The sequence below is a fragment of the Triticum aestivum genome, chromosome 5D (genome assembly GCF_018294505.1).
Source record: "Triticum aestivum cultivar Chinese Spring chromosome 5D, IWGSC CS RefSeq v2.1, whole genome shotgun sequence".
In the NCBI taxonomy this organism is placed as follows: Eukaryota; Viridiplantae; Streptophyta; class Magnoliopsida; order Poales; family Poaceae; genus Triticum; species Triticum aestivum.
The window spans coordinates 558,894,531-559,038,709 of record NC_057808.1 but is presented as its reverse complement, the minus strand read 5'-3'; the positions used below and the strand labels follow the sequence as shown (position 1 = coordinate 559,038,709).

The 144,179-nt window shown below is 44.0% G+C and overlaps 2 protein-coding genes and 2 pseudogenes across 2 annotated transcripts; 2 read left to right on the top strand and 2 right to left on the bottom strand.

Moving 5' to 3' along the window:
* Window positions 1–82,238: 82,238 nt before the first annotated feature.
* Window positions 82,239–86,598, top strand: LOC123123874 (disease resistance protein Pik-2-like). Its single transcript, XM_044544515.1, has 4 exons — window positions 82,239–83,178; window positions 83,636–85,565; window positions 85,604–85,662; window positions 85,766–86,598. Exons 1-3 carry the CDS (start codon window positions 82,352–82,354, stop codon window positions 85,604–85,606), a joined length of 2,760 nt encoding a protein of 919 aa, XP_044400450.1. The 5' UTR covers window positions 82,239–82,351; the 3' UTR covers window positions 85,607–85,662; window positions 85,766–86,598.
* Window positions 86,599–88,060: 1,462 nt separating this feature from the next.
* On the bottom strand, window positions 88,061–91,682 carry LOC123123872 (probable LRR receptor-like serine/threonine-protein kinase At3g47570; annotated as a pseudogene).
* Window positions 91,683–103,437: 11,755 nt separating this feature from the next.
* Window positions 103,438–107,869, bottom strand: LOC123123873 (probable LRR receptor-like serine/threonine-protein kinase At3g47570; annotated as a pseudogene).
* An 18,325-nt stretch (window positions 107,870–126,194) lies between these two features.
* On the top strand, window positions 126,195–135,995 carry LOC123126222 (uncharacterized). The gene is made up of 7 exons (XM_044546601.1): window positions 126,195–126,408; window positions 130,001–130,087; window positions 130,202–130,447; window positions 130,565–130,732; window positions 134,078–134,131; window positions 134,240–134,386; window positions 135,398–135,995. The coding sequence occupies exons 1-7, from the start codon at window positions 126,238–126,240 to the stop codon at window positions 135,764–135,766; spliced, it is 1,242 nt and encodes a 413-aa protein (XP_044402536.1). The 5' UTR covers window positions 126,195–126,237; the 3' UTR covers window positions 135,767–135,995.
* The last annotated feature ends 8,184 nt before the right edge of the window (window positions 135,996–144,179 follow it).

Here is a 144,179-nt window from a genome sequence, read left to right as displayed (position 1 = left end):
CTTCCTCTTGATCTTCAGCTTCCCCCGTTGCAGCATCACCGTATTCAGGGGGCACATAGTTGTCATCGTCCTCTTCTTCTTCGCTGTCTTACATCATAACCCCTATTTCTCCGTGCTTCGTCCAAACAATATAGTGTGGCATGAAACCCTTATAAAGCAGGTGGGTGTGAAGGATTTTCTTGTCAGAGTAAGACCTCGTATTCCCACAATTAGGGCATGGACAACACATAAAACCATTCTGCTTGTTTGCCTCAGCCACTTCGAGAAAATTATGCACGCCCTTAATGTACTCGGAGGTGTGTCTGTCACCGTACATCCATTCCGGTTCATCTGTGTGCATTATATATAATTATGTGTGTCAAAAGTAAGAAAATTAGACAAGTATCTATCTAAACTAAGATTTTTTTCTTTCAGAAAAAAGATAAGAACAAGAGGCTCACCACGGTGGTCCCAGCGATGAGCCGCCGTGGGTGATCGACGGCGGTGAAGACGGGGACGGGGCATGATGGACCGCTAATATAAACCTAGACAAATCTCGGGAAAAATGGAGCTCGGAGGTCGAGCTTCGAGAGGAGAAAGCTCAACTAGTGTGGCTCGGGCATTTCATCGAACACCTCATGTGCATAGGACGTGAGCTAGAGCACCCAATGCCCTCTCCCTCGTCGGCCAGCAAAAAACAGAGCACTGTGGAGTGCTCTGCTCGCCGGCGAGGGGGTATATATAGGCAAATCATTTGTCTCGGTTCATGGCACGACCCGGGACTAAAGGCCATCCTTCTGTCCCGGTTCCTGCCATGAACCGGGACCAATGGTTGTGGGCCAGGGGCAAGGCCCATTGGTCCCGGTTCGTGCCAATAGCTGGGACAAATGGGCCCAGACGAACCGGGACCAATGCCCACGAGGCCCCGGCCGGCCCCCTGGGCTCACGAACCGGGACAAATGCCTCCATTGGTCCCGGTTCGTGGAAGAACCGGGACTAATGGGCTGGCCAGTCCCGAACGAAAGCCCCTTTTTCTACTAGTGTTCACACACTGTCACGGTCCCAACCCATTCATACCACACCTTCAACCAAAGGCATCCTAAGACCGTGTCATAGTTTGTACCTAGTATCTTAAATTGTTGACATCTCATCAGCGGTGCCATTAGAAAATTATTTGGCACCGCTTCAGCAGTTTGTCCAGCCAACTTTGATCCACACATCCGAGTAGCCAAGCAGTAAAATACTAAATCTTTATGGCACGAAGGAACTGGGCATCGGAGCAACTACGTGCTCCGGTGTCCGGGTCCCTGATTTTTTTCCGCTACATCGGCTTGCCAGTGCAGGGCACCGGTGCGAGATGTAGCAACAGTTTTCTTTACCCTAGTTTTGGCATACATAGTGGACGGCCTCAGTGCTATTAGTTCTATGTTACTAAATTTGTGCATGTAGACACCTGTTAGTATCAATTTTCTGTCATCCAAACACTGTCGCTATGCTGTTGCAGTTATATTTACCTTCCTCATAAAATATTCAATTTGTTATTTATTGTACATGAGTAAGAACTTGTAGCGTTGTTGTAGTTAATTATAGATTCTGATGTTCCAGAATTTGGTTGTTGTCTCAGCAGAAATTAATTCATTTGCACATTGATCTTTTTGAGAAGATATGTCATAATTAACATGTTTCTTCAGTTTTTCAAAAAAAAGCATTGGTGATTTTCTATGTTGCTATAAACCCATTTCCCCTACAATTTTTACCGATCTAGTTTTAAATATTATAGGATGAACGGAAGTGTTCTTACATGTTGATCAAGAGTGGCCATAGTCTTTGAAGATGTGCCTAGCGAAGCTCTGGAGCATGTATGAGGAAGAGAACAGACGTAGGCTTAGAGAAACTGTTGTCAACGCTGAAGAATATTTGAAGACGCGGGATAAAAAGTGGAAGGTGGAGAATGAGCTCAGATTTTTTAAATCGGACTTTGCTAAGATGGTGTTGGTGAAGGAGGAGGCACTTTCCCAGTTGGCTCGTGCAAAACAGGTTCTTACTGAATTGAAAGCAAAGGTGGATAAGACGAGCCTGGATGATCTCGATTAGGGAAATGAATATATTGTTCTTATGAAGTTGAACTAGCTATATGTTGTACCGTGCTGTTTTCATGTAGCTATCGTACTGTGATGTTATAATATATTTATATGCCTGATATGAAATTGGCAAACAGCTGTTCGAATATGAAATGTGAATTTTCGTAATACTGGAATTATTAATTGTAAACTAATAGATGTGTCATGGAACTTTGCAAACGGTTCTAGCTGTAAAAGCGCTTGCACATGTGATGGATAGCCCAATGCCACACAGTTTTCTTCATCAAATCGTGTGTGATGTAGTTGATAAAAGCAAACAGTTAACCAAGGCAGAGCGTGCGTGATAGTTACACCTTTCACACACGAGACTACACATAAAACTGTGTGGGATGTACATACGAACGGAAACGTTTTCCCTAGATTGACTGTGTGGGATGTACATAAGAACGGAAACATATTCCTTGGATTGACTGTGTGTGATATAGATACGAACGGAAACGTTTTCCCTGGATTGACTGTGTGCGATGTACATAAGAACGGAAACGTATTCATTGGATTGACTGTGTGTGATATACATACCTACGGAAATGTTTTTCTGGGATTCACCATGTGGGATGTACATACCTACGGAAATGTTTTTCTGGAATTCACCGTGTGGGATGTACATACCTACGGAAATGATTGGGCTTCGATGCCTCGCCCGATCGCACACGAGCTCATTTGGTGTCCCAGGAGGACCTATCCCCGACGATTTCTGGGTCGTGTGGGAATGACCCCTCTATCGCCCACACTCACTTGGCGACGGTTCCAAATGCCGCTGTGGAAAGGGGTTAAAAACCGTTTGTATAGCACCGACGCGTACTAGTGCATATACCTTATCAGTAGTGTATGCATCTGAAGAGATGGTATCTAAAGCATGCTACGCAATGTTGTATGGCGACTTTAGCGCGTTGACCGCTCGATAGAGCGGCAACAACATTGCACCATTTTTCAACGGCGCATACAATTTCTCCATTCAGCTCGTCCATCCTGTTGAAAAAGAATATAAAACTTTCTTACAGTAGCTAACACTAAGGCAAAATAACAATAGAAGAATCATGTATACTGCAACATGCATCGAAGTGTGGTGATATGAGGCTATCAAACAAAAACTACAATTGGAAATTGAATTTACTAGCATCTGATCAATTTCTTTGAGTATCAGATAAATAAATTAATTTTATATGGTAAATTGTTAGAAATTCGTCCGGTTGTCTTATTAACACGGTGACAAATTGATCAACTGTAAATAAGTAGAGTCTATAGCAATGGTACCTATTTCAGGTTCATCAACAACTAATGCATAACTCTTTAATGTTGTATGCGCACAAGAATATAATTGGATCATGTTACAAGAAATTGAAGGAAATATGCCCTAGAGGCAATAATAAAGTTGTTATTTTATATTTCCTTATATCATGATAAATGTTTATTATTCATGCTAGAATTGTATTAACTGGAAACTTGATACATGGGTGGACACATAGACAAAACATTGTGCCCCTAGAAAGCCTCTACTAGACTAGCTTGTTAATCAAAGATGGTTAAGTTTCCTGACCATAGACATGTGTTGTCATTTAATGAACGTGATCACATCATTAGGAGAATGATGTGATGGACATGACCCATCCGTTAGCTTAGCATATTGATCGTTCAGTTTTATTGCTATTGCTTTCTTCATGTCAAATACATGTTCCTCCGACTATGAGATTATGCAACTCCCGGATACCGCAGGAATGCCTTGTGTGCTATCAAACGTCACAACGTAACTGGGTGATGATAAAGATGCTCTACGGGTATCTCCGAAGGTGTCTGTTGGGTTGGTATAGATCGAGATTAGAATATGTGGGAGCCAATATGAGCATCCAAGTTCCGCTATTGGTTATTGACCGGAGAGGTGTCTCAATCATGTCTGCATAGTTCTCGAACCCGTAGGGTCCGCACGCTTAACGTTCGATTACGATGTTCTATTATATGAGTTATGTGATTTGGTGAGCGAATGATGTTCGGAGTCCCGGATGAGATCACAGACATGACGAGGAGTCTTGAATTGGCCGAGAGGTAAAGATTGATATATAGGACGATGATATTCGCACACAGGAAGTGTTTCGGGGGTACCGGGTACTTATTGGGTCACCGGAAAGGAGTTTCGGGCACCCCCGGCAAAGATATGGGCTTAATGGGCCAAGTGAGGGAACACACCAGCCCACAAAGGGGCTGGTGTGCCCCCTATAGGACCAGCCATATGGGGAGGAAAGGAAAGGAGAGGAGGAGAAGGAAAGTATGAAGTAGGACTCCTACTTCCTTCCCTTCCCCCCACCTTCCCTTCCCCCTTGTCCAAAAAAGGAAAGGGGGAGGCCGAATTGTAGGAGGCCCCCAAGTAGGAGGCCTCCTACTTGGGGCGCCCCTTGCTGCTCCCCTCCCCTACCACCTATATATACGTGCGGAGGGGGTGCCTAGAACACACAATTTGATTCCTAGCCATGTGCGGCGCCCCCCTGCACAGTTTATGTCTCCGGTCATATTCTCGTAGTGCTTAGGCGAAGCCCTGCGCGGATCACTTCACCATCACCGTCGTGCTGACGGAACTCATCTACTTCCTTGATGCTCTACTGGATCAAGAGTTCGAGGGACGTCATCGAGCTGAACGTGTGCGGAACTCGGAGGTGCCGTACGTTCGGTACTTGATCGGTCGGAACGAGAAGAAGTTCAACTACATCAACCGCATTGTCAAACGCTTCTGCTTTCGGTCTACGAGGGTACGTAGACACACTCTCCCCCTCTCGTTGCTATGCATCTCCTAGATAGATCTTGCGTGATCGTAGGAATTTTTTTGAAATTGCATGCTACGTTCCCAACAGTGGCATCATGAGCCAGGTCTATGCATAGATGATATGCACGAGTAGAGCACAAAGTGTTGTGGGCGGTGATCATCATACTTCTTACCACCAGTGTCTTATTTTTATTCGGCGGTATTGTTGGATGAACCGGCCCAGACCAACCTCACATGACCACGTTCATGAGACCGGTTCCACCGACAGACATGCAACTAGTTTCGCATAAAGGTGACTGGAGGGTGTCTGTTTCTCCTACTTTAGTTGAATCGACTTTGACTGCGACCGATCCTTGTTGAAGGTTAAAACAACAAACTTGATAAATCACCATTGTGGTTTTGTGCGTAGTTAAGAACGGTTCTTGCTAGAAGCCCGTAGCAGCCATGTAAAACTTGCAACAACAAAGTAGAGGACGTCTAACTTGTTTTTGCAGGGCATGTTGTGATGTGATATGGTCAAGACATGATGTTATATACGTTGTTGTATGAGATGATCATGTTTTGTAAGTTATCGGCAACCGTCAGGAGCCTTATGGTTGTGTCTTTATGGTATGAAATGCAAACGCCATGTAATTGATTTACTTTATCACTATGCGTTAGAGATAGTCGTAGAAGCAATAGTTGGCGAGATGACCACGACGCTAAGATGGAGATCAAGGTGTCAAGCCGGTGACAATAGAGATCATGACGATGCTTTGGAGATGGCCATATCATGTCACATATTTTGATTGCATGTGATGTTTATCTTTTATGCATCCTATTTTGCTTAGATGGACGGTAGCATTATAAGATGATCATTCACTAAATTTCAAGATATAAGTGTTCTCCCCGAGTATGCACCGTTGCGAAAGTTCGTCGTTTCGAGACACCACGTGATGATCGGGTATGATAGACTCTACGTTCACATACAACGGCAGTAAGACAGTTTTACACACGTGGAATACTTGGGTTAAACTTGACGAGCCTAGCATGTACAGACATGACCTCAGAACACTGGAGATCGAAAGGTCGAACGTGAATCATATAGTAGATATGATCAACATTAGATGTTCACCATTGATGACTACTCCATCTCACGTGATGATCGGACATGGTTTAGTTGATTTGGATCATGTATCATTTAGGTGACTAGAGGGATGTCTATCTAGGTGGGAGTTCTTAAGTAATTTGATTAATTAAACTTTAATTTATCATGAACTTAGTCCCGATAGTATTTGCAAATTATTTGTAGATCAACAGCTCGCGTTGTAGCTCCTTTTTGTTTTTTATATGTTCCTAGAGAAAACTAGGTTGAAAGATGATAGTAGCAATGATGCGGACTGGGTCCGTGATCTAAGGATTATCCTCATTGCTGCACAGAAGAATTATGTATACTGCAACATGCAGCGGAGTGTGATGATATGAGGCTATCAAACAAAACTACAATTGGAAATTGAATTTACTAGCATCTGATCAATTTGTTAAGTATCGGATAAATTAATTAATCAATTAATATAATATGGTAAATTGTTGGAAATTCATCCGGTTGTCTTATTAACACGGTGACAAATAGATCAGCTGTAAATAAGTAGAGTCTATAGCAATGGTACCTATTTCAGGTTCATCAACATCTAATGCATAACTCTTTAATGTTGTATGTGCACAAGAATATAATTGGATCGTGTGACCAAAATATAATTGGGTCATGTTACAAAAAATTGAAGGAAATATGCCCTAGAGGCAATAATAAAGTTGTTATTTTATATTTCCTTATATCATGATAAATGTTTATTATTCATGCTAGAATTGTATTAACCGGAAACTTGATACATGTGTGGACACATAGACAAAACATTGTGTCCCTAGTAAGCCTCTACTAGACTAGCTCCTTAATCAAAGATGTTTAAGTTTCCTGACCATAGACATGTGTTGTCATTTGATGAACGTGATCACATCATTAGGAGAATGATGTGATGGACATGACCCATCCGTTAGCTTAGCATATTGATCGTTCAGTTTTATTGCTATTGCTTTCTTCATGTCAAATACATGTTCCTCCGACTATGAGATTATGCAACTCCCGGATACCGGAGGAATGCCTTGTGTGCTATCAAGCGTCACAACGTAACTGGGTGATTATAAAGATGCTCTACAGGTGTCTCCAAAGGTGTCTGTTGGGTTGGCATAGATCGAGATTAGGATTTGTCACTCCCGAGTATTGGAGAGGTATCCCTGGACCCTCTCGGTAATAATACACATCATAAGAAGCCTTGCAAGCAAAGTGACTAATGATTTAGTTGCAGGATGATGTATTACGAAACGAGTAAAGAGACTTGCCGGTAACGAGATTGAACTAGGTATGAAGATACCGACGATCGAATCTTGGGCAAGTAACATACTGATGACAAAGGTAACAACGTATGTTGTCATTACGGTTTGACCAATAAATATCTTCGTAGTATATGTGGGAGCCAATATGAGCATCCATGGTCCGCTATTGGTTATTCACCGGAGAGGTGTCTCAGTCAATGGGCCATATTGGGCCATACGGGAAAAGAGGAGGCAGGCCAATGGGAGGTGGCGCCCCCCCATGGGTCCGAATTGGACTAGGGGAAGGGGGTGGCGCCCCCCTTGCCTTCTCCTACTCCCTCTCTCTTTCCCTCTTTCCTTCTCTCCTACTCCGAAAAGGAAAGGGATTCCTACTAGCACTACAAAAAAAATACACTTCCCTGATGATACGTGTTTGTCACAGTAGGTCGCGTTTTTTGTCATGCATGTACATCCATGACAAATTTATGACAGAATCAAGATAGTCATACCTGTGCTGTCGTAGAAGTGTTCCATGACATTACCAAAATTATCATCACGGAAGTGTCCAGTTCCATGACGATAAATCGCGCATCACAGAAGTGCGTTCGTCAAGGGTGACCGACACGTGGCATCCACCGTAACGGAACGCCGTTAAGCTATCGGGTCGGGTTTTGGATCCGATAACCCGTTAAAGCCCCGACCAATGGGGATTTTCCACGTGTAAAATCATCATTGGCTAGAGGAAACACGTGTCGGCTCATCATTGGGACATATGTCATCGACTCACTGGACAGAAGGCGCCTATGATACGTCGACACGTGGCATGGCCCAACAGTGGCCCATTCCTGTGAAAAGGCCGGCCCGTTTGACTTGGTCAAAAGCTGGCGGGCCGGCCCATGGAAAGCCTGTTAACGGCCTATTCGCATATAGCCCATTTACAGCCCGCTAACCCAAGGCCCGTTACGCCCTATCCGAATTAGGCCCAGTAGCGTCATCTGGGCCATCCAATATGATTCGAGCCCATTTTCACTTCTGGCCCATGTATTTCCCATGACGTCTTTTGGCCCATATGAGGCCCTTTGTAACTCTTGGCCCATTAGCGGCCCGTGCTGGAACTGGCCCGTAATGAACAGTGTATTACTTTACACCCATTAACGGCCCGTGGTGAAACTGGCCCGTAATGAACAGTGTATCACTTTATACCCATTAACGGACCGTTATTCCGTTGGCCGTTTCCAGCCCAAGTTAACTTTCGGCCTTCTGAGGGCCCATTTATTCTTGGGCTCATTTGCAGCATTCGGTTACTTACGGCCCGTTACTGTCATTTTCTGCTTGTGGGCCAAATTCAGCCCGTCATTACAGTCGGCCCGTTTGTGGACCGTTAGTCTGTTGGGCCATTTTCATAGCATCACCAAATACGGCCTATTGACGATGGCACGTTATGGTCGGCCCATGAATGGACGATTCCAACTCTAGCCCTTTTACGGCCATACTGCGGTCTGTTTGGCCCATGTTTGGCCAATCGATCATACGTCCCGTATAAGGCCCATTGATGATACGGCCCGCAGAAGGCCCATTGTTTCTACGGCCCGTAGAAGGCCCATTGTTTCTACGACCCGTAGAAGGCCCGCTGTTTCTACGGCCAGTAGGAGGCCCAGTGTCACTCTAGTAAATATTAGCCCATGGTTATTGTGGCCTAGTTTTAAAAATAGGTTATTGCAGCCACTAGCTAACCGCAGAAAAAGAACTGCAATGACTACAAGCAAACAAATAAACAAGACAACAAGGAAATAAATAAGCAAGCAACTAATGCTAGGCTATCACGGCTATTGCACATATTACATCCACTAGGCATCAAAGTTCGCCACCAGTGCAAATATAGGGAACAAAGCAGCATATCATATACACTGGTTGTCAAAGTTGGCGACCAACGCAAATAAACGCCGCAGCAAAACAAATCCAGAACTGAAACCACTTCAGAAGATCTCAAGAAACAATATCCTGGGTACCCATAATGCTGGCAAGATGCTTAGCAAGCTTATTAACTTTCTCTTGTTTGGCGCTTAAATCCTCCAGCGCTTGCTGTTGCACCAGAAAATATGCATCTGAATTCTGCAGGGACTTCCTCAGTCCTTCAGCTTCCTGTCGCAGCACATCTGATCGATGTCTTTCAACTTGAAGTTGAGACTCAAGAAGACGAACTGATTCAGGCAGCGAGTTCAAAGAGCTTGTGCCAGCAGTAGTGGCCAGTAACTCGAACACTACATCAAGACAGGACTTTTGGGTTCCCTCACTGTCGTCAAGATAGTTTTTATCAGCTTTCTTGGAGACCAACAGGGATGTCTCACTATCTTGAACCTTATCTGCATTACTTCCTTTACCATTGGATAACGCGGTACTGTTCTCCAATATTTTGTCCGCATTCTAAAAGAGAAACAAGCAGACACATCACATGTTTACCATGTTGTATATGAAACTCATTTTGGTAACTGAGTTCAGTAGTAAAGTCAACAGGATAAGAGCATGAAACAAACATATATCTATGTACCATGGTCACTTTATGGTCTATATCATTCTAGTTTTTGTTGCCAAATCAAGATAGAGACAAAGTTCAAATAATATTTGTTCAAGACAAAGCAGAATAGACAGAATATAAGTGTGGGTAACTATAGAGCAATAACAACACTTGTAATGTGCATGACATGAGAACATAACTGTTTATTTAATTGAAACTGAAATCAACATAGAGCAGGTTACAACAACAAACCAGTTAAAGAAACAGGTTTAAAACATACCTGTTGCGCCATTGGAGTTTCAATTCCATCCTTCAAAGAAAATAGTTGGTATGAGTAAATACAGTAATGCAAGAGCAAAGGAGTATGAACCATAGCTACAGAACCTGACCTGAGAACAAATCTTCTTCTCCTTTAAGCGTTGAGTTGGGATTCGGAGTGGTGGTCCTCGTGCTTTGGGCACTGCAGTTCCCTTACTAACTGCTCGTGTTTGGGTGCTCTGTGGTGGAGACGGTGCTGTGTCAACTGGAACTGGGTTACTATCTGCCGGGGTTGGGGTTAGAAGGGGTGTAGCTGGTTCTCTGTCCAACTGGGTAGGGGTACAATCTGCGAGAGTCTGGGTTATGTGTGGTGGATCTGGTCCTTGGGCAAGTACAACCGTGGTTCTATCTGCATCAACTGGTAGCACTATCTTTTCTGAAGACCGTGTTGTTACTCCCTTAGATACTGCCATCACGCTCTCCAATTCAAATGGCTGATAAACAAGAAAAGTAATTGAAAGTATAGACATTGTATGATAGACAGGTGCAATGGATAGTGGGGAATAAAAGAGGGCATGAAATAATTCATATTTATGTTGTCTAACCAAACAGGATAGCATGACACAATTTCACATATATGATGGCTAACTAAACAGGATAGCATGACACAATTTCACATTATGATGGCTAACTAAAAAAGATGGAAAGACATAGTTCAAAATATGAGACTATGTAAACAGGATGACATGACATAACTATATAATGTGTTTATTAAATAGGTTGGCATGCCATAATTCACATACATTCACGGATAGAATGCCATAATTCAAAATATGATGACTGTAAACACTAAACAGGATGAGATGATATAACTATATGATGTCTTTATTAAATGGGTTGCCATGCCATAATTCAGATAGATGATGTGTATGTACTATGTAAACATGATGGCATGATATAATTCAAATATATGATTTATATAGTAAGCAAGTAAGCAGATGGCAATCCATATATGATGTAAAAACTAAGCAATGCAAGACAACATGCATGACATGGGTAATATAACCCTGCCAAGTTTGAGCATAGACCTCAGGGGGGAAATAGGACTGGTCATCAGTCTCTGAATCCTCCTCTGAGGAGCTCTCTGTAACCAGCAAGATGTCTGCTTCAGCAGGTAGCATTGTCTGCTCTGAATACCTTGTTTTCACTCCAGATACTTCCATCACCGCTTCAAATGGCTGATGCACAGGAAGAGTAGTTGAATATACAAACGTTGTCGACAAATGGAACACGTAATACAAAAAAATGATAGCATGATATAATTCACATACATGATGATTGGCTAAACAGCATGGCATTGCATAATTCACATATATAATGCCTTTGCAACAAGATAGCATTGTATAATTCACATATATAATGTCTTGCAACAAGATGGCAATGCATAATTCACATATATGGTAATTAGACACTGAACAGGTGGCATTCACACAAAGCATGTCTAAACTAATCAAATGACATAGCAATGCGAGACACCATACGCACGATATGAGCAACATAACCCTGCCAAGTTAGAGCATACACCTCGGGGGGGGGGAATAGGACTGGTCATCTGTCTCTGAATCCTCCTCTGAGGAGCTATCCGTAACCAGCGAGATATGCGCTTCGTCAGATAGCATAGTCTGCTCTGAAGACCTTGTTTTCACTCCAGAATTTGCCATCACCGTGTCAAATGGCTGATGCACACGAAGAGCAGTTGAATGTACTAACATTGTTGACAAATGTAATATGTAACGAAAAAAAGGATGGCCTGATATAATTTACATATAAGATGACTGGCTAAGCAGGATGGCATTGCAAAATTCACATATATGATGCCTGGCTAAACAAGATGGCGTTGCATAATTCACATAAACGATGAATAAACTAAACAGATGGCATTCGCACAAAGGATGTCTAAACTAAGCAGATGACATATTTGATGTATAAAGTAAGCAATGCAAGACACCATATGCATGATATAACCAACATCAGCATGCCAAGTTAGAGCGAAGACCTCAGGGGGTAAATAGGAGTTGTCTTCTCCTTCTGAATCCCCCTCAGAACAGATATCTTCCTCTCAATTACAATCCGAAATGCGTGGAGGGGGGCTGCCTTTGCGCCTACCATGGAGCGACGTCTGCATGAAATTTTATTGCCACGCAAGGCTCATCTCTTTTGCTCTACATGTTCAGTTCCATTGTTTACAATAACTGTCATGCATAGGAATAAAACATAGTGAGATTATGTACAGAGTGCATGCAGAAATCCAGAGTGATGGTAGCAACCTGTGGATAGACCCAAGACCAATAATAGCAGGCAGATAATGGCTTCAGTTAAAAAATACAGATAATGGCTTCTTTACCGCTTCAGTTAAAAAATATAGTTAAGTTCAAAAATACAGAGTGATAGTAGCAACATGTAACTCATAGTAGACACCGGAGATTAACCAGATAGTAGATATATACTATTGATAGCGGCCCCGATATGTACCCCACAACCATTTAAAATCTCAAGTTTGACCATTAGTTTGGAGCTAACTCAGAGTCTAATCGGTGAACAGGACGATAAAGTAGCATGTAATATTAAGCGATGCATAACGTAAGCAGACACGAAAGAGTGCGACCTCTCTTGCGGACCCGTGTAGTCCTCGAGGTCATCTGCTCGGTTGATGATGGTAATGCAGTTTTCATGTCTGCCAGCGGCGGGGAAGAAGATCTGAGGCGGTGAAAGACAGTCTGGAGGCCGGATCCCTGCTGTGCTGGACCCTTCTGTCGTTGGAGCAGCTGAGCTGGGGTGGACGACGACGCAGCAGGAGAGGGACAAACCACGCAAGGTTTTCTTTGACAACTATCTGTAAGAGAAGTAATTCTGTAAGGGCTCGTTTGAATTGGAGGATTCCAACAATGCAGGGATAGGAAATAGACAGGAATAGGATAGGAATGCACGTGCAAAACAGAGAATTTAAAAACACAGGATTTCTGCCAATCTGGGTGTTTGATTCACAACAATTGGAAGATCACTGGATGCAAAGAAGCATGGTGAGATTAAGTCAAACTACAAGAAAATGTACGGTTATAATGCTATTATGCTACTATCTCTTAGTCTTGTGCTTCATCAATAGGAATTTGAAAAGGAGGACAAGTGAAAATTAAAATTCCTACGTTTTTTCTTTCAAGGAGACACTAAAGGAACAAATCCGTGTGCTCAGTGGACAATATATATAACATGTAGAGTAAAAAAGAGATGCAACAAGTGTACAACCTCTTTGGCGAAGCCATGTCGATCTCAGCGTGATTGGGTTGGCCGGTGAGGATGCTCCGGCTGACTTTGCTGTCTGAGGAGGGGAAGAAGATCTTAGGTGTCTGGAGATAGAGCCCGAGGTACTGCTCCACTGTGATGGAGGGTTTCGTCGTTGGAGCAGCTCCGGTGAGTTGTACGACGCCTAGGCTGAAGCAGGACAAGAGAGACAACGAACAACGTTAACCTGAGTGGAATTCTAATAGCATCTCCAATACATGACGTAAAATACATAACCACAAAGTGCTAGATGTAAAATACATCAGCCGCTCATCTCTGAACTTAACTGTCGAAACTGAACTTAACTGTCGAAACTGAATTTTGCTGTCGAAACTGAATTTTGCTGTCGAAACTGAACGCACTAGCAAGGTGAGGCTACACGTCGGTCGACTGACTTTTTCATCTCTGGTCAGTCAATTTTGCAGCAGTTGGATACGAAATCAAGGGCCTCCGGTTCATCTTCAACCTCCACCCCCGAGCCGCCAACCACCACCAGCCAAACAGCAGCCCCCGCCGCCCGCCCTTAAAACACTCCGCACCGCCGGTCCGCCGCCACCCCCGGCCATCCCTCTAGCCCCCCCCCCCCCCCGTGCCGAGCTTTTTCTCCGGTGATCCCCACGCCGCCGCCCCGCCAACGCCCCGCCACCGCCGGCGACCACCGCCCCCATCCTGAACCCTAAGATAGATAGTGGGGTACCTCTCCGGCGAGCCCCCCTCCCCGCTGCGGCTGGTTCTTCCTTCACCCCGGCGAGCCCCCCCACCCCCTGAAAATCGACTGACCCAAAAGTCGATTCAGTCGACTGAAGTCTAGCTAAATCGGAGCAGCATCGCAAGCAAGAGCAAGAGCAAGAGCAGCAGCGCGAGCAAGAGCAATAGCAAGAGCAGACCAGGCAGGGGACCAAGAGCAAGAGCAGAGCAGCATCGCGAGCGAGAGCTAAAGCAGCAGCAGCTCCTACTGATGTGGACGTCGCCGCCGAGGGAGCGATGCCGTGGAGGAAGTGGCCGGCGACGCCGCCGTGGATGGAGCCACGCCGTGTCGGCTCTGGACCGAGCGCCGGCAGCACCGTGAGATCGAATCAAGAAGAAAATGCGGCGATTAGTGTACAACCTCTTTGGTGGCGCCGAATAGGCCGCAGCTTCATCCGAGGAAACGGTGATGATGATGCTCTTCCGGTGGTGCATGTGAAGACGGCGGTGTGGGAATGGAGGTGGCGCGAAAGACGAGGGGAACGTCGGGGCAGCTCCTTGGAGGTGGAGGACGGGGTGGCTGAACCGGCGGGACGATGAGATCAATGACGGATCCTCATCCGGTACGGTGGATGAGGGACGTTGAGGTGTTGCTGTGGACGACGTCGTCGGGGAAGAGGCTCCGGCTGGGTAGCGGACGGAGCAGGGTGTGGGGTTTCGTCGCGGGTTTTCGCGGCCTCGGTGTACGGATGGGTGGGCGGATGGGATGGCAGTGGGGAACCATGGCTTAGAGACGCGCTTGTCCGAAATGTGGGGTAAGTTACGAAAGTACACCCACCGAATTGAGGCGGTTCTTTCGGTTCAGGGGTACCACGGGCATTTCACGTGTCGGGATTTCACAGGAGGTGGGAGTTTTCGCGCGCGTTGTAATTTCGGAATAGCAAGGCGCGGGTTGAGATGGAGGGAGTTGTCGGAGCACAACGAGACAAAGATATATCTTAAATATTTCAGGCTAACAAGGCGCGGGTTGAAATTTCCGGACAAGCCTAATGTGTACTGTACCAAATCAATGCGCACTACAAATGTCATTCAAAACTTTGAATTCATGTTATGTTCAATTAAAATATTTCGCTACGTGTATAATGCATGCAACCTACTACTCAAATGAACATTTTAGTGCATTCCAAATGTATATACTACCGCTTCAATAAGAACTAAATTTGAATTCGTTTCTCTATTTGAATAAGATCTACAGTAATGATTGTTGTGAAGTCAAAGCATTTGAATTCATTTCTCTGTTTTAATAAGATCTACAATCATCATTATTGTCAAGTTAAACCATCATTTGTGTTTTATCTTCACAGCGCACCACATGATTAGTCTCGAGTTACATATGAACTATGTATACTATATGAACTCGAACTAGATTTTTTGAATCCACTTTATTTTGATTTCAAATCACATTACATTTCTAGCTCTAGCTAGATCTTCATAATCTAAACCATGTCTCATATGTATAATGTGTTTATCACATTATGTATGGTGCCCCGCCCCCTACGCCTATAAGTATTTAGATGTGAGTTGTAAACACCACACATTACCGCAAATTCAAATAAAATGTGAGAATGTTCGATATATAGTATTGTTTAGATTGGTCGATATTTAGTTGTAAGCTGCAAACGCCACACATTATCACAAATTCAAATAAAATGTGAGATTGTTTGATGTATAGTATGGTTTAGATTGTTCGGCATTTAGCTGTGAGTTGCAAAGGCCATGCATTATCACATTATGGTATAACATGTGCACAGCACGTGTATCACATTATGATCTCCTATTCAAATATATGAATCCGCTTTCATATCAAATTATGATCTTTGTTAGTCTCTTACACCCACACAATCCTCTAACCTTTGTAGCTACCACTAACTTTCTCTCGTGCATGCACACGCCCTCCTCGCCCTCCCCCTCCCACGGCATTCTATCCACCGGGCACATTCATTTTTTTCTTTAGGTCGTTCTCCCAGAGTCTCCACAACTCCTTTCCGACACACACCGATCGATAAACCTCTCCAGCGATGCCTGCCTACAACATGCACACACACCTTCAATCTCCTCCTTTATGTGTCCTTGCCTCGTGTCTCTCATACGGTCAGACACACGTGTAAACTCTCGCCCCTCTTTTCATCGATCTCACAACCGCACACTCCTCCCCCTATCTAGCTAGTAGTTGGGCCTCTCGCACCACCTCCTAGCTCCATTCTCTCTGTCTATCCGTCTCGCTGGGCCTTATTTGCCTCTAACAAATGGACGTACACCGACCGATCTCTCGCTATACATATAGCTAGCTAGGTCCTTATAACTCGTTTTTACCCACACGTCAATTGATCTACCTCATTAGTTGTGTCTCTCCCTTCCTCCGACAAACAACAATTGATCTACCGATCTAGTTAGGTTTGCTTACCAAACACATGGTTCCCCTTCATCATCCATGGATGCGTCCCGACAGATCTATCACGCACAGACACACACAGAAACACATCCCCACTCTTATTGATAACATTGCAGTTCCACCCTCAGTTTGTCTAGTAGGCCTCTCCCACCATCTTCGAGAAGCAACTCCATCACCCATCCAGCACTCTACCCCTCTCCCTCCCTCTCCCTCCCTCTCTCTCTCCTCTCTCTCTCTCTGTCCCATCATATTTCCCGTCCTTCAGTTATGTATGGATGTCGACCGATCTCCCTCAAGACATAGCTGGGTCTCTCATTCTCAACACATATACGAGTCGTTCTACCTCTATAGTTAGGCATCTGCCTACCCCTCCCTCCACCCCCCTCCCCCCCACACACACCGATACATCGAGCGCACTAGTCATGTCTCCCTGCCACAGACAAACTTGACATGTGCCCTCTAACGTTCCGGTAGGCCAGTCGCCCTATATCTTTGACTTGCACACACACACAATTTCGATGGCTCTCTTCATCGATCTCGCACCCACCCACTTGATCCTCTCTTCGACTCTATCGATAGCTATGAACGCTCCCTCTCTTCTCGTGGATTGCCCGACCCTCTATGTATGATATGGATAGGCCTCCATTTCACACACATTGCATGAAAATTTTTGTTTGAGATGTCATCGACACATATTCCCACAAATAATTCACGAAATCAACCCCCACCCCACCCCACCCCAAAACAAAAAACACTCACGAACACGGTTTGTATCTCTCACACACACCCACGTAGGTGGGGGACGTGCACGAAGAGAAGAGGTGCATGCACGACGCACGTACTCCCGTCTCTTTCCCAACCACACCCGCGCGGGTACACGGTGGAGCTCATTTCTGTACGAAAAAGGCAGCCCACATGGTAATTTGGCACGTGTACTGGTTGTCCACTTGGTGGAGGGAGGATCGTCTACCACAGGTGAACAAACAAATTGCGACTTGACGTGTTATGTTAAAAAAGAGGCAAACCATGTGGGGCCTACCTTAGAGGCAAGGCTCTATACACTGGAGTACTTTTGATGTGTCCCGTCAACTCGCAGAACGAGGAGAAGCTTGCACAGTACACCGTCTCCCCCGCCCACGGGCGCGGTGGCTCGCAGGATGAGGTGAAGCTTGCTCCGCCTTACGCCCGCTCCCTCGCCCATGCGCGCGGTGGCTCGCAGGACGAGGAGAAAAATTTACTACTCCCTCCGTTTACTCCTCGTCCCTACTACCTTGGTTATAGAGATTATATCATATTGTTTGGAATATATATGTCCTTTAGTAGATTTCAATATGAACTACTAGTACATACTCCAAACACTGATGTATATAGACATATTTTAGAGTGTAGATTCACTCATTTTGCTCCGTATGTAGCACTCTCCCTCGCCCCTCGACCCTCGCCCATGTGGTGGACGTGCAGCAATTCATTTGGTCTCATATAGCCAGAACGATATATACTGCACTACCATTATTGCTCGACTTCCCGAAGAGGCGAAGAGCCAATCGCAAGGTTAATATTTTGGAGATGCCAAGCACAAGGTTATAGGAGAACGAGTAGTAGGTGCCGCGTCATTTATAAATAAAGTTTTTTTTCTTCAGTGGCACGTACGCAATATGATAGGTTCATATGGAGAGAAAAGGAAACCGCTCCACTATATACATAGTCAGGACGGGCCAGCCTACACGGTTGCTTGCTGGGGTTGCTCTCTTCACACTCTCTCGCACAAAACAACTGTGGCCACATCTCTAACATCCCGGCGGATCACGTCCGCTTGGGGAAGGGGTGGATGCTTAGTGTAGATGCGGTGGCCGTCGCCGACGGCGAAAACCCACTGTCGGCACGTCCCGATCAGGGGTCCCCGCCGTTCTCTCTCACAAAGCCGGTGAGGTTGCCTTCGTCCCTTGCTCACTGCCGCGACGTGGGCAGTTGCCGCCTCCCGCCGCCCTCCTCAAGGTTGAGCTACGTCCCTCAGGTACAACTCCCTTTACACCCGGCTTGCACCACTGCTCCAGCTGCCCACATCACTCCCTGTGGATATTTCTCTACTTCTTTGCCCCGCACATACCTCTACTGGCTTCTACGTACTGTATTTGTGATGAGTTTATGTCTCATCAACTAGTCCCAGTAATCTTATTCTAATCACGCTTCTTCAATTTCTTTGCCACAGGGATGCTCATCTCGATTTTGGTGAAACTGCACAAAATGATCCGATGGTCAAAAGGTTGCAAACTTCATTTATTAGGAAGCTCGAACGTTGCCAGCAAATTGAAGCCTGGTCAGGGTTCACGGTTCAAGGGCTAGGGACTGCATGGATCGTTTTTTCTTTAGCTGCCTCTGTTCCAAAATAAGTGTCAACTTTAGTAGTAGTACAACTTTGTACTAAAGTTTGCACAAAGTTGAGACACTTATTTTGGAACGGAGGGAGTACATATTTGCTATGATCTGTCAATCATTGAGATGCAATAGCATGCATGTTAGTCTCCTTTGTATTTGATGAAATGTTGCAACGGGCAACCTTGGACGCAAGATACATGTAACAGAAGCTGGAAGCTTCATAGCATTGTACAAATTTATCTCGCTGATAAATTACAGTACGTACTATACTAGTACTTCCTCCGTTCCTAAATATAAGTCTTTGTAGAGATTTCACCATGAACCACATGCGGATGTATATAGATGCATTTTAAGTGTAGATTCATTCATTTTGTTCCGTATGTAGTGGAATCTCTACAAAGACTTATCTACTAGTAATAGCTAGCCCCCACTACTAGGAATTCTCTATCCTCTCCTTGAGCCACATCATCAAAATTGATGTAGCTGTTAGATGAAGTAAATCAGTCCATAATAGCCGTCTGATCTAGACGTTGAGAGGCTCCGCACTAAGCCACATGCAAGCATGCAGAAATACCGTGGAACATGCATGTGAGTGGGTTTTAAATCACATCAACATGTCTGGATGCAAGCATGCACCGGTAGCATGCATGTAAGTGAGCTTTTAAGTCCCATTAACATGTCAAAAAGAAAAATATAATCCCATTATGCAGTAGGAGTTGGCTAATCTTTTTTCCTTACGTGGGATGATCTAAATGATGATGGGAGTTTATTTAGTTTGGCTACCACATTTGTCATGCGGTTATAGAGTTTTTTTAGTTCTATGAAATCAATAATTTTGCGTAGAGAGATATACCGCTGTTCCGCGGCAATGCGCGGGGACTCATCTAGTAATATTTAGGAACGGAGGGAGTACTATGTAAAGAGTTAGGTGTCGCACGGTGATAGTGTGAGGTGGGCCATGGAATCACTGAGCCTGCGTGTTTTCACTGCTCTTGCACGCCTCCGCTGTAAGAACGGAGAAAATTGCAATCTAGTAGTAGTACCTCCTTTCGCCGAAAGCGTGGGACATCCAGCAGTCCTACCACCTCAGTAAGACCAATGAGCCGTCAAATCACATAGACCCAGCAGTAAGTTGGACGGACGAAGCAACCATCACTCTTGCGCCAGTGAGAGGTCGCGTCCGCTCTGCCCGGGCATGAATGTGGCACCGATTCTTTGGAGCGGCACTGACCGGTTCGGGCGGGAAGTGCGCGCGGGCGATGGAGGGGCTTTGGGTGGGCCAGGCTGGTTAGGAGCGGGTGTGGCAGCTGTCCGTATGTCCCTACCGGACACGCCCGGAAACGAGAGGATGCACCGACTCTCGCGGCTAAAATCGTACACTACACAACATCTCTCTGTAGGAGTAGGTCGATCTGTCGCTCTCTCTAACACACACGTGTTGTTAAACACACACACACACACACACACACACACACACACACACACGCACGGACCTTGGTCCCGTTGCACCTTCTAACGTGACTTATTACACCTAGACGGAGGGAGTAGTAAGTATACGAGATACGGTGGCACACTGACTTAAGTCGAATACAAGTGCCCAAAATTTGTGTGCATGTTATAACAAGGATTCACTTAAAATAGTATGTGAGCGAACAGAGGGATCAATTGGACAGTGTTCCCGAGCAGTAGCGAGATGTGTGAGGTAAGATACACCGCTGGCGCTTTTAATTTTTCTTATTAATTTGTTTGTTTCACCCTCTGACTGGTGGGACCCAACGTACTACATGGAGAGAGGTAAGGTGGCTAAGGCTGCATTATTTCTGCACCACTGTGGATAGTCTTACCACCAAAGTCACATGACACGATTATGATTGAAATCCCAATGACTCCCACACACACAAAAAAAACACGGCATGCTTGTCACACGAATGCAGGAATGTATAAAAGGTTATTTCCCTGTCGTTGAACATAACGGGAGGGTTGTGTAGCTGGTTAGCCTGTTCGCTCATCAAACTTGAGGTCTCGGGTTCGATAACTACACTTGAGCATAATTTGCGCCAGGAGGATTCTTTGACTAGTCAAAATGTTTTCTAGCGTTTGCACGCTTCACACTCTCTCTCCAGTATATATATACATGTTGGAGCCTCAGCGCTTGTAGTTGCTCTCTTCACGCTCTCTCGCCCTCTCCCGCTGGAGCCTCAGCGCTTTTAGTTGCTCTCTTCACACTCTCTCGCCCTCTCCAGATGTAAACAAGACTTCGTTGGCCTCTCTCTCCCCTCACTGCTGCTCAAAGAGCCGGCAGGATCCGTCCGCCGGGAAGGGAAGGAGGCTTAACGCTGTTGCCGTCGGCGAGGGACTACCGGCGCAGCTGTTCACTTTCCACCCAGCGGCGGCGCGGGAGGGCCTCCGACCCCTTCTTCTTCGCCGTCGTCCCGTCGCCCACCGAACCACGCCCCAAGAACCTGAAGGTATAATTTACTTATTCCACATGCATTGCTCTAGCTGCATGTATACCATGAATCTAGGACGTGGTTCAAAGAGGAAAGGAGTGGGGGAAAGTAGTGGGAAAAGTTGTATATAGCATGAATCTAGGACGTGGTTCAAAGAGAAAATGAAGGGGGAAAGTTGTATAGCATGAATCTAGGACGTGGTTCAAAGAGGAAAGGAATGGGGGAAAGTAGTGGGGAAAGTTGTATCGCATAAATCTAGGACGTGGTTCAAAGAGGAAAGGAAGGGGCGAAAGTACTAGTTCAAAAAGGAAAGGAAGGGACAAGGCTGTAGAGTTCGAGCAGGACTAGATTTGCTGCGCTCACATAGGGAAAGGTGTCTAAAGATAACAAAACTGGGACCAACACAAATATGCTCCTTGGTTGTTTGTTCTTTGTTGCAACAGACTATGCATGACCACAGTACATTGGTAGATGCACATGGTGTTGGTGTGTCCACTGTCCCGTGCAACTCATTACATGTTGTTAATCTAAGGCCCTGTTTGGTTAAAAACTCCCTAGTCCCTACCTGCTTGGTTCCAGGGACTAAACATGGACTAGAGGTTATTAAATGACATGCTAAAAGACCATGTTACCCCTAGTAATGAATTAATAGAGACAAGGTGCGATGCGTGGCAGGGGCAACTGTTGGAAAAAGTCCCAAAAAGACTCCCTCAGGGTCTTCTTTCTTTAGTCCCAAATGCCCACTTTTACTCCCTAAAAGTCCCTCCTGTTTGGTTTAGATGGGACTGACACGGAGTTTTTTAGTCCCTACGCCAAAATGTCCCTGTAAACAAACACCCTCTAATAATGCCGCTGGAAAATTGATGCAATGCCACAGTTAAAATCAAATTACATGTTTAACGAATTTTATTGTTAATATAATCTCTATGTTAATATTAATCAATGTCATCGTTTGAGAAATGTTACTGTCTTGCTTTCTTTCCCATTTAGATAAGGTAGATGCTTCTTTTTGTTGGCTTCTGTGTCATCCACCGTTATTGACCACTAATTGTTTCCTTTGCACCTCTGTGTAAACAGGGTTATGTACTTCACCTCGTTGCCATTGTGACCTTTTGTTGCACTGCACAAAACACTTTTGTTTTAAGAGTGTTTTGTGCAGTTCAACCAAAATGTCACACCGATAACGTTGCTTGATTGCTTGATCTTAGTGGAACTGCACAAGAGGAGATCTTACTTCCTATCCGTTAAGGCGAATTTGGTTCAGATCTTCTTCTTGTGAGTTGTTTGAATTCCGCATCATGAGAGGTCAGTACTAGCCTTCTTTCACATGATTCTGCAGTGTGCTTTCATATGTTGTGCTACTTGTACGATAATGTTGCTTGATTTTAGTGAACTGCACAAATGGAGACAAGACTTCCAATCTGTATGTGCACCGTAATATCCCATTGAGGTAAGATAAGGATATTTCACAACTGCTGGCCTGTATTTTGCCACTTTCATCAGAAAATTAAGTTTAGTACTATACTTGTGCTCCCTAATTGACATGCCAAATCTTACATTGAAGGCGAAGCTTGTCTGTTATTGAACCAAGTGATGAAGGGGAAGAACAAGCGGAAGAAAAACAAAAATCAACTCCCGGTGCTGTAATGAAGCACTGGAACTGTGATGACACAAGTAATGATATAGTTTTGCATCTTAATTTATTGCTATGGCTGGAATGAGCAATTGTTTTGCCACTGATTTGATGCCACTCTTAATGTAATATGTAATTATCTCTACTTGTGCAAACAGGGATCTTCTTTGAAGATACCATATATTTTAGTGGAACTGCACAAGAAGATGTTGGAAACATTAAACTAATCGAGGAGTATATAGTAAGCATGGCCACCACCGTAGATAGCAACAGATGGTTCCGGAGAAGTGCTTCATCTGTATGCTCTACACAATAAGCCTCCTGACAAAGGTTGGTACTCGCCCACTGATTTCATCCATATGATTGAGCTTTGTCATCTCTATTGGTGTTGTGCTACTGTTTAGATACTGTCATGAAAAAGTGGTATTGTCCTTGAGAAGTGCTTCATCTGTGCTGTTTTAAATATTTCCTTTCCTTTTTTCGAGCAAACAGGGATGCTAGCATTTAGTAGTCCTCTTGTCTTTGCACAACAGGATCATCTTCCTCTGAAGAAGAATATGGAGTACGTGAAGTGACTAGTTCCGATTATGCCAGGATGAAGAAGCCATGTCTATCTTCTCATCCGAAGGAGCAGTTGAAGGATGGTTACATTACTCCCCACAAGACCAAACTAACTTCAGCTCAGAAGGACTGACAAATCTCCATTTTTTTGCTGTGATGCGCGAGTACAATGTTGTTCTAGGATTCTTTCTGGTGAGTTCCATTTTTCTAAAAGTGTGCTCTACATGGACCATGTATGTGCCTGTTGAAACTGTCAATTCATAGTACAGTTTGCTTTATACTAATCACTTTTTGTATTTGTGCAAACAGGGGTGCTCAGCTTGATTTCAATGGGAACTGCACAAAATGTTCATGAATACATCGAATCATTCATTTCCACCACAAGAAAGGAGGTGCCGATAAGTTCAAGGCGTTGCAACATATAAGGGCGAAATCATACAAGCTACGCGCGAATTTGGTTGATTTTGGTGGAACTGCACAAAAAGAACAGCTGGTTTATTTAGCACGAGGTGCCATGTCAATGTCCGAACTGATGGCAAACCCTGCCCATTCCACAATCGTAGGCATTTGATATTTGGAATGGGACAACCTTGTCAAATTTTGCTCATTGATTTTAGCAAGACATGCGTTTGATATTTTCGAATGGGACGCCCTTTGCTGTCAGCAGCGTCGATCAATTTTTTCTTTATTCTTTAGTTGTGAAGTAAATATTGCCTCTGACATGTGAGTCGCTGGGATGCATAATCATCGATTGTTTTGAATGTTCTCTATGAATTGCCAGGCCTGTGTGTTTGATTGCAATGTACAGAAACGCTAAAAAGCTGCTCAAACTCTTTGTACTCCTTCTGTTCCTTTTTACTTCGCACATTGTGAAAGTGCATACTTTTTTGTATAAGATCGGTCAAAGTAGAGATACTTTGACTGCACACAAAACTTGTATGCACGACTAGAAAGGACCGGAGGGAGTACATGTGATACTGCTGCAAACGAGGTGATCACCCTGGGAATAATGCAAGTACGTATTGTTTTGCATGTTCATCCAATGCCAGTGATACAGGAATTCGAACTAATCGAAATAAATTCATTCATACACGGTCGGATTTCATATAAACATGCCGGATTTCATTACATTTCATACATTCTTCAACTAAAAAGGGGTGCGCTGGAGGTATAATTAATTAACAGAACTGTGTCCCGCTGAGCCGAACAGAAGCTTCAGTGACTTAACTGCAGGTCCAGTTGCGTAACTGACATGTGGCCTGTTGGGCCCACGTGTCAGTCAGTCAACTGCACCAGCAGTTAAGTAGAAGTAGCGTTCTTCTCCAGCGCAGCTCTCCTACTCCACGTCGCCGCCAAGAAGCTAACCGGCCGTCAATAGTCAACCCGCCTAGCTTGGCTTCAACCGGAGGGTAGCAGCGGTGGCCTTACTTGGACCCGAGCGGTGGCGACCTACCGTGTTCTACTCTTCCTCGTTTTCTGGGTGGCGCGGCCTCGTTGGCAGCGGGGTGGGGCCTCGGCACAGCCGGCGATGTCCTCTGTCTCGTTGCTGGCGGGCGGCGCCTCAGCGGAGCGGTGGAAATCCTCCCCCACGTTGCCGGCAGGGTGGGGCCTCGGCTGAGCCGGCGATGTCCTCTGCCTCGTTGTTGGCGGGGCGGGGCCTCGGCGGAGCCGGCGGTGTCCTCTGCCTCATTGTTGGCGCCGCGGGGCCTCGGCGGAGCAGGGCCTCGTCGACGCCAGTGGAGCAGGGACTCGTCGGAGCCGGCATTGTCCTCTGCCTCATCCTCGGTCTCGCCAAATAGCACCTCGCCCGCTTCATCGCCCTCTTTAATAGCCTCTTTGTTGGCGGCCGCAGCCTCCGCCACCCGCATGCGGTACCACCAGCGCTCGAGGCGGCCCTTGCGGGCGGAGCGGTAAGAGTCGAGCAGCGCCTCCTGCTCCGCCCGCTCCGTGGCGATCTGCTCCTCCGCCTGCAGGTGCTCCTGGAGGAGATGGTGGTTGTAGGCGGCGTCGGCCTGCGCCTCCTGGAACTGCTCCTCATGCATCTGCCTCACCCTGTCCATATATTGGGCACGGGCCTCGCCGATGGTCATGGTGCAATGCACTGGCGAGGATGGCGCGGAGGAGGGGGTTGGCGCCGGATCGTCGACTACCATGTTCTCCATTAGGACGTCGTCGTCCTCCGGCTGCCTGCCGGCCAGCCGGTCGGCAGCAATGGCTGCCATCTCCTCGTGGTCCGTCGTCCGCCCATCCCGAAGAGCGCTGGAGAAATGGAAGCCATGGTGGGCAGTAGTGGTGTGGACAGGAGAAAGGGAACGGATGCGGATGACTGCGGCTATGGCCGGCGCAGCAGTTTATATTAGCAATGCGCCGGAGTAGCCGCCTTGGAAACCGCTTATCATTAATGTGGGCAGCAGATGGGCGGACAGACGACACTTGTGTCGTTTGAAGGCAGAGCAATCGCCTGCACCGGAAAGCGGGGCGGGCGGCGCTGACTGTTTCGGGCAGAAAGCGCGCGCGGGCGAGGAGATTACTTTACTTGGAGAGGATGACAATGGGGACCCACCAGGTCCATAGCCTCACGTACGCAAGTGCCTCCTTATTATATATATATATATATATATATATATATATATATAACTATAATTTATTGTGCCTCCTCCTGGTTTCCTGACATCACGGTCCCACACCATTGTCAACCTATGTAGTAGTCAATAAACGAGAGAATTGCACAAGAAGCGGCCGACAGCTGGGACCAAGCAGCTCGAGCAGTATTTGTGTTTTTGAGGTGTGAGCACTCCAACGTTTTTCGATGTTTAGCCCAGATATTAATTTTTCTCCTCTGAACAACAACGAAAACATCGATGCAGGTATTAACTGGGCGGGCTGTGGCCCGTCTAGCCCAGGCCAGATATCCAGCCCAGATATTAATTTTTTTCAAGCTGAAAATGGCTAGCCCAGCTATACTTTTTTTAGGAATGCCCAGGCAAGGTCAAGTTGTTATTCTCCGCCCCACTGGGCTGCAAATCTTTCCTAGGAGGGATGCATTAGGCTTAACAAGAAAATGGGCTTTAAGAAATAATAAATGGGATGTAATTATAAAAATTAGGCATTAACTGTTGGGGATCGTAGCAGAATTTTAAAATTTTCTACGCATCACCAAGATCAATCTATGGAGTTATCTAGCAACAAGAGAGAGGAGTGCATCTACATACCCTTGTAGATCGCGAGCGGAAGCGTTCAAGTGAACGGGGTTGATGGAGTCGTACTCGTCGTGATCCAAATCACCGATGACCGAGCGCCGAACGGACGGCACCTCCGCGTTCAACACACGTACGGAGCAGCGACGTCTCCTCCTTCTTGATCCAGCAAGGGGGAAGGAGAGGTTGATGGAGATCCAGCAGCACGACGGCGTGGTGGTGGAAGTAGCGGGATCCTGGCAGGGCTTCGCCAAGCGCAAGCGGGGAGGAAGAGGTGTCACGGGAGGGAGGGAGGCGCCAGGGCTTGTAGTGCGGCTGCCCTCCCTCCCCTCCACTATATATAGGGGCCCTGGGGGGGCGCCGGCCCCTGGGAGATCCAATCTCCAGGGGGGTGGCGGTCCAGGGGGGTGGCTTGCCCCCCAAGCCATGTGGGGCACCCCCACCCCTAGGGTTTCCAACCCTAGGCGCAGGGGGAGGCCCAAGGGGGGCGCACCAGCCCACCAGGGGCTGGCTCCCCTCCCACTTCAGCCCATGGGGCCCTCCGGGATAGGTGGCCCCACCCGATGGACCCCCGGGACCCTTCCGGTGGTCCCGGTACAATACTGTCGACCCCCGAAACTTTCCCGGTGGCCGAAACTGGACTTCCTATATATAATTCTTCACCTCCGGACCATTCTGGAACTCCTCGTGACGTGTGGGATCTCTTCCGGGACTCCGAACAACTTTCGGGTTACCGCATACTAATATCTCTACAACCCTAGCGTCACCGAACCTTAAGTGTGTAGACCCTACGGGTTCGGGAGACATGCAGACATGAACGAGACGACTCTCCGGTCAATAACCAACAGCGGGATCTGGATACCCATGTTGGCTCCCACATGTTCCACGATGATCTCATCGGATGAACCACGACGTCGAGGATTCAATCAATCCCGTATACAATTCCCTTTGTCAATCGGTACGTTACTTGCCCGAGATTCGATCGTCGGTATCCCAATACCTCGTTCAATCTCGTTACCGGCAAGTCACTTTACTCGTACCGTAATGCATGATCCCATGACCAACCACTTGGTCACTTTGAGCTCATTATGATGATGCATTACCGAGTGGGCCCAGAGATACCTCTCCGTCATACGGAGTGACAAATCCCAGTCTCGATCTGTGTCAACCCAACAGACACTTTCAGAGATACCTGTAGTGTACCTTTATAGTCACCCAGTTACGTTGTGACGTTTGGTACACCCAAAGCACTCCTACGGCATCCGGGAGTTACACGACCTCATGGTCTAAGGAAATGATACTTGACATTGGAAAAGCTCTAGCAAACGAAGTACACGATCTTTGTGCTATGCTTAGGATTGGGTCTTGTCCATCACATCATTCTCCTAATGATGTGATCCCGTTATCAATGACATCCAATGTCCATAGTCAGGAAACCATGACTATCTGTTGATCAACGAGCTAGTCAACTAGAGGCTCACTAGGGACATGTTGTGGTCTATGTATTCACACATGTATTACGATTTCCGGATAACACAATTATAGCATGAACAATAGACAATTATCATGAACAAGGAAATATAATAGTAACCATTTTATTATTGCCTCTAGGGCATATTTCCAACAGTCTCCCACTTGCACTAGAGTCAATAATCTAGTTACATTGTGATGAATCGAACACCCATAGAGTTCTGGTGTTGACCATGTTTGGCTCTAGGGAGAGGTTTAGTCAACGGATCTGCTACATTCAGGTCCGTATGTACAAATATCTATGTCTCCATTTTGAACATTTTCACGAATGGAGTTGAAGCGACGCTTGATATGCCTGGTCTTCCTATGAAACCTGGGCTCCTTAGCAAGGGCAATAGCTCCAGTGTTGTCACAGAAGAGAGTCATTGGGCCCGAAGCATTGGGAATCACCCCTAGGTCGGTAATGAACTCCTTTATCCAGATTGCTTCTTGTGCTGCCTCTGAGGCCGCCATGTACTCCGCTTCACATGTAGATCCCGCCACGACGCTTTGCTTGCAACTGCACCAGCTTATTGCCCCACCATTCAAAATATACACGTATCCGGTTTGTGACTTAGAGTCATCCAGATCTGTGTCGAAGCTAGCGTCGACGTAACCCTTTACGACGAGCTCTTCGTCACCTCCCTATACGAGAAACATATCCTTAGTCCTTTTCAGGTACTTCAGGATATTCTTGACCGCTGTCCAGTGTTCCATGCCGGGATTACTTTGGTACCTTCCTACCAAACTTACGGCAAGGTTTACATCAGGTCTGGTACACAGCATGGCATACATAATAGACCCTATGGCCGAGGCATAGGGGACGACACTCATCTTTTCTCTATCTTCTGCCGTGGTCGGACATTGAGTCGTGCTCAATTGCATACCTTGCAATACAGGCAAGAACCCCTTCTTGGACTGATCCATATTGAACTTCTTCAATATCTTGTCAAGGTACATACTTTGTGAAAGACCAATGAGGCGTCTTGATCTATCTCTATAGATCTTGATGCCTAATATATAAGCAGCTTCTCCAAGGTCCTTCATTGAAAAACACTTATTCAAATAGGCCTTTGTACTTTCCAAGAATTCTATATCATTTCCCATCAACAGTATGTCATCCACATATAATATGAGAAATGCTACAGAGCTCCCACTCACTTTCTTGTAAACACAGGCTTCTCCATAAGTCTGTGTAAACCCAAACGCTTTGATCATCTAATCAAATCGAATGTTCCAACTCCGAGATGCTTGCACCAGCCCATAGATGGAGCGCTGGAGCTTACATACCTTGTTAGCATTCTTAGGATCGACAAAACCTTCCGGCTGCATCATATACAATTCTTCCTTAAGAAATCCGTTAAGGAATGCCGTTTTGACGTCCATTTGCCATATCTCATAATCATAGAATGCGGCAATTGCTAACATGATTCGGGCGGACTTCAGCTTCGCTACGGGTGAGAAAGTCTCATCGTAGTCAACCCCGTGAACTTGTCGATAACCCTTAGCGACAAGTCGAGCTTTATAGATGGTAACATTTCCATCCGCGTCCGTCTTCTTCTTAAAGATCCATTTATTTTCTATGGCTCGCCGATCATCGGGCAAGTCAGTCAAAGTCCATACTTCGTTTTCATACATAGATCCTATCTCGGATTTCATGGCTTCTAGCCATTTGTCGGAATCTGGGCCCGCCATTGCTTCTTCATAGTTCGAAGGTTCACCGTTGTCTAACAACATGATTTCCAAGACAGGGTTGCCGTACCACTCTGCCGCGGAACGTGTCCTTGTGGACCTACAAAGTTCAGTAGGAGCTTGATCCGAAGTACCTTGATCATCATCATTAACTTCCTCTCTAATCGGTGCATGCACCACAGGAACATTTTCCTGAGCTGCGCTACTTTCCGCTTCAAGAGGTAGTACTTCATCAAGTTCCACTTTCCTCCCACTTATTTCTTTCGAGAGAAACTCTTTCTCCAGAAAGGACCCGTTCTTGGCAACAAAGATCTTGCCTTCGGATCTGAGGTAGAAGGTATACCCAATGGTTTCCTTAGGGTATCCTATGAAGACGCATTTCTCCGACTTGGGTTCGAGCTTTTCAGGTTGAAGTTTCTTGACATAAGCATCGCATCCACAAACTTTTAGAAACGACAGCTTAGGTTTCTTCCCAAACCATAATTCATACGGTGTCGTCTCAACAGATTTAGACGGTGCCCTATTTAAAGTGAATGCGGCAGTCTCTAAAGCATAGCCCCAAAATGAGAGCGGTAGATCGGTAAGAGACATCATAGATCGCACCATATCCAATAGAGTGCGATTACGACGTTCGGACACACCGTTACGCTGAGGTGTTCCAGGCGGCGTGAGTTGTGAAACGATTCCACATTTCCTTAAGTGCATACCAAATTCGTGACTTAAATATTCTCCCCCACGATCTTATCGTAAGAACTTTATCTTTCGGTCACGTTGATTCTCCACCTCATTCTGAAATTCCTTGAACTTTTCAAAGGTCTCAGACTTGTGTTTCATCAAGTAGACATACCCATATCTACTCAAGTCATCAGTCAGAGTGAGAACATAATGATAGCCACCGCGAGCCTCAACACTCATTGGACCGCACACATCAATATGTATGATTTCCAATAAGTTGGTTGCTCGCTCCATTGTTCCGGAGAACGGAGTCTTGGTAATTTTGCCCATGAGGCATGGTTCACATGTGTCAAATGATTCATAATCGAGAGACTCTAAAAGTCCATCAGCATGGAGCTTCTTCATGCGCTTGACACCAATGTGACCAAGGCGGCAGTGCCACAAGTATATGGGACTATCGTTATCAACTTTACATCTTTTGGTATTCACACAATGAATATGTGTAACATCACGTTCGAGATTCATTAAGAATAAACCATTGACCAGCGGGGCATGACCATAAAACATATCTCTCATATAAATAGAACAACCATTATTCTCGGATTTAAATGAGTAGCCATCTCGCATTAAACGAGATCCAGATACAATGTTCATGCTCAAAGCTGGCACTAAATAACAATTATTGAGGTTTAAAACTAATCCCGTAGGTAAATGTAGAGGTAGCATGCCGACGGCGATCACATCAACCTTGGAACCATTCCCGACGTGCATCGTCACCTCGTCCTTCGCCAGTCTCCGCTTATTCCGCAGCCCCTGTTTTGAGTTACAAATATGAGCAACCGCACCGGTATCAAATACCTAGGAGCTACTACGAGTACTGGTAAGGTACACATCAATTACATGTATATCACATATACCTTTGGTGTTGCCGGCCTTCTTGTCCGCTAAGTATTTGGGGGCAGTTCCGCTTCCAGTGACCACTTCCCTTGCAATAAAAGCACTCAGTCTCAGGCTTGGGGTCCATTCTTTGGCTTCTTTCGGGCAACTGGCTTACCGGGCGCGGCAACTCCCTTGCCGTCCTTCTTGAAGTTCTTCTTACCCTTGCCTTTCTTGAACTTAGTGGTTTTATTCACCATCAACACTTGATGTTCCTTTTTTATCTCCACTTCTGCTGATTTCAGCATTGAATATACCTCAGGAATGGTCTTTTCCATCCCCTGCATATTGAAGTTCATCACAAAGCTCTTGTAGCTCGGTGGAAGCGACTGAAGGATTCTGTCAATGACCGCGTCATCCGGGAGATTAACTCCCAGCTGAGTCAAGCGGTTGTGTAACCCAGACATTTTGAGTATGTGCTCACTGACAGAACTATTTTCCTCCATCTTACAACTGAAGAATTGTCGGAGACTTCATATCTCTCGACCCGGGCATGAGCTTGGAAAACCATTTTCAGCTCTTCGAACATCTCATATGCTCCGTGTTGCTCAAAACGCTTTTGGAGCCCCGGTTCTAAGCTATAAAGCATGCCGCACTGAACGAGGGAGTAATCATCAGCACGTGACTGCCAAGCGTCCATAACGTCTTGGTTCTCTGGGATTGGTGCATCACCTAGCGGTGCTTCTAGGACATAATCTTTCTTGGCAGCTATGAGGATGATCCTCGGGTTCCGGACCCAGTCCGTATAGTTGCTGCCATCATCTTTCAGCTTGGTTTTCTCTAGGAACGCATTGAAGTTGAGGGCAACATTAGCGTGGGCCATTTGATCTACAAGACATGTTGTAAAGATTTTAGACTAAGTTCATGATAATTAAGTTCATCTAATCAAATTATTCAATGAACTCCTACTCAGATAGACATCCCTCTAGTCATCTAAGTGAAACATGATCCGAGTCAACTAGGCCGTGTCCGATCATCACGTGAGATGGACTAGTCAACATCGGTGAACATCTTCATGTTGATCGTATCTTCTATACGACTCACGCTCGACCTTTCGGTCTTCCGTGTTCCGAGGCCATGTCTGTACATGCTAGGCTCGTCAAGTCAACCTAAGTGTATTGCGTGTGTAAATCAGGCTTACACCCGTTGTATTCGAACGTTAGAATCTATCACACCCGATCATCACGTGGTGCTTCGAAACAACGAACCTTCGCAACGGTGCACAGTTAGGGGGAACACTTTCTTGAAATTATTATAAGGGATCATCTTACTTACTACCATCGTACTAAGCAAATAAGAAGCAAAACATGATAAACATCACATGCAATCAAATAGTGACATGATATGCCCAATATCATTTGCTCCTTTTGATCTCTATCTTCGGGGCGCCATGATCATCTTCGTCACCGGCATGACACCATGATCTCCATCATCGTGATCTCCATCATCGTGTCTTCATGAAGTTGTCACGCCAACGATTACTTCTACTTCTACGGCTAACGTGTTTAGCAATAAAGTAAAGTAATTTACATGGCGTTATTCAATGACACGCAGGTCATACAAAAAATAAAGACAACTCCTATGGTTCCTGCCGGTTGTCATACTCATCGACATGCAAGTCGTGATTCCTATTACAAGAATATGATCAATCTCATACATCACATATATCATTCATCACATCTTCTGGCCATATCACATCACATGACACTTGCTGCAAAAACAAGTTAGACGTCCTCTAATTGTTGTTGCATGTTTTTACGTGGCTTCTATAGGTTTCTAGCAAGAACGTTTCTTACCTACGTAAAACCACAACGTGATATGCCAATTACTATTTACCCTTCATAAGGACCCTTTTCATCGAATCCGATCTGACTAAAGTGGGAGAGACAGACACCCGCTAGCCACCTTATGCAACTAGTGCATGTCAGTCGGTGGAACCTGTCTCACGTAAGCGTACGTGTAAGGTTGGTCCGGGCCGCTTCATCCCATGATGCCGCCGAATCAAGATAAGACTAGTAGCGGCAAGTAAATTGACATGATCTACGCCCAAAACTTCTTTGTGTTCTACTCGTGCATAGAAACTACGCATAAACCTGGCTCATGATGCCACTGTTGGGGATCGTAGCAGAATTTTAAAATTTTCTACGCATCACCAAGATCAATCTATGGAGTTATCTAGCAATGAGAGAGAGGAGTGCATCTACATACCCTTGTAGATCACGAGCGGAAGCGTTCAAGTGAACGGGGTTGATGGAGTCGTACTCGTCGTGATCCAAATCACCGATGACCGAGCGCCGAACGGACGGCACCTCCGTGTTCAACACACGTACGGAGCAGCGACGTCTCCTCCTTCTTGATCCAGCAAGGGGGAAGGAGAGGTTGATGGAGATCCAGCAGCACGACGGCGTGGTGGTGAAAGTAGCGGGATCCCGGCAGGACTTCGCCAAGCGCAAGCGGGGAGGAAGAGGTGTCACGGGAGGGAGGGAGGCGCCAGGGCTTGTGGTGCGGCTGCCCTCCCTCCCCTCCACTATATATAGGGGCCCTGGGGGGCGCCGGCCCTTGGGGGATCCAATCTCCAGGGGGGGCGGCGGCCAAGGGGGGTGGCTTGCCCCCCAAGCCAAGTGGGGCGCTCCCCACCCCTAGGGTTTCCAACCCTAGGCGCAGGGGGGGCCAAAGGGGGGCGCACCACCCCACCAGGGGCTGGTTCCCCTCCCACTTCAGCCCATGGGGCCCTCCGGGATAGGTGGCCCCACCCGATGGACCCCCGGGACCCTTCCGGTGGTCCCGGTACAATACCGGTGACCCCCGAAACTTTCCCGGTGACCGAAACTGGACTTCCTATATATAATTCTTCACCTCCGGACCATTCCGGAACTCCTCGTGACGTCCGGGATCTCATTCGGGACTCCGAACAACTTTCGGGTTACCGCATACTAATATCACTACAACCCTAGCGTCACCGAACCTTAAGTGTGTAGACCCTATTGTGGTCTATGTATTCACACATGTATTACGATTTCCGGATAACACAATTATAGCATGAACAATAGACAATTATCATGAACAAGGAAATATAATAATAACCATTTTATTATTGCCTCTAGGGCATATTTCCAACAGTAACTATAAAAAAAATGCACCAAACACGTGATTACTTTATAAAATATTATTTTTGGATATTGAAAATTTTAATTTCATTCATTGTTGTGAGCTCAATGTTTCGCTGGATTTTTACGTAATATAAATTTATATTGAAATTGTATTTAATCTGACTAAAAATTTCGGGATAAAAATATTTCGGATCCCATCAAAATGTGAGAAATTTTATTAAATTCTGTTTTAAACGGTTGGTTGAAATGGGCTGTACTTTTAACAAACTGTAAATGGGTTGTAGTAAATTCCATTAGAATTCAAAAATGGGCTACACATTCTTACAAATCTCAAATGGGCTATAAGATCTCTGCCACACACTTCTGGCCTTACTAAGTTGATGCGTCCCCTAAAAAAACAGAGTTGACGCGTATGCAAGGCTTTGTCAACTTATAGTCAACACACGGTTCTAGTAGCAGTGGCCGTCGGATATCCATCCAACAGATGTCGTGCTTCTTCTTCAATCTCGGATATTCTAGCTTCACTCGCCCAAATAATGATTCCTCCCCCTGACATCTGGGGTGCACCATTTCGGAAGCTGACCTGTGGGCCTACTAAGTTGACGTACCAAGTGCTTTGTCAACTTAGTCAATATAAACGATTCTAGCTGCAGTGACCGTACGATGTCCATCCAACGGCCATTGTGCTTCTTCAACCTCTGGTCTTCTTGCTCCAGCCGCCCAAAGCAGCGCCGGTCGTGCCGCCTGCTCCTGCCTCCCGTGGCCGGCTGTGCTGCCGCGGAGGCCTCACCGCCCCCTACTACTCCCACCGCTGGCCAGGCCATCCCTCCACTCACCCACACCCCCTGTTATTCTGCAGCGACGGCAGCGCAGCCGAACCAGTGAACCCTCGTACTCCTCTCCGCGTGTGCATCCACTGCCGTGTCTTTCCCGGCTCCGCGTCGTCCCCTTCCTAGGCCTCGCCGTCGTCAACCGCCGTGGTGCTCTCAGCGCGGCGTGGTCAACGTGGTCAAGGAACGACTTCCATCAGACGTGGACTGTACGTGGAGAGGCTGACAGCTGGGTCCACGGTAGCCGCAAGGAAGTGCATCCTTATTACGCGCAAAATAATTATTCCTCCACCTGACAGCGGGGCCCACCGGACGGGCCACCGTATTTTGCGAAAAAAATGATTCGCCCCCTGACTGCTGGGACCCACGAGCTACATCTTCACACGCAAGGAAGTGCGTCCGAGAAAAAAAACGATTCGCCCCCCTGACTGCTGGGACCCACCAGCTACATCTTCGCACGCAAGGAAGTGCGTCAGAAAAAAAACGATTCGCCCTCCGACTGCTGGGACCCACCAGCTACACCTTCGCACGCAAGGAAGTGCGTCCGAGCAAAAAAAATGATTCTCCCCTGACTACTGGGACCCAGCAGCTACACCTTCGCATGCAAGGAAGTGCGTCCGGGCAAAAAAAAACGATTCGCCCCCCTGACTGCTGGGACCCACCAGCTACATCTTCGCAAGCAAGGAAGTGCCTGACAGTCGGGACCCACCTGGTCGAAGTGTAGTAGTGTTGTCATTCTGGTCGCGAACGTGTACGTACATACTGATCGATGTAGAGGGGCGCACGTGTCGTAGTAGAGGCGCGCACGTAGCATGTACACGTACGTACAGCGGCCAGGGTGCAAGAAAGAAAATACGGCCACGTATGTGTACATACGGGCGGGGTCTCGAACGCGTACTCACGCATACGTACGGCCAGGGCTCGTGTACATGGCTGGGTCGGAACGGAGAAACAGCGTCGTGTTCATGGGGAGGCAACGGAATGCGTCGTGTTCATGGGGAGGCAACAGAATGCGCGTGTTCATGGGGAGGCAACGGAATGCGTCGTGTTCATCGGGAGGCAACGGAATGCGTCGTGTTCATCGGGAGGCAACGGAACGCGTGGGAGCCAACCGGCTGGGTCAGAACGGAATGCGTGGTCGTGTTCATCGGGAGGGCTTGGACGGAACATGCGATGGAAACGAGGCCTGGCGTACCGCAGAACGGAGGAAACGGACCTCCTACGTTCGGAACGGGGTCCTGTTGATCGGGAGGGGTGTGCCGTACCGCAAAACGGAGGAAACAGACCTCCTACGGTCGAAACGGGGGTCTTGTTGATCGGGAGGGGTGTGGCGTACCGCAAAACGGACGAAACGGACCTCCTACGGTCGAAACGGGGGTCTTGTTGATCGGGAGGGGTGTGGCGTACCGCAAAACGGACGAAACGGACCTCCTACGGTCGAAACGGGGGTCCTGTGGATCGGGAGGGGTGTGGCGTACCGCAAAACGGACGAAATGGACCTCCTACGGTCGAAACGGGGGTCCTGTTCATCGGGAGGGGTGTGGCGTACCGCAAAACGGGACTCCACGGGATACTGTTCATCTCCACCGTCGACCTCCTCCAGCCTCCACGGGCTACCGTCGACCTCCTCCAGCCTCCACGGGCTCCTGTTCATCCAGCCTCCACCGCGCGCTACTCCACCGGCTACTATTCAACCACCCCTCCACGGGCACCCCTCCACCGCCTACTGTTCATCCAGCCCTCCACACCACGGGGTCCTATTCAACCACCCTCCACGGGCACCCCTCCTCCGTCTACTGTTCATCCAGCCCTCCACCACACCACGGGGTCCTGTTCATCTAGAGGCAACGCCACTGCTCACTGTTCATCCAACCCCCCCCCCCCCCCCCCCCGCAACGCTCACTGTTCATCCAATCGATCGGCTTCAGTTAGCAACAGTAGCGAAGGAATCGCTCGATCAGGTTCAGTTAACAGCCATCGATCGATCGCTCGGGTTCAGTAACGCATAGCCTGCAGTGCAATCGCTCGGGTTCAGTTAGAGCCAACGCCTCACACACACGCGCGTACATGTACGAGAGAAACGCGCATCGCTCGGCCCCCGACCTCCCACCATAACTGGGAACTCCCCGAAATTTTCATCCCCCTCGCTTCTACCACGGTTTTTTCCGTCATGGACGGCCCAAAGAATGTCATACAGCTGCGTCTCCGGCCCGCCCAGGACGAAAAGCCCATTTTCTGTCATGATTTTTTGTCATAGAAGTAGGAGCCCACCACATCTATGATGATACCGGGTTTTGTCACAATTATCATCATAGAAGTGTCATATGTATGACAGAAAAAATTTCGTTTGGCCCAAAATGTCACAGATGTGTCTTTTTTTGTAGTGTAGGACTTGGAAGTCCTAGTAGGACTCCATACTCTTGGCAAGCCCCTAGAGGCCGGCCTCTCTCCCTCCCTCCTTTATATACGTGGGCAGGAGGCACCCCAAAGAGACACCAAGTCTTCTCTTAGCCGTGTGTGGTGCCCCCCTCCACAGTTACACACCTCGGTCATATCGTCGTAGTGCTTAGGCCAAGCCCTGCGCTGGTAACTTCATCATCACCGTCACCACGCCGTCGTGCTCGCGGAACTCTCCCTCGGCCTCAACTGGATCAAGAGCTCGAGGGACGTCATCGAGCTTAACGTGTGCTGAACACGGAGGTGCCGTACGTTCGGTGCTTCGATCGGTTGAATCACGAAGACGTTCGACTACATCAACCGCGTTACTAAACGCTTCCACTTTCGGTCTACGAGGGTACGTGGACATACTCTCCCCGCTCGTTGCTATGCTTCTCCTAGATAGATCTTGCGTGATCGTAGGAAAATTTTGAAATACTACGTTCCCCAACAGTGGTATCCGAGCTAGGTCTATGCGTAGATGTTATATGGACGAGTAGAACACAATGAGTTGTGGGCGATAATAGTCATACTGCTTACTAGCATGTCTTACTTTGATTTGGCGGTATTGTTGGATGAAGCGGCCCAGACCGACATTACATGACCGTGTTCATGAGACTGGTTCTACCGACGTGCTTCGCACACAGGTGGCTAGTGGGTGTCTGTTTCTCCAGCCTTAGTTGAATCCAGTTTGACTACGCCCGGTCCTTGTTGAAGGTTAAAACATCACACATGACGAAAAATAGTTGTGGTTTTGATGCATAGGTAAGAAAGGTTCTTGCTAGAAGCCCGTAGCAGCCACGCAAAATTTGCAACAACAAAGTAGAGGACGTCTAACTTGTTTTTGCAGGGCATGTTGTGATGTGATATGGTCAAGACGTGATGAGATATAAATTTTTGTATGAGATGATCATGTTTTGTTAAAGTTATCGGCAACTAGCAAGAGTCTTATGGTTGTCTCTTTATTGCATAAGATGCAAGCGCCATATAATTGCTTTACCTTATCGATATGCGATAGCTATAGTTGCAAAAGCAATAGTTGGCGAGATGACCATGTGACGACATGTTGATAAAGATCAAGATGATGGAGATCATGGTGTCATGCCGGTGACGATGGAGATCATGATGGTACTTTGGAGATGGAGATCAAAAGCACAAGATGATGATGGCCATATCATGACACATATTTTGATTGCATGTGATGTTTATCTTTTATGCATCTTATTTTGCTTAGTACGACGGTAGCATTATGAGATGATCCCTTACTAAAATTTCAAGGTATAAGTGTTCTCCCTGAGTATGCACCGTTGCGATAGTTCTTCGTGCTGAGACACCACGTGATGATCGGGTGTGATAAGCTCTACGTTCACATACAACGGGTGCAATCCAGTTTTGCACATGCAGAATACTCGGGTTAAACTTCACGAGCCTAGCATATGCAGATATGGCCTCAGAACGCTGAGACCAAAAGGTCAAACGTGAATCATATAGTAGATATGATCAACATCGAGATGTTCACCATTGAAAACTACTTCATCTCACGTGATGATCGGACATGGTTTAGTTGATATGGATCACGTGATCATTTAGATAACTAGAGGGATGTCTATCTAAGTGGGAGTTCTTAAGTAATATGATTAATTGAACTTTAATTTATCATGAACTTAGTCCTGGTAGTATTTGCATATCTATGTTGTAGATCAATAGCTTGCAATGTAGTTCCTCGTTTATTTTGATATGTTCCTAGAGAAAAATAAGTTGAAAGATCATAGTAGCAATGATGCGGACTTGGTCCGTGATCTGAGGATTATCCTCATTGCGCACAGAAGAATTATGTCCTTGATGCACCGCTGGGTGACAGAATACTATTGCAGGAGCAGATGCAGACGTTATGAACGTTTGACAAGCTCGGTATGATGACTACTTGATAGTTTAGTGCACCATGCTTCACGGCTTAGAACCGGGACTTCAAAAATGTTTTGAAACACCACGGAGCATATGAGATGTTCCAAGAGTTGAAATTACTATTTCAGAGTCATGCCTGAATCGAGAGGCATGAGACCTCTGACAAGTATTTTTCCTACAAGATGGAGGAGAATAGCTCAACCAGTGAGGATGTGCTCAGAATGTCTGAGTACTACAATCGCTTGAATCAAGTGGAAGACAATCTTCCGGATAAGATAGTGATTGACAGAGTTCTCTAGTCACTAGCACCAAGTTACTAGAACTTCGTGATGAACTATAATATGCAAGGCATGACGAAAATGATTCCCCGAGCTCTTCGCGATGCTGAAATCGGCAAAGGTAGAAATCAAGAAAAGCATCAAGTGTTGATGGTTGACAAGACCACTAGTTTCAAGTAAAAGGGAAAGGGAAAGAAAGGGAACTTCAAGAAGAATGGCAAGCAAGTTGCCACTCCCATGAAGAAGCCCAAAGCTAGACCCCAAGCCTGAAACTGAGGGATTCTACTGCAAAGGAAATGGTCACTGGAAGCGGAACTGCCCCAAATACTTGGCGGATAAGAAGGATGGCAAAGTGAAAAAAAGTATATATGATATACATGCATGTTATTAATGTGTAATTTACTAGTGTTCATAGTAGCCCCTGGTTATTTGATACTGGTTCAGTTTCTATGATTAGTAACTTGAAACATGAGTTACAAAATGAACAGAGACTAGTTGAGGGCGAGGTGACGATGTGTGTTGGAAGTGATTCCAAGGTTGATAAGATCACCATCGCACACTCCCTTTACCTTCAGGATTAGTGTTGAACCTAAAATAAATGTTATTTGGTGTTTGCGTTGAGCATAATATGATTGGATCATGTTTATTGCAACACAATTATTCATTTAAGTCAAAGAACAATTTTTTTTCTGTTTACATGAATAAAACCTTCTGTGGTCATACACCCAAGGTGAATGGTTTATTGAATCTCGATCGTAGTGATACACATATTCATATTATTGATGCCAAAAGATGCAAACTTGATAATGATAGTGCAACATATTTGTGGCACTGCCGTTTAGGTCATATTGGTGTAAAGCGCATGAAGAAACTCCATGCTGATGGGATTTTGGAATCACTTGATTATGAATCACTTGATGCTTGCGAACCATGCCTCATGGGCAATATGACTAATACTCCGTTCTCCAGAAGAATGGAGCGAGCCACTGACTTATTGGAAATAATACATACCGATGTATGCGTTCCGATGAGTGTTGAGGTTCGCGGCGGGTATCATTATTTTCTGACCTTCACAGATGATTTGAGAAGATATGGGTATATCTACTTAATGAAACATAAGTCTGAAAAGTACAAAGAATTTCAGAGTGAAGTAGAAAATCATCGTAATAAGAAAATAAAAGTTTCTACGATCTCATCGCAGAGGCGAATATTTGAGTTACGAGTTTGGTCTTTATTTGAAACAATGTGGAATAGTTTAATGGTGTGTCTGAACGTCGCGTAACCGCACTTTATTAGATATGATGCGATCTATGATGTCTCTTACCGATTTACCACTATCGTTTTGGGGTTATGCATTAGAGACCGCTGCATTCACGTTAAATAGGGCACCATCTAAATCCGTTGAGACGGCACCGTATGAACTATGGTTTGGCAAGAAACCTAAGCTGTCGTTTCTTAAAGTTTGGGGCTGCGATGCTTATGTGAAAAAGCTTCAACCTGATAAGCTCGAACCCAAATCGGAGAAATGCGTCTTCATACGATACCCAAAGGAGACTGTTGGGTACACCTTCTATCACAGATCCGAAGGCAAGATATTCGTTGCTAAGAATGGATCCTTTCTAGAGAAGGAGTTTCTCTCGAAAGAAGTGAGTGGGAGGAAAGTAGAACTTGATGAGGTAATTGTACCTTCACCCGAGTTGGAAAGTAGTACATCACAGAAATCAATTCCAGTGATTCCTACACCAATCAGTGAGGAAGCTAATGATGATGATCATGAAACTTGAGATCAAGTTACTACTGAACCTTGTAGGTCAACCAGAGTATGGTCCGCACCAGAGTGGCATGGTAATTCTGTTTTGGAAGTCATGTTACTAGACCATGACGAACCTACAAACTATGAGGAAGCGATGATGAGCCCAGATGCCGCGAAATGGCTTGAGGCCATGAAATCTGAGATGGGATACATGTATGAGAACAAACTATGGACTTTGATTGACTTGCCCGATGATCGGTGAGCCATTGATAATAAATGGATCTTCAAGAGGAAGACGAACGCTGATAGTAGTGTTACTATCTACAAAGCTCGAATTGTCGCAAAAGGTTTTCGACAAGTTCAAGGTGTTGACTACGATGAGATTTTCTCACTTGTATCGATGCTTAAAAGTCTGTCTGAATCATGTTAGCAGTTGCCGCATTTTACGCAATCTGGCAAATGGATGTCAAAATTGCATTCCATAATGGATTTCTTAAAGAAGAGTTGTATATGATGCAACCAGAAGGTTTTGTCAATCCGAAAGGTGCTAACAAAGTGTGTAAGCTCAAGTGATCCATTTATGGACTGGTGCAAGCATCTCGGCGTTCGAATGTATGCTTTAATAGTCTGAGCAAAGTATATGGTTTTATACAGACTTTTGGAGACGCCTGTATTTACAAGAAAGTGAGTGGGAGCACTACGCCTTTCTGATAAGTATATGTGAATGACATATTGTTGATCGGAAATGGTGTAGAATTTTCTGGAAAGCATAAAGGAGTGTTTGAAAGGAGTTTTTCAAAGAAAGACCTCGGCGAAGCTACTTACATATTGGGCATCAAGATCTATAGAGATAGATCAAGACGCTTGATAAGATTTTTCAATGAGTACATACCGTGACAAGATTTTGAAGTAGTTCAAAATGGAACAGTCAAAGAAGGAGTTCTTGCCTGTATTGCAAGGTGTAAAATTGAGTAAGACTCAAAACACGACCACGGCAGAAAATAGAAATGGAATGAAAGTCATTCCCTATGCCTCAGCCATAGGTTCTATAAAGTATGCTATGATGTGTACCAGACCTCCCTCACCATGAGTTTGGCAAGAGGGTACAATAGTGATCCAGGAGTGGATCACTGGACAGTGGTCAAAATTATCCTTAGTGTAATAAGGACATGTTTCTCGGTTATGAAAGTGATAAAGAGTTCGTCGTAAAGAGTTACGTCGATGCAAGCTTTTACACCGATCCGGATGACTCTGAATCTCAATCTGGATACATATTAAAAGTGGGAGCAATTAGCTAGAGTAGCTCCATGTAGAGCATTGTAGACATAGAAAATTTGCAAAATACATATAGCTCTGAATGTGGCAGACCCGTTGACTAAACTTCTCTCACAAGCCAAACATGATCACACCTTAGTACTCTTTGGGTGTTAATCACATAGTGATGTGAACTAGATTATTGACTCTAGTAAACCCTTTGGGTGTTAGTCACATGGAGATGTGAACTATTGGTGTTAAATCACATGACGATGCGAACTAGATTATTGACTCTAGTGCAAGTGGGAGACTGAAGGAAACATGCCCTAGAGGCAATAATAAAGTTGCTACTTATATTTCCGTATATCATGATAAATATTTATTATTCATGCTAGAATTGTATTAACCAGAAACTTAGTACATGTGTGAATACATAGACAAAACAGAGTGTCCCTAGTATGCCTCTACTTGACTAGCTCGTTAATCAAAGATGGTTAAGTTTCCTGACCATAGACATGTGGTGTCATTTGATGAACGGGATCACATCATTAGAAAATGATGTGATGGAGAAGACCCATCCGTTACCTTAGCATATATGATCGTTTAGTTTTATTGCTATTGCTTTCTTCATGACTTATACATGTTCCTCTGACTATGAGATTATGCAACTCCCGAATACCGGAGGAACACCTTGTGTGCTATCAAACGTCACAACGTAACCGGGTGATTATAAAGATGCTCTACAGGTGTCTCAGATGGAGTTTGTTGAGTCGGCGTAGATCGAGATTAGGATTTGTCACTCCGTGTATCGGAGAGGTATCTCTGGGCCCTCTCGGTAATGCTCATCACTGTAAGCCTTGCAAGCAATGTGACTAATGAGTTAGGTGCGGGATGATGCATTATGGAACGAGTAAAGAGACTTGTCGGTAACAAGATTGAACTAGGTATGATTATATCGACGATCGAATCTCGGGCAAGTAACATACCGATGACAAAGGGAACAACGTATGTTGTTGTGCGGTTTGACCGATAAAGATCTTCGTAGAATATGTAGGAGCCAATATGAGCATCCAAGTTCCGCTATTGGTTATTGACCAGAGATGTGTCTCGGTCATGTCTACATAGTTCTCGAACCCGTAAGCTCCGCACGCTTAACGTTCGATGACAGTTTGTATTATGAGTTATGTGATTTGATGACCGAAGTTGTTCAGAGTCCCAGATGAGATCACGGACATGACGAGGAGTCTCAAAATGGTCGAGAGGTAAAGATCGATATATCGGAAGGCTATATTCGGATATCGGAAAGGTTCCGAGTGATTCGGGTGTTTTTCGGAGTACCGGGAAGTTATGGGAATTCACCGGGGGAAGTAATGGGCCTTTATTGGGCCATACTGGAAAAGAGGAGGCGGGCCAAGGGGAGGTGGTGCCCCCCCATGGGTCCGAATTGGACTAGGGGAAGGGGGCGGCGCCCCTTTGCCTTTTCCTACTCCCTCTCTCTTTCCCTCTTTCCTTCTCTCATACTCCGAAAAAGGAAAGGGATTCCTACTAGGACTTGGAAGTCCTAGTAGGACTCCATACTCTTGGTGCGCCCCTAGGGGGCTGGCCTCTCTCCCTCCCTCCTTTATATACGTGGGCAGGAGGCACCCCAAAGAGACACCAAGTCTTCTCTTAGCCGTGTGCGGTGCCCCCTCCACAGTTACACACCTCAGTCATATCATCATAGTGCTTAGGCGAAACCCTGTGCCGGTAACTTCATCATCACCGTTGCCACGCCATCATGCTAGGGGAACTCTCCCTCGGCCTCAATTGGATCAAGAGCTCGAGGGACGTCATCGTGCTGAACGTGTGCTGAACACGGAGGTGCCGTACGTTCGGTGCTTGGATCGGTTTAATCGCGAAGACGTTCGACTACATCAACCGCGTTACTAAACGCTTCCACTTTCGGTCTACGAGTGTACGTGGACACACTCTCCCCGCTCGTTTCTATGCTTCTCCTAGATAGATCTTGCGTGATCGTAGGAAATTTTTGAAATACTACGTTCCCCAAGAAAAACGCCCGGGCGTGACGCAACATTCGTTCGGTGTCCGGAATAGCTCAGATGTTGCATGGGGTCCTACATTGGGCATCCTCACATGGTGCCAAACTTTGGTGTCATTTCATGGAGGCCACCACATAGCACATGTGCAACCAGCAGCATTCGGGTCTCCCGGACGGGGAGCCCGAAGGACGTTATTTTTCTAGACTCAATCAAATGGCACCAAATTTTTTCCACACAATGGGCTCACCATGAACAGCGTGCATGCCACATCTCATCGATTTCCGACACTCGATGCATTTACGAGGATTTTGCCGGCGAAAAAACCCCGAAACGCTACCCGGACGTGACGCGACGTTCGTTCGGTATCCGGAATGGCTCAGATGTTGCATGGGGGCCTACATTGGGCATCCTCACATGGTGCCAAACTTTGGTGTCATTTCATGCAGGCCACCACATAGCACATGTGCAACCAGCAGCATTCGGGTCTGCCGGAGGGGGAGCCCGAAGGACGTTCTTTTTCTAGACTCAACCAAATGGCACCAAATTTTTCCCACACAATGGGATCACCATGGACAGCGTGCATGCCAATTCTCATAGATTTCCGACACTCGATTCATTTACTAGGATTTTGCTGGCGAAAAAACCCCGAAACGCTGCCCAGACGTGACGCAACGTTCGTTCGGTGTCCGGAATGGCTCAGATGTTGCATGGGGGCCTACATTGGGCATCCTCACATGGTGCCAAACTTTGGTGTCATTTCATGCAGGCCACCACATAGCACATGTGCAACCAGCAGCATTCGGGTCTGCCGGAGGGGGAGCCCGAAGGATGTTCTTTTTCTAGACTCAACCAAATGGCACCAAATTTTTCCCACACAATGGGATCACCATGGACAGCGTGCATGCCAATTCTCATAGATTTCCGACACTCGATTCATTTACTAGGATTTTGCTGGCGAAAAAACCCCGAAACGCTGCCCAGACGTGACGCAACGTTCGTTCGGTGTCCGGAATGGCTCAGATGTTGCATGGGGGCCTACATTGGGCATCCTCACATGGTGCCAAACTTTGGTGTCATTTCATGCAGGCCACCACGTAGCATATGTGCAACCAGCAGCATTCAGGACTGCCGGAGGGGGAGCCCGAAGGACGTTGTTTTTCTAGACTCAACCAAATAGCACCAAATTTTTCCCGACACTTGATGCATTTACTAGGATTTTGAAATTGAAAACAGAAAAGAAATTTTATAATTAAGAAGTGAAATAGAAGACAACATACATTCATGGAATTTTGAATTTTAAAATTGTTATAAGAAATAAAAGACAAAACATATACTTGATATAAAACTATTTTTCAAATAGAAAACAGATTAAAATATTAGAATTAAGAAGTGAAATAAAAGACAACATACATTCATGCAATTTTGAATTTTAAAACTGTCAGAATTTGATATACTTTTCTTGAAATAGAAAACAAAAAACATATATCATAATTAAGAGGAAACATATTATCTTGCATTTCTTAAATTTTAAAAGTGTCAGAATAAATGAAAGAGGAAAAATAGATTTGATTTTAAAAAGGTATAAAAAGAAAAGAAATATTTGATTGAATAAGTGAAATAGAACACATTAATTGTTCGTACGTTAGTGAATTTAGGAAATGTCACAAAAATAAAATAGAATTGATTTTAAAATATTTTAAATATGATAATTAAAAGAAATATTCTGCGCGCGGGTGAGGCTGGCCTGAGATGGCCCACCGGAATTAGGCCCAAGCCAGCGTCGCGCCTGGCACATCCGAAGGATGCTGCGAGTTTAGTCCCACCTCGCCAGGCGAGGGGAGCTCGCACCGGTTTATATACCGGGCTGAGCTTCCCTCTCAAGTTCCTCTTTAAAGCGGGCAGCACATTGCCTAACCCTAGCCGTCCCTGTCCTGTGGGGCCTACTGGTAGTCTATGTTTACAATGCGGCGGGCCTGCTTACTGGCGCAATAAATGATTGGGTTTCTAGTCGTATGCAGGCCGTTGAATTGTAAACTATGCAGCTAGTAGGCGGGCTTTTCTTCATATTTCATTTTTTGCATTTATCACATGTCAATTATTTGTTGTTCTTCAAATCACCTCATAAATTTGTATACTTGCTCACTTACATGTATACAAATTTCAACAAGCCACTCTAAAATATAAAGAATTCTAAAGAAAATAACACAACATTTTTTCGCACGTTTCTGAATTTTATAACTGTCAGAACAAATAAAAGAGAATATATATATATATATATGATTTAAAATTATTTCAAACATAAAACTAAAACAGAAATATTTATATTAACAAGTGAAATAAAAGAGTACATATTATCTTGCATTTTTTGAATTTTAAAACTGTCAGAATAAATGAAAGAGGAAAAATAGTTTTGATTTTGATTTTTCAATTTTTTTGCATATGTCACATGTCAAATTTTGCACACAAGTTTGAATCATTCAATTTTTCTATTTTAAATGAAATAGAAATTTGAAAAATGTTTGGACCAAACATTGCCACCATGTGAGGATGCCCATAGTCTTTTAAAAAAAATATTTTTGCATATGTCACATGTCAAATTTTGCATGCAAGTTTGAATCATTCATTTTTTCTATTTTAAATTAAATATAAATTTGACAAAATTTGAGAATTGTTTGGACCAAACATTGCCACCACGTGAGGATGCCCAAAGTCATTTAAAAAAAATTGCATATGTCACATGTCAAATTTTGCACAAAAGATTGAATCATTCAATGTTTCTATTTTAAATTAAATAGAAATTTGACAAAATTTGAAAATTGTTTGGACCAAACATTGTCACCATGTGAGGATGCCCAAAATCACCTTTGTTGAAAAACTGGCTTAAGTTAGACCAAATGATCCATCCGGAATGCGGTGATTTTTTCGACCATCTCCAAATCACCTCAATTTTTGCACACATGATCTCTTGCACAAACACAGCTAGGTTTCCAAGGTTTTATATTCTTTTGAATATTTTTGCATTTATACTGCCCTCTGGACTGGCTGATAAAAACATTGGTCTATAGCTCAAGGGGGCATTGTAAAAAAAATTCGAATTTTCTTTCGTAGCCATGTTTGGCACATGTAGGTCACCATGAAAATTTGTCATATCTCAATATTTTATGTTATTTTTAAAATAGAAAATTGAATGATGCAAATTTATGAAAACCTCAACTCGATGTAATTAAGTTTGCAACCTATGTAAAAAAATACAAGTGTACTATATAACAAAATAGTAGTAATTGATTTGGGATGAAGTACCATATGTGACAGATGAAACATAGTAGTAGTTGATTTGGGTTGAAAAACATCTGACATATTAAAAATAGTAGTAATTGATTTGGTATGAAAAACATGTGACAGATGAAAAAAAACCCGCCCTTGCTAGCAGTAGGTTTCAACACAGACATACAATTTTGTTGGTGATTTGAAGAAGATCAAAACATCAACATGTCAATATGCACACAAAAAATGCCCACATACGAGAGGCAGGAGATTTCATACACCACGGCCTGCATAAGCAGGAACCCAACCGTTTATGGGCTAGGATGCTTCTCAAGTTCATCATCACGGGTCGTCTTCCTTCCAAGAAAAGTATATGCACTTGTAAAAAAAGTATATGTGGGTATCTACCATTACACTGTGCTAAAACATGTAAATAGAACTTGTCATTTTTACACAAGGCACAAGAACGATCATGTTCCATGAAAATATACACGCACACAAAGGACTCCGACATTAACTATCAAATCATTTCAAAACTATTATTCATGGTTGGAAGATTGTATGTCATCTGGCAACATGGGCTTTCAGGATGTAGCTTTGAATTGCTCTTGAACTAGATAAATGCTCGTCATTGCAACGAGAGCATACATATTTTAGTGGTTTATACCTGAAGGGGGCATTGAAAATTTGTCATATTTCAATATTTTATGTTATTTTTAAAATAGAAAATTGAATGATGCAAATTTAGGAAAACCTCAACTCCATGTAATTATGTTTGCAACCTATGTAAAAAATACAAGTGTACTTTATAAAAAAATAGTAGTAATTGATTTGGGATGAAGTAACATATGACAGATGAAACATAGTAGTAATTGATTTGCGTTGAAAACCATGTGACATATTTAAAATAGTAGTAATTGATTTGGGATGAAAAACATGTGACAGATGAAAAAAAGCCGCCCTTACTAGCAGTAGATTTCAACACAGACATAAAATTTTGTTGGTGATTTGAAGATCAAAACATTAACATGTCAATATGCAAAAAAAAATTCCCACCTACGAGAGGCAGGAGACTTCATACACCACGACCTGCATATGACTAGGAACCCAACCGTTTATGGGCCAGGATGCAGGCCCGTGGTGCAGATTTATCCGCTGCTGGTAGGCTCCACGGGACAGAGGGGATGATGGTTAGGCAATGTACTACCTGCATATGAGAGGAGCTTGAGTGGAGAGTCGCAGCCGGGTATATAAGCTGGTGCGACTGCCTCTCGCTAGGCAAGGTGGGACTAAACTTCCACCATCGTCTCCTTTGCCCTGGTGCGCCCATGCAATGGGCCAGATTAGATGGGCTTTCACAGGCCAGCCTAACCCGCGTGCTGGACCACATGTGGGTCTAGATGGCTAGGCTGGCCCATGCTTTTCCTTACTTATGTTTTTCCTTTTCCTTTTGTTTACATAAAAATTACCTGGCCCCTCAAAAAATAACATATAAATTACCTAATTTTTAATTATTTCCTTTGAACCATAACGTATTTCTATCAAAAACATCTTTTTAAATATTTATATTTTTTTCTTATAAATAAGTGACATTTTCAAAATTCTAATCAGTAGGATAATATAACTTTATTAACAAATATAGTACATCTTATTTCAAATTCCTTTTTTTCCACACACTATTTTTAACTAGTATTACATTACTCTTCTAAATTTACATTTTATTTCCTTCACACTTTGATGATGGAATATTTGCTCTGTTATTGCAACAATTGTTCAAATGGTGGAACATTTGATCTTTTTGCTTATTCAAATTATGCAATGACGGAATGTGTGAGGATGAACAATTATCAGTAACTTTACTAAACCCCATGTACCATAATTCCTGACACGGCTAATTTGGAACATTGCCAGATTCTAAATTTGGTACGATTTGCACATGGGCACATCATGTTGCACGTGCCCACAGCATGGATAGGTCTTGCAGCATGTTTGAAGCAACACTGAACCAACTTTTGTGATCATTGCACCATCGAAACTCCTAAACTACACATTGAAACAAGATCTAAATAGAAGGTAGCATTCACCACAAATAAAGTTAAGGCCACACAAATATAGATAACATTCTAGATTACCACCACAGGTACGATCCAGTTCACAACAGGTCTATTTCAGACACATAATAAATTACATTAATATATGCATACTAGATTAGTAGAGGTAGTTCCTAACAGTTCACACCCAGATGCAGCTTTCCAAAAGTAAAACATCATCAAATATACTGATGATGAGTAGGGCTTCCAGCTTCTGATGATCAGCATGATGTAGGGCAACTACACTAGATACAGGGCCTTCACGAGGGCAGCATGCCGCGCCCTGATCTTCAGGTCGTCCCCGCTGACCGATGAAGCCCGTGCATGATCCAGAAGATGCTCATAGAGCCCATCCCTTGGCTTTGGCTTCGTGTAGTGCGGGCATTTGAACTCCCCCCTTGTAGTAGCAAGAAAGACCCTTGTCCATGATCTTCTGCACCTCCTTCTTGATGAATGATTCGACGTTGGTGTGGTCCACCTCATCTGCAGACTTATACTGCACACATGAATGAATTCCATTGTTACTTATATAAAACCAGTGCCGATAATACAATATAGGCTTCATCCTACCGTACATTTAGGAAAGCAAAGTTAAGCCAAATGTTACTAGAAAAATGTATAGTGAAGATTAAAATATTTTAATCTGAAGTTGTGGAGCAAAGGAGGATACACGTAAACTTACTTTAGGTGTTTGTTTATACTATCAGCTCAATTACTTGCATAATCAGGCCTAGTCATTCAACATTGATTCTAGTCATTCAACTAAAGCGGTGAGAGATGTATTTCAATGGTGGTAGGAAGAGAAATTGAGAGAGCAATTAGTGATGAGAACAATCAGCTTCAAACCTACATTGTGGAAACTGGAACCTAAATTTTACAACAACCAGTTTCATTTTGACCAGTCAGGGTTTGATCTTCTTGTAGGAAAGAAAGTACATTGGATCACTCAAGATATATTCTAACATGATAACATGTGATTCTGATCAAAGAGACCAGGCAGGAGTAAATCAAATTCTGGATGTGTGCTACACTGACCCATATCTCCTTATAATCATATAGATTTGAATGCACAATTGTACAAAAGAGCCTTTGATGACCCACAAGTGTAGGGGATCTATCGTAGTCCTTTCGATAAGTAAGAGTGTCGAACCCAACAAGGAGCAGAAGGAAATGACAAGCGGTTTTCAGTAAGGTATTCTCTGCAAGCACTGAAATTATCGGTAACAGATAGTTTTGTGATAAGGTAATTTGTAACGGGTAACAAGTAATGAAAGTAAATAAAGTGCAGCAAGATGGCCCAATCCTTTTTGTAGCAAAGGACAAGCCTGGACAAACTCTTATATAAAGGAAAACGCTCCCGAGGACACATGGGAATTATCGTCAAGCTAGTTTTCATCACGCTCATATGATTCGCGTTCGTTACTTTGATAATTTGGCATGTGGGTGGACCGGTGCTTGGGTACTTCCCTTTCTTGGACAAGCATCCCACTTATGATTAACCCCTATTGCAAGCATCCGCAACTACAAAAGAAGTATTAAGGTAAACCTAACCATAGCATGAAACATATATCCAAATCAGCCCCTTACGAAGCAACTCATAAACTAGGGTTTAAGCTTCTGTCACTCTAGCAATCCATCATCTACTTATTACTTCCCAATGCCTTCCTCTAGGCCCAAACCATGGTGAAGTTTCATGTAGTCGACGTTCACATAACACCACTAGAAGAGAGACAACATACATCTCATCAAAATATCGAACGAATACCAAATTCACATGACTACTTATAGCAAGACTTCTCCCATGTCCTCAGGAACAAACGTAACTACTCACAAATCATATTCATGTTCATAATCAGAGGGATATTAATATGCGTAAAGGATCTGAACATATGATCTTCCACCAAATAAACCAACTAGCATTAACTACAAGGAGTAATCAACACTACTAGCAACCCACAGGTACCAATTTGAGGCTTTGGGACAAAGATTTGATACAAGAGATGAACTAGGGTTTTAGAGGAGATGGTGCTGGTGAGATGTTGATGGAGATTAACCCCCTCCCGATGAGAGGATCGTTGGTGATGACAATGACGATGATTTCCCCCTCCCGGAGGGATGTTTCCCCGGCAGAACAGCTCCGCCGGAGCCCTAGATTGGTTCCACCAAGGTTCCGCCTCGTGGCGGCGGAGTTTCTTCCCGAAAGCTTGCTTATGATGTTTTCCAGGGTAAAAGACTTCATATAGCAGAAGACGGTCACCGGAGGCCTGCCAGGGGGCCCACGAGGCAGGGGGGCGTGCCCAGGGGGGTAGGGCGCGCCCCCCACCCTCGTGGCCAGGGTGTGGGCCCCCTCTGGTTAATTCTTCCTCCAGTATTTTTTATTAATTCCAAAAATGACTTCCGTGGAGTTTTAGGACTTTTGGAGTTGTGCAGAATAGGTCTCTAATATTTGCTCCTTTTCCAGCCCAGAATTCCAGCTGTCGGTATTCTCCCTCTTCATGTAAACCTTGTAAAATAAGAGAGAAAAGGCATAAGTATTGTGACATAAGGTGTAATAACATCCCATAATGCAATAAATATCGATATAAAAGCATGATGCAAAATGGACGTATCAACTCCCTCAAGCTTATACCTCGCTTGTCCTCAAGCGGAAACCGATAACGATAAATATGTCCACATGTTTAGAGATAGAGGTGTCGATAAAATGAAATAAAATACGGACATGAGGGTATCATGATCATTCTTATAACAGCAACACATATATATATTGTCATATGACTTCTTATGCTCAAGTAATAATCTATTCACAATGTCAAGTATGAATCAGAAACTTCATTGAGAACCAACAAACTATAATCTCAGTCATTGAAGCAATTGCAATTTATCATAACCTCGGAAAGAGTCAATATAAGAGCTTTTCAGCAAGTCCACATACTCAACTATCATTTAGTATTTCATAATTGCTAACACTCACGCAATACTTGTGGGTACAGAGTTTTAATCGGACACAGAGAAAGATAGGGGCTTATAGTGTTGCCTCCCAACCTATTTACCTCAAGGGTAATGTCAACAATAATAGTTCATGATGACTTACATCCAATTGGATATATATATATCCGGATCTTTCCAACACAAGGTGCTTGCCAAAGGATAAAATGTAAAAAGGAAAGGTGAAGATCACCATGACTCTTGCATAAGGTATAAGACAAAAGTAAACGATAGGCCCTTCGCAGAGGGAAGCAGAGGCTGTCATGTGCTTTTATGGTTGGATGCACGAAATCTTAATGCAAAAGAACGTCACTTTATATTGCCACTTGTGATATGGACCTTTATTATGCAGTCCGTCGCTTTTATTTCTTCCACATCACAAGATCATATAAAGCTTATTTTCTCCACACTAATAAATCATACATATTTAGAAAGCAATTTTTTATTGCACGCAACAATGACAACTTACTTGAAGGATCTTACTGAATCCATAGGTAGGTATGGTGGACTCTCATGGCAAACTGGGTTTAAGGATATTCGGAAGCACAAGTACTCTACTTGGTGCAAAGAATTTGGCTAGCATGAGAGGGAAAGGCAAGCTCAACATGTTGGATGATCCATGACAATATACTTTATTTCGGATATAAGAAAACATAACCCATTACGTTGTCTTCCTTGTCCAACATCAACTCTTTAGCATGTCCTATTTTAATGAGTGCTCACAATCATAAAAGATGTCCAAGATAGTATATTTATATGTGAAACCCTCTCTTTCTTTATTACTTCCTATTAATTGCAACGATTACCAAAACTATGTTTGTCAACTCTCAACAACTTTTATTCATCATACTCTTTATATGTGAAGTCATTACTCTCCATAAGATCAATATGATCTCTTGACTTCTTTTTATTCTTTCTTTTTCTTTAATTCCCTCAAGATCATAGCAAGATAATCAAGCCCTTGACTCAAAACTAATCTTTATTATATATAGCTCACGGACTCGATTACATAGAAGGATCATGAAGCAAAACTCAAAACTAAATCATACTAAAACTTTATTCTACTAGATCAAGATATTACTAAAAGGATCGAACTAAGAAAAACGGTAAAGATAGGAGTGTGATGGTGATACGATACCGGGGCACCTCCCCCAAGCTTGGCAGTTGCCAAGGGGAGTGCCCATACCTATGTATTTATTGCTCTTTCTTCGGAGCTGGTGATGATGGAGTTAATTGTGCCTTCAGCTTTTTCATATTGTATTTCAAAAGAGCAATTTCCTCCTTTAAGTCATCGACTTACGTTTCCAGCTTCAAGATCTTGTCGCATAAATCTCCTTTGGTTTTCTGCCGAAAACGAGAAGGAATAGATCAGTTGTTAGACAGTTCAGCCCTCTTAGGAAGACTAGACTTCTTGAACTTCATGTGCATATCCCCAGGTTGAGGTAGAGGGACCTCCTCCTCCTCCGAACTTGAATCATTGATCCTCATCAAATGAGCATCCTCTTCATCATCCGTAGTTCGACCACAAGGAGATAGATCCCCATAGGTCTTTGGGTCAGCAACGAGATGTGAAACATAGCTCTCTCCACCGGAATCCTGAGATGACATCTTGCTCCAAACCTGCTACAAAAACAGCTCGAAACAAAAACAGAGGATATTTGCATGGTACGGTGGTCAAAACCTTCGGGAGATTATATAATGAATTTTTACTGACCAAAAGAAGTATCGTGCAAGAAAATTGAGTCCGGAGAGCACACGAGGTACCCACGAGGCAGGGGGCGCGCCCAGGGGGGTAGGGCGCGCCCTCCACCCTCGTGGAAGCCTCGTGTCCTTCCCAGACTACTTTTTATTTTCCTATTTTCTTAAATATTCTAAAACGGAGAAAAATTGCCATTAGAACTGTTTTGGAGTCGGTTTACTTACCGTACCACATACCTATTCCTTTTCGGAGTCTGAAACATTCCGGAAAGTCTGCCTTATGTATTCCACCGGGGTTACGGTTTCAATAACATTAGTTTCAACATTTATAGGATTACCTGAGATAGAATGTTTGATTATTTGACCGTTCACCACCTTCGGATTTGTGCCTTCGAAGTTGTTGATTTTATGGCACTGGAACGATAGACCTTCTCGATAACGTAAGGACCTTCCCATTTAGAGAGAAGTTTTCCTGCAAAAAATCTTAAACGAGAGTTGTATAGCAACACACGATCACCTACATTAAACTCACGCTTTTGTATCCTTTTGTCATGCCATCTTTTAACTTTTTCTTTAAATAGTTTGGCATTCTCATAGGCTTGGGTTCTCCATTCATCAAGTGAGCTAATGTCAAATAACCTCTTCTCACCCGCAAGTTTGAAATCATAATTGAGCTCTTTCATGGCCCAATATGCCTTATGTTCTAGTTCGAGAGGTAAGTGACATGCTTTTCCATAAACCATTTTATACGGAGACATACCCATAGGATTTTCATATGCAGTTCTATAGGCCCATAATGCATCATCAAGTTTCTTGGACCAATTCTTTCTAGACCTATTAACAGTCTTTTGCAAAATTAATTTGAGCTCTCTATTACTCAATTCTACTTGACCACTAGATTGTGGGTGATATGGGGATGCAATTCTATGATTAACATCATACTTAGCAAGCATTTTACGAAAAGCACCATGAATGAAATGTGAACCACCATCAGTCATTAAATATCTAGGGACTCCAAACCTCGGAAAAATAACTTCTTCAAGCATCTTAATAGAGGTGTTATGATCAGCACTACTAGTTGGAATAGCTTCTACCCACTTAGTAACATAATCAACAGCAGCTAAAATGTGTGTGTGCCCATTAGAGGAAGGAAACGGTCCCATATAATCAAAGCCCCAACCATCAAATGGTTCAATAACAAGTGAATAATTCATAGGCATTTCTTGACGCCTACTAATATTACCAATTATTTGACATTCATCACAAGATAAGACAAACTTACGGGCAGCTTTGAAGAGAGTATGCCAATAAAAACCGGATTGCAATACCTTATGTGCAGTTCTATCTCCAGCGTGGTGTCCTCCATAAGCCTCGGAGTGACACTTGCGTAGGATCTGTTCCTGTTCATGCTCAGGTACACAACGTCTAATGACACCATCTACTCCTTCTTTATAAAGGTGTGGGTCATCCCAGAAGTAATCTCTTAAATCATAGAAAAACTTTTTCTTTTGCTGGTATGTGAAACTAGGTGGTATAAATTTAGCAACAATGTAATTAGCATAATCAGCATACCATGGAGTAGTATGAGAAGCATTTATGACAGCTAATTGTTCATCAGGAAAGCTATCATCAATAAGTAGTGGGTCATCAAGAACATTCTCTAACCTAGACAAGTTGTCTGCAACGGGGTTCTCAGCTCCCTTTCTATCAATAATATGCAAATCAAATTCTTTTAGTAGGAGAAACCATCTAATAAGTCTAGGTTTAGCATCTTTCTTTTCCATAATATATTTAATAGCAGCATGATCAGTGTGAAGAGTTACTTTAGAATCAACATTATAAGGTCTGAACTTATCACAAGCAAATACAACTGCTAAAAATTCCTTTTCAGTAGTAGCATAATTCCTCTGGGCATTGTCTAGAGTTTTACTTGCATATTGGATAACATTTAATTTCTTATCAACTCTTTGTCCTAGAACATCACCTACAGCATAATTGCTAGCATCACACATAATTTCAAAGGGTAAATTCCAATCAGGTGGCTGAACAATAGGTGCAGAAATCAAAGCTTTCTTAAGTATTTCAAATGCTTCTACACAATCATTATCAAAGACAAAAGGAATATCTTTTTGTAAGAGATTAGTCAAAGGCCTGGAGATTTTAGAGAAGTCCTTAATGAACCTCCTATAAAAACCGGCATGACCAAGGAAACTTCTTATACATTTAATGTCCTTGGGACACGACATCTTTTCAATAGCATCAACTTTAGCTTTGTCAACTTCAATACCTCTTTCGGAAATTTTATGCCCCAAGACAATACCTTCATTAACCATAAAGTGACACTTTTCCCAATTCAAAACAAGATTAGTTTCTTCACATCTCTGCAAAACTCGATCAAGGTTGCTCAAGCAATCATCAAAAGTAGTTCCGTAAACGGAGAAATCGTCCAAGAAAACTTCAACAATCTTTTCACAAAAATCAGAGAATATAGCCATCATGCATCTTTGAAAGGTAGCAGGTGCATTGCATAAACCAAAAGGCATACATCTATAAGCAAAGGTACCAAAAGGACAAGTAAAAGTAGTCTTTTCTTGATCCTCTTTTGACACAGGTATTTGAGAGAAACCAGAATAACCATCTAGAAAGCAGAAATGTGTATGTTTGGATAATCTTTCTAGCATTTGATCAATAAAAGGTAAAGGGTAATGATCCTTTTTAGTAGCTTTATTTAGTTTACGGAAATCAATTACCATTCTATAACCTGTAACTATTCTTTGGGGGATCAATTCATCTTTATCATTAGGAACAACGGTAATACCTCCTTTCTTAGGGACACAATGGACAGGGCTTACCCACTGACTATCAGCAACGGGATAAATTATACCTGCCTCCAGAAGCTTTAGTATATCTTTTCTTACTACTTCTTTCATCTTAGGATTTAACCGTCATTGGTGATCAACGACCGGTTTAGCGTCTTTCTCCAATTTTATTTTGTGTTGGCATAGAGTGGGACTAATGCCCTTAAGATCATCAAGAGTATATCCAATAACAGCACGGTGCTTCTTCAGAGTTTTCAATAATTTCTTCTCTTCATACTCTGAAAGGTTAGCACTAATAATAACAGGATATATCTTCTTTTCATTAAGATAAGCATATTTAAGAGTATCAGGTAACGATTTAAGCTCAAACACGAGATCACCCTTGGGTGGAGGAGGATCCCCTAGGATTTCAATAGGCAAGTTGAGTTTCAAAATAGGTCCCTGTTTAAAGAATACTTCATCTATTTCCCTTCTTTCATTCATAAACATATCATTTTCACGGTCTAGCAAATACTGTTCTAAAGGATCATTAGGAGGCACGGCAATAGAAGCAAGACCAATAATTTCATCTTTACTAGGCAATTCCTCATCACGGGGCTGTCTACAAAATTTAGCAAAGTTAAACTCATGAGACATATCCCCCAAACCAATAGTAACAACATCCTTTTCGCAGTCTATTCTAGCATTAACAGTATTTAAGAAGGGTCTACCAAATATGATGGGACAGAAGTCATCTTGTCGGGAAGAAAGAACAAGAAAGTCAGTATTTAACTTTCCCACACAAGACTTCAACATCTCTAACAATCCCAACTGGTGAAATAGTGTCTCTATTGGCAAGCTTAATTATAACATCAATTTCCTCTAACTCAGTAGGTGCAATATCATGCATAATTTATTTGTATCAGGAATGAGGTATTGCACTTGCACTAGCACCCATATCACATAAGCCATGATAACAATGATCTCCTATACAAAAATAACAGGCATGCCTACAACAGGTCTATGTTTATTTTTAGCATCCGGTCTAGGAATTCTAGCAGCTTCATTACAGAAGTAAATAACATGCCCACCAATATTATCAGCCAAGAGATCCTTAACCATAGCAATACTAGGTTCAACTTTAATTTGCTCAGGGGGTTTGGGTGTCCTAATATTACTTTTGTTGACCATAGTTGAAGCTTTAGCATAATCCTTTATTCTAACAGGGAAAGGTGGTTTCTCAATATAAGCAGTAGGAACAACAGGATCATTATATGTGATAGTCTTTTCTTCAACTTTAATAGGTGCAACTACTTTTACTTCAATAGGAGGATTATATTTAAACCACTTCTCCTTGGGGAGATCAACATGAGTAGCAAATGATTCACAGAAAGAAGCTACTATCTCAGAGTCAAGTCCATATTTAGTGCTAAATTCACGGAAAACATCGGTATCCATAAAAGATTTAACACAATCAAACTTAGGTGTTATACCTTACTCCTTACCTTCGTCGAGATCCCAATCTTCAGAGTTGCATTTAATTCTTTCCAATAAATCCCATTTGTATTCAATAGTCTTCATCATAAAAGAGCTAGTACAAGAAGTATCGAGCATGGAGCGATTATTGAGAGAAAGCCGAGCATAAAAATTTTGAATAATAATTTCTCTTGAGAGCTCATGATTGGGGCATGAATATAACATTAACTTAAGCCTCCCCCAAGCTTGAGCGATGCTTTCTCCTTCACGGGGCCAAAAATTATATATATATAATTGCGATCACGATGAACAGATGCATAGGATAAAACTTCTGATAAAATTCCAATTTCGATCGGTTGTAGTTCCACGATCCCATATCATCACATAGCCTAAACCATGTAAATGCCTTTCCCTTGAAAGATAAAGGGAAGACCTTCTTCTTGATAACATCCTCGGGCACACCTGCAAGCTTAAATAATCCACAAACTTCATCCACATAGATTAGGTGCAAATCGGGATGTAATGTTCCATCTCCTATAAAAGGATTAGCTAGCAGTTTCTCTATCATACCCGAAGGAATTTCAAAGTAAACATTTTCAGTAGGTTCAGTAGGTTGAGGAGAAACTCTTTGCTCTACTGGTCGGGGTGAAGATACCCCCAACAAGCCCCTCAAAGGATTATGTTCCATAGTAACAAGTGACAATAAATTTCAGCACACTATATAAATATTTCCTTACCAACTTCCACTTACCAAAGGCGCTTCACTCCCCGGCAACGGCGCCAGAAAAGAATCTTGATGACCCACAAGTGTAGGGGATCTATCGTAGTCCTTACGATAAGTAAGAGTGTCGAACCCAACGAGGAGCAGAAGGAAATGACAAGCGGTTTTCAGTAATGTATTCTCTGCAAGCACTGAAATTATCGGTAACAGATAGTTTTGTGATAAGGTAATTTGTAACGGGTAACAAGTAATGAAAGTAAATAAAGTGAAGCAAGATGGCCCAATCCTTTTTGTAGCAAAGGACAAGCCTGGACAAACTCTTATATAAAGGAAAACGCTCCCGAGGAAACATGGGAATTATCGTCAAGCTAGTTTTCATCACGCTCATATGATTCGCGTTCGTTACTTCGATAATTTGGTATGTGGGTGGACCGGTGCTTGGGTACTGCCCTTTCTTGGACAAGCATCCCACTTACGATTAACCCCTATTGCAAGCATCCGCAACTACAAAAATTAGTATTAAGGTAAACCTAACCATAGCATGGAACATATGGGTCCAAATCAGCCCCTTACAAAGCAACTCATAAACTAGGGTTTAAGCTTCTGTCACTCTAGCAACCCATCATCTACTTATTACTTCCCAATGCCTTCCTCTAGGCCCAAACAATGGTGAAGTGTCATGTAGTCGACGTTCACATGACACCACTAGTGGAGAGACAACATACATCTCATCAAAATATCGAACGAATACCAAATTCACATGACTACTTATAGCAAGACTTCTCCCATGTCCTCAGGAGCAAACGTAACAACTCACAAATCATATTCATGTTCATAATCAGAGGGATATTAATATGCATAAAGGATCTGAACATATGATCTTCCACCAAATAAACCAACTAACATCAACTACAAGGAGTAATCAACACTACTAGCAACCCACAGGTACCAATCTGAAGCTTTGGGACAAAGATTTGATACAAGAGATGAACTAGTGTTTTAGAGGAGATGGTGATGGTGAATATGTTGATGGAGATTGACCCCCTCCCTATGAGAGGATCGTTGGTGATGACGATGAGGATGATTCCCCCTCCCGGAGGGATGTTTCCCCGGCAGAACAGCTCCACCGGAGCCCTAGATTGGTTCCGCCAAGGTTCCGCCTCGTGGCGGCGGAGTTTCTTCCCGAAAGCTTGCCTATGATTTTTTCCAGGGTAAAATACTTCATATAGCAGAAGACGGTCACCGGAGGCCTGCCAGGGGGCCCACGAGGCAGTGGGGCGCGCCCAGGGGGGTAGGGCGCGCCCCCCACCCTCGTGGCCAGGGTGTGGGCCCCCTCTGGTTAATTCTTCCTCCAGTATTTTTTATTAATTCCAAAAATGACTTCCGTGGAGTTTCAGGAATTTTGGAGTTGTGCAGAATAGGTCTCTAATATTTGCTCCTTTTCCAGCCCAGAATTCCAGCTGCCGGCATTCTCTCTCTTCATGTAAACCTTGTAAAATAAGAGAGAAGAGACATAAGTACTGTGACATAACATGTAATAACATCACATAATGCAATAAATATTGATATAAAAGCATGATGCAAAATGGACGTATCAGCCTTCACTTGCTTTCTCTCACTAAGCATGTCAAGCAAGCAGCCATAAAAAGCGTGGCTAACAAAATGGCCACCACAACCACGGCAACATTTGGCAAAAATGGCCACCAAACAGGCCCTCATTTTCAGGGTGGGCTTACCTCAAACACTTCGTCGTCTCCATAGCCTTCAGCATAAGGGTCTTGGAAGTCGGTCATGTCCAGCTTCCTCTTCTTCTCCACTGAACCATCCACCTAAATATAAAATTACATCCATTACTACTAATTATAGAAGCCAACTGCAAATTTTAATATGCACACATGACACATTGATCAGCTTATCCAAACTATGATCATACTTGCATTTTCCATTTTCATGCACACAATCTGAACAATATAGCTAATATAACTACATATTCTGGAAAACTTTCTAATTACAGGAAACCTACACAAAAGAATAATTGAAATGTACCTAAGCATTTTTTGAGATAATGCAGCAAAGCTCCTACATATATTAACATAATGCAGTAGTTACTTAGATACAACTTCAACTATAAATGCATACATCTCCAACTAACATCTAAAATTTCGTTACTTACCTAACCAACAAAAAATTGTACTATAGATGAATCAACTATCATCTAAATCAATTCATTGGCACATCAAAATTAATGCATTGCAATATGTTTCCGTCAAGTAGCATTGAACCACAGATCAAATCAAATAATTATATATGTCTGCAGCATTGAACTACAGATCTAATAATCATATATGGTCTATCTATCCTTAAATTCCCTCTTAAATAAGGTGTTCAACCTCATACTAATTAATTCTAAGAAGCAAAAATTTAACTACTAATCTAATAAGCATCTGAGAAAACCCCATCCCTCAATCCGGCTACTTCGAACCTAATCATATGTGGTCCACCATTCTTGCACGAATCAAATACAGAAAACCCTAATGCAGAGAAAACCTTCCATCCAACTAATCTAACCCAAGAAACTTCTGGCCAAAAACCCTAGAATCTAAAAACTACCAACTAAAAGGGATAAACAATTACCTTCTGCTCCACCTGCTCCTCGCCAGAGCCGGCCTCCACCTTCTCCACCTTGTGCGCCTCGCCAGAGCCCGCCTCCACCTTCTGCGCCTCGCCGGAGCTCGCCAGAGCGGGCGCATCTGGCTGGACTGCGCCGCTCCAGCCCGCCTCCACCCCAGATCTGCCGCATCTGCTGCACCGCGCTGGACGCCGGCACCTCCCCTCACCCATGCGCTCGCCTCGACCTGTTGCGCCTGCACCACCAGATCTGCGCCCCAATCGGGGCGCTCGCTTCCTGCGTCCTCCATGGCGATGGAGGTGATGAAGAGGATGCCGTGGGGGAGAGGGAGACGACACGGTGTGAGAGGAGAGGGAAAGGAGAGGGATACGATGCGGCGGGGGGAAATGGTGGGCGATGCGGCCGGAGGTGGTTGACGTCCACATTTATATGATGGGACAGTTTTGGCTTGTTGCCATGGACACGTGCTGCCCCACGGCCGCGGGCGGCTGCACGCGAAAACGAAATGCCTGCCGTATAGAAATACATATACGGCCGGGCATACGATCTAGCCAGGCCCGTACGGGCCTCCAAGGGCTCCTGGACGGCTATATGCGGGGGCAACAAAGACGATCGTGCCCCTCGTTCTGAACCGTTTTTGGTTCTTCCTGGTCGTCCTTGTGTTTTCCCCCCTCGCGTTCAGTCTAGGGGGAGCACCGGAGCAGAAACGATCGAGATGGGGTATGGTGGTAGATCTCTCCCCCGCTGCTCAGGGTGTCTTAGGGCCGGCAGCGTGGGGCGCTGGCTCTTCGGCCGTCTATGCAGCGGCGGATGAGTACTGGATCTGGCTGATTCAGAGCTGAATCTTGCTTGTCGGCTTGTAGGCGGTAGCTCTAGCATGGTGGATAGCGCCATTACTGTGCTGGGGAGGCATGTGGGCCAGCGGATGTGCTGGACGTTGGGAGGTTGTTCTACTGGTGCAGGCTTGCTTGGCTCTTGCTGCCGCGTGGCGGTGCCGACCGTCAGCGTCTTTCTCTCCTCCTTGGAAGTGGCACTTTGGAGTCTTTCGACCCCGTTCCGTGATCTTGATCTTCGGGCGAAATCCAAGGGTGTGTTGTGCCTGTTTTTGCTTGATTTTCTTTTAGTTAACAGGGCAATTTTTCTTAATTAGTGGATAGAGTCCTAAGGCTTTGGATTTTCTTTAAAAAAAACTACAGAATCTTATCTTTCTGGGAGCCAAGCGCATCGATCATTCCATGGAAGTCATCACACCTTGCCGGCGGCAACACGGCGCGTTAAGCATAGTGACGCGGAACCTCGAGCTCGACATGGTTAGCTTTGCAACCAGACTTGTGGTTGTGGATCATGAAACGCATGGAAAAGTACCATGTATACTAGTCACATGACGATGGATAATAATATCTTGCGTACAAGAATAATGGACTGCAAGCATAATTTGGGGCACGAGAAAATGTAGCTAGTGAGGCCGCGTGTCTTTTCTCTCGACGTGTTTTCTTGTTTGTTGAATAATACGATGAAATTTATTCTTTCATGGCAACATGTGCACGTTTATTTTGCTAGACTGTTTTTCTAACGCCGTCTTCATATCTGAAGAATCGTGGAGGCAATGCTTGGCTATACAGTCCCAGTCCTGGGTCACAAGCAGATCGACCATTCAGTCTCAGTCCTGCGTCGCCTTGCCGGCGGGCACACGGCGCGGTCACAACACAGTGCGGAGCTATCTAACCTTGGCCCGAGCAAAGCGACTGGAACATGCACCACGCCCAGGAATTTATGCAATCGGAGCCTCTACACCAGCTTTGCAGTTAGCGAGACTTGTCGACCATTCCATGGAAGTCATGTGCTGGCTCGCCGGCTGACACACGGTGCGGCAAGCATAGCAACACGGCCTGGAGCTATCGAAGCTTTGGCCCGAGCGACACTGCTCGAAGATGCACCGCACGTCCAGGAGATGCCCGATGGGAGCATACTAGTCAAGCGCTGATCAGTAATATCTATGGTAACGTCACGGCCGGGCTGAGGGACATGCCAACATTCACGTCTCTGTTACAGGATTGCTGCCTCAGGATCAGTAATAGTTCTGGTCGTACGTGGACGTGGCTAAATTGCCTGCCGCGACCTATATATTTTCTGGTTTTGTTCTGGGAACCAATTCGTATCAAGTAATGGTAAGAACTGTCCGACTTAGGCCATGTTCGTTTAATCCTCTCGCCACAGGGATTGAAGGGGATTGGGGAGGTTTGAGAAAGATTTTGACTTGCAAGGGATTTAATTCCCTTCAATCCCTTTCAAACCTCTCCAAACCCTGTCAAACCGAACAAGGCCTTAGACAACTCTCGTGCCGACTAGACTGAGCTATAGCCACTTCATATTTTATATTGATGTGCCACCTTATGAAAATTATCAATATCTACGGTCTCACTTATATACCACTAGTCAGGAACTCGTGGTGCAGCTGCACAGGCTAACTATTTCAAATATTTTGTTTAATATATTGTGGAACCGGCACCAATTATCATCATGCGAGAAATTTAGGAATAATACTTTTGAAAAACTACTATATATTGCATAGTTTGCCTTTGTTTCCCATTTGTTTGCTAGTTTGAAGTACTCTTTGGTTAAACATAATTTATTTCAGACCCCGCAAAAAAAACATAATTTATTTCAGTTTTGTAGGGTAAACTCCAGTCAGAACGTTGGATAAAAAACAACAACAATCACATGTGCTCCCCGGGGGAGTGCCTCGTGCGCCTGCGGTGAGAAAATTGCAGCCGCCGACCACCACCACCGGTGATGAAACTCCGGCTACACAGCGGCATATTCCGCCGGTACTCCGCTGTCCTTGCCACCATAGCCCACGAATCGCCACCGCAGACGCGTCCGCTTGGCCCTGCCCGGATCCCTGTGCCTGTCTATGACCTCCACGGCGCGGCTAGCTAGGTAAGAAGTAATCCCCTTTTCTGCCAGCTCTAGGACATCTTTGTTTTTGCTCTCTGAACTCCGTGCTTGCTGAATGTTAGCAGTCCAACATACCCTGCCCTATGGTCTGTATGTAAATTGAGGAACTTACTTGGATTAATTGATGGGTCAGATGCAATTCACATTCGACCCAACTTTCGTTATTCCTGGTTATGTACTACCATCTCTTCCCACAGTTCAGTATACAAACTAGGAAATTTTTAGCAACAAGAACATAAAATTCAGTAACACTGCAAACCCAAAAATTTATGGAGCCCAACCAAACCTTTACAGATGAAGGTAATACAAACCCAACACCTGGGTTCGAATCCTCACGGAGGCGAATTTAGGTTCATATTTATTCTTGAGGACCAGGCTTTCCTGGTACTCACGCATTTATTGAGGACCAGGCTCGGTGCGTAACCGAGATTAAAAATCCTATTACTCATACTTAAAAGGCCGTATGCATCCCAAGTTGGTGCAGAGGCCGGGGAACTGAAATTCTCCCCCAATTTTAGGACTCTAGGGATGGCGACTCGGGGGGCGACGGCGTCTCCGCCGCCCATGCCCGATCTCCTGACCTCGGCCTGCAGCGGCGAGTCGGGGGTCGCTTCTGGGCATTAGCGGACGATGACGAGGACGAATCAGATGGGGAGAAAGAAGCGGCTTCGCCGGCGTCTCTTCCATCGCCGACGCCTTCTGACTTGATTTGCGAGTTTTTCCATTCAGGTTACAATGAGGACGAGGTGGCAACGACTGTTGACAAGGTGCTACCCCTCGATGATCCGGCAAGGATCGGTCTACAGGCAGGGGAGAAGAGCGAGATGGTCCGGCGTTTCGTTCACCGGCGAATGGCGGCGACGGCGATCAGGCCATGGAAGGGACCGTTACCCAAGGTGCGTCTCCCCACTCTTACTCTCGGTGACTTTATGGGATCTTGGAAGGTCGTCGAAGGTCGCCGGAAAAAGAAACGGCAGACGACGGCGCCAGCGCCGGCGATGGATCTCGGTCAAATCCGGGAGGCCAGGGAGTCTCGTTTGAATTTTCTACTGGGCCAAGTTGGGCCTGAGTCGAGAGAGGTGGGTTTGGGCGCAACAGAACCAGGGCAAGTGGCCCACGCAGCGACCCAACCCATCAAAGGCATCTGTTTGCCGCATGCTGTACGCGATTCTGGCCTGCGAGCGGGGCTGAGTTACGTAAGGCGCGGGGCTAGGGATCCTGTGATCGCTAAACCAGGGTTCCCGAAACTGGGATCAGGAAGAGCGGCGCGTGTGTCTCCGCCGGCTGTGTTCCTTCCGGCTCTCGACGCGGTTGCGATGGCAGGCCAGGGGGCGGGCCGTCGCCTGCGCAGAGGATGGATCCGCCGCCGCCGCAAGGCGCGCAGCCGACCAGGCCACCTGCTGGTGCCGCGGCGAATAATGGCTTCGGCCGAGGACGCTTCGCGGGCACAGGGCATGATGATTGCGCTCGATGGCAGTGGGGGGACGACGGCTATGACGTATATGGGGAAGGCCAGCACCGCGGTTCTTCATGGACGGGAGGTGGTCGCGGCTTTGCGTGGCAGAACGACGGTGGTGGCGGCCGTGACTTCTATGGCCCTCCGGGAGGTTTTATGGAGGGGCCAGCAGGCCCCAACTATCGGCCTCGCGAGAACTACCAATATAACCGGGGAGGAAGGGGAGGCGGCCGACGACCGCCTCTGCCTAGACCTCCGCCGCCACCGGCTCAAATGGCGGTGGTGCAGAAGACGCCGCTGACGGTTGGCTACCGGCGGCTGCCATGGAGGCGGTCACGGCGTTGGCAACTGTACAGGTGCCTGCGGCTAAACAGACGGCGTCTAAGCCGCGGGACTCTGCCTCTGACAAGAGTTCTGACAAAACCGGGGGCGAGTGCAAGGGGGCTGACAAACGAGATGGGGAAAAGCTTTCCAAGTGGGCACTTAAGAAGAAAAAGTTACCGTGTTACAGATGCTGTGAGCCAGGACATTTGGAGGACATTTTGTGGCAGAGTGCACGACTAAGCTTTGTGACTATTGCAGTAGATCGCAGCATGTGTCTGTGGAATGCCCACTTCTTTCAGGCCCCAAACCGGTGGTTAACATCTATGGGGTCTGTTGTCAAGAGCTGATGTTGTTTGAGTCAACGGAAATGGCATCTGCGGAACATGTGATGGAGAGTAGCTTCCCCGCAGTAGTCAAGGTTACTAATGGGGTTTTGATACAGGCACAGATTGTGCGGCAGTTGAGGGATCTTGTACCAGGCGATTATCAGTGGGACCTTGTCAAGTTGGAGAATCAGACTTACAAGGTGGACTTCCCCACTAAGGAGGATCAGTTGCGTGTTCTCAAGTATGGCTTGTGCAGAGTTCAGAGCTTGAATATTGTCATTGCGTTTGATGAGTGGACAGAGAAGGAGCCCGAGGGTACACCGTTAGAGAAGGTGTGGGTTTGTTTCTTTGGGGCACCGCGCAAATATATTAATCATTTTCTGGTTGCTTGGAGCTTGGGCTCACTCATTGGTAAAACGGAGCAGGTTGACATGCCGTTTACTCGAGCTCATGGAGCTGCGAGGCTTCTTGTGAGCATGCTCAGTTTGCAGCACGTGCCGGATGTGGTCAAGTGGACACATGCCGGGGCTACATATGTGCTCGAGCTTGAGATTGAGGATACGCCGGTACCACAGGAGGGAGATGATCTTCAGGACATGGATACGACTGAGGGAGATGGAGCCCCCCGGGAATCAGGAAAAGGGGCCTGAGAGTAATCCACAGGAGCCGGCCAAGGGGCCGGAGTCGCAGACAGATAAGGCGGCTACGGCCAAGGGAGCGTCTTCCACGACACTGATTAACACGCTTAGGTTTAGTTCTTTTGGAGCTCGGTCTGCACCTAGTCGGTTATGGAGCAACCGAGTGGAGGCGGATGACCCTGAGGAGCTCGACTTACCACCGGTGTTGCTCCCTTCTGTTGGTTCGCCTAATGTGTTTTTGTCCCAGAGGGTTGATTCCGAGGTTCAGGACTCACAGGGCACCGATGGACCGATAGCGATTGGGGGGGATGATGGGCAGGAGGCTCTCATCCCCAGCCCAACTTCGACTATACCTGGCCAGTTGGGGGAGGGGTGCGGGCAGGAGGCTAGCCCTGCTCTCTCACCACGGAGCAGCCCTGGACAGCTTGGAGCGGGGTGCGGGCAGGAGATCCGCAACTCGTCGACGTCGTCTCCACGCCACGATGCCGGATTGGGGGGGAGCGGGTCTGTGGAGCAGGTGGCTCCACGGTCGCCGGCTCCCACCATTGTGGCTGAGGTTGCTCGCTCGGTCGCGCCTACCCCTTCTTCACCGACATTTAGGGATGGGCGTCCGAGTGGGGAACACTAGCCTCCGAAGAGGACTATGGAGGAGCTCGTCACCTTCGGTGGGATCCCGGATCCGGTTACGTCTGGCAGGCGTGTCAGCAACCGGATTCTGGAACAGCCTGATGCTGATGACCTGCAGTTAGCGCACGCCAAGAGGGCGGCCATGCTTCGAGATGTCGAGGCAACCACAGGTATGTCGTTTGATAGAAGTTGTTCGATTATGCATTTTTCAGAGCATGAAATTGTTCATAAGGCAAACAACTAAGGAATTACTTTGGGTTCAAATGAAAAAGAGGTAGCGAAATCTATTAATGATCTTTTGGATTTAGAAGCAGAACGGGCCTCTGAAATAATTAGGAACCTTGCATTAGTTAAACACATGAATGAGGATGACATGAATAATTTAGGAATTGTAGCCCTAGAAAACATTTGCAATAATCTTTTGCCAAGTGATGAAGCGGAGGATGAGGAGGGGTCGGAGAGTATGGACACGGTAGAGCCTCTAGTCACGGAGGGCAATGTTTCGTGTTATGTTGAACATACGGGTATGGAGGGTACTGAGAAGAAGCCTAAGCGACCCTGGAAACGAAAGATTTATCCTACCTCCGCAGTTCGTAGAAGCGCTAGAGTTAAGCTTAAGAAAAAATTCCATGATGACATATGAAAGGAATCTTTTGGAATAGCAGAGGTCTAGCTGACTTGGCTAAACGAAGGTTCTTGGCAGAAATAACAGTGGAGCAACATTTAGATTTTATTGCACTTTTAGAAACACGATGTGATAATTTTACCTCACAATTCCTTGCAACTCTTGTCGGAGGAATTGATTTTGATTGGCACATCTTACCTCCTAGAGGAAGATCCGGTGGGATCTTACTAGGAGTTCGATGTGAAACACTTGAGGTCCTTAACGTGGTTCGGGGTGATTTTGCGGTTACGTTTCGGGTGAGATCAAAATTGGATGGGTTCCGATGGTCTCTCGTAGCGGTGTATGGTGCAGCACAACCTGAACTTAAACCAGATTTCTTAGCCGACTTGGTGCGGATATGTGGAGATGAGACTCTACCGATCCTTGTCGGTGGTGACTTCAATATAATTAGGAGGAGAGATGAAAAGAACAATGACAATTTTGATAGTCGGTGGGCTATGATGTTTAATATGATTATCGAGAGTCACAATTTGAGAGAAATTGAACTCACCGGTAGACAGTTTACTTGGGCCAACTCATTGCCCACTCCAACGTATGAGAAGTTGGATAGGGTACTTGCTAGTGTGGAGTGGGAACAAAAATATCCTTTGATGTCGGTTCATGCGATGCAAAGAGCGATCTCAGATCATACACCATTGCTTGTAGACTCGGGCGAGGCCACTCACGTTGCGAATAAGAATGCTTTCTCTTCCGAACTTGGTTGGTTCGAGAAAGAAAACTTCTTGGAGATCATCGCACGTGAATGGGCCATTCCGGTTAGTGGAAACACTAGTCTTGAGAGATGGCAAAATAAGATCCGTCATTTGAGATGGTTTTTGCGTGGTTGGCCAGAAACGAAAGTGGGATTTACAAACAAGAAAAAGAGAGACTTACTAGTTTAATTGAAGCTTTAGATTTAAAAGCAGAAAGTACCCTGCTTTTGGTGAATGAGCAAAGTTCTAAGTCCGAAGCTGAGCTAAGCCTTCGAGCGCTTCTTAGAGAAGAGGAGCTCAAATGGGCAGTGCGCGCCAAAGTGCTTAAGGTTGTCCAAGGGGATGACAATACACAATTTTTCCATATGATTGCGAATGGCAAACATAGGAAGAAGAAAATTATTCAGCTGGAACAGGACGAGGGGACAATTCTAGGACATGAGAACCTGAAGGCATATATCTCTAATTACTATAAACAACTCTTTGGCCATCCAGAAGCAAGTACGGTGTCCCTAGACGAGTCTGTAATTGGGGATATTCCGCAGCTACAGGTAGAAGAGAACGATATTTTAGCTGCACCGTTTACTGAGAAAGAGGTTCTAGATGCAATCTCACAAATGAAATCGAATAAAGCACCGGGACCAGATGGGTTTCCAGCTGATTTCTATAAGAAATGTTGGCATATTATTAAGGGTGATCTTATGCCTATGTTTCATGATTTCTTTAACGGTCATTTAGAGCTGTTTCATCATAACTTTGGCATGATTACGCTATTGCCAAAGAAAGAAGAGGCAGTTCGAATTGAACAATTCAGGCCAATCTGTCTTCTCAATGTGAGTTTCAAAATCTTCACAAAAGTGGGTACCAATAGACTGACACAGATCGTGCATTCAATGGTACAACTGAGCCAAACAGCGTTCATGACAGGACGACATATACTTGAGGGGGTGGTCATTTTGCATGAAATGCTACATGAAATTCATTCGAAGAAGCTTGATGGGGTTATCTTCAAAGTGGATTTTGAGAAGGCGTATGATAAAGTTAAGTGGGCTTTCCTTCAACAGGCAATGCACATGAAAGTGGGTTCTCAAGTCCAGAAGGGGTAGTGTCGGAATCAAGGTTAATGATGATATCGGTCATTATTTTCAGACTCACAAGGGTTTGAGACAAGGAGATTCCATGTCTCCTCTCTTGTTTAATATAGTGGCCGATATGTTAGCAATTCTTATTGGCAGGGCCAAGCAGCATGGGCAAGTGGAGGGGTCAGTCCCTCATCTGGTAGATGGAGGAGTATCCATCTTACAATATGTTGACGACACTATCCTATTTATGGAACATGACATTGCTAAGGCGAGTAATATGAAACTTATTTTATGTCTTTTCGAACAATTGTCTGGTTTAAAGATAAACTTTCACAAAAGTGAGTTGTTTTGTTTTGGGAAGGCCAAAGACGAACAAGACACGTATAGACAATTATTCGGGTGTGAATTGGGTTCTTTACCATTCACTTATTTGGGTATACCGATTCATCACCGTAAGCTATCCAATAAAGAATGGAAATGCATCAAAGATCGAATAGAAAAAAAGCTTAGTTGCTGGAAGGGTAAGCTAATGTCTTATGGAGGTCGGCTAGTGTTGATTAACTCAGTACTGACTAGTATGCCGATGTTCCTACTATCGTTCTTCGAACTTCCGAAAGGGGTACGAAAACGACTTGATTTCTTCAGATCTCGGTTCTTCTGGCAGTCAGATGAGGCCAAAAGAAAATATCGTCTCGCGCGTTGGGACATTCTTTGTCGACCAAAAGACCAGGGCGGTCTCGGTATTGAGAACTTAGAAATCAAGAACAAGTGCCTCATGAGCAAATGGCTCTACAGGTTAGAGACAGAGTCGGAGGGCATGTGGGCACAAATTTTGTGTAATAAATACCTCCAGTCCAAAACACTCACTCAGGTTACCATGAGACCAACAGACTCGCCATTCTGGAAAGGTCTTATGCGGGTAAAGGACTTGTTCTTTCGGAGGGTCAAATTCCTAGTTGGCAATGGGATGTCGACAAGGTTTTGGGAGGATACGTGATTAGGAGAGACGTCCCTGGCCGTACAATATCCTACCCTGTATAACATTGTGCAATGGAAGGAGGATGACGTAGGCACAGTTTTACATATGATCCCCTTAAATATTCAATTTAGACGAGCACTAGTTGGTGAGCGATGGAATGCATGGATGCACCTGGTTCGGAGATTGATGGATGTTCAACTCTCTGATCAACCGGACTCCATGCAATGGAAGCTAGCTAAGAATGGAATTTTTACGATAAAGACTTTCTATATGGATTTGATTAATTCTGGCTCAGTCCCGAGATCGTTGCATATTTGGAAGATTAAGGTTCCTTTGCGTATTAAAATCTTTATGTGGTTTGTCCACAAACAAGTCATTCTTACAAAGGACAACTTAATCAAGAGGCGATGGGTAGGCAGTCCACGATGTTGCTTTTGTGATCATGATGAAACAATACAACATTTATTTCTTAAATGCCCATTGGCCAAATTGCTTTGGAGAACGATTCATATAGCCTTCAACATTACTCCTCCCGTTGACATTGCATCGTTGTTTGAAATGTGCTTAACTGGGGTCGAACATACTACGGCGGCACGTATTCGGATTGGAATTTGTGCGCTATTGTGGGCTATATGGAATTGCATGAATGATTTGATTTTTAACAGACAACACAATTTAACTTTCTTGCAGGTCATCTTCAGAGCTACCGCTTGGATCCGTACGTGGTCCTTACTCACTCCTATGGAATCCAGGGAGCCTTCTGTTACTGGGTGCAACCAGTGGGAGATGGTCGCACGGGCTATATTCAACCGGTTCGGATGGCGGTCGTATAACAGAATAGGAGTCTAGGGAGCTTATCCTTCTTATTGCCATTCCGGTTGAGCTTATTAGCATGAACTTTGCTTTTATTTTTCGCTCCACTTGCGAGCTGTAAGGCGACTTTGTGATACTTTGCGACTTCTTAATAATATGATTGCATGCATTATTATGATATAGAGGCCAGGGATATGCCTCCATTTCCACACAAAAAAAGATGAAGGTAATACGTTCGGAGATGAGCTTTGCCATGGTTAACACCACCCTACGGCAAAGATGCTTATTTTGGTTTCTGATCATCCATATAGAACTTTATTCAATATCCCATTTTTTCTGACCCTCCTTTGTACGGCTACAAACCCATTTTTTGTTAAAACAATACATAGAATTAATTCCTGTTTGCCCCTAAAAATACATAGTAAACCAGGAAACAAAGTTCGATTCTCCTTGGAAGAGAACAATATACATAGTTGTCAACATCAATGGGATATGGCATGCGTGGTGTGTATCTATAGGGGCGTGCTACGTGTCAGCCCCGTCACCTCCCGAGCTGTCCGATCTTGGTTACTCAGGGTACGATCTCTCTTTATAACAAGAGTATGGTTTCAGAAAATAACGATGATTATTACAAAAAGAGCTTTGTTTCATAAACACATCGGTGGATCACTATTGCAACAAAAGCTTTGTTTGAGAGCTACTACTACGGGTGTACCACAGCTTTGCAACATCAGTGGACCACAGTTACCACTATGGGTGTACCTTGCCAGCAGGTGGGCCACACTTAGTAGCAGCGCGGTTGTCTGACGCACGCTACTGCTATTGGGCTTAGCAGTAGCGCCCGCCACTGACCGCGCTACTGCTAATGCCACCTTATCAAATTTACTCCCCGCGCTTGGCGACCTTCTCCCTCCCCTCCTTGCCTCACTCTGCCTTCGCCGCTACCACATTGCCGCCGCCGTCCTCCCTCCTCCTTCGTCCGTATGCCGCTACCCCCTCCTCCCTCCTCCTTCGGCCGCGCCCTCCTTCCTCCTCCTCCAGTCACTTCCTCCTTCGGCTGCCCTCCTCCCTCTCCTCCAGCGGCCCTACTACTTCCTCATCCTCCTCTCTCTTCTCTCCTCTCTCCTCCCTCCTCGCACCTCTCATGTATGCTATAGAAATGTTAGACAATTTTTTAGGTATTATGTTATTATAGAAAATTTAAGTAGTTTGTTATAGAAAGTACGATGAATGTTGAGTTATAGTGTTGTTATAGAAAATGTTAGTAGTTTCGTTATAAAAAAATAGTACTAATTTAGGTATAGAAAGTTTCAAAAGTTCACTTATTTTGTTCATAGCTTTGGATGTATAGTTGATGCCTAGTGAATTTTGAGAGAAAGAGAGACCTAATGAAATGAAATGGTTTCGTAAAAAAAAGTTATGCTTGATGTCAAAATTAAACCACTGAAATGCAATGAGCATACCAAGTTTGAAATTTTCTATATAAATGCACATGTGTGGCGCAGGGTATATCACCGACGAGCCGGTCGACGACGCCCAGAAGATCACCGACGACACCCGCATCCTCGACATCCATCGTCTATAGTGAGTAATAAACATGTATATCTAGTGTTGTGTACTAGTGTTGCTCAAATATGATGAAGATTTAGACATGTCATATGTAGTTTTGTGTACTACTAGTGATGTCGCACATGAATATTTGGAAAATGAAGGATATGTGCTTGCCCAAGTGGCCTATGTTTGCAGGGAACACCTCCGAGTGGCCTATGTTTTGCCGGAGTGTTGATTCATTTCCGTTCCAGCAAATTTCAGGCGCTCGATATGTCCTATTTTAGCAAAGATCATGCCGTATTTTTCTGTGAATTTTAGGATGGCTTCTGCTAGAATGTAGAAAATATCGAGTGCCTTGGATTTGCCCGAATTAAATGACATTTTGGCTTGATTTTAAGTCTGTCGGGGCTCCATACATGACATTAAAAAAAACAGTGAGGGAGAGTGTCCACCATATATGAGAGAAGAAGAATCTCGACCGTTGTCGTGAGGGGAGCTTCTTCTTCATTTCAAGGTACTAGACATTTTGGTGTAATGCACTTTCAAATGAACGTAGGAGCTTCCATTACCGATAGTCGCAAATGTCAGAGAGGAAGAATCCCGACTGTTTTCGCGGGGGTCACTTCCTTTTCCTTCTGCTCGTGATATACCTTGGTAATGCACGAGAGAAGGAGGGGAAGCGACCATCACCGACGGTCGAAATATCTGTTGGGGAGTGTCCACCATATGCACCATATTAGATGAGAGTTTTCAAGAAAAAGACTCGACAGAACCGACAATCAACCCGTGATGAATAATAATGATCTTATTTAGTTTTTGTATTACATATATTGAATTTCAGAAGTTTAATCTTTGAATTATGAACATAGGAAATGTCTGAGGACAATAGGATCCCTGAGTGCGACTACTGCATCAACAACCAGGGTCTGTGCAATAGGCCTCACCTGCAAGATGGTCGGTGCTTCAGTATTTAGCTCGACGAGACCTTTGATGTATATACAGTACGCAACGATGACAAGTCTTTTTTCGTAATTAAGCATGACTCCTGCTTCTTCAACATGTAATTTCCGCTTTCTACAATTCGACTAGTGCATCTCCTTCCATGCAAGATGTTATGTCTTGGAGAAGCTGCATTTCGAAGATCATGAGAATATGGAGATAAACAGAGTTCACCTCAGGACCCATCATGGTTATGCTTTTGACGTAAAGCTATACAATACGGTGTCCTACTCCGATTTGGGTTGCTCGAATTGGGCAGCACTATGCAAGGCGTATGGTTTTTAGGAGGGTATGCATGTCACCTTCGATCTTGGTGATCCCGAAGATGACATCGACGAAGATAATATCGACGCCGATAATATCGACATTTGTGTCGATGTTGATACGCGTCCATTTCTACCCCTATGTGAGTTTCTCAAACATATTTATTAAGTAATTTATATTGTTTATTTAAAAAATAGTTGATGGCTTATTTTCATTGACAGCTTATTTTCATTCTTCAAAAAATGTACGGAAAGTAGTAGACAAAACCTACTACACTGATGGATCTGAACTAACTTGCGAGGAGAAAGATCATCTTGTCTCATTTATTATTGATTTTTAGATTTTCCATAAGAATTATGAAATTCCTCCACATTATGGTCAATAGGTGCCACTAGTCAGAGTGTTGAACTACGGCAACATCCATGGAGATGTCATGGTAAGATTTTTTTTTACTATTTTGACACCGGTGCATCTTTCACATACATTCTTCTAATTAAAGTTAAACTACATTGATTAATACATTATTATTATTCTCTTCAATAGAAAATTCTGAAGGATTGTGTGCCTCATCTGATGCATACCAAAGGTGACATTGATATCATGAGCTTACGGCCAAGTCTGCCTACGGTTCTCCATTGTGCGCATACACTATTTCTAAAAGAGATGATCACCTCACAATCAAAGAATGGAAAAAAGTTATGAATAACCACATGGGAGCTACTTGGAGGCAACATGGTGCGAAGCCCACAAATTGGAGACAGGATAATCTCCATTCTCTATAATGGAGAGTCAGGAGCTATGTTGTTTTATGCTATTTTAACTTAGAGAGGGTAGCAGGTCCTAGCTGATACTCATGATCATGTTCTAAGAACAATTAACTAGGGTTGGTTAGATGACTATGATGATGATGATGAGTATGACTTGTTATTGTGATAACGAGTAGAAGTTGTTAGATGACTATGATGACGATTAGTATGACTTGTTATTATGATAACGATGATGAGTTATTATTATGATGATAATGCTGAGTTGTTATATCATTATGGTCATCATGAGTTATTGTACACACACACCAACCAGTGGGTGAAATAAACGTGAATTAGATTCAAGTGGAGGCAATATGGTGCAGATCGAAAGTACTACTAATCCAAACTAAAGTGATGAAGTTTGGAATAGTATTACTTTGGATCTGCACCATGTTGCCTCTACTTTAATGTATGGAATAGTAGTACTTTGGATCTGCACCATGTTGCCTTCACTTGAATCTAATCCACGTCTCTTTCATCCACTGATATAATAACTCATCATGATCATAAAATCATATGATGAGACTACTGTATTAAACCTGTACAAATACAACAACAATATGCAGAAAAAGGAGGAAATATTAGCAGTAGCGCGGGGCGTGCACGTAGCAGTAGCGTGGGTTTAGGCATTTAGCAGTAGCGCACTTTTGGTTGCAGCGCTGCTGATATTACCAGCAACGCTGTTTAGCAAGCACGTTACTGCTATATGTATGGCTAGCGGTTGCGCTGGTAATCCCACGCTACTGCTAAAGTTTAGTTGTAAGGTAAAACCCCGCGCTATTGCTAGCATTTTTCCTAGTAGTGTTCCGTTATCTTTTGCCGGAATTTCTGTTTTCACTTCCATCATTGAACAATTCCTTTAGCCAGTTGAAAGCTTATCATCCACTCAGAATTAGCGACCATCAGACCCTGAATAGTGGTGTAGAAGCGAGTCAAAAGCATCACTTGAGAGCCGGTGCTGCAAATCTGGCCGGCCCAGGTACCAAACCCGCCTGTAGCTAGCAGTGAAAGCCATCACTAGAGTGCCGGTGGTGATGATCCAATTTGATGCACTGATGCTCTATCTTGATCGATCATCGATAATATATCTGCAGATTTTACCAAAACCACAAAAATTCCATCAAAACCTCAAAAAATCCACGCCAACAGAATGTCTTCTGTATATGTCAGCGGTTCAGCTCTTGGTGTAATATATGGACTGAATACTTTACTGGTTTACTTGCAACATTTTCTGTATATAACATGCTAGCCATCATTCGTTGGGTGAGGCCAAGAAAAGCTCTTGCAACTACTCAATGCGCACCACCCAGTTTCCTGGTTCTTTCCAGCCGGCTCCAAAGCACAAAACACCGCGTCCATGTCTCACTTTGCTAAATGGACCCATGCATATGCATGCATCGTGATTAGGTGAGTCAACAAAAGCTCACCAAAACGTGAATTAAGTACCGGTGCTCTCTGGCACCAAGCATTAGTTTGGCTCCTTCGATGTGGATGCACATGCTACAGCGGAGTGAAGTCTAAAATAAACCCTGTAGTTGTAGAGCTTGACGCAAATGAATCCTCACCTCTAAATCCCTGAAGTTGGTACCCTATACTCTTTAATCCTGGTCTAAATGAACCTTCCGACGGTTTTATGAGTGGATTTGATGATGTGGCAACTAAAGGCCGGGATTGTTGACTTTGACCATAACAATTTTCTTTGCCAAGTTGTATTGCAGTACCACAACACATCTGGTCTCTCTGATGAAATTCTGACGTTTAAGTTGGTGCCATCCACGTAAGAAAAAGTAGCTACAAATGGCCGTTAGAATGCATGACTGACGGTATAATTTGTGTTTTCGTTTTACTAACGTGAATGGAGTACTACTACGAGTAATGTATACTATATACAAGGCTCCTCCAGCTGGGATCAGGCACGGGCTGTTCTTGAAAAGTTTGTGCGGTGCACATGCTAGGGTGTGAACTTTCATGTGCCAGCCTTTGTTGTGTGAACCAAACAAATGTTTTGTAGGAAAAATTGTTGCTCCTCCTCGTTCTCCGCTGCTCATGGGTTAAAGGTTCTTTTCGTGCTTATAAACGGGAGCTAGAATACCACTCCCTGTCGGAAACCTGACATGGGTTGTTTTAATACGGTTACGCCTAGCCCTACTTACCTCGGGTTCCACTTACCTCAGAGCATCTCCAGCCGTTCGGCGTCCCAAGGACTAAAATAGCGTCTCCTGAGGCTAGCCGGCGCTATTTGATAGTGGGGGCGGTCGGGTTCCCAACCACACCCCAGGTCGGCCTCGAGACACCGTTTTTTGAATTGAAGTTCGGCTAAAATTAGACGAAAAAAGACACGAATTCGGCTAAATTTAGGCAGGTTTCATTTATATTCAGCGGGTTTCATTCATATTTATACATAACAAAAAGACATAATAAAAATATTAAAAAACATTGGCGCCCGCCGCCGCCCGAGCATTTCTACATGCCGAGGAGCTTGTAGAAGGCGGTGTAGTCGCTGTTGTCGCCGCCGTCGTCGTCCTGCACGCCGCCACCGCTGTCTTTGCTGCACCGCTGACCCGCGTCGCCGATGCAGGCGGGGTTGGTCGCGCCGGTTCCTCCTCGTTGCTGTCGTCGAGGATGACGAGGCCACCCTCGTCGTGGCCGCGGCGCCGCGTGGCGATCTCCTCCAGAGCACGACACTGGCGCTCCAATTCCTCCCTGACATAGTCCTGGCGTGACCACGCCAAGCCGTCCTCCAGGTCGGCAGCCATGGCCTCGTGCTCCTTCTTCACGGGAAGGAGCGTTAGCTCGGTCTTCGGCTTGACGAGGCGGGAGAAGGGAGGAGAAGGGACACTATCGCCCTTGTTGATGACAAGGGCCCGCCGCGGGTGCGCCGCCCGAGCGGTGTCTCCCGCGGCTCCGGCTTGACGGGGAGGAGCGGCGACCTGGAGGAACGGGAACCCAAGGAGGACAACGACGCCGTCTCCATTCGCCTCGGCGTCCAGGAACTGCCGCGGCGGCGAGAGAAGGAGGGGGCCACCGGGTACTCCATCTGTGGCGAGTTGTCGGCCTTGATGTACTCGAGGACGGCTTCGAGAGTGTGCCTGGGGACGCCCCACCATTGACGCCGGTCTTCGGAGTTGTGGCGCCGGCGGGGTTCAACACCATTCGTGGACGTGAGTTACTCGGCATGGCGACGCTCGAAGTACGCCGTCCACAAATTGTGGCTGTCGGGAGCGTACCTTTGTTGTTGCCGCGTGTGCTCTGGCAGAGACAACCAGATTCGCGCGCTCTCGGCACGGCCTTCAGCACCGGCGGGCGGCGGTGGCACCGGGACTTCACCGGCGATGAGCCTCCATGATCCCGCCACCCGCATGTCGGCCGGCACTGGGTAGTCCGCCTCGTAGAGGAGGCGAGCCTCCGCCTCATGCAGGTGGCGACGGCCGAAGCCGTTAGCCGCCGGCCCGTCGCTGGGGAAGTGCTCGGCCATGCTCGCGACTTGAGAAAGGGAGAGAGGGTGTCGGCGGCGAAGAAGAGAGGGGCGTCAGCGGCGAGAGAGAGAAGCTGTGGCGAGCAAGTGTGCGTCCAGCGGCAGCGAGGGAGGGGCGACTTTTCTAGGGGCGAGTGGGCGGCGAGCGGGCGGCAGCTGTGTGGACGCGTGGCGGGAGGGGGGTGCGCCTTCACCGCGACGCCCCTGAATCAATGGAAGGCTGACCGGCGGCTGCCTCGCATTGATTCCCGGTGGAAACCGAGGCGATGAGGTCGACGAAGATTCTCGGCGGGTCCACCAGGCTTTCGCGCCAAAAACGTTTCCCGACAGCCCCGGGCGCCCCCAGCGTATCAGGTTCGGCCTGGGTCCGCCGACGCCAATTTCGGCCCTAACCGGTGAAAATTGGGCTTCTTGGGACGCGACGGCCGATTTTTTGGAGCCGGCGATAAAAAAGGTGATGGGGTCCTGTTGGGGGAGCGAGTGAAGATGCTCTCATGCGCTGCACATGCCAGCCCTCATTACCTATTCTTAGAGGAAGAGGTTTATTCCTCCGCACCATTTCATATCCATGGTCGTCCAGCCTAGCTAAGAGCATCCACAACCGAAGCATTCAAAGGTCTCATCAGAACAGCCCGGTCACTATCTGGACAGCAGAAAGAATAGAAAAACTCATCCAACCGTAATCCTCATTTTGTGTGAGCATGTCCAAGCCACAAATTCCCATATTCAAGCCTCAAGCCATATATAGGGAGGATATTGGCAGTGGCGGATCAAAGACCCAAGCCGCGTGGCTTGAAGGAGCATTGCCTCGTTACTCTACCAGTGTGCGCACTGTAGCGACCCTGTAGCAACGTTGTAGCAGCCTGTGGCCCTGGAATTGAACCAATCCTAACTCCGCCCATGGATATTGGGATGTTTGGACGTGTCAGCCAGGGTGCCATGTAGGATTTGGCTCACCACATGCCACTTTTCTCTTTCTTATTCTTTATTTTTTTTCTCTCTTCCTCTCCACCAAACATATGTATGTGACCGGACAATATAAGGATAGTATGAAAGGTATGGTTGTTTTGCAAGGAAAGTGAGGTTCAAAACGGATGTGTCCGAGCACTGACGGGGCACATCTGCGGACGTATGGGGAGCCAAATTAAGCAAGTTTAGTTGTAGATGCTCTAAAAAAATTAGTTGCTTCTTCGTTTTCCAGCTGCACTTGTCCGTGTTCTTTTTTTTTCTTTGCGAGAAAAACTTTCAATTTATTCACCAAACATCATGGTAGTACAAGGAACATTAGAAGTAAAATGGAATACATCCAGGTCCGTAGACCACCTAAAGACGACTACAAACACTGAAGCGAGTCGAAGGCGTGCCGCCGTCGTCGCCCCTTCCTTACGGGAGCCGAGAAAACCTTATTATAGTAGACAGTCAACAAGTTGTCGTGCTAAGATCCTAAAGGACACACACCGGAACAATTTGTGTTTGCTGAAATCAATCATGTTTGATGAAATTTGTGTTTTCTTAAATTAGTTTTAAACTGTATACGAGCATCACCGGTGGGCAAAGTGCTCATACATTTACGTCTGTTCAATTTGCCGTGAAGTGATCAATAATGTTGATCGAGGGACCGTCGCTCGGCTGGGTATTCCACTGCTGTGCTGTGCTCTACGGAACGGGCCTGCCAACCCTAGCTCGTCCTCGTCACTCCTCAGTCCTGTACTCCCCCACCGCCGCCACCTCCTGCTCACCCACTCCCTCCTCCGCCGCCGTCTCCTCCCAAATGCGCATCACTGCACCACGAAATATATCGATTCCTGCTGCCCACCACACCCATTGATCGATCTGTTTTCTCCACACCCAGCAGCACAAACACACAACGACTTACATAGATGCAGTGGTGAGCTAGGGGGCTTTATCGATGTCAGTGGTGAGCGCCACGCATGGCGTGCTGGGTCCGCTGCTGCGGAAGCTCGCCGACCTGCTCGCCGGCAAGTTCGGCTGCGTGCGAGGCGTCCGCAAGGACATCCTCTCCCTCCAGGCCGAGCTGACCAGCATGCACGCCGCGCTCCAGGAGTACACGATGCTCGAAGATCCGGGCGTCCAGGTGAAGGCGTGGATATCGCTGCTCAGGGAGCTGGCATACGATACCGAGGATTGCATCGACAAGTTCATCCGCCACCTCGGCAAATACGGGCGCCGCGGCGGCTTCAAGGAGTTCTTCCGCAGCACCGCTCTGTTACTCAAGACGCTCGATTCTCGCTGTGGAATTGCCGACCAGATCGAGGAGCTCAAGGCCCGCATCAAGCATGTGAAGGAGCTCAAGGATAGTTACAAGCTGAGTGAGACTGCTTGTCGCAAGACTGAGCATGCCGCCGTGGATCCTCGGCTGTGTGCTCTGTTTGCGGAGGAGGCACACCTTGTGGGTGTGGAGGGTCTAAGAGATGATCTTGTCAAGTGGATGTTGAAAGAAGAAGCAAACAGCTCCACCAAGGATCCTAAGGTGTTGTCAATTGTTGGATTTGGTGGATTAGGAAAGACAACACTCGCAAATGAGGTCTATCGCAAGATTGAAGGGCATTTCGATTGCCGGGCTTTTGTATCAGTCTCACAAAAGCCAGTTATAAAGAATATTATCAAGGATTTGATCTACAAAGTGCCTTGCCCTGATGAATTCAGAAAAGATATTGAAATTTGGGACGAAGCGACATCCATTGCAAAGCTAAGAGAACTGCTAAAAGATAAAAGGTAACTTTAACTTCTGTTGTTATTTTTCAGAACATTCCATGCAAATGTTTTCACAATTTTTGGTAGTTACTGGTTACTCTTTCATGTACAGTTATATTTTTCACGTGAAGAAATACAGAGCACAATTGTGACATGTGCAATTCATCCTTGTCACTTGTATTAGAATATATTCCATATACAATATTTAAATAAGCATTAAGAAACAATGTTTGCAGATAAAAATATAACAGATAAACATTGTTTTTGTGAATGAGCACTAGTGTTCCACTTAAATTGTATTGAAGTGGTGTGTGATGAAATATAGATGGAAACATAAGCAACAACCAAGAAGTGTGTCCCACTTGTTAACCACTCCAGTACATGAAGCATTTGCATCATTGGAGTTTAACTGCATGTTTATTTTTGTAGTTGAATTCCTTTTCAAAATCAGCTAACATCATCTGCTACTATTTATTAGGTATCTTGTCGTAGTGGATGATATATGGTCTACCCAAGCATGGAGCAATATCAAGTGTGCTTTTCCAGACAATAATTGTTCTAGCAGAATTATAACTACCACACGCATTATTGATGTGGCAAGATCATGTTGTCCTGGTAGTGATGACCGTGTCTATGAAATGGCAGCCCTAGGTGATCTTCACTCCGAAAGATTGTTTCTGAGAAGAATTTTTGGCTCTGAGGACAACTGCCCTAATATGCTGAAAGAAAGTTCAAATGAAATCCTGAAAAAGTGTGGAGGCCTACCACTGGCAATTGTTAGTATATCTAGTTTGTTAGCAAATAGACCAGCTGTCAAGGAGGAGTGGGAGAAGATTAGAAGATCAATTGGTTCTGCACTCCAAAATAACCAGAGTTTGGAGGGAATGAGTAAGATACTATTACTTAGCTACAATGATCTTCCACCTAATCTCAAGACATGTTTATTGTATTTGAGTGTATTCCCCGAGGATTATGTGATTGATCGAAAAAGGTTAGTGAGGCGGTGGATAGCGGAAGGGTTTATCCCTGAAGAGCGTGGACAAAGCCGGCAAGAAGTCGCTGAGAGATATTTCTATGAGCTTGTCAACAAAAGCATGGTACAGCCTGAGGACGTTGGCTATGATGGCAAGGCTCGTGCTTGCCGAGTCCATGACATGATGCTAGAAATTATTATTTCAAAATCAAATGAAGATAATTTCATCGTTGTGTTAGGTGGGGGCCAAACGAGTTTGGAAAATCGTCAAGGTTTTATTCGGCGGCTATCGATCCAGCACATTGATCACGAGCTTGCACATTTACTTGCACAAGAAGATCTAAGCCATGTTCGTTCCCTGACAGTAACATCTTCAGCTTGCATCAAACACTTGCCTAGTCTTGCTAAATTTGAAGCTCTCCGTGTAGTAGATTTTGAAGGTTGTGAGGGTTTGGAAGAGTATGATATGAAAAGTATTGGCAAATTGCTCCAACTAAAGTACCTAAACTTGAGATGCACGAGCATATCAAAGCTACCGTCAGAGATCATGATGCTACGTGACCTAGAGACCCTAGATTTTGGGGAAACAGTGGTGGAAGACTTGCCAACTGGATTCGCTCAGCTGACCAAACTACAACACCTAATTGCTGGAGGTTGGACAATTATACCAAAGAAGATTGGGAATATGAGGAACTTACGGGAGATATCAGGCTTTAGTATTACCAAGAGTCCAGCAAATGCCATGGAGGATCTTGGGAACCTGTCAGCTTTGGAGGAAATTGCTATATATCTCTATGGTGGAGAATCTGACGATTTCAAGAGGCATGAGGAAATGTTACTTTCCTCACTGTGCAAGCTTGGCAGCCGCAAGCTCCGGTCTTTAAGGATAATAGGGGACGATGGTTCCCTCGAGTTCTTAGGGTCTTGGTCCCCTCTGCCAATATGCCTTATTGTATTCTATATGGAGATCAGCTTCTATTTCACGAAAGTTCCAGAGTGGATCGCTCCAGCACTCAGCAGCCTTTCTTTCCTAGACATCAATTTAGCTGAATTAACAGAGGAGGGCATGCACACTCTTGGGGAGCTCCCGGCCTTACTTTGCCTAAAACTATGGTTCAAAAAAAGATCTGATGATAGGGTTATAGTCCGAGGATTCCCAATTCTGAAGCAGTTTACCATCGATAGTAATTATGCGTCAGCAAACGTTACATTTGTCAAAGGGGCTATGCCCAAGCTTAAGGAACTTGGTTTGCTTATCAATGTGTCAGTGGGAAAAACATATGGCTTCTATTTAGGCATTGAGCATCTCACATGTCTTAAAGAAGCAACGGCACGGCTTGACAATAGGGGCGCTACACCTTCCGAGAGCAAGGCTGCAGAGGCTGCGATCAGGGCTGAAGCAGGTGCACATCCAAACCATCCCAGAATTACTTTTTGGAGGAAATACTGGCGTAATGAAGACATTGGTGGCACTGATGAGAATTAAGATGCTCATCTTCCGAGTGGAATGATCCTCATCCCAACTGCAAGAGGTATTAATACAGACTGTGACCATTCTTTCTTTTACCATTAAAATGCATCTTTTATCCAAAAATGATTTTGGCTTCTAAAATTTATTTTGGCACTGCTATATAGGATGATATGCGGCTGGCTGGGTTACTTGGAGACTTGGAGTGGCATACTGAAGGAAGGCCTGAAGCACGGTGATGGTCACATTCAGAAAGACGGTGAGAGTGGTCTGGTTGCTAATTGCTACATTGAATTCCCATTATTTACTTTTCACAATTATCAAGACATAATCTCTCTGTTTGGGCATCTGGAGTGTGGATTATTTCTTCTGAATACTCTTCTAGATAGAGATGTAATATTCATTCTGGCTTTGCTCACTCGAGAATTAAGACCGGGGCGTCGTATGGACAAAATTTTCGCTGAACATGTTTGATTTAGTTATCTGAATGCGTCTACTAGCTAGATTACCTGGTCCTTTTGTGAGCTCCTTACCTGAAGTAGTGTACATGTATTATTTTTCTGGATTTGATTACAACACACAGCGCATCTATTAGATGCACATGGTGAGCTGAAGGAGGCTTGAAATGCGCATCTCTTAAGACCAAGACATGAAAAACGAAGTTCAAACATGGGACACCTCCAAAAACGCTGTGTTTGAATGCTTCCTTTAATGAGTAGCACATGAGATCTGATCTGCATTCGGGATTATGGATTATTTTTCCCGAGCATTTTTTACTGTCTTTCAGCTGTTTAATTAGTTTGGTATGACCTAACATCTATTTTAGTCGGGAATGTTTGTGCTGAATACTTCCTGAGGTAAATGTCGTACTGATTCCCAGTACCTTGATTGGTCTCAGTGGCTGGATAAGTAAATGGACGCCTATAGCTGCTGTATCGTCGTTGCTTATGCCTCTACATCGCATAAAAGAAAACTGGGTCTGGGCTTCCATTTGTTCCAAAAGTGCAGCAATTTTGTGCTGAAACGGCTAGCGAGATGATAGCTCGCCTCGCCATGGGCGCTCGTTCGGTCGGACTCGTTCGCTCGCTCGGACCGGTTCGCCTCCGGTGTTCAGACTTGTTCGGTCGTTGTAGACTAGTTTTTCATTTTCTTTTTTCTTGTACAATGGCTAGAGTGGTCCAGTTTTTTTGGGTTTTCTTTCATTATTTTTTATTTATTTTTTACGGTATCATTGGTTTTCTTTTCTTCTCTTTTTCAGTGTATTTTCTTTATGGTTTCTCGTTAGTTTTTCTTTGTTTTCTTATCGGGTTTTGCAGCTTTCCTCTGTTTTTCTTTGTTGCTTCCGTTTTATTTTGTTTCTTTCTTTGACTTTCACTGGTCCCCATTATTTTCTTCATTTTCTTTTGTTTCTTTTTTAGTTTTCATAGGGTTTTTTTTCTTCTTTTTCCCCCTTTTTCTTCAACACATGTCTACATTTTCCCATATATAATTTTGCTTAACTGTTATTTGATGGTATAAATGGATGGCTATTCTCCACATTTCTCACGGAGTGCACTTTTTCTTCTATTTCGTGATTCCCAGACTTCTTTATTTCACCATGACCCTTCCATATGCGCTTCACACACCATTACAATGCAAAGTTTTCGTAGTCACCGGGAACATTTTATTATACATATTGTACATTTTTTAATTGGATGATTAACATTTTTTTTGAAATATTTGTTCTGGTGTCTACTTTTTTTTTCAACACATGTCTGCATTCTTTCATACACTAGCACAATGCCCGTGCCTGCTAGAGACCAACCACGAGGGTTAGCCTTAAACTTGTTGGAGTTGAGTGCGAACGGCGCACATTAGTTGTGTGACGGAGTACGGAACTGCTACGAATCTGCTGCATGGTGCAGAGTGGAGTTGCAGTTTGCCAACAACTGTTGCCAAGGAGTACTTGGACCAAATTAAGTGACTGCGATTCAGGCGGTTCATTGGATAGTCAGCTGTGGAGTTGTCTATTTAATAAACCCATATATGTGGGCATGCAGTTCAAAGAGGAAGGGAAAAATAAAGGGGGCATTCGTTGCCGGGACATATAGAGCTTGTGTGTCTCCTCTGTTTTACTACTCTGTTTTTTCTGCTCTGCTCTTGTCACTACTGGAATCCACTGCTTTACCGAGTGCCGGTTCCAATCGGTGAAGGAGTACAAAAAAAAACTCGGCAAATGCTTTGCTGAGAACAGTTCTCGGCAAAAGGTGCTGTGCTGATGCTCCCAACTACTCAGTACGCAGCACGCTATTGGTGATGACGCCCAGTGGTGGAGCGTGAACAAAATCCTAGGTGGGGCCAAGCGAGAGAAAACATCTAGGATGATCAGAGATGCCAAATGTTCAGTTTTGGGAACAGAAGGGAGGAAGAAGATAAGCTCCACTTTTTGGTCTTGTTCAGTTTTGTTCATGATTAAAAGGGAACCGCAATGCGACTCTCACAATAGGAGAGAAGAAAACCGTGCCTAAATAGCTTTATCAAATGTAGTATAAATACAGCCCGATGCAACTTATTTCGTTCCTGCCCATACATGAAGTTACGTGGTTATTCTAAGTACAGAAGTAGAATAGATATAGATGATCCATTTCGCAAAGAAAAAACATACAGAGGAGACATAAGCACATGAACTCGTTCACTGTGATGAACTAGTTGAAATAGTTGCTACAAGTTTGGTGTACTCGGCTTTGATCTTCTTTAGCGTCACGACCACGTCGCGCATTGTCATCCTCTGCCGTGGAGAGTCACTGGAACATCGCAAACCCAACCTCAAAGACCGATGCAAGAATTCCATCGTCCAACCTGCAACTTGAAAGAGAGGAGCCTTGCAGAAGCTGACCATCGACGACTCGGACAAGCTCAGCAGGAAATGAATGATGAACCCACTGCCTAAGGGTTAGTTGTGTGCCGAACATGACATCGGTGGGCCTTCTTCCGGTGAAGACTTCAAGGAGCATGATTCCGTAACTAAACACGTCGCTCTTCCTTGAGGCTTTTCCAAGTGATCCGTACTCTGCTCAACAGGAACATAAATAAAAATTTGAAACATGCTTGCTCTACTATAGACGCAATCATTAATGGTTTAATAAGTATATGGATGAAAACATCACAAGAGCAAGCTAATTAGGTACCTGGTGCCATGTACCCAACTGTTCCAGGCATACTCCCACATATCATGGAGTTGTCATCTAGAATCAACCTTGCAATGCCAAAGTCAGCCACATGTGCCGTCATCTCATCGTCAAACAACACATTGCTAGGCTTCAAGTCACAGTGCAATATCAGCTCGTAGTGCTCATGGTGTAGATATTCCATCGCCATAGACACATCGAGCATGATGCCTAGTCTTTCAAGGAACCCTAGGTGACATGAACTCTGAGACCGACGTAGGATCATCTCTAAGCTGCCTTTTGGCATGTACTGAAGCACTAGTGCTCTGAAGTCAAGGTTTGAACATGTGTTGAGTATTTTAATCAGGTTGCGGTGTAGCGCCATTCGAAGCACTTGACACTCCACATCAAAGCTTCGGATGGCCTCCTCGAGCTGCATGTTAATAACTTTTATCGCGACCACCAAGCCATTGCTTAGTTGTCCCTTGAAGACTTTTCCAAAGCTTCCAGATCCCAACATATTTTCCTCACTAAAATTATTGGTGGCGCGAATGATTTCTTGATAGGAGACTATCTGATGGTCTATGACAGCAGTTGGAGCAATAGAAGCTTTGACGTCTCCCTTCTAAAGTTCCTTTTTGATACATAGGTATAAAGAAATGACAATGGCGCCAAAAGCTAATGCGAGTGTTGGAAGTAAACATTGTAGCAAGTGTCTATTACTTGAGCGAGATTTGTCGAAGCAGGGTGGAAATCCTAGGCGCGGGGCTCCACATAGACGAGCATTCCCAATCAAGGACTGCGAGGTGAGGTTTGAGAAAACACCCCCCTCTGGTATTTGGCCTGCTAGACTATTGAATGAGAGGTTCAAGATAATCAAATATGTAAACTTGGCAAGGAATATGGGAATCGTACCAGAGAGACTGTTAAATGACAGGTCTAATGATGCTAAACTTTTTAGCTTTTCGAGTGTGCCTGGAATTGAGCCTTTGAAATAATTATGTGATAAATTCAGGTTTGTCAACATATTGAGTTCTCCAAATGATTCTGGGATGCTTCCTATCAAGAAGTTGGAAGAAATGTCCATGTAGTTTGCTTGTCTTAAACTAGAAAAATTGACTTGTAGTGCACCAACAAATAAATTGTGGGAAAGATCTAGTTGGATAAGTTTATCTAGGTGGAAAAGGCTAGCCGGTATGGTTGAACCTAATTGGTTATTGGACAAGTTAATAATTTCCAACAAACTTAGGTTACCAAAGCAGCTTGGTATGGATCCTAAAAAATTATTTGATTGGAGAAACAAACGTTCTAAACTCATGAGCATACCCATTTGTGTTGTGATAGGGCCTAACATATCATTGTGGGAGAGATCAAGATGTACAAGATTTTCCAACATAACGATGGATTCTGGAATGGGCTCAGTGAATCGGTTGTTGCTAATATCTATCAGATAAATGTTGCTTAGGTTTGAAATCGCTACTGGAAGTCCACCTGTTAACTTGTTATCACGTGCAATGAACATGGTTAATTGTGTACTGAGGTTTCCCACATAGCTATGGAGGACACCCGTGAAAGAACTAGACCCCATATCAAGGATTTGGAGTTGTCTACACTTGGAAAGAGCTGACAAGAAGTCTAGATTTCCTTCTAAATTATTTGTGTGGAATAGAAGCTTGTTTAAAGCTACGATTTTTCCCAGTGTTGTTGGTACTTGGCCAGACAATTGATTATGAGACAAACTTAGGCTTGATAATTTCGATAAATTGCTGAGGGCAGCAGGAATTTTACCTGTCAATTGATTGGAGGCAAGATTAAGATACGAGAGTTCATGTATATGACCTAAATTAGGTGGAATCTCCCCTTTAAGATTGCCGTTGTCGAGTGCTAGTGCATTAAGACTAGTGAGATTGCTAAAAGCAACTGGGATGAAGCCAGTAAGGTTATTAGAACCGAAGGCAAGCACTCTGAGTTTTGGCAATTTGGCTAACCATGTTGGCACAACATCCACAAAAGAGTTATCACTCAAATCAAGTGTTTGCAGGTACTGGCATGATGCTAAGCCTATTGGAAACCGACCGGCAAATTTGTTCCCGGCTAGTGTGAAAAGTTGCAACATTGGGAGGCTAAAACTTTGATTGCTCGGAATCATTCCAGTTAGGTTACCGCATTCTTCGAACGCCATAACTCGCAGCTTAGACATGTTGAACATGGCTTGTGGAAGTAGACCAGAGAGTTGATTATACTGTACACTGAAGAACTCAAGCATGGATAGGGATGCAACTGCTTGTGGTATTGGACCCGACAGACTGTTATTTCCAAAATCGATGGATGCCATAGAAGGTGTGTTGTTGAAGAAATACGATGGTATTTGTCCAATCAATTCATTTTGGTTAAGGACAATTTCTTTAAGGTTGTGCATATGGGCCAACATCTGAGGAGGGATCTGGCCCGAGAGTTCATTATGACCCAGACGAAGGCTCACAAGCCTTGTGAGGTTCCCAAGGGTAGTAGGTATGGAGTCAGAAAACCTATTTCCCATGAGACGGAGATACCTAAGACGACGTAGCCTACCAAGTTCTACCGGAATGGAGCCCGTCAGATTGTTGCAGGTGAGGTTGAGGATGGAAAGGAAAGAGAGGTTACCTATGTGAGGAGCTACAGATCCAACAAGATGTGTATCCACCAATGATAAAGCGGTGACACGTTGCCTACGCCGACTGCACGAGACGCCGTCCCAGTGGCAGAAAGACGTGCTGGTGGTCCGGTTGTCAGCAAGGATGTGGAGAGGGTCGGCGAGCTGCGCTTTGAAAGCGAGCAGCGCGGCGAGGTCGATGTCACTGCCATTGCCATTGATCGGACTGGGAGAAGAAGCTGACACAGCCGAGAGTAGGACTAACACAAAGATGGGAATGCGGGTAGACATGGATGGAGCGGCCATTGAGCTGCGTGTGGAGTGAACATCAAGGGTAGCGGTGAGTTTATATGGGCTCTGTGCCACAAGTGCATCGATCAATCACGTTGCCGGCGGCTACATGACGACTAAGAATAGCAATACAGTGCAGAGCAAACATCTTGCTGTCCCGTTGAATATTTTTCCAACCTTAGTCCGAACGAGAGCGATACTACTCGAACATGCACCACACGTCCAGGAAATTACCCGATCGGAGCGGACGAAAACGTCTACGCCAGCTTTGCCACTAGCTAGCAATACTTGTCGACAATGCCATGGAAGTCATCACCTCTATCTGTGCGGCAAGCATAACGACACGGCCTGGAGCTATCTAACAAAATGCTGAAGTGCAAAAGTAAACGAAGTATTCTATATATTCAAGATACGTGCAGATTTGGGAGACAATTCCAACTGGAGCTATGTGGAATTTCCACAAATGTATCTATTCAAACTGTGCAACTACGTAGACTAGTCGTCGTCGACCATTATTAAGTGCAGAAAGATTAGATACTGCCGCCTTCTAAACCTCATGCACTGACCAGCATCCGTTCATTATCACATGGCAGCAGGTCCATGGGACTTCGCCCTCGCTGCCCGTTCACTACAGGCCTGTTCACCGTACATGCATTGTCGTCCGTGTAGCCATGTGCATTTTTTTTTGAAAAGGATGATTACCCCTGTTCTCTGCATTGCACCAAAATGGTACATGTAGTCATATTATTAAAAAAGGTCTTAAGTGCGAAGTCTGGTACAAGGTCTCAAAAAGAAAAAGAAAAATGCATCAAATCTTCGTGCGGAATATCTGCTAAAAAAAACCCGGCAGAATAGCGCATGCGAACTTAGCTAGTGTTTTACAAAATCTTCTAAAAAAATTGTTAGCCACGAACCTTCGTGCGGAAGTATGACTAGCACAAATCCACTCGTGTTTGTCTTGTTTTTCCACAATGATCTCAAGTGAGCTGCTTCGTGGTCCTTCATTCCGACAACAAACAAGCGACGAATAATTGCAATTAGGAGTGCCTAACCGTCAGTCATGTGAGAAATAAGCTATACCTTATAGTACCTCCGTTCCTAAATATAAGTTATTTTAGATATTTCAATATAAACTAAATACGGAGCAAAATGAGTGAATTCACTCTAAATTATGTTTGCATATATCCGTATGTAGTTCGTGTCCTTATGTAGTTTATATTGAAATCTCTAAAAAGACCTATATTTAGAAACGGAGGAACTATTTTGTTAGTCGTATGAATGGTCAAAGTTTGGTATGCGGCCCGACAAATCGTTGCTGCGAAATCTTGATCTGTTCAAGATGAATTGTCCAGCCCGCCCCAACACAAATTTGTATGCTTGGGAATCAATAACGTTCAATATCCTAATTAGTTAGGAAATATAGGATAACGTAATTTATTCTAACTTGTCTTGTACTCCAGTCCAAACTGATCATATACTCCTATATATATGACCATTAGGCTCAAGCAATACAATAATAAATTTCATCAATATCTCTCTATATTCTTCTACATGGTAGCAGCCTAATCTTGATCCAAATCCTAGCTGCGGCCGCTGCTTCCGCACGGCGCCGCCCCGTGACGGTCGATTTTAATGATCGCCACCGGGGGCCATGCTCTGTATCTAGGGTTCGTCCGCCAGTCGTGTTGAACGGCTACCGTAGAGAATATTTTTTCTAATTATTTGATCCGGATTTTTCTCTCTTCCATCGGTCGTCTTGATCGGCGTGTTCTTTTTGGTTTCTCGATCTAATATCGGTTTGGGTCACCCGCCACAACCGTCGACCCTCACACACCTCTACTCTGACATTGACGCAATCATCCGGCCTCTTCTCCGACCCGGCGGCCTGTTAGGGACGTTGTCTACGTGTCTGCCAGTCGGGGACGTTGTCTGTGCGTCTGCCCGCCCGTTGCTGGTCATTGCTGTTGGAAATATGCCCTAGAGACATAATAAATAGGTTATTATTATATTTCCTTGTTCATGATAATCGTTTATTATCCATGCTAGAATTGTATTGATAGGAAACTCAGATACATGTGTGGATACATAGACAACACCATGTCCCTAGTAAGCCTCTAGTTGACTAGCTCGTTGATCAATAGATGGTTACGGTTTCCTGACCATGGACATTGGATGTCGTTGATAACGGGATCACATCATTAGGAGAATGATGTGATGGACAAGACCCAATCCTAAGCCTAGCACAAGATCGTGTAGTTCGTTTGCTCAGAGCTTTTCTAATGTCAAGTATCATTTCCTTAGACCATGAGATTGTGCAACTCCCGGATACCGTAGGAATGCTTTGGGTGTACCAAACGTCACAACGTAACTGGGTGGCTATAAAGGTGCATTACAGGTATCTCCGAAAGTGTCTGTTGGGTTGGCACGAATCGAGACTGGGATTTGTCACTCCGTGTAAACGGAGAGGTATCTCTGGGCCCACTCGGTAGGACATCATCATAATGTGCACAGTGTGACCAAGGAGTTGATCACGGGATGATGTGAGTTACGGAACGAGTAAAGAGACTTGCCGGTAACGAGATTGAACAAGGTATAGGGATACCGACGATCGAATCTCGGGCAAGTAACATACCGATAGACAAAGGGAATTGTATACGGGATTGATTGAATCCTCAACATCGTGGTTCATCCGATGAGATCATCGAGGAGGATGTGGGAGCCAACATGGGTATCCAGATCCCGCTGTTGGTTATTGACCGGAGAGTCGTCTCGGTCATGTCTGCGTGTCTCCCGAACCCGTAGGGTCTACACACTTAAGGTTCGGTGACGCTAGGGTTGTAGAGATATTAGTATGCGGTAACCCGAAAGTTGTTCGGAGTCCCGGATGAGATCCCGGACGTCACGAGGAGTTCCGGAATGGTCCGGAGGTAAAGATTTATATATGGGAAGTCTTATTTTGGTCGCCGGAAAAGTTTCGCACTTTATCGGTATTGTACCGGGAGTGCCGAAAGGGGTCCGGGGGTCCACCAAGGGGTCCACCAGCCCCGGGGGGCCACATGGGCTGTGGGGGGTGCGCCTTGGCCTATATGGGCCAAGGGAACCAGCCCCAAGAGGCCCATGCGCCAAGAGATAAGATAAACGGAGAGTCCTAAAGGGGGAAGGCACCTCCGAGGTGCCTTGGGGAGGAAGGACTCCTCCCTGGCCGCACCCTTCCTTGGAGGAAGGGCCATGGCTGCGCCCCCCTCTCCTTTGGCCCTATATATAGTGGGGGGGAGGGAGGGCAGTAGCAATCCTAGCCCCTGGCGCCTCCCTCTCCCTCCCGTGACACCTCTCCCTCCAGTTAGTGCTTGGCGAAGCCCTACCGGGATCCCCGCTACTTCCACCACCACGCCGTCGTGCTGCTGGATCTCCATCAACCTCTCCTCCCCCCTTGCTGGATCAAGAAGGAGGAGACGTCGCTGCTCCGTACGTGTGTTGAACGCGGAGGTGCCGTCCGTTCGGCGCTAGGATCATCGGTGATTTGGATCACGACGAGTACGACTCCATCAACCCCGTTCTCTTGAACGCTTCCGCTCGCGATCTACAAGGGTATGTAGATGCACTCCTTCCCTCTCGTTGCTAGTAAACTCCATAGATTGATCTTGGTGATGCGTAGAAAATTTTGAATTTCTGCTACGTTCCCCAACAGTGGTATCAGAGCCAGGTTTATGCGTAGTTTCTATGCACGAGTAGAACACAAAGTAGTTGTGGGTGTAGATGTTGCCAATTCTTCTTGCCGCTACTAGTCTTATCTTGTTTCGGCGGCATTGTGGGATGAAGCGGCCTGGACCGACCTTACATGTACGCTTACGTGAGACAGGTTCCACCGACTGACATGCACTAGTTGCATAAGGTGGCTTGCGGGTGTCTGTCTCTCCCACTTTAGTCGGAACGGATTCGAAGAAAAGGGTCCTTATGAAGGGTAAATAGAAATTGGCATATCACGTTGTGGTTTTACGTAGGTAAGAAACGTTCTTGCTAGAAACCTATACAAGCCACGTAAAAACTTGCAACAACAATTAGAGGACGTCTAACTTGTTTTTGCAGCATGTGCTATGTGATGTGATATGGCCAGAAGATGTGATGAATGATATATGTGATGTATGAGATTGATCATATTCTTGTAATAGGAATCACGACTTGCATGTCGATGAGTATGACAACCGGCAGGAGCCATAGGAGTTGTCTTTATTTTTTGTATGACCTGCGTGTCATTGAATAACGCCATGTAAATTACTTTGCTTTATTGCTAAGCGCGTTAGCCATAGAAGTAGAAGTAATCGTTGGCGTGACAACTTCATGAAGACACAATGATGGAGATCATGATGATGGAGATCATGGTGTCATGCCGGTGACAAAGATGATCATGGTGCCCCGAAGATGGAGATCAAAGGAGCAAAATGATATTGGCCATATCATGTCACTATTTGATTGCATGTGATGTTTATCATGTTATGCATCTTATTTGCTTAGAACGGCGGTAGTAAGTAAGATGATCCCTCACTAAAATTTCAAGAGACGTGTTCCCCCTAACTGTGCACCGTTGCGAAGGTTCGTTGTTTCGAAGCACCACGTGATGATCGGGTGTGATAGATTCTAACGTTCGAATACAACGGGTGTTGACAAGCCTAGCATGTACAGACATGGCCTCGGAACACATGCGAAACACTTAGGTTGACTTGACGAGCCTAACATGTACAGACATGGCCTCGGAACACAAGAGACCGAAAGGTCAAACATGAGTCATATAGTAGATACGATCAACATGGAGATGTTCACCGATGATGACTAGTCCGTCTCACGTGATGATCGGACACGGCCTAGTTTGACTCGGATCATGTATCACTTAGATGACTAGAGGGATGTCTATCTGAGTGGGAGTTCAATAATCAGATGAACTTCATTATCATGAACATAGTCAAAAGGTCTTTGCAAATTATGTCATACGCTTTAGTTCTACTGTTTAAGATATGTTCCTAGAGAAAATTTAGTTGAAAGTTGGTAGTAGCAATTATGCGGACTAGGTCCGTAAACTGAGGATTGTCCTCATTGCTGCACAGAGGGCTTATGTCCTTAATGCACCGCTCGGTGTGCTGAACCTCAGCGTCGTCTGTAGATGTTGCAGAACATCTGACATACACGTTTTGATAACTACGTGATAGTTCAGTGCGTAATGCTAACGGTTTAGAATTGTGGCACCAAAGACGTTTTTGAAACGTCGCAGAACATATGAGATGTTCCGAAGACTGAAATTGGGATTTCAGACTAGTGCCCACGTCAAGAGGTACGAGACCTCTGACAAATTTCTTAAACCTGCAAACTAAGGGAGAAAAGCTCAATCGTTGAGCATGTGCTCAGATCGTCTGAGTACCACAATCGCTTGAATCGAGTGGGAGTTAATCTCCCAGATGAGATAGTAATGGTTCTCCATAGTCACTGCCACCAAGCTAGTAGAGCTTCGTGATGAACTATAACATATCAGGGATAGTTATGATAATCCTTGAGCTATTCGCGATGTTTGACACCGCGAGAGTAGAAATCAAGAAGGAGCATCAATTGTTGATGGTTGGTAAAACCACTAGTTTAAGAAGGGCAAGGGCAAAAGGGATACTTCATGAAACAGCAAGTCGTTTGCTGCTCTAGTGAAGAATCCCAAGGTTGAACCCAAACCCGAGACTAAGTGCTTCTGTAATGAGAGGAACGGTCACTGAAGCAGTACTAACCTAGATACTTGGTAGATGAGAAGGCAGGCAAGGTCGACAGAAGTATATTGGATATACATTATATGAATGTGTACTTTACTAGTACTCCTAGCAGCACCAGGGTATTAGATACCGGTTCGGTTGCTAAGTGTTGGTAACTCGAAATAAAAGCTGTGGAATAAATGGAGACTAACTAAAGGTGAGATGACGATGTGTGTTGGAAGTGTTTCCAAGGTTGATGTGATCAAGCATCGCATGCTCCCTCTACCATCGAGATTTGGTGTTTGCGTTGAACATGATTGGATTATGTTTATCGCAATACGGTTATTCATTTAAGGAGAATAATGGTTACTCTGTTTATTTGAATAATACCTTCAATGGTCTTGCACCTAAAATGAATCTCGATCGCAGTGATACACATGTTCGTGCCAAAAGATATAAAATAGTAATGATAATACCACATACTTGTGGCACTGCCATTTGAGTCATATTGGTATAGAACGCATGAAGAAGCTCCATGTAGATGGATCCTTGGACTCACTCGTTTTTGAAAAGAATGAGACATGCGAACCATGTCTATTGGTATATATGCATGAAGAAACTCCATGCAGATGGATCGTTTGGACTCACTTGATTTTGAATCACTTGAGACATGCAAATCATACCACATGGGCAAGATGACTGAAAGGCCTCGTTTTCAGTAAGATGGAACAAGAGAGCAACTTGTTGGATGTAATACATTTTGATGTGTGCAGTCCAATGAGTGCTGAGGCATGCAGTGGATATCGTTATGTTCTTACTTCACAGATGATTTGAGTAGATGCTGAGTGTATTTACTTGATGAAACACAAGTCTGAATTATTGAAAGGTTCAAGTAATTTCAGAGTGAAGTTGAAGATCATCGTGACAAGAGGATAAAATGTCTGTGATATGATCATAGAGATGAGTATCTGAGTTACGAGTTTGGCACACAATTAAGACATTGTGGAAAGTGTTTCACAATTAATACCGCCTGGAACACCATAGTGTGATGGTGTGTCCGAACATCATAACTGCACCCTATTGGATATGGTGCATACCATGATGTCTCTTATCGAATTACCACTATCGTTTATGGGTTAGGCATTAGAGACAACTGCATTCACTTTAAAAGGGGCACCACGCAATTCCGTTGAGACGACACCGTTTAGAGAAACCTAAGTTGTCGTTTCTTAAAAGTTTGGGGTTGCGATGCTTATGTGAAAAAGTTTCAGGCTGATAAGCTCGAACCTAAAGCGGATAAATGCATCTTCATAGAAAACCCAAAACAGTTGGGTATACCTCCTATTTCAGATCTGGAAGCAAAAGTAATTGCTTCTAGAAACGAGTCCTTTCTCGAGAAAAAGTTTCTCTCGAAAGAATTGAGTGGGAGGATGGTGGAGACTTGATAAGGTTATTGAACCGTCACTTCAACTAGTGTGTAGCAGGGCACAGGAAGTTGTTCCTATGGCACCTACACCAATTGAAGTGGAAGCTTATGACAGTGATCATGAAACTTCGGATCAAGTCACTACCAAACCTCGTAGGTCGATAAGGATGCGTACTACTTCGGAGTGGTACATAATCCTGTCTTGGAAGTCATGTTGCTAGACAACAATGAACCTACGAGCTATGGAGAAGCGATGGTGGGCCCATATTCCGACAAATGGATCTTTAAGAAGAAGACGGACATGGACGGTAATGTTACCGTCTACGAAGCTCGACTTGTGGCAAAGTGTATTTTCACAAGTTCAAGGAGTTGACTACGATGAGATTTTCTCATCCGTAGCGATGCTTAAGTCCGTCGGAATCATGTTAGCATTAGCTGCATTTATGAAATCTGGCAGATGGATGTCAAAACAAGTTTCCTTACCAGTTTTCGTAAGGAAAGGTTGTATGTGATACAATCAGAAAGGTTTTGTCGATCCTAAGGATGCTAAAAGGTATGCTAGCTCCAGCGATCCTTTCATGGATTAGAGCAAGCATCTCGGAGTCAGAATATACGCTTTGATAGAGTGATCAAAGTTTTTGGGTTTATACAAAGTTTGTTAGAAACTTGTATTTACAATAAAGTGAGTGGGAGCGCTACAACATTTTTGATAAGTATATGTGAATGACATATTGTTGATCCGAAATGATGTAATATTTCTGGAAAGCATAAAGGGTTGTTTGAAAGGAGTTTTTCAAAGGAAGACCTGGATAAAAGCTGCTTACATATTGGGCATCAAGATCTATAGAGATAGATCAAGACGCCCGATGATACTTTCAAAGAACGCACACCTTGACATGATTTTGAAAGAGTTCAAAATAGATCAGCAAAGAAGGAGTTCTTGGCTGTGTTACAAGGTGTGAGTATTGAGTAAGACTCAAGACCTGACCACAGCAGAAGAGACAGAAAGGACGAAGGTCGTCCCCTATGCTTTAGACGTAGGCTCTACAGTATGCTATGCTGTGTACCGCACATGAAGTGTGCCTTGCCATGAGTTGGTCAAGGGGTACAATAGTGATCCGGGAATGGATCACATGACAGCGGTCGAACTTATCCTTAGTATCTAGTGGACTAAGGAATTTTCTCGATTATGGAGGTGAAAAGGAGTTTGTCGTAAAGGGTTACGTCGATGCGAACTTTGACACTAATCCGGATGGCTCTGAGTAGTAAACCGGATTCGTATAGTAGAGCAATTATTTGAAATGGCTTCAAATAGCGCGTGGTAGCATCCACAAGATGACATAGATATTCGTAAAGCACACACGGATCTGAAAGGTTCAGACCCGTTGACTAAATAACCTCTCTCACAAGCATAACATGACCAAACCAGAACTCATTGAGTGTTAATCACATAGAGATGTGAACTAGATTGTTGACTCTAGTAAACTCTTTGGATGTTGGTCACATGGTGATGTGACCTGTGAGTGTTAATCACATGGTGATGTGGACTAGATTATTGACTCTAGTGCAAGTGGGAGACTGTTGGAAATATGCCCTAGAGGCAATAATAAATAGGTTATTATTATATTTCCTTGTTCATGATAATCGTTTATTATCCATGCTAGAATTGTATTGATAGGAAACTCAGATACATGTGTGGATACATAGACAACACCATGTCCCTAGTAAGCCTCTAGTTGACTAGCTCGTTGATCAATAGATGGTTACGGTTTCCTGACCATGGACATTGGATGTCGTTGATAACGGGATCACATCATTAGGAGAATGATGTGATGGACAAGACCCAATCCTAAGCCTAGCACAAGATCGTGTAGTTCGTTTGCTCAGAGCTTTTCTAATGTCAAGTATCATTTCCTTAGACCATGAGATTGTGCAACTCCCGGATACCGTAGGAATGCTTTGGGTGTACCAAACGTCACAACGTAACTGGGTGGCTATAAAGGTGCACTACAGGTATCTCCGAAAGTGTCTGTTGGGTTGGCACGAATCGAGACTGGGATTTGTCACTCCGTGTAAACGGAGAGGTATCTCTGGGCCCACTCGGTAGGACATCATCATAATGTGCACAATGTGACCAAGGAGTTGATCACGGGATGATGTGAGTTACGGAACGAGTAAAGAGACTTGCCGGTAACGAGATTGAACAAGGTATCGGGATACCGACGATCGAATCTCGGGCAAGTAACATACCGATAGACAAAGGGAATTGTATACGGGATTGATTGAATCCTCAACATCGTGGTTCATCCGATGAGATCATCGAGGAGCATGTGGGAGCCAACATGGGTATCCAGATCCCGCTGTTGGTTATTGACCGGAGAGTCGTCTCGGTCATGTCTGCGTGTCTCCCGAACCCGTAGGGTCTACACACTTAAGGTTCGGTGACGCTAGGGTTGTAGAGATATTAGTATGCGGTAACCCGAAAGTTGTTCGGAGTCCCGGATGAGATCCCGGACGTCACGAGGAGTTCCGGAATGGTCCGGAGGTAAAGATTTATATATGGGAAGTCTTATTTTGGTCGCCGGAAAAGTTTCGCACTTTATCGGTATTGTACCGGGAGTGCCGAAAGGGGTCCGGGGGTCCACCAAGGGGTCCACCAGCCCCGGGGGGCCACATGGGCTGTGGGGGGTGCGCCTTGGCCTATATGGGCCAAGGGAACCAGCCCCAAGAGGCCCATGCGCCAAGAGATAAGATAAACGGAGAGTCCTAAAGGGGGAAGGCACCTCCGAGGTGCCTTGGGGAGGAAGGACTCCTCCCTGGCCGCACCCTTCCTTGGAGGAAGGGCCAAGGCTGCGCCCCCCTCTCCCTTGGCCCTATATATAGTGGGGGGAGGGAGGGCAGCAGCAATCCTAGCCCCTGGCGCCTCCCTCTCCCTTCCGTGACACCTCTCCCTCCCGTTAGTGCTTGGCGAAGCCCTACCGGGATCCCCGCTACTTCCACCACCACGCCGTCGTGCTGCTGGATCTCCATCAACCTCTCCTCCCCCCTTGCTGGATCAAGAAGGAGGAGACGTCGCTGCTCCGTACGTGTGTTGAACGCGGAGGTGCCGTCCGTTCGGCGCTAGGATCATCGGTGATTTGGATCACGACGAGTACGACTCCATCAACCCCGTTCTCTTGAACGCTTCCACTCGCGATCTACAAGGGTATGTAGATGCACTCCTTCCCTCTCATTGCTAGTAAACTCCATAGATTGATCTTGGTGATGCGTAGAAAATTTTGAATTTCTGCTACGTTCCCCAACAATTGCCACCCTGCTCCGAACATGAGTCCCTCATCACCTTCCGCCACCACCGCATCTGTGCGGCCGCCTCCGCACAGTGCTACGTTCGCCGCTCGGGCGCCACTACTGCATTGGTCGCTCGGCCTTCGCTGCCTAGGCGCCAACGCTGCGATGGCCGTCCGGGAGCCGATGGTGGCACGCTCGTCCACACGTCATTCCATGCTGGCCATTGTTGTCGGCTTCACCCCGCCATCACCGAACGGTGTCTACCTTGCGCGCAATCGAATTGAACAGCAACCAGCTCGCGATCCGCCCATCTGCGTCATGCGACCAAATCTAGCCCGCCGGTTGCGCGCGCCTTCGTAGGTCCCATGAAGATTGCCCCCCAGTACAACGCACCCCTCCACCGATTGAGCAACGGGCTACCGCTGCGTCACCCCATCGGGCCGCAGTACTGGTGCCCCGTGATTCTTCCCGCGGTTGCACCGACCCGCGCGCTGCCGCTGCGTCACTCCTTTGGACCATAGCCCGCGCGGCCCGCGGTCCACCCCGTCACCCCGGGTCGTCCCCGCGTATACACCGATTCGCGCGTTGCCGTTGCGTCGCCTCTTCAGGCCATAGCGCCGCGATACACGGTCAACACCGTCGCCCCAAGGTCGTCCCCGCGGCTGCACCGACCCCCCGCGCTGCAGCTGCATCACCCCTTTGGGTGCAGCGTTGTGGCACGTCGTCCACGCCGCCGCCCTAAGGACTTCCCCTTATTCGCCCCAACCCGCGCTGCCATTGCTACTCTCACGTTCAGATAGATGATAAACATGATCAAATAGCAATATAGCCCAATTGTATAAGAGCATCTACAGCCGCATACACCTAATCCGTCCCCTCAAACGACCACAAAGAAGCAGTGGCGGAGCTACAACAAATAAGTTGGGCTGAAAATAACGTGTAGATACAAAAGGTTGGTTTTGCCCTCACAAAGCTCCGCCAGTGCAAAGAAGGGGAATCTAGTTGTCGGGCACCATAAGTAACGTGTAGAAACAAAATGTTGATTTTGAGGAACTTGCAACAGGACTTATTTCCCTTACCTTCTTGTTGGATATTTCTTAACCCCATACTGGAAATAGTGAAAGTCTGATCAACAGAAACTGAGAGGACAATTAGAAACGAACCAGTAGAAGTATTTCCAAAATGGAAAAAGGATGGAATATGTTCTTACAAAAGTATACCAAATGTACGGGCCAACTTCACATTTCACAGCTGCAATATCAATGATGCACTCAGGATGCATTGCATTATGGCATAGCAGGTCTCTCAACTATTTCATACACGCGAACAAGGAAGTAAAATAATTAGGCCAACTGGTATATGGTACTTGTTAGGCAGCACAGAAATTTAGTGGAACTTGAACTCAAAGTCCATCAACTTGCCCAGGGCTTGCTTTCCACACTTGAAAATTCACGTATTTCATCTTTGATCCATCTTTCAGGTGGGCAAATCAGCAAACATGTGGGGGGCACGGGCAAGGGGCCCCGAGTTCATGGAACGAGTTGATGAAGATGTCATCCGCATCCTCCAACCCTTCGATCTGCCTCCCATCCACCACTGGCAGCCCCATGACTTCCACGGAGCGGGCCTGCGACTGCGAGAACAGCACAGCCTAAACCATCATCACATCAGCAGGTTCAGTAGTACTCCAATCCAAGTCGCCTTAAGACGTCTCCAAGTTGTGGCACGTGACCTCATCTCCCACCGCAAGAGAATTAACTAGATGTACTCCGGCACACACACATGTATAAGTAGTTCAGTGAGTTCACACTAATCTGGATTGATATCACTGAATCTCATGTACGGATGTACCCACTGAACAATCACGTTGTTGAACCATGCAAATATCTACGGAGGCCCGGTAAACTGAATCAATATTGCCTTCCTGTATCAGTACAAACACAGTTTTGCTGACTACTTACAAGCATCTGCGGCTAGAAACAGAGACCCCTTGTTCATCTCTTTCGTCATGTTCAGATTTCAGAAAGTCTGCAACTGTCAGAGCAATAGCAAGGGAGCCGCAATGCTGCTCTCACACAGAGGAGAATCAGGACCAAATATAGTTATGCATGCCAAATGTGAACTCGTATTCAGAGTTTTGGGAACAAACGGGAGGAAGAAGATTTACTCCTATGTCCTCTCTTTGGTCTTGTTCAGTTTTGCTCATGACCGAAAGGGAACGAGAATGTTTCCTCACAGCCAGAGAACAAAACTGTGTCTAAACAGCTATACATGCATGATGTATAATACATTCCAATACAACTTATTTCAGTCCTGCCGATACCTGAAGTTATGTGTGGTTATTCTAAGTGCAGATGTAGAATATATATAGACGATACATAATTAAGCAAGCACATAGTAGCTACCACATGAGATCGGTTCACTATGCTGCAGTACTTGACATAGTTGCTACCAGTTTAGTGTACTCGGCTTTGATCTTCTTCAGTGTTACGACCACGTCACGCATTGTCATCCTCTGGTCTGGAGAGTCGCTGGAACATCGCAAACCAACCTCAAAGACCGATGCTAGAAAACCATTGTCCAATCTGCAACCTGAAATTGAGGAGTCGTGTAGAAGCTGGCCGTCAACGACTTGGACAAGATCCGCAGGAAATGCCCGATGAGCCCACTGCCTAAGAGTTAGTTGTGCGCCGAACATGACATCGGTGGGTCTTTTTCCGGTGAAGACTTCAAGGAGCATGATTCCATAGCTGAACACGTCACTTTTCCTTGAGGCTTTTTACTCAATAAAATAAAAATGTTGTTGCTCAACCATATTGTTTTAGGTGTAGACAGAACAAATGAATGGTTTAATAAGTATATGGTTGAAAACATAACAAGAGCAAACTAAGTAGGTACCTGGTGCCATGTACCCAACTGTTCCAGGCATGCTCGCACATATGGTGGAATTGTCATCTAGAATCAACCTTGCAATGCCAAAGTCAGCCACATGCGCCGTCATCTCATCGTCAAACAACACATTGTTGGGCTTCAAGTCACAGTGCAATATCAGCTCGTAGTGCTCATGGTGCAGATACTCCATTGCCATAGACACATCGATCATGATGCCTAGTCACTCAAGGAACCCTAGGTGACCTGAACTTTGAGACCGGTGTAGGATCATCTCTAAGCTGCCTTTTGGCATGTACTGAAGCACTAATGCTCTGAAGTCAAGGTTGGAACATGTGTTGAGTGTCTTTATCAGGTTGCGGTGTAGCGCCATTCGAAGCACTTGACACTCCGCATCAAAGCTTCGGATGGCCTCCTCGAGCTGCATATCAATAACTTTTACCGCGACCACCAAGCCATTGCTCAGTTGTCCCTTGAAGACGTTTCCAAAGCTTCCAGATCCCAACATGTTATCCTCACTAAAATTATTGGTGGCGCGAATGATTTCTTGATAGGAGACTATCTGATGATCTATGACACCAGTTGGATCAACAGAAGCTTTGACATCTCCCTTCTTAAGTTTCTTTCTAATACATAGGTATAAAGGTATGACAATGCCGCCAAAAGCTAATGTGAGTGCTGGAAGTAAACACTGTAGACGAACATTACCAATCAAGGACTGTGGGGTGAGGTTTGAGAAAACACCCCCCTCCGGTATTTGGCCTACTAGACTATTGAATGAGAGGTTCAAGCTAGTCAAATATGTAAGGTTGGCAAGGAATATGGGAATGGTACCAGAGAGCTTATTGAATGAGAGGTCTAATGATGCTAAACTTTTTAGCTTTTCGAGTGTGCCTGGAATTGAGCCATTGAAACAATTATGTGATAAATTAAGATTCATCAACATATTGTTTTGTCCGAATGAGTCAGGGATGCTTCCTATCAAGAAGTTGGAAGAAATGTCCATGTAGTTTGATTGTCTTAAACTAGAAAAATCAACTCGTAGTGCACCAACAAATAAATTATGAGAAAGATCTATTTTGATAAGTTTATCTAGGTGTAAAAGGCTCGCGGGTATGGTTGAACTTAATTGGTTATTGGACAAGTCAATAATTTCCAACAAACTAAGATTACCAAAGAAGCTTGGTATGGAACCTAAAAAATTATTTGCCTGGAGAAACAAACGTTCTAAACTCATGAGCATACCCATTTGTGTTGGGATAGTGCCTGCCATATCATTGTGGGAGAGATCAAGATGTACAAGATTTTCCAACATAATGATGGATTCTGGGATGGCTCGACGAATAGGTTGTTGCTAATATCTATCAGATAAATGTTGCTTAGGTTTGAAATCGCTAACGGAAGTCCACCTGTTAACTTGTTACTATGTGCAATGAACATGCTTAATTGTGTACTAATGTTTCCCACATAGCCAGGGAGGATACCTGTGAAAGAATTAGACGACATATCAAGGATTTGGAGTTGTCTACACTTGGAAAGAGCTGACAAGAAGTCTAGATTTCCCGTTAAATTATTGTGGTTCAACACAAGCTTGTTTAAATGTACGATTTTTTCAAATGTTGTTGGTACTTGGCCAGACAATTGATTACGATACAAACCTAGGGTTGATAATTTTGATAAGTTGCCAAGGGAATCAGGAATTTTACCTGTCAATTGATTCTGGCCAAGATTAAGATACCAGAGTTCATGTATAAGACCTAATTCATGTGGAATCTCCCCTTTGAGATTACCGTTGTCGAGTGCTAGCATACTAAGACTAGTGAGATTGCTAAGAGCAACTGGGATGAATCCGGTAAGGTTATTAGAACCCAATAAAAGCTTTTTTAGTTGTGACAATTTGGCTAACCATGTTGGCACAACATCCACAAAAGAGTTACGACTCAAATCAAGTGCTTGCAGGTATTGACATGATGCAAACCCTATTGGAAACCGCCCTGCAAATTTGTTCCCAGCTAGTGTAAAAAATTGCAACATTGGGAGGCTAAAACTTTGATTGGTCGGAATCATTCCAGTTAGGTTACCGCAGTCTTCGAATGCCATTACTCGAAGCTTAGACATGTTGAACATGGCTTGTGGGAGTAGACCGGAGAGTTGATTATGCTGTACACTGAAGACCTCAAGCATGGATAGGGATGCAAGAGCAGTTGGTATTGGACCCGACAGGCTGTTATTTCCAAGATGGATGACTGCCAAAGAAGGTGTATTGTTGAACAAATACAACGGTATTTGGCCACCTAATTCATTTTGGTGCAGGACAATTTCTTTAAGGTTGTGCATACGGATTAACATCCCAGGACGGATCTGGCCCGAGAGTTCATTGTAACCTAGACGAAGGCGCACAAGCCTTGTGAGGTTCCCAAGGGTAGTAGGTATGGCGTCAGAAAACCTATTTCTCATGAGATCGAGATACCTAAGACGATGTAACCTACCAAGTTCCACTGGAATGGAGCCCATCAGATTGTTGCGGGTGAGGTTAAGGATGGAAAGGAAAGAGAGGTTACCGATGTGAGGTGCCAGAGAGCCAACGAGACGCGTATCCACCAATGATAGAGCAGTGACACGTTGTCGGCGCAGGCTGCATGAGACACCGACCCAGTGGCAGAAAGATGTGCCGGTTGTCCAGTTGTCGGCAAGGATGCGGAGAGGGTCGGCGAGCTGCGCTTTCAAAGCCAGAAGCGCGGCGAGATCAGTTTCACTACCGTTGCGGTTGGTCAGGCTGGGATAAGAACAGGAGACGGCCGAGAGTAGGACTATCACAAAGATGGGAATGTGGGCAGACATAGATGGAGCGGCCATTGAGCTCGGTGGCTGGGCTGTTTGCCTGTATGTGGTGTGAACAGCAAGGGTAGTGGTGAATTTATAGGAACTTTCTGCAGAACCTCATCCTTTCCGGAGCCACAAGCGCATCGATCAATCACCTTGCCGGCGGCCACACGGCGGGTAAGCATAGCAACACAGTGCGAGGCAAACGTCTTGCTGACTGGTCGAAAAAATTCCAAATCTTGGGCCGAACGAGAGCGACGCGACTCGAACATGCACCGCACGCTCAGGAATTTACCCGATACGAGCGGGGGAGAGTATCAGGTGATACAATCACTCAATACTCCCATGATACCAGTTTAAAAAAAATAAATCAGTTTTAGGTGTGTCAAAACATATCGAATTTTTTTGTGAATGTTCACAATACATGTGTCTACAACCCCTAAAATATTCAGCTAAAAAACCAAAATAGACGAAGAGAAAAGAATAGAGAAATCCAACACGAATAATGTCAATAAAGACAAAAACATGAATAGTGTAAAACCTATACTGCTCACATCTGGATTTGTTTTTTTTGTTTCTCTTTGTCTATTTCGGATTTCGATCTGAATTTTTTAGGGGTTGTGTACAAGTATGTGATGAACATTCACATAAAAAATCAAAAAATTTGACACACTTAAAATCGATGTTTTTAAAATTGATACTCTCTCCGTCCGAAAAATTTTGTCAAAGAAATGGATAAAAATTAATGTATGTAGAACTAAAATACGTGTGAATACATCCATTTCCGAGACAAATATTTCCGGACAGAGGGAGTATCTTGGAAGCACTTGAGTGATGGTATTATCTGATATTCTCCCTAGAGCGGACGAAAGCCTCCACACCAGCTTTGCAACTAGCGAGACACGGCAGTCATCACCTCGCGTCCTCGCCGGCTGCCACACGGACGCGGCAAGCATAGCAACACGGCGCGGAGCTATCGAAGGTTTGGCCCGAGTGACACTGCTCCACACGTCCAGGAGATGCCCGAGATGGGAGCGGACGAAAACCTGCCCGCCAGCTTTGCAACTAGCTAGACCTGCAGGAACTAAGAAGCTTCATGCGTACTACTAGTCAAGCGCCGATCACTAATATCTTTGGTAACGTCACGGCCGGGGTCAGGGACAATTCACGTCTCCGTTACAGGATTTTATACTGTATAGTTTTGGTCGTACGTGGACGTGGCTACATAGCCACGACCTATACATTTTCTTTGTTTTGTTCTGGGAAACAATTCGTATCAAGTAATGGTAAGAACCGTCCGACTTAAACAGCTCTCGTGCCGACTAGACTGAGCTATAGGCACTTCATACGTATTTTGATGTTCCTCCCAATGAAAATTATCACTAGTCAAGAATTCTTGCAGTGCACGGGCTAACTACTTCAAATATATATTTTATAATATATTGTGAAACTGGCTCCAATTATCATTATGCAAGAAATTTGTGAATATACTTCTGAAAAACTAGTATTGCATAGTTTGCCTGTGTTGTCCATTGGTTTGCTAGTTTAAAGCCCTCTTTGGTTAATTAAACAAAATATTATCACGATTTTGTAAGATTATTAGTATCGTTGCTATCATTTTTATGAGTCTTCGGTCAAAGGAATTTCTATTGCTTCACTTTCCATTCAATTCCGAAAAAATTATTCATAGAGTTCAATCTACTAAAAATATTCATTATTTCTATTACCAGTAATGCATGCACCTAAGCCGCTAAGTAAATCCTTTTTTTTCTTGTATTCCCATGTTCTCAATTCCTATGGAAAATGCTACGGACAGGCTCCCTTCTGGTTTATATGTCTTATCTTAAAATTTTAGTTTTTCCTTCTTTTCGATTTATAAGGCTTATTTTAAAATTTTAGTTTTTTCAATTTATAAGTCTCAATTGTATTGCTCTCCATCAATACGTTTATATTTCAAGGTGCATTAAAATCGCTGCATTCAAGGATAGAGAGAAAACTCACCAATTAATTGAGTATTTTTGTAGACTACAAAAAATATTCCACCATTCACAATCCACCTTGGTTGATGAGATTCTTGAATTGAGCCCTATAAACCGGAATAGATGGAGTATGTCTTGTTAGAATACATATATGTGTGCGACTTAGAGATAGACTAGGATTCTAGAGTTCATCTTGTATTTTAAGTAATAGGCTTCTTGCCCTCTAAGTTTTGTACTCCATATAAGGATTTAGAGCAATATGATATGAAAGGCATGGACAAATTATACCAGCTAAAATACTTCAGCTTTAGGGGCACACGTAAAGCACAGCTACCGGCAGGGATCGTGATGGTAGGTAATTTAGAGACCCTAGATCTTTAGTATAGCCGTTTGAAAGAGTTGCCTGGTGTAATTGCTTGGCTGACTACACCAAGACACCTAATTGGAGGGAGAGGGGCACTGCCAGATGGTATTGGGAAGAGGTAATACCATCGGGAGTCATAGAACTTGCGTCACATGTTTAGTTTGGTGCTAGAACTTTAAAAGCATGGTTTTGTGGTCACCTAACTTGACTTAAGCGTGCAGATACGGTCATACTATGCCTATGCGGGCATATTCATGTGTATGGCCTCACTAGTCAGCGAGTGATGGCATTGGACGCGATGTATTTTTACACAGAACGCCCACCTATTTTTGTATTTGCGGAAAAAGTCAACCACTAGCCACCAATTTTTACACAACACCCCCTCACATTTCTTTTGTTTACAGAAAAAACCTAGCACCGTAGTGCACAATTAACAACAAAAAGGTGCGGCAGGAGGAATTGAACCCGTAACAAACTGTTTAAATACTAGTCGGTCTAGCCACCAGGCACTTCTGTTCTAGTTATAACGAAATTATATGTACATGAAAATTGTGTGGGGTTTAATTGGGCTGCGTGTAATGCGGTAATAAAGTTATGTTGCCTAAAAAAGTAATAAAGTTATTCAACTATTTGTGTGTTAAAAATATTATACATACAAATAAAATTAGTAAATAAAAACATTTAAATATATACACTTGCGACTCATATTTAAATTATAAAAAATATGAATACAAACATTTACTAAATGTTTATAAATATTACTGTTGTATAGTATTTTACTCATGACTTATATTCAAATAAATACATAATTTAATCGTTAGCCATGATTAAATATTCATATTAACAGTTTAACTTTTAAATTATGAATAGTTTTAATTTTACAAACATTATACAAATGTGCATATATTTATTTAAGTGTTTGTATAATTAAAATAATATTTATGAAGTTTAATTTTGAAAACCAAATATGTAATATGCACATTTATATAACACACATGTTTATACGATACTCAGGTTTATAAAATATTTTACTTATAACACACACGTTCAGATTCTTACTAATCATCATTTGTATGTATAATATTTTTAACGCACGAATATTTGAACATAACTTTATTACTTAGGTTTGACAAATATGTTTAAAAAAATAGCGCGTGTGAAATGTGCCGAAATATCAGCAGCCCATTTAAGCTTCACATGCGTCCCGTTTAGTCCATAAAGGTTTGTTATCCAAATTAGACCTGAAGGGATATAGTGGTAGCACGTGTTGTGCTAAACTAGTTAGTTGTGGTTTTGAGTTCTAGCGGAACCTTTTTTGGTGTTAATATCCGCGTATATGTAAAGTTTTCTTGAATAAAAAATGTGGGTGGGTGGGGTCGTGCAAAAATACATAGCAGTGGCTGACATTTTTGTAAATAAAAAAATCAGGGTGTTTTGTGCAAAATTACGTCAGGCCAGCGCAATCGCTCACTAACAGTGGGGTCATACACATAGATACATCCACATACGTATATTATGATCGTACCTGCACGCTTGAGTCAAGTTAGATGACTAGAAAATTGTATTTTCAAAGTTTTTGCACCAAACTGAACATGTGGCGCAAGTTGTGTGACTCCTGGTGATATTACCTCGATTGGGAATATGACGAAGTTACAGCGGCTGTCAGCCTTCGTTATTGCCCTGAGTAAAAGAGACGCGTTGGAGGATCTCGGTAACCTGACAAGTTTGGAGGTGCTCGAGGTGGGTGATTGTGATGATGCGGATGAAGAGTGTTGAGAGGAATGTAAAAAAGAGGCGCTCCTCCACTCACTGTGCAAGCTTGGCACCGGGAGACTCCGATCTTTCGATAGTCCTAGAGTCACCTGATGATGATTCCCTTGACTTGTTAGATTCTTGGTCCCCTCTCCCATCTTCTCTTCAAAGTTTTTGGGCGGCCAGGTGGTATTCGTTGATTTCGTTCATGGACGTTCCAAAGTGGATTACACTCACCAATCTTGCCGACCTGTGCCTCTGCTTAGTTGAACTGACGGAAGATGGGCTGCTTACTCTTGGGCAGCTCCCATCCTTACTTTTCGCCTGACACTAGTGTCAACAAGTGATTTTGTTGCTACAGTCCAAGGCATTTCTTTCCCAAATCTGAAGGTGTTTATCTTAGAAATTCAATATCAGGCATATGTTGTGTTCGTGAAAGGGTCTGCGCCCAAGCTTGAGGAACTTGACATGTATTTCAGTGTGTCGGCGGCAGAAGATGTTGGTTTCTATTTAGGCATTGAGCATCTCCCATGTCTTGATGACTTGATGACAAAGACGCGACACCTTCGGAAATCAAGGCTGCAGCTGTCGCGATAAGGAAAGAAGCAGGTGCCAATCCCAACCATCCCGCAGTTACAATCAGGCAGAAAACGAGTAGTAGAATGAAGAGTGGTAGTGATGAGCAGAAGAGCAGGGAAGATAGTGACGCCGATGAGGATTAGAATGATCAAAAAACTGCAAGAGGTAATATCACATATTCTAGTCATTCACCCTTTCTCTTTCAAAAGCATCATTACATTTTAATTATCTCCACCAAAATACATCTATATCCCAAGCTGATTCTGGCTTTCCTCAAATTCTCATGTTGTACTGTTTTTCTTTTGCTGATCTTGTCCAGGATATGTTGTGTGGCTGGCTTGCTTGCTTGGAATGCCATACCGAAGGAGGCATGAAGCTAATCAACCTGAAAACTGTAGCTGAAACAGAGACACCTCCTAATAAGCGTGGCGTCGAGTCTCTCTCAACTGAAGTTATAACTACTATCTTGCTAATTACTCTGTTTTTGATTGCCTCTGTTTCTTACTTTTATGATTCGAACCTAAACTCTATCGGTGTCGGTGCTAATAATGTTCCCTCGGAACTTGTAGTCTGAATACCTACGCTGTTGTTAATTCACTTTTGACTTTTGTATTTTGGCGGAAGTTGTAAATTCACTTATACTCTATCCCAGTAGCTTTATGTATTCAGTGAGACCTAAGCTCCATTTGCATTTGGGGTCTTTTTTTGTTGAATACTTGATTTCTATTTCCCTTGTTCCGCAAAAAGTTTTGTTGAATTACTGTTCAGTGAGACCTAAGATCCACTGTCGAACTCAATCGTATATGCGCTATGTGTTATTATTCGTCAGTTATGTTCTGAAACAGCTAGGGACAAAAGCACGGTTTGACACTCTTCACGTTTTGACGTCAAGTATCATGGTTTTGCATTCCAAGTTGAATGTCTCCATGTGCATGTACTTGTATTGAAGTGTTATCTTGCATATATTCAGCCTCGGTTAGTATGTACTACTTGTATTGAAGAGTCTTGAAGCTATCTCTAGCACTTGAAGGCTAACAGGGGAGCGTGGCCTCAGTTGCTAGTTCCTAATTGCGTTGCGTTCGATTGTGTTTGTTGTTTACCAATGACATGTCAAACTTTCCCTGTACGTCAACTAGGTATGAAATCTATATCTCCTCCTTCCCCGTGCACTACTGACTGATATTGATCATTACAAAAAATGGACAAAATGGAAGGGTACACTGCATTCCTTGATGGTGAAACGAAGAACTGGCCCAGTAATCTCCTTAATCAGTCTTATAATTCTGGGCCATCCAGGGACCCAGCACGTGTAAGCTTAAAAATGTGTTGTGGTTGAGTGTTTGTGTGCCGGAGTAGGAATGTGTTGTGTTTGCCTGTACTCTGACCAAATTCACTGACTGCGATTCAGGTGGTTCACTGCATAGTCTGCTGAGGAGTTGGCTATTTAATAACCCATGTAGTAATAAGCACAGCATGTGTGGCTCAGCAGTTAATCGAAAAAGGAAGGAAAAAAGAAAGGGAGCTTGTGTGTCTCCTCTGCTCTACTCCTACTACTCTGTGTTCCCCTGCTCTGCTCTTGCCAACTTCTTTCTCAGGCCGTGAGTCTGTCCACATTCCTGTGCGTCTGTGAGCGTGCGGCGTACACACAGGCCAAGCGGGGTGTTATGCTGTTGCTCGCAATTACTTTGGTACGCAGCACGCAATTTATATCCGTTAATTCACATAATATTTTTCAGATGAGATAATTCAAAAACACCGAAAGAGACCCGCTAGCACTAGGAACTTTGAATTTATGCCTAGTTTCTGCACTGAACATATGTAATGGTCATTCTGTTTTGAATAGTATATATTTGAATGATATTAATTTGCATAATATTTGCTAGATTGGATAATTCGAAAACACTGAAGAACACCCGCTAGCACTACTAAGTTTGAATTTCTGCCTAATTTTTGTACTGAACAAATTTAATAGTCGTAGTGAATGTTGATGGGGCACTACCATTCTATTAGTACTGAAAAATAGATCAACTATAACCTTTTTCAATCCTTGCAAAAAGAAAAGAAAAGTAACTGTAAGCTTTATCAAGACGTGAGTTTCCCTTCACTTGAAAACCTGATAGGGTGTCCCAAAAAAAAACCTTGATAGGGTGGTTGTTCTCCTGCACTAAAGCCGCTCACCATGGAGTAATGCTACACGTACAAACGAGTTACAAGGTTTTACAAAGAGGGTTAATTTGATTGATCAATAGGTGGGGAGGCGGCCCACCCCTCCTGAAAATCAGGGGGGCAAGTTTGTGATTGGTTAGTAGATGGAAAAAATCCTAGTTAGCATATAACTCTTTGTATGTTTAGCATTATTGCTCACCATGTGTAGCCTAACCTAGCCCTCCATTCGTAAGTGTCTACTCACCCTGCAGATATTATCGCGTGCACCCGAGCAAAGCTTCAAGAAAAAAGTATGAAAAACTAAAGACGAGAGACTACCATCGCCAATGCGGCAATGCCAAAGTAAAGAGGGAGAAGAAAGGAGAAACAAGCAGCAAGCCAGGAATTTCGTTACGACCATTAAATGAGCCCACACGGCATGGCCCGCCTAACCAAGTAGCTCCTCACTTGCCACGGAATGGGCCTGACTAACCATGGTGGACTGGACTTTACAAACACGTAAGCACAATCCCAGAGCCAGCAGCCATCGGCAAATCTGATTTTCTTCCGTTTCCTTTAGTTTTTTCAGTTCTTTCAGTTTCCTAGTGGCTGAATTTCTGTAAAATTTTATTTATTTATTGTATTTTCTTTTTCTCCTTCCTTTTTTCTTTCTCCAACCATTTTTAACCTTTTCTCATTTATGTTTACTTTTTTTTGGACATAAACATTTTCCAAATATTATATTGTTACTTATTCACATGTGTATGGATATTTTGAAACAGTGATAAACTTTTTATAAAATGGTATATGGTTTTTTAGTAAATACATGTATGTATTTCGAAATGTAAACATATTTTTTAGATACACGATGAACATTTTATTTCAAATGTATGAACATACAAATGTACGTATGTGCAAATTTTATTTTTAAATATATGAAAACTTTCTGAAATTAAAGATACATGAAGCTATACATATTTTTTTTAATTCATGATGAACATTTCATTTCCCATGATTGAACTTATCTATGTACGCTATACGAAGAAAAAATCCGCATTATACATTTGAACAAATAACTGTTTTTTCTACAATATAGTCTTTGGGCATATTGCAAAAAATATATTTTGTTCAAACATAATAAAAATAAAAAGTTCATACTTAATGGCCCATGCTTTTTCGGTCCATATAGGGGCTGGGCGTCAAATAGGAGGCCTCATTCTGGGAGTCCGACAACTTTACTTGGAGCAACTCTAGCAGATTCGCTATATTGAGCTGATCGCCATAATAACCACTATTATAACTATTTAATCCAAAAAAGGCACTCTAGCAGAGTTGCCCTCGCGTCATGATTGCAATATTATGGAGCAGTCACCATACAAGTCTCCGAGTTGCGATACATAGCATGTCGAGACTGCCTTTTGGAGCGCGCTCCTTATGACAAATTGTATGTGGCGTGTGTAACAGCCTGGTTTTTGACCCTTTTTTTTTTCTTTTTGATTTATTGGTTTTTGCTCTGTTTTTCTTTTTGGAGTGGTTCTGTGGCCTTGTCACCTGGGAAATCATCCTCATTTCCCCTCCCATGTGGCCCATCATTCTCAAAACCTTGCCACGATCATGCCACTTCATTCTTTGACCAAACCCTAAAATCTTTTTCTAGGGAATATTCCTTTTTCTATTAAAGGAATAACCCTGTCTGCCCTAGGTTGTGAAGCAACCTATATTTCTGTCACTCCCAAAAATCCCAATTAATTCTTATAATTTCTTTGGGTCATATGTTGCTCAGGTATGCCCAAATTTTCCTGTCCTATCCCAAGAATAATTCCCCAATAAATATTCTTCATTTCTGTCCAGTGTGGCTTTCAGGTATGCCCAAACTTTCTGTCAAACAGAAGGCATTGTGAAGGAAGTGCTAGCTAGGAGTACCCAAATGATTTGAATTTTGCACACTCCTTAATGTGCTCATATTATCACACTCCTCCAAATTTCAAATCCATCCCTTGATCTATGTGAGCACAGGACCAAATCTTTGCTTCTGTCAATATTTTCAGGTTGTGAAGCAAGTATATTTTATATTGCTTCATTTTGTCTGAAAATTTACTAGAGCATTCTCGTGACCATAAAACCTCTATCCACCAAATTCGGGATCAACGCATCAAGCAAATATTCCTGTAGAATTTTTGCAAGTTTCTGGACAGAGAGAATAGCTGTGAAGGAAGTACCATTTTGGTGAACCCAATTGGTATGAAATTTTTACAGAACCTCTATCTGTCCAAATCATCAAGCGTTGACAAATTGCAGCTCAAGTGGCTTCACCATGTGAGTGCATCATCCAAATCTTGATTCTGGACCAATTTTGGGGTTACACAGCAACTATATTAGTTTGTGCTCCATTATGCTTTAAAGTTAACAGGATTATAGTCCTTCCTAAGCTGATCACCCCAGACAAACTCTTTGGCGCCAGTAAAGTTCCTGTTGATCACCAGTGCATGGTCAAGTTTACTGCAGTAAACTTCAGACGATGATTACCATTTAACCATAGCACCCCAGATCCAGCCATGGCCTCATAAATGCTCTATCTTGGAAGGAATCTCAGCTAGACAACATCTTGGGTGCTATAGAGCATTGAATGCCCGGGTTCACGTGGTGACTACGAAGATGGCGTGCCTGTGCACGCGCTCTGTGCGCAGTGGCCGCGTCCAGGGCGCCATTTCTGCTTCGTCCGCTCTCCTCTCGTCGTCTTCGCGCGCGTGAGCATGTCCAGCGTCTACACCTCGTCGTCGCCGTTCCCCTGGACCCCTCTGCCCCATCGTCCGCGGCGACGACAACGCGGCACACCCCTCCCCCGCCTATATAAGGCCACCCCGACCCCGTCTTGCTTCACCACGGGCCTCCTGTACCTCTTCTAGCCTCCCCTGACCTCTTCCCCGACCTCCAGCGGTTCTCCTCGCGGCCATTGCTCGCCACGGCCGCCACTCCCTCCTCCCTAAATTCTTCTGAGCCAAGCCCCCTCCCTCCTCCATTCCACCACCAGAGCTCCACCCTGACCGCGGCACATCTCCCCCACCTCTCCTCGGGATCGCCGGAGCCCCTATGGTCGCCATCCCCAGGATCGGCCGCCGCCTCCCCTACCTTCTGTTGTCGTGCGACACCGCAGCCCTGGCCTTCCCAGGCGTCCGCAAATGGCTGGGATGGGTGCGGTGCTCCTCGCTGAGGCCGCCAGTGCCAGCGCCTCGGGCGGTGCCATCGCCGGAGCGCTCTGCCTCGCCCTGCCTCTGTTCACCGACGGGAGGAAGAAGAAGGAACGAGGAGGGGAGAGAGAAAAGGCGCGGGCCCCACCCGTCAGTGTCCCAGAGGCCCGGCCCCGCGCTTGCCAGCGTGGATAAGTGGAGACGCATTCCACGGGAATACGTTTTCCCTTCCCGAAGGCGCATTCCTCTTCTACTTCAGCCTCGAATACGTTTTCACTTCAGAGAAAACGTACTTCCAGAGAGGCGCGTTCTGTTTTTCCTACTGAGGGCCTGTTTGTGATGATTTTATTACAAATAGGTCCCTGGCAGAAAAACCCTTATATCTTTTTACTCCCAACTCCAAATCAGGTGAATCCAAAGCCCACTTCTTTGTCTCGTCGAGCCCGTTCTGTTGGTATCATTTTCACCATGTTTTGACATTCTAAAAATGACCATTTTGCCCTTGCACTTAATCAGCCCCCTCCGAGAGAGATCGTTTTTCGGTGATTCTTTCCGCGAGCTTCTCGCACTTCTTCCCGGTGATTTCTTCCACCCCAGGCAAGCCGCACCCTCCATTTGTATGATTGCAATGCAGTGACATGGTTCTTTATTTGAACTTATTTAAAATATTGTAGTAGCTATGTATGATCTTGTTCATGGCATTTCTCGGAGTTGTATTTTGATCTTGTTATTGCCATGACTTTGCTTGGAGTTCTAGGACTAATATTTTGTGAGGATGTCATGTTGCCTTTGGATTAGTAGTGGATTTTATGATTATTTTCATGGTGGTATTTGATATTATGCTTTGGAGTATTACATTGGATGTTGTGTTGCCTTTGGATTATTAGTGGCTAGTATTATTTTCATCATGATGCTAGTTGATATTTTGTTTTGGAGTATGATGTTGGAGATGATGCTTGCATGTGGAGCATAGTTGGATAGCTAGTTCTTGATATTTGAGTAGTAGTATTATCGTTCTTGGATTCATCATGATAGTAGTGTTGTGCTATCCTCGGAGTATTTTGATATGATGATAGTATGTTTTGGATTTTTTGTTGGATATTGCTATGACTTGGATTACAGGTTGATAGATGTTATTGGAGTATCAGTTATCATTGTTGTATTTTGGGGATAAATTCCGTCATTAAGTTGGTCAGGTGCCACTGAAATGGGCTTTTTCCAGTGCAACCACATTTGTCTTTTGTGGGAAGGCCCTAACGCGGTGTATTGTCGTGCCTCTCGCCGGTGCCTCCAACGAGGGAAGGTTATGGGTGTGCGGTACCCTGGCCCGGTAAGCAGACATAACCTTGTGTGCCCGTAGTTGTTGTTAGGCGCCTTTTTGTCCCCGTTTGGGACCGTTTTTGTTTTTCCACGATGGTGGCCGTTGGTGCCTTTGGTAGGCACGGGGCCACCCAGGACTGAACCCAAAAGGGGTGTTGGTCGGAGTGGCCGGGAGAGTGTCATGGCAGTAGGTCGGTTTTGTCGGAACGCCATTGGTCCACCCGAATGGGAGTGCGAGGCCATGGGTTCTGTGGTGTGGGTAAAGTGCGCTACCTCTGCAGAGTGTGTGTGTTTAATCTATCAATAGCCACGTCCTCGGTCATGGGCACAAGTTCGTACTAGGTCACACCGTTCGATCAACACTCACATGACGGAATGACTTATAGGTGATTTATATGTTGATGTACTTTGAGCAGTAACAATTGGGCAGGATGATGATGATGATGATGTTGGGATGATCTTGAGGATGATCATTCAGTTGTGATGTGGTCACAAGGTGATCATGTGGATGTTCTGTTTGTGATCCGTGAATGATCACCGTTTGGTTACGAGGTAACCCGTTGAACCAAGTGTGGTTCCATTTGTGATCCGTGAATGATCACCGTTTGGTTACGAGGTAACCCGTTGAACCAAGTGTGGTTTCGTTTGTGATCCGTGAACGATCACCATTTGGTTTAGATCACTAGGTGATCGAGATGGTATAATGCTTGGTCGGTTAGCCAAGAGTGAGGTGAATATTGAGATTGGAGATGGTGGTTTATCAGTACTGTATGAGTTCATTGTCATGCATAGTAGTTGCTTCATCATGGTAGCTGTTAATTAATTAACCTGTTAATGCTATGTTGTTGTTTTGCCTTGATGCTTTTGGTTGTTGTGAGTTTGCAAGTACATTCAATGTACTGACCTGGCGTGTCATGCCAGATTGCAGGTGATGCCGTGAATGCTTGATTGCTTGTCGAGGTTTCCGTGCGTGCGAGCTAGATCGTGTTCCAGCCAGAGTCCTGGCGGAGTGGAGTTCACCACCTTCGTTGTTGTTCCGCTGCTAGCATAGAGCAAGTGTAGTATAGCAGGCGAAGTGTCGCCGTGCTGATGTGCTTCTTTGTAACATCAGACCCTTGTATTATTATTCTTGTAATAAGAGATGATTTGTTCTATGTCAAGCAGTGCCGTATTCCAGAGACTTCTCCTCGATCTCTGGGCTGGAATACGGGGCGTTCCGGTTTCTCTGAGCCGGGGTGCTACAGCGTGAAGAAACCTTCAGGTGGCCTCCCACCTCATGTTGGATGACAGGGACGTTGGGAAAAAAGGGACGTCTCATTGACGAGTGGGTCCCATGATTATGGAGGTAGCATGTATGGAGACTCTGTGTTTGCTTGTTGCCCCTCGAGCCTCCATCAGTTTTTGGAGTGCAATCGATAACAATTATGGAAGCTGCTCTTTTGGCTACTCTGCTAGAGTTTCTCTTTTGAGGTTGATGACAATAAGGATGATCCCAAACATCGCTCATCCGGCGATGGGCTGGATCCTAACAAAGTTTCTACCTGGTAGCCAGGATCATGGTCGCAAGGCGTTCACTGATTACCAGTACTTTTTTCTCTTGTCTTTGATGGAGTGGTGTCGCTCCCATATGACACCCGACAGGATACAAAGTTACCAAATATTCATGTCATGCCCCATGGAAAATGTACGTTGTTGTGGTCACCAAAGGACAAAAATAAAGTTGTATATATGCATGCTGGAGGGGATATCGACCTAATGTTCTTTTTTTTAGAATCACCGAAGGGGGGGGGGAGCTCCCCCACCTGAATATATTACTCAAGGGACTGCAGTGGCAGTGAGTACAGAATTACATAGGCACGGTGCAACATGGAGAGAGGTAGGAGCGCCACGAGAAGACGTCCTCCTTGTCTTGTGAACTCACAAGATGATGAGACCAGAGGTCCAAAGCAGAAATAAGGTTCCTCAAGGTTATTACAGAGCTTTGGTCTACAGACCTAAAAACCATGTCATTCCGTGCTGCCCAAGTCATCCAAAGCAAAGCCAAGAGGACCGAAGGCCATGCCGTGGTCGGGAGGTGAGGAGGAGTAGAGATGTCCCAGAGATCTGTGATGTCACTAGAAGGTGGTAGGAACCCCAGCCGTTGCCAAATCCTATTGGCAAGAGGACATGTGATGAAGAGGTGGTTGGAGTCTTCGGTTGTCGTAGCACATCGAGGGCATATGTCTGTAGATTATATGCTTACGTGCAAGGTTAACTCTAGTGTTGAGACGGTCTTTGAAGAGTAACCATGCGAACACTTTGAGTTTCCGAGGAACCTTGGCACTCCATATGAGAGGGGCCATGAGATCGGTCTCTGGCCGAGCCATGAGGACACCGTATGCATGCTTGGTGGAGAAGCAAATGCCATGTCGTAGGAACCGTTGATCTTCCCCCGCCGATGGCACGAAATCCTGCAAAATAGCCAGAAGCGACACAAGCTCTTGTTCTGCCATGAGGGAGAGGCGATTACGGAGGTTAGCTTCAATACCGAAACGCAAAATTTTAGCCACATTAACCAGCTGTAAGGTGGAGTGTGAAAATAGGTGGGGGAAGGTGATGGCGAGGGGTTGAGAGACCAGCCACATGTCTAACCAAAAATAAGTATGTGAACCGCTATTTGTGAGCACGAAGGAAATATTTTGTAGAGTGGTGATTTGCTGTGAGATTGTGGGGCACAGAAAAGAGGTTTGTGGTGGAGGGGATACTAAGGCGTTCGGATGTTGAAGGTCAAGCCACTCAAGCCACTCGACCTAATGTTCTTATCATGATTGTGGTCGCTACATGATTATTAAGTCCACCCATGACATAATCTTCTATATCTAAATAGCTAGCCCGCACTTATTTCTGTCATGCCTCCTCAGCATGCAACATTTATAGGAAAATATCCACTTTAACATGCAACTATAAATAGGAAAACCCACACCTCAACATGCAAATATGCATCATAATTTTCAATCAATTATGCTATTTACATTTAATAAATACTTCACAATTACACAATAATCAATCACAATAAATTATATGTATTTTAGTTTTAGTTTTTAATTTATTACTCCAAATATTCATATTCCATACAACCAAATCTTATTGAAATATATTGCAAAAAATTCCTACAACAACGCGCGGGGTATCATCTAGTTTCTTAAGCTTTGTCACCAGGAAGAGCAGCACACTGATTTAGGTGAAAAATAATTTTACTGGAATAGGCAACCACACAACCTTCCCTGGCCCAACTATGGTGATGGGATAATTCGAGATGATGGTGACGATAGCAATGACATCATGAGTTGTTCATTGCAAAAGCATTTGGCAGACCTCAGAAAGATCCAAACATTGCCCTTGACAACATTGAGCTCGTGGAGCATCCGATTATTTGCCACACACCGCATAAGTATCCGTCTTTGGTTGCGGGTGGATCTCAGGCAGTTGATAAGAAGGCCTAAGATATCCTCTTGGATATAGGACCAAGGTGTAGTCAACGACGACGCCATAGATGTTGCTTGACCAAGCTTCTAGATATGGTCTCTAAAGGAAGAAATAAAGCTTTCGATCACGCTACTTGTTGACGTGCTGAGAACCACAAAAAAAAAATACCGTGCGTACGAGTCCTAATCCAAGAGAGAGATCTGCCTACCGACCTTGCCGTTGCCATCGCCGTGCTTATTGGTGCTCTCATTTACGGTGCTTCGTTTGTATATCTTGGGGGGATGAAGAACATTGGAACAAAAAACCAGTAATATTCTACTTTGTATATTTATAATTTTGTACCTTGAACAAACATGATCGCATGCAAAGAGCTGCTTCCATTTTTCTTATGCTGTAACGACTAATGACTCATCTGTGCCCTGAATCTCGAACGGTCAGGCCAGACTACATTAGCACCCGCAGCTAGCTTGGTCAAGTGATCAAGTCTCGATTATAGCTTAATTAATTGTCATAACGTTATCACATGCAAGTTGGCTAAGTGGAGTGTCTCGCGGGTCGAGGTAATTAGGTAGTTCCCCACGTACTATAATGCTCCTTGCACTTGGTGGTTCCGCACGTACTATACAAGTCTGTAATGCTGCATGCATTTGGTGGTTCCGCACGTGCTGTAATGTTCCATGCACTTGCAGAAAGCCCGTACAAATTGACCACTACTCTCTCTATTTACCGCACCCACCATAATGGCCGCTCCACCCTTGTAAAAAATGTTATCGTTGATTTAACATTTGACTAGCACGTAGTAAGTGTTCTATTTTTTCTTTACTGAAAGGAGGGAAAGACCAGAGAACATGAAAAATTATTAATAAGAAATACAAGAAATACCAGAGAACATGCGGTCTAGGCAAAGTTCTCCAGAGTCCATATTATTCGTTCATTTTATTGGTTGATGCACTCAGCTATTTTTTATGCAAATTTTAAACGTTAGATACGAGAAAATAATGTAAATGCAAGCATAACTACAAGAGAACATGATGACATGACACTCTCATGCTACATAAATCATATTAATGGGCCGCCATCCAAAACGGTTGAACATGGCCTGAACTACCGTCTTCCATTGGTTCTACCCACAGGTCGTGGACTCCTCCGTCTCCACACACTATAGGAAGAATCATACATGGATCCAGCTATGCCTTGAGTTTTATACTTTTATTGGTGATTTGTGAGTGGTCCATTACCTTTTTGGAGGACAAGGAGAAACTTAGTTGGTATATATCATATGAATTGCAATAACAATTAATGTTTGACTATTTTTTGTGCTACAAATCTCTAGTGGTGGTGTGCAGACATCGATTGTGTGCCACTTCACCAAATACGGGCATGGAGGAGAGCATTGTGTTATAATGAATTTGTTAGGGAAGTCCAGAGTGATATAATATCGATTCCAATGTCTAGGATTTGTAGATAAGTGTTACATAGGGACCCGAAACATAAATCTATGGTTAGTCATGCCATCATTATTTTAGTAGATAGCCGGGTCGGTTGATGGGAGTATAATCATAAGAACATGTGAGGACACAGTTTTGCCGCATGTTAGCTTAGGATCTATCCACATGACAATATTCAAACAATCAAACACATGACATCGAGGCAGATAACCCACAACCATTGAAAACAATCTAGTCTTCATAAGAACCTTGGCTGCTTCTGCATTCAACTAACTTTTATTGTTATTTCATTAGTTGCAACCATGCAATCAATCAAATAAATGAATATTGCTTAGTCAGCTTTTGCATCATCCTAGCTATTTTCACAAATCAATTTCTGATGCTACTAGTTGTGTTCGACACTCTTACGCATCGACAAGATCTAATAATTATCCCCTATGCTTGTTTGTATCAGTCCCATAGCTAGGTGCCTTCCCAAAATCGAGTGTCCTGGCCATTATCGACAAATAAGAAGCCTCTACCGGAGAATCCTCCTTGACTCTCGTTAATCCTTTTCTAGAACTATAAATATTTTTGGCTTTGTCATTAATTGGGAAAGTGTATTATAATCTTGGTGCGAAGGAATTATTCCCATATCCATTCGCCTTCTAACAATTTGAATAGACATTTGCCGAGCATACACCTATTATTTATTCCAAGGGCATTGTACAATGGCCCCTTGATTCTTTGGCCTGCATATTCCACTTTGCTAATTGATATTTTTGGTTATGCTAAACACTTTGAGAGAAAAGAATGAACATGTAGCAATTTAATATTTTCCTTACCCATTTAGGTATTTCAGGGGAGGACAACATAAATATCGGTGGGCCAGTGATAATATCATTAGTAAGGATAAGACACACCCTCGTAGGAAGTGAGCTTCCCTTTTCAGCAGCTGAGCTTTTTTCAAACCTGTCCTCAATACCCTTCCACTCCTTATTCAGAAGCTTATAGTGATGGAAAGGGATACCAAGATACTAAAATGGGAGTGATGCAGTTTCACAACCAAGTTCCATATACAAACTCTCAACTTCTTTGGCCTTATCAAAGTAGATGAGCTCGATATTGTGGAAATTGATCTTAAGGCCAAAGAGTTGCTTGACGAGGCATCAAGTTAGTTTCATATTAAATTCCTTGTCCATGTCATCCCATGGACATCTATTTCTAGGGCGATTTCTAAGGGTGGCTGCGGATCTTTCTCTGCATATTCATGGTTTTTAGTAACCCTTGGTTAGATCCGCACTAAAAAAGGACCTCTGGAAATAAAAATAAACCCATATCTCGAAGAAAACTTTATTGACTGGATTTTCTACTCTCGGATGTACTACAGGTTAGCAAAAAGGTTGAAAAAAGTTTATCAAATGAAATCTAAAAAATCTGAAATTTTTCTACGTACATCAAACTTTATCATATGTTTGCGTTTCTTGTCAAGTTTCATCGAAAAATAACATACAAGGAGCTCTCACAAAAAAAATTGCTGCTGAAAGTTTGTGCACTTTTTGAGCAGTCATTTTTTTTATTTTTGGTGAGAGCTGCTCGGATGTTATTTTTAGTTGAACTTTTTCAAGAACCTCACACATCTGGTAATATTTGATGTCCCAAAATTTCAGATTTTTTGCATAATGTTTGATTACATTTTTTCAATTTTTTGCTAACTCGGGTGTACTACACCCGAGAGTAGCCGCTACTTTCGGTATTAATATGTTATATGTACACAAGCCATATACTAATGCATACAAAGCGAATGAATTAATCTAGCTAGATTTAACTTGTGCATCTGTTGAGTCTTTGTTAGCCTATTCCCATTCTATTCTTCCATGGTGTCATACTCCTGTATCCACGTCTGTGCCATGAAAGCTTGGAAACCTGACAGAACGAGGTGTTCAGCTAGCTGCGGCATCCATGTTACCGCTGCCTCCGACTGTCCTAGTAAGTGCTCACACCATTCGAAGCTCTTTCACCATGTGAAGCTTTAACGGCCCCAACTAAAATATACGGTAGCAGGGCCAGGCCGACGTAGACGTCGATCGTCTGCACTCTCGTTCGGCCCTATAAAACGCCGGGACGCTCGGCCTCCTCTCGATCGCACAGCAGCCGAGTCTAGCAGAACCCACACCAACAGGCTTGCAGCTAGCTAGCTCAATGGCGGCGACGCGAGCGTGCTTGGTCGCGCTCGTCGTGGCTCTTACGTTTCTCTTCATGGAGGGCCGGGTGACGGCAGAGCCGACGTCTGCCGGGAGTTTAGTGCAGCGCCGGCGGGAAATGGGAAGCCTCCTAAGGCGTCTCAATAAGCCTCCTATCGCTAGCATTCAGGTACATATGTAGTGGTGCGGCGTACGTTCACGTTCAGTTTTTTTCTGAGAGGATAACACCTGATATATTCATCAACTATCAAGGTAGTACAAAGAACATCAGAAATAAAAAAATACATCTAGATCCGTTGCCCACCTAGTGACGACTAGTAACACTGGAGTGAGCCGAAGGCGCGCCGCCGTCTTCGCCACTCCCTCATCGGAGCTGGGCAAAGCTTGTTGTAGTAGACAACCGAGAAGTCACCATGCTAAAGCCCCATAGGACCAGCACACTAAAAATATCAACCGCCACCGATGCAGGGAAGTGTAGATCAGAAGGATCCAACCTGTAGATATATGAAGACAGTCGAACGAACACATGATCCATGTGGATCCACTAAAGATAAACGCCGACCGAATCACGTGAGGTTCGTCGGAGACAAATATCCACACGCCCTTCGATGATGCTAGAAACACCATAGGGACAGGGACTAGGCGGGAAGAACCTACCATCTCTGAGCAGAACACAAATCCTAACAAAACTTAAAAAAATATGAAAAAATAGAGCCCTCTAGCCGGCAAGGGCAGGGATCCACCACGCCTCCATGGCCCTAAAACCACAGAAGATGATGTAGACCGGAGGCGGCACCAGTGGGAGTCACGAGAAACCCTAGCAAAAGGGTCCTCTTTCTTCCACAAGAAGAGAGAAAACGCAAGACGAGCTGTACGTTCACGTTCAGTTTGATTGTACGATGCAGGTCTTGCTTCTCTGGTGTTGTACGTCGCTCAGCACACATGCATGATTCACCATGCATGTTTAACTAGCTTGCATTTATTTGGTCCTTGTTTATTTGCATGCTTATCACTAGTTTGCGTGTTCTCAGTTGTTTTCGTCGCTCAGTCTCGCAAGCCATGCAGATGCATGCAAAGGAAACGGGAACATTATAGTACGTAGTACGTGCACGCAAAAGTGGTGCATGCAGGTATGGATACCAGTTACCCACCCTGCACGCTAAAGGTGGCTTAGTTATTAATTCTTCTGCAATTATACAATATAAGCGTACTAAAAGGAAGATTCTAAATGCTGAACGCTCTCGCTTCCAGCCATAGATTCCTTTGTGGTTCATAAGCTAGCGGCCACTCCCAATCAAGTTTTTTTTTCTCTCGGCCAGTCTTTTTTGGTAATCAACCGGTTTTACCGGTCCTCTGTTTTTTCGTTACATTTTTTGCTCTCGCTGCCAACGGGACCTACGAAGCAAAATAAGGTAAAATGAGCAGTGGAGCACGGCCGCATAAGCAAGTTCCCTGCTAACCTTAGTACCACAACACACGTTTAGTTACATATAGGGTGCAAATATATTTCTTCCATCCCTTAATTCAAAATTTGTTCTTTCCAGCATTTCCAGGTAGCCGGTTTTACGGTGGCCCAACAGTAAAAACCGAAAATGGGAGAGTGCCTTTAACAGCTTTGCATGACCAATATAAAAATGCGAGAACATTATGAGGACACGGTCTTTACTTCAACACATATTTTGTTTCTTGTCCTAACAATTCAGTTTATCTTGTTTCGGCACTAGCACATCGTGTTTCCTCATTTAATTAGTTGCCATGTCAAAATTTATCCTACGTGGATGTCCATTATTCAATGCCTAAGTCCTAAGACATAACCAAAGATCTATTATGTAACACACATGCAGATAATCATGTACCCTAATGTTAACAAGGAGATGGACCCAAACTTTTGTTACTAAATCCAGAAAGATAATCTATTCATATGTAGATCCAATCATATCAATATGTTGGTCCAAATAAGTTTTGACTTTTGGAAACTCATAGATAGAGTATGTAAATGATCCACCGGAGGAAAAAAGGTAGCCTTGCTTGGCTTTTTAGAGACTAACAGACTTACCCAAATGCTAAAAGGTGCACATGGGCTTTTCATATTCATCGCACATGGTAGACATCACTTCTCTCTACATGGTATGAGGACCAAATAAGAAGACATACAAACAAATTACATGTTGTCATTTCCATGGAAACCTTTTTGCTAAAATTGAAAAATGCATTGCTTCAAAATTGAGTGTCTAAATCAAAATCCGATTTCACCATTGTGTTCCTCATAATGAGGTCTTTGAAACTAGATCTCCATGGGCACGTTATGACAAATATTTTTTTAAACAACTTGCCACAACAAAAACTTTATGGTACAAACATGCATTTCTAACCTAGACTCATAAGCTAAGATTTGTTTTTTAAGGAAAACTAGATCCCACGTTTTGTTTCCAGCAATTTTGGATGTTTATCAGCATGAGATCTTCAAAAGTAGGTTTCTATTTTGTTAGTTCTACCAGAGATAGGTATGGAAGCCACTATGAGTATATATCCATGTATGCTTCTAACTTCACCTCACGCCATAAACTGAATCCCTATCATGAGAGCAAATGTATTTACAAGTTCAGTAGCATGGGTGAGCTTTCTTCTCAATATGGATGTGGTGATTGTTCATAAACTCCTTGAAAATCAGACAGACTTATTTTCAGAGCACCAAGCTTCATGTGTTCTAGGGCTAAGACTACGTTGGTGTAGGTTCCCCTTATCCTTCCTCTGGCATTCGCCAACCGATTTCTAAATGAGTGTAATTTCGATTCTCTTACAAATCTTCAAAAGTAGATTTCATATGGACATGTTCTCGTGGATACATTTAGAAATCAACTTACTGCGATGAAATAAACAGTAAAGGTTCATGGTTAAAAAATATATTTTTATGAATGGGTAGACCATCTGTTTTATGAATTTCATGTCCTAAAATAAAACTTCATGGTTAAAAAATATACTTTTATACAATTTTAAGTGTTTGCCCTATTTACTTCAAATGCGAATTAGGGTGACGAAATAAACTTGTAATAAAAACATTTTTTTTGTATATTATGTCCCTTTAAAGAAATTAGTCTATGCCCTAGGGATCTACAGAAAAATCAACTTTAGTGATATGCAAGAAACTGTTTTTCAGAAACATGATTTTATTTGCCAAATAATGTATTACAAATGATTGACTTATCATTCAAGTAGAAAATTGGTATGAGCTAGAAATCATATTTGCACCACAAAGTTGCTTTTCAAAATTATTTGTCGAAATATGCTCATGCAGGGTGAGTTTGAAAGATCTCGTTGTAAAACACAACAGAGAAAATTGATTTTTATTTGGAGGTTTGGTTTATAAGTAATGCATTTCTGAATATTCAAAACTAATTTGCATGTTAGTAAAGTCATCTATTTGTCGCTCGTTGGCATTTTGTTGTTCTAATTTTGATATGTAGTATGGTATGAGGCGCTCCTGAATTGGGAAAGTGCATGAGCGTTCGTGAGCAGTGTCCAGAGATGTAATCCTATTTTTACTAACATATGGCTTTAATTGAAGAGATGGAATCCTATTCATTTACCAAAATTAAAGGGGCCAAACCAATTGAAATTGCATGCAGTCGAAAAACAAATCCTATTCTACATTACACATCTCCATTCGTAGCATGTAGGAGAGATCTATCATTTTCTAGTTTCCACGCAATATTCTCTACTTTTCCTACATTGTTACAATCACTAATTCTAGAAATTTACAGAGCCCGGATGGTGATGTCATAGACTGTGTGCACATCTCCAAACAGCCTGCGTTCGACCATCCTCTCCTCAAGAACCATACTATACAGGTGACAGTTTGCACATCATTTCCCATTTCATATCACTATAATTGTAGAAAGTTGTAGTGCCCGCTAATATCACACACACATGTATCATGATATCACTCAATTGTCACCTTTCAGATGCGACCTTCTTACAACCCAAGAGGCATGCATCATGACTCCAACATCACAACCCATGCAATCACCCAAATATGGCATCAAAATGGCACGTGCCCTGAGAACACCATACCAATCCGAAGGACCAAGGAGGAGGATCTCCTGAGGGCCAGTTCCATTAGGAGGTTCGGCAAGAAGATGCCTAGGAGCATCCCACACCTCAATCCAACCAATGACACTGACACACCCAATATATTGAGGGGCCACCAGGTGAAAAACACCATATCGTTAATCAAATTCATATGATTAATAATCTTCTTCTTAGATTGTTACTATTGCTATTTTCAAAATTTCTTATTTAACTTTGTTTTCCCTCCCATTGAGAAGCATGCTGTCGCCTCTGCACAATATGACAAGTGCTACGGAACCAAAAGTACCTTCAATTTGTGGAAACCATGGATTGCAAGGGGCAATGACTTTAGCTTAACCCAATTTTGGATCACTGGGGGTTCCTACAATGGCAACAACCTCAATACCATTGAAGCGGGATGGCAGGTGAGACCTCAAAAGGAATAAATATACATACCTTCATAAAAGATCTATTAAACTCTACCTTTTAGCTTCCGTGCATGATATATGTGGGTTTGAAAGGGCCAGAGCGTAAGAATAAGGTAGACTAGATTCTCTATTAATACAATATGTTCTCTTTCTTAAGCTATTCTAGTAGCATTGTTTTTAATACCTAAGGGCATGTTGACAACTTAAAGTGTATATAACTTTTGTATTTATACATGACCATTTCATCAATAGATATTAATAAATATACCTTGTATTAAATTTAATAATTAAAAAGGATATTAAAACACAACTAAATCAAGTTGAATCTCGAGTTCAAAAAAGGATATGAACACACAACTAAATCAATTTGAATCTCGAGTAATCACAATTCATGAGTTGTTAATCTTGAGGAAACCTACCCTGAAAAACAAACAAGTTTCAAACTTATTCATGTCCTAAACAAGTGCTTCTCTTCACATAAGCCATCAAATTGTGGCTCACGAAAGAGAAATTTTGCCTAAAGAAGGGGACACAAATAATTAATCTTGGGGAGACATAACACAAAAAGAAATAAATTCTTCATCCAGTTCATGGATTTCAATATCAGTACAACCCTCATATAGTCCATGGAATTGCAACTCATAGGAGATGAACCTTGACTTTTAGAAGACGAGAACTTGAAATGCCAAACTAGATCATTTCTCACTTAAAAACAGTAATACTCCATGCATTATTCCTCACAAGGCATATTTCCTTCATTACGAATAGGTTTTGACAAATATTTATCCCATTAATATGTCAATTATGTTACAAAAATATAATCATAACTAAATACTTATGAATATTACTCTTAAATATGATTCATGTATTAAAATAATTATTGGCCAAAGCATTGTCAAGACAAAGTAAATAAGCCTAGCAATTTCGAATAGAGGTGGTATGAAAAATGAAAGATCCTCTCAAGAATCAATCAAAGAGAAGTTGAATAAAAGCGATCATCTTGGAGAAGAATATTGATAGGGAATAGATGATTACAAAACTGAATACTACCATAAACACAAAAAAAAAACATAGATGGAATACCCATCAATAATGTATCTTATACTCATATGCATGGTGGGTTCAAAATTGTCAACTTACTCCTAGTAATGAGAGGTATGTTTTGAATCCACAATGTTAATTCTCACGAAATGCACTAGAAAAATTGATAAATTCTAGATATTCCCACTAATAAATTCAAAACATAATACTATTTGTAGAGACACTTGCCATGGGATCATACTCGGTGCCAAACTCCCCATGTATGTTACTATAAATAATAACCTAAAGTGGTCTCATAAATTAAAATATAAGTGACCCACCATTTCCGTTATGAGAATAGTATTAAATCACCCTCTAAATCTACATCCATATTATCCACCTCTTGTATTTAATCTAAAGTAACTCCTAAATAGTCATCTCAGTCAACTACCTTTGCCTTTATTAGAAATAATATGAAATAAACATACAAATTTACATCTACATTACCCACATCTACCATTACAAAGATAATCTTCAATCCCAGGTAGTAGAACAAAGAGGAGCTGCATCTTTTCCTTATTGGAGAGGAATCAAGGTCCATCTCATTAAGGCCGAACATTTAGTCTCGTTCCCGATAATAATAGGGAACATATGTTCTTGTTCTGTTTTTCTTTCTTGCAATTCTGTGAACTTTGAATGCATCATTTCCTCCATTTCTCGGAACTTATCGCGGAATCTAGGCCCACTAGGACTCAGCAGGATTTCTGGAAAATCAAGCTCTCTCAGGGGTGGAAGCCACCCCCCCACTAGTCGATGTTATCACTCTACAGGATTCGACAATGGATTTGTCTTCCTCATCTGCATCTAATTACCCATCTTGAACATTATGTAAAATAGTCTATGCCTCTAAATAAACATCTAAATTATTGATTTGTCCTTATTATTATTAGATACTTCAAAATAACACCATAAAGAATAGTCTAAGTTACCAATCCTTGCCATTATGAAGAGAAAGTTAGCTATATGTACATATTGTTCGAAAATCAAACTCAGTACACTTGCATGTCGTTTCTCACTAGTGGTGGAGCAAGGACGGCGTGAGTATCAGGTTGGGCCTTAGGCCAAACTCGTGTTATATTAACAATGCCAAAAGTTAAATATTCATTTAAGAAATATGGCACGACGACCTAGGCCGCGACCCTGGCAACCCAGATCATGTCTCGGCCCTGTGTCAACATGCAAACCATGCATGCATGTTAGGTAGCTAGGAAATTAACATATCCTTTTTTGTGTTTTGCAATCACTAAAGATATTTCCGTAATGAGTTAGACGGCAACCAACAATCCATGTTAAACTATTAATGTTTTATGTCAAGAAAAATGTTAATTAAGTAAATTTATTATATCTAGACTAAATTGTTATAACATATTTACATTGTAAACACTCAAACTTTATTTTTTAAAGTAGGTGACTTACCATTCTTTGATAGCATAAACACATCTTATCATGCAATGTGTGTTGTCTAAAATGTTAGTTTATACCACTTTACTAATCTAGAGTGGAGTTCAGGACATTATATATTTTCTTAACATTTTGTTGTTTCAACTTAACACATGGACGAATAAAGTTACTATAGATTAAACTACGAATCCAAAATTTGGATTGATGAAATCATGATGGATGGCTACAACAAGAGTTGACATAGCTCAAGCTAAGTTATAAAATTAACAATTGCGAAACACACACAAAGGGGCGCAATGCAAATGAAAAATCCTATATCAATATTATAAAGGGATTTCCTAGATATATAAGAATGGATATGTATGGTGTACATCTAAAGGGACTCAACAGAATGAGCAAGCAACATCACATTGCATCAGCCATCACATGTGCAGAAGGGATAAGATGCAGCTGCCAGTGGAACATAATCAAGACTTTGGATAAAGGATGGAAAAGCGGGATTCCACGGGCATTTCTCATACTGGTGCACTTACTAGCAAGGTGTCACACTATATTTGCATAATCTCAATTGAAGGAAGGGATAAACAAGCTATCTTCGAAGACTTATATTATTTTGTTTTTTCCGTTTGTTGTTGCGAAAGGACAACTGCAATGTCTCTCTCTCTCTCTCTCTCTCTATGTGTGTGTGTGTGTGTGTCTATGAATTATATATCTATCTATGTCGTCCACCTAAAAAAAATCCCATGTGGTCATTCTTAGATATAGATATTATACAAGTCCTATGCATTTTGTAATGGTCTAGTTAGTTGTGCAATATCTTTCATTTTGGCTAATGGCCTTGTGGTCTCTAAATGTTTTCAGGTTTATCCAAATCTATATAGCGATAGCAATACAAGACTATTCATCTACTGGACTGTAAGATAAACATCAATTTATTTTAATTAATACTAATATTGAGACCTTCTCTCCTAAGGTTTGGAATAGTACCAAAATACTAATTTTCTATTGTATGTAATATTGTAGCGTGATGCATATCAATCAACAGGATGTTACAACCTACTGTGCTCAGGCTTCATCCAAACAAGCAATCAGATCACAATTGGCGGCAGTATCTCCCCAATGTCCACCTATGGTGGCACACAATATGACATCGATATTTTAGTTTGGAAGGTAAAAAACACAATAAGCTTTGAAATCATAAATATTTAGTTACGTGCACATAACAATTCAATTAAAATGGTCAAGCTGCTAGTGGAAAGTGAAAATTCACCTATACTTTAACATTACCCCTGATGCGCATGCTCCCTTATACCCAAACGTTCAAATAGGAGTCTCATTTCATTTTATTACATCCACTAGGATTTAAAATTGAGACCTCTCGCTTTGAGTTGCATGCACTGACTAGTTCAAGCCAAAAACTTATGTTCACTTATACTTCAACATTAAGCATACAACATAAAATTCATGAGTGGACATAGAGAATCCATGCCAACCACTTGTTCTTAGGGAAACTATGATTCCTAGCATGTTTTGGCTCAATAATGGAGTAGAGGTTGTCCCATGCACGTCTCATATTTGTCTGCCAAAGCAATGATGTCAAGCTGGCTATTGAACAAGGGGCTCTTTCAAGTTACTCCCCTTACCCAGTTAGAGTTGGGAAAAATATATATGTTCCACATATTTTAACTAGGGTATAGTAGTTAAGACATTCTAATATTATATTGACTCGCAACTAATGACAACACATCATATGAACTTTTATGGAAAGCCTGCCCCACCACATGATCCTCTAGTACCATAGAAGGACGATTTTTTTACCCTAGATGCATTCTTGCATGCATCGTCAAGATCACGTCTCGTTCATGTACATGCACAATTACATAGAAGGTTAGTCCTTCTCTTTCCTGTTTGATTGGTCGACTCGATTTTGTTAGAACTCAAGTAAGGAACATATTGTTACCATGCAAGTCTTTTACATCGCAAATCGATTACTCAATACACCTATAATCCATGTCATATTTGAGCTCAGTACAAAAAACACTCATCCTTGTCAGCTCACCCTAGCCCATTAATGTTCCCTTTTTGGCCATTGTTTTGGCACTTAAGGGATTTAAAATATATTGGCGGGTCATAATTAATCATGTTTGTTATATTCTCTAGTAAGCTAATTTTGGCTTGCAGGACCAAGCGGGGGGCAATTGGTGGCTGCAAGTGGGAGGCGATTATGTGGGGTATTGGCCATCATCCATCTTCTCCTACTTGGCAGATAGTGCCTCTACCATCATGTGGGGCGGCGAGGTATTTTCACCTGATGCCGGCCAAACATCCACACATATGGGCAGTGGACACTTCCCAAATGAAGGGTTCGGTAAGGCGAGTCACATCAAGAACATTCAAGTGGTAGATTCGTCCAACTGTCTCAATCCCACAAGTGATGTGGGCTTCATAACTGAGCAGAACAACTGTTATAACGTGCAAAGTGACACCTATGGCGACTGGGGCACTTACATCTACTATGGTGGCCCTGGCAATAACCATAACTGCCCATGACGGGTTCCAGTTTAGTAATATAATGCTTAATGCATTACTTTTGGCCCAATATGCATAGCTAGGGTCAGTACTAATGCAAAAATATGGGCTATCAAGTATGTTGTAATGCTCACTTGTTGTGTGTATGGCCGCATTAATAAGAGGCGTGATCAAGCTTTATAAGCTCAGAATATATGTATTCATATTTCACCGCATGATTGGAAATATATGGAATAAGCAGTTTTTATCATTTGTAGTTATAATTATATAGGCACTGCAACTAAATATTCTATATTGATAACAGTTTTTGTAAGGATAAGCATATTTACATCCATGAGTAGAGACACTAGCAACAAGATTTTTTGGAGCTCAAAATATTTTTTCAGCAAAGAAATAAATATGATTATATTTATCACTAGACCTTAAAGATACATTAAGAAAATAATATTGACCAAGAAAATTTCTCTCTCTCAATGCAACTAATATTTCCAAATGGGGACGTGTTCGTTTATAATTAAGCATTTTTTCTTCTCCATGGACTGAGTTTCTGCTAAACTAGAAAATATATTTTATCATTCTACATGGAGCAATGCGATCTTGAGGAAGCTTTCTACTCTTAATAGACAATGCCCTCGCATTTGCGAGGCCTACTAGTCTAGTTTTTTTTCCTAAAACAACTAGTGAGTTATATGAAGACAATATATATTCTAGTTCGTTACTATAAAATTTCTATGTGGGAATTACTAGATTTCTACTTTTGACAACTAAAACAAAAATTCTAGCGTTGGACCACTTGGAGTCCATAATACCAACTTCACAATGTTTGAATGCTTAGTCTTGTCGATGCAAGGAAAAAGGTCTATCTGGGTTGTGCAATGGTCATATAGAGAGAATAAACCTTGCTTATTGATGCCCTTTAAAACCGATTTCGATAGCAGAAAGTTTTCGTACCTTTTTTGCAAGGAGTGACCCCTGAGTTATCAAAACCATGAGAGGATGTCCACTACGATAGTGGCTCTAACAAGCTTTTGCGAAAGAATACATTCTAGTTTTGTAACCGGACCTTAACAACCTTACGGGTGTAAACACTTAGAATTAAAACATGGATGGGTATGCGGACTTGATTCTTACAACCATATATTTGCGCTAGGGATCATCATGGTATTGATTTGTGTTAAGACACCTGTTAAGATGTGCTCGTCCAGGATGCAGTGGGGATGTGTCAAAATTACGTCTTGACCTGTGCATACCTGCATCAAAAGTCAGTTGTCCAACCGCATGCCCTTACCATCGTGCAGGGTTACCTCGGTTATGAAGAATACTAGATGACCCATTGCGTCAATTAGCACAGAGACCAACTGCAATCTGCACGTTAATCAAACTATATGAAACATAAAATGAAAGATAAGTGAACTATTTGAAGGACAAACTATCAAAGCATCACTCGAAAGTTAAACGAACTATTTGAAACATAAAGCGGAAGTTAAGTGAATCGACCAACTATAGGCCGGACGTTAAAGAAACTACTTGAAGGTTTATTAGAAGGGATAATTAGATTTATGCCCCTAGTTGTGTCCCACTCGTCTGTTTTACCCCTAATTCCCAAAAGTCACCGGTTCTGTCCATGTCACTTTGCTCCTCTTATGCTTTTGCCCTTTGCCGTTTGACTGTCAGTTTGAAAACTTCATAACTAATTCATACTAAATCAGAAAAATGCAAATAAGATACCAAAATGTTCAGAAAAACATCACCTATATGTCAGTGTCATTTGCATTCATGAAAAAGGTGTTGGAAAGTGCACATCCGAGTTTTAGCTCTTTTGATACCACCATGAATAGTAAACTCTAAAAAATTCAAAAAATATATGCTGGCAAAAAACGACAAATGTTCTAAGTGCTTGCCAAGTTTCATTAGGGAACGACATTCGTGGAAGTCGTGGCAAGAAAATAATCTATTTTGGAGTGCTGATTGTTTTTTTTGCCGCGGCACCCACGGATGTTATTCCCTGATGAAACTTGGCAGGCACTTAAAACATTTTTCATTCTTTGCCACCAATTTTTTTTTGAATTTTTTTGAACTTTTTTAGATTTTACTATTCATGGTGGTAGCATAAGAGCAAAAACTCGGATGGGCACTTTCCAACACTTTTTTCATGAATGCAAATGACACTGACATATAGGTGATGTTCTTCTGAACATTTTGGTATCTTATTTGCATTTTTCTGATTTAGTATGAATTAGTTATGAAGTTTTCAAACTGACGGTCAAACGGTCAAAGGGCAAAAGCATAAGAGGAGCAAAGTGACTTGGACAGAACCGGTGACTTTTGGGAATTAGGGGTAAAACAGACGAGTGGGACACAACTAGGGGCATAAATCTAATTATCCCTTATTAGAAACGTGAAAAGGAATTTAAATGAACTACTGGAAGGATGTTTATTTTGAATGGTCTGAAAACCATTATGCTTCCGGGTAGACTACCATGTCCAAGTACCGCGAAACTTAGCCCATGTAGAAAATTTGTTTTCTTTGTCATAAGGGTATCCCCTTCCTTCAGTGGGTTTCGCTGCCATAGCAACACCTCTGGAGGCAGCTCGGTTGGGCAAGCCGGCAATACCACACGCATTCCAAAATAGGGGTAGATGCTCGAACCAAACCATCTGACCAGGCTAAATGGCATAAAAAAGAAGGGCATGCATTCACGTAAATGCCATAGAGGCATGGCCAGGAATGTCAACATACACTACAGACATAATTTCACTGTAAAAATCAATGCTCTTAACAAGCATATCATCATCACTTTAATCATAAAGATTATCATGTTTATTCCAATCATACAAGCCAGGCTGGAAACAAGCTAGTCGAGAACAAGAAAAAGGCCGGCCAACCACAACACCAGACACCAATGTCCCTGCAAAAACAAGAAAACCTTAGACCGAACGGCCATGGAGGCACATAACGACCGCAATGCGAGTCGACCAGACCCCACGATGTTCAAAGCAAGAGTACATAAGCTGAACCTCACCAACTGATCAGGCTAAGCGACACTGAAAAGTAGGACAAACATTCACAGACATGCTAGATGGGCAGGGCCAGGAGCGGTAACAGGGACTACATAAATAGTGCCACAATAAAAAGCAATAACTTCATCACTTGAATCATAAAGATAAGTGGCCTAACCGCCCTTTCTAGCCATACTTTCCCTGGTCATTTGCAGTAGTCCTGCACCATGAGTCATTGCCATGATCATTGATACTGCAGATGATCCACTGTCACTAGTAGAAAAAGGGTCATCTGTCTCGGTTGGTAAGGGCCTTTTGTCCCGGTTGTTGAACCGGGACTAAAGGGTCGTTACTAATGCCCTAGCCCTTTAGTCCCGGTTCTTACACGAACCGGGACAGATGGGTCTCCACGTGGCCAGTGCGGCGAGCCCAGGCAGGAGGGCCTTTGGTCCCGGTTGGTGGCACTATCCGGGACTAATAGGCATCCACGCGTCAGCATTTCAGGGGCTGGGGTTTTTGTTTTTTTGAAGGGGGGGGGGGGGTTGGGGGTTTTGGGGGGTTAATTTAGGTGTTTCATATATTGTGTTAGCTAGTTAATTAATAGAGAGAAGTGTCCTCTCTTATCTCCGTGCTTGGTCGACGCTACGTACTATATACGTATAGAGAGGACTAGACACGCTAGCTAGTAAGCAAATGAAGGAAACAGAAGATCGTCATGAACATATGCACACAGAGGGAAGTGATATCGACCACCTCTCCTTCTCCGAGAGATTGGTCGAACAACAAGTTCTTGTATATCTATCCGACACTACCGGCCACATATATACAATAATTATCTCTTACAATATAATATCCTAATTATATATGAACACAGGGTCCACATAGTATTCTCTGTTTTTAGCGATCATGTGGTCAAGGAAGAATGCTGCCAATTCCTCTTGAATTGCTCGCATACGATCTGGTGGTAGGAGTTCATCCCGCATCCGAAAGATCTAATTTGATGAAGGGGGTCAATACATATATATATATGAATAAATGAAACTCAACACAAATGATGGTAATAAAATAAAATTGTGAATATTATTGCTTACGCACTTCATATTGTTCGTCAGAGTAGCCCCGCTCACAGGTCGTGTGGCGGATGGACTCGCAAACATAGTATCCACAGAAATCATTCCCTTGTTCCTGCCACAACCACTTTACAAGAAATAGAGGTCAATCAAACTAATAAGCAAGCATGCTAAATGGTATTGATGAAACTAGCGCTTGAATCACTAGGAGATGCGCGGAACATGCTACTATAGTACTTACTTTCGGGTGTCTAAATTGCAGCTTCTTCGACAGTCCCGGAGCTTTTTTGGTGAATTTTCTCCAAACCCTGCCAGACAAAGAAAACAATTACTTGATATCAGGAAATGAACAAAGTTGCTGATATGGTGGATAATGATCGATTTAACTTACTTCTCGAGAATTTGAGTCATGTCCGCATAGTCCTGGGGATCTTTTCGTCTCGAGTCTAAGACGGTTACTAGTCCCTGCTCAAGCTTAATCTCTAGGAGAATATAGTGGAAGCTGCGCACGCATGCATAAGTCATCAATTACATTACTATAACTTGGACTAATAAGGGAAACCGAATATGCACAAGACAGTAACACTCACTTGAAGTTGTAAGGAAAGAGTATTATATCTTTGTTTCATTTATTACCAACGATCATAGCAAGTTGGCCTTGGTATTTTCGGCATGATATTTAACCTTAGTTGCATCTATGAGATTTGTGTTAATGAACCCAGTATCACCGATTTGTCTTTTCTTCAATTCGGCGATCTTCAATCTACATAATATAGTGAAGATAATTATAAATACATGCAATGAAAGAGCTGACCTATATAGAGAGACTTAATGACAGAAGTATTACTACTTACAGATAGTAGCAAGTGACCGTTGATTTATCGAGGGCCTTTTGATTGAAAAACTGGAAGAACTCCTCAAATGGAACATTCAACAATTCAATTCAAACGAGGTCATGCTCCTCTTTAACTCTCAGTGTCAAAGTATTCCTCCCCCCAGACTCTCTGCAGGTTTTCATGTACCAATCATGGAATCTTCGCATCATCGTTGTTAGAGATCTTTCATCTTTGACGAGAGGCTTCCCGTACTCGTATCTGTGTTCCTCCAACTCCAAGAAATCATAATGTACATCGTCGGGCAGGTAGTCTCCAAGATTGCTATAACCGGGCACCATCCTCGGATCATTAGCGACGATGTCGCTAGACACCTTGAGCGGGGGGGCACGATTGGTTCGCTTGTTCGCCGAGCTGGGCAATTTTTTTCTCAGCTCGTCGTTCTTTTAACCTTTGATCATTGGCAGTACTTCCCGACCGCTCCGCTTCGACAAATGTCTTTGCAATAATGCACTCATAGTTACCTTTCGGCGGAGACTTTGGTGGTTTTGTCAGGGCAGCCAGAGTGCGCTTCGCTTTCACCGGATCTACCTTCTCCTCCGGAGGTGGATGTTTCTTTGCTTTCACCCCTTGAAAGAAGTTCGTCACTTCGGCTCGCACGATCTTCGCATTCTCCTCCGGGGTCCTCTCGTATGGTAACTTCTCTGGAGTCTTCAGAGAAGGACCGAATCTGTATTGCCTCCCGCCTCTGGCTGTACTGCTAGACGCCGGCAGAGCAGACGGAGCGGCTGCGGCTGTCTTCTTTCCTTGCTTACGAGGCGGAGGAGAAGGACTACGACGCGTCGGAGCAGCCGGAGCGGCGGCGGGTCTCTTCCGCCCTTGCTGACGAGGCGGAGAAGGAGGAGGCTGGCTGCTCGGGCGCGCCGACGCAGGCGGAGAAGGAGGCGGAGTGCCACCACGCGCCGGAGAAGGAGGCTGAGTGCCCTGATCACTCGCCGGAGGAGGAGGCGGAATGCCCGTACTCGCCGGAGGAGGAGGAGGAGGTGGAGGCGTCCAGTTCGGAAGGTTGATGAGCTCCTTCCGCCATAGGCATGGAGTCTTCAGAGCAGAACCCAGCCGAGTCTCCCCTTCACCGGTAGGGTGGTCAAGCTGGAGGTCCTCAAATCCCTCCGTTATTTCGTCCACCGTCACCCTAGCATATCCTTCTGGAATCAGAGGACAGTGAAAAGTTGCGCCGGGTTCAGGAGGTCGAACAGAGCCGACAGCCGCCTTGACTTTGAAGTTCTGCCATTGCGTCATAAGGTGGCAATGTTGAGACTCCGTGATAGCATCCACGGGGTAGCTAGCAGGAGCCGTCAAGACATGCTCCGGCTGAAGCAGCTCGGTGGAAGCCACGCTGCTTCTCCGCTGAGATGGCGGGGTAGCTTCGGGGGTAGTTTCGGCAGGTCACTTGCTGCGAGCTACGTCTCGTTCCTCTAGCGCTTGAACCCTTTCGTGCAGCTTCTGAATTTGGGTCTGCTCCACTTTTTTCCTCCTCTCTTGGCATTTGTAACCGCCTGCGTCCGAAAAACCAGCCTTCCATGGAACGGAGCCTGGCGTGCCTCGTGTCCGTCCAGGGTGCTTAGGATTCCCGAGGGCCATTGTGAGCTCATCGTTCTCTCTGTCTGGAACGAACGTCCCTTGCTGCGCTGCATCGATATAGTGCTGAAGCCTCTTGACTGGTATTCTCATTTGCTCGTCCGTCCAAACGCACTTCCCTGATACAGGTTCCAAGGTTCCACCAGCCCCGAAGAACCAAGTCCGGCAACGGTCCGGCCGGTTCATTGTCTCTAGTTCGATCCCTTTATCAAGCAGACCATTCTCAGCCTTGGCCCACTTAGGCCGGGCTTTTAGGTAGCCACCTGACCCCGTGCGATGGTGAAGCTTCTTCTTCGCAGCATTTTTCTTGTTTGTCGCTGACATCTTCTTACTCTTCTCCGATGTCTTGTGGGCCACAAATGCGGGCCAGTGATCTCTGATCTTCTCATATTTGTCGATGAATTCTGGTGTCTATTCTTTGTCGACAAACGTTTTCAGCTCATTCTTCCACCTCCTGAATAGGTCTGCCATCTTCTTAAGAGCATGAGACTTGATTAATTGCTCTTTAACTGGCTTCTCCGGATCCTCCTCTAGCGGTAGGGTGAAATTTGCCTTCAGCTCAGTCCAAAGATCATCTTTCTGCATATCATTGACATAAGACACCTCAGGGTCTTCCTTCTTAGGCTTATACCATTGGTGGATGCTGATCAGGATCTTGTCCCTAACAAGAACCCCGCACTGAGCATCAATTGCTTCCTTTGTCCGGATGGGTTCAATCGGTTGGCCGTCGCACGCGATTGCTGTGATCTCAAACCTTTCATCCGAGCGCAACTTTTTCTTCGGGCCTCGTCTCTTTACCGAAGTTGTGCTCAATGCGGAGGGCTAGAAAAAAGAAGAAAGACGAGAGTTAATTAATATGTGTACATACCAAAATAATGAATGCATCAATTAGCTAGTCAGCACAGGCTTAACTAATATATTTACCTGGCCGGACTCTTTTCGGTCACCGGAGCCGTCACCACGGGCTCCTTCTTGCACCAGCATTGGGTCACCGGAGCCATCATAATCATGTCTTTCCTCCTCCACTTTTCGATCACCGTAGCCTGCTTCTTCACCCTGTTCTTCCAGACCATCATTGTCGGTAAGATACGACAAGACATCACCTCCGGCTAAGATTACGTCCCCCAACACCTCTTCTGCTTCCTCGTCTCGTCCGTGCTCCATTGTTTCTGCAAATATTAACATGGCAATTATTACACAAACATGACAGCAGGTGGATATATTAGTGCAAACGTAGACCTAGCTTATTCTGGGTTTGGGGTGGCCTCGGCAACGCTTCAAGGGTAGGGGCGCGGCGGGAGGGGGTAGGAGACCGGCATCGTTTTTTCTAGGGTTTGGGTGTCCTCGAGAGTTTTGGTCGAGCGAGAGGGCCGGGGGGTGCTCCCGTGGTATAAGTTATCACGGTCGAAGTTATCCGGGAGGGGGTTATATCGACAACGACGACATACATACATGGGAAAATAATGTTATCGGGGAGGGGTTAGGTCGAACCCCGCCCCCCTCGTGTTGAAGTTATCGGGACACGGGGTATATCGACAACGACATATCCGATAAAAAATAAGAAGACGAAGAAGAAATAAAAAGAGGAGAAGATATTAATAGAGGAGAAGATTGAGGAAAAAAAAGAAGAAAAAAAGAGGAGAAGAAGAAAGGAATAGAGATATTCTATTTTCTCTTCTTCTCCTCTATTCCTTTCTTCTTCTCCTCTTCTTTTTCTTCTTTTTTCTTCTTTTTATTTATTTCTTCTCTTCTTCCTCTCCTCTTCTTCTCCTTTCTTCCTCTTCTTATTTTCCTTTTTCCTCTCATTCTTTTTCTTCTTCTTCCTTTCCTAGCTAGATATATAAAACTTTTCTAAAAATGTAGCTTTTGCATATATACATGGGAAGAAATGTT

Coding starts and splice junctions, on each gene's coding strand:
- LOC123123874 (XM_044544515.1), top strand. CDS start 82,352: ATGTCAGTGGTGAGCGCCACGCATGGCGTGCTGGGTCCGCTGCTGCGG. Junction 83,179..83,635: donor GAACTGCTAAAAGATAAAAG/GTAACTTTAACT, acceptor ACTATTTATTAG/GTATCTTGTCGTAGTGGATG.
- LOC123126222 (XM_044546601.1), top strand. CDS start 126,238: ATGGCGGCGACGCGAGCGTGCTTGGTCGCGCTCGTCGTGGCTCTTACG. Junction 130,733..134,077: donor CCATTGAAGCGGGATGGCAG/GTGAGACCTCAA, acceptor AAATGTTTTCAG/GTTTATCCAAATCTATATAG. Junction 134,132..134,239: donor GACTATTCATCTACTGGACT/GTAAGATAAACA, acceptor GTAATATTGTAG/CGTGATGCATATCAATCAAC.